Source organism: Spea bombifrons, chromosome 4, assembly GCF_027358695.1.
Source record: "Spea bombifrons isolate aSpeBom1 chromosome 4, aSpeBom1.2.pri, whole genome shotgun sequence".
In the NCBI taxonomy this organism is placed as follows: Eukaryota; Metazoa; Chordata; class Amphibia; order Anura; family Pelobatidae; genus Spea; species Spea bombifrons.
Genome location: NC_071090.1, coordinates 86,131,635 through 86,250,755, shown reverse-complemented (window position 1 = coordinate 86,250,755; position 119,121 = coordinate 86,131,635). Strand labels below are relative to the sequence as shown.

Genomic DNA, 119,121 nt, shown 5'->3' with positions numbered 1-119,121 from the left:
CAGCAAGTTTATATATTTTTAAAAAACTTTGCAGATGGTAGATAAAGGGAACAGATTCCCATCAGAAGCTTTAACAGCTTATACAGTGAGGGAATGTAAAAATGCATGGGGTAGGCATAAACCTATCCTGAATTTAAGACAAGATCAAGGACTGATTCATGTCTGACTCTCTATATCAGGAAAAATGGGCAAACTTGTTCTAACTTAGTAATAAAATGCTGGCATATGGTAAAACAGTCATGCAAACACAGATACAAACTTTCTATATAGAAATTCTGCATATTCTTCTTGCTTCCTCAATACATCTTACCTTGGCTCTTTTTTGTAATCTTTCCTCTTTAGAATCTTCGCAAACTTGTACACATCTTATGAGTTCGCACAAGCTGTCCTTGTCTGACTGTCTTTGCTACACCCATGACTGAAAAAAAAATATGGGATTTGAAAGCTACGTATATATTTGCATAACAATTATCATGCTTTTTAAGCAAATACTTGTCCAACTCATTCTGCATGACATCAAAAGGTTTGTACAATTGTGAGTGTCACTCAATAGGAAATTCTAAATAATCTACATCTTACAGTTTAAAACATGAGTAACAGAAACATTTGCAATGATATTGTGATATTAATATTCTGAATTTCATCACGTTCTCAATATTCCAGCCAAAAAAAATACTTTTAAAAGGTCACCATTCTATACTCCATGAGATACCAAAACCTTGAAGATATTAAAGCATGGCATATTAACATTTGCATTATATTTGTAAAGCAACCCAGGAGCAAATACGATGTTTTAGTTTTATTAGCCAGGGCTTTCTGAATGCTAGGGTCATCTTGGACCATGTCCTGATTTCTGCACCACAATTAGGAGATCAGGTGCATCCTGAAAATATCATCTGCCAAGCAAAAGATAAAAGTGCTGATGGAGCCAACATAAGCATAGTTTTTGTAAAATACTTTCCAAACGACACTTATCCAGTCTATGACATCATGCCTAATACAGAGCCTGGGTAGGCAATGGAGAACCCCAGGGGCCAGTATACAAAGTAGGTTAATGTTTAATCTACATTTGTAGTGCAAAACGTTGCACTAAAATTGCTCCTTATATTTAGCCACCAGTGTGTCTCCATTGAGAAAATGAAATGCTATTTTAAACAACAAAGTAAAAAAAGGGGTAGACTAGATGGGCTAGTTTGCTTTTTGTTCAGTGCTCACTCAGTGAGGTCTTCTTACCCACTCAAATATGCATAATACAGGGCCAGCTCAGCCCTCCTTGCTGGAGAAATCTGCCATTGTTAGCTATTTACAGCAAATATTGATAGAGTAGAAAACAAAACGGTCCTTCAAACCGTACTGCTATTTCTCCCTTTAGTGAATAATCCACAAAATCATAGCACTGCCACGGAACCTATTTTTATTTATTTATTTATATAGCATTAACCATTTACGAAGCACATCTTAAAGTACATATATTCAAGGGCAATGGCAAAACTAGAATTGAAAGACTAAGACAAACCAATACAGGGCCCTGGTTGCAGGTTTATAATCTAGAAGGAATGGGGTAAGGAGAAAATAAAGGGGTAGTGTGAGGGTTGTGTAAGTGTCAGATAAGTTCTAGCTACAGAGATATTCTCTGAAGAAGTGAGTTTTGAGATGTTTTATGAATGTCGGGAGGGAGGGTGAATGCTGAAGGTTTGGTGGAAGTAGATTCTAGAGATATGGGACAGCACGAGTGAAGTCTTGTAAACCGGAAAAGGAAGAGGTGATAAGTGAGGTGGAGAGCCTTAGCCCATGGGAAGAACGTAGGGATCGAGTAGGAGAGTATTTGCTTAAGAGGGCAGAAATGTATGGAGGAGCAGTGTTATGGAGGGCCCTATATGTTTGTACCAGGATTTTAAATGTAATTCTAAAGGTAATGGGGAGCCAGTGGAGGGCTTCACAGAGTGGGGAAGCAGAAGAGGGGCATTATGTAAGGAAGATAAGCCTAGCAGCAGCATTTTGGATAGATTGCAAAGGAGAGAGTCATTGGGCTTCTATACCCCGGTCCCTAGAAGATTAAAATTTATAGATGTGCTTTTTGTTTTATCTGAACCTAAGCTTTCTAACATATTCATCAGGGGATATTGAACTTTTAGCATTGTAGACATATTGTTAGCATTGCTATTAGCAGTAAGATTATTTTTTTAAGTTTTTTTTCCTTACATATTCACAGTTAGAGCTATTTCTAATTACTCATGATCGTACAGTCACTGCCTGTCATACTACAACATCAGCAGACGTTGAGTAAGGAAGCTGGGGTAATACGTCTCAGTCATTATTCATATCCCATGAGCATGTTATATCGCAGAGTGATGCACTGTAATGTGTTCTGACAAACAAAAACATTTCTTTAGTTCTGAATCACAACAAAATATTTGTTAGGTTTCTAGGACCACTCTCACACATAAGTCATAGGACAAATTAAGTACAAGAACAGAACGGAGGACTATTGATATATTGCCAGCAGTTCTGTATCTTCATTTAGAGATGGATGCAACCTAATGAGCCCAGCATGGAATGATACCAATGGACGACTACTATACATTATTTTTTCACATAGACATCTTATAGACATCTCTATTGTCATAGGCATCTTGCCTATATGTAATTATTAATACTGATATGATTTGTAAGAATCCACCAGGTCATTAATAGATTTACTATTCCTCGCCACTAACAAGTCACATAAGTGCTGCACAATATTATGTGGCTTAAGACAAGGTCAACATTACAGATTCAGCTGTGATAGAGCAAACTAAGAAAGAACCAAAGTTCCTAAAAAAATACACCTCGATGCAGACATTTGAGTGAGCACATAGCACAGTAGCACAAATGTCTGCTCTTCCCACTAGAATCCAAAAACAATCCACTTCAGAACAGGAGATGTTATTCTTAGAGTAACAGTCTATAAATACATCATTGGATGCATAGAGCATGAAAGTCTTGCTATGGGTATGTATTTGTACAATACAACAACAAAGGCTCAGTAATATTAGAGAATATTTTTTGTAACTATTTATGACTCCCTTCTCTCCCTTCTAGACATTCCATAATTTCCAAACCAGACCTTGTACTAGAAACCTGTAAGGGTTTTTTTTTTTTTTTTTTTTACTTTGAATAGATACTAAGTAATTGGTTCTGCCTTTTTCATCATTCTGAGGTGACAAATCTATCAGAGGACCACAGCTGTCCCATGCCCAGTCTATAGGATAGGTCAAAGCAAAGCAATGTCCTGCCGTCACCCCAAATGATTGCAAGTTTTTCAAGCAAGACTTCAAAAAAGGAGTTTGTGGCTTCCTGGTTACATAGTAAAGGTGATTCATTCCAATGCATAATTGAAACACGAAAAAATTATTCTTGATTGAACTATTAATTAGCAAAGCTGGGTGGATCATGCAAACTCGAGTTCTCAATAACAATTACATAATGACTAAATACGTGAAGAACATTTGAGGATCAAAGCGACAGATGAGAACCAGCTAGCACTAACATTCCATGTTTCCACAGTTTCCATGTTCATTGCTCTTTATTTAGAAGTTTTCTCTAAATATTACCCAGTAGATCACTATATAATAATACAAGGAAGAGTCCAAGTATTTGGCTCATCTGACACTCGTAGAGTTACAATTAGTACTATTGTTTTGTTAGAATGCTTATGCATTAACTTGATTAACTTTGCTAAATAAAACCCTGATTTACTTTCTGAAATTTTCATTTTTTTCTAATTAATATAAAATTGAAATACCCCAGCACTCTTTGTGCCAATCAAATGCATGAACCAATGAGGCCTCCAAATCCTCTGCATGGATTGCTGATATGTAAAAAACAAATAAAGTTTAATACTAATGCTTATGATGAAAACAAGTTTAAAGACTAGTATGATAGCCGTGAGAGCAGGAGCAGGAGAATTGTTTGGAAGGACTGGCTGCTTTTCCAGCAGGGTGATGTCAGTTGAATAACCGTTTTGTTTTAGAGATAGATAGATAGATAGATAGATAGATAGATAGATAGATAGATAGATAGATAGATAGATAGATAGATAGATAGATGATAGATAGATGATAGATAGAATCACTGAATTGGAACAAATAGTAGTTGCGGACTTCTGCGAAGAAACCCCATGCTGAAGATTTGCATCAGGTTCTGTAGAAACCTTAAGTATTTTCCAACCACAATTTAAATGCTAATCATTTTTATATTTTATTCACTTAGCTCTCACAACTGTTTACATTAGGGTTTGACATGTTTACATCTATACTTTTTTATTTGTACAGCGATCACGTAGCTTTGTAAATGGATTTTTTACTATTTTAAACCACAGGGGACATTGTAATTTCATGTGATTCTGGTGGCTCTAGCAGTTACGGTGTTAACCATTTATGGAGCAGACTGTTGAGCAAGACATTCCAGAGGACAGACAACTTCAGCCTAAAAGAGTTAAAAACTGGTGCATGTTTTTCATTAGATAGTAAAAAAAACATCTATAAAACTGTGTTTGAAGCACAATCTTCTAAAAAAAAGCAGAAGTCAGACGATTTGGGAACATTTTGCCCACTTGAGCAGCTGTGGTTAAGAAACTCTTTGCAGGAAACCTCAGCAAACCTTGTTCAGAACTTCCCTACTCTAGTCCTGTTCCCAAGTTCCTTTTCTTCTGTGTTGATTCATTTTCCTCCTGTTACTCATTTCACAATGTTTTTACTTGGCTCAAAAGTTTATAAATACTTTTAGTGGGGTTGATCACAAGAAAAAGATACACATTGAAAGGCAACAAAATGCGATAGAATCACCATGTTACATGTTAGAGTGATATAAGTCTACAATTAATTTTATACTACCTAAAGACAAAAAAAACATATTTGCCATCAACACAATCATTTCTGATCACCATGTACTAACCAACGCAATTACCAAGAAAAAAAGTTCCAGGCTCCAATAATTGAGATACAGATGCAATCTTATTACAAGCCTTCAATGTCATAATGCATACAATTGATTGTAGACTGAGATAAAAACAATTATAAAAAAAAATTGAATTCTACATTACAAAATAATAGGCAAAAATTGTGTCCAAAAAAAGCGCATAACAGAGACCCATTCCATTGAAACAGTAAGAGCTGTGTTCTTATATTTAGTGCAGATCCGGACAGTGACATATTGGACATTATATATAAGAATGAATTCTGATGCAACTGGTAAAAGAAGCGTAATCTCCATAGCAACCACTGGAATGTTTCTGCCAATTGCTCCACTATTACCACTTTGCACCAGATTTGCTATTCATACAAAACACCTGTCAAAACCTTACTTACTAGTGAAAGTGAGCCATGTGAATATATCTATTTTATATGTTGGATAAATATATGTCAGTATGTTTTCCTACGCTCATCCTCCCAAATTGCCAAAATAAGATTGATTTTGTGATCAAGTTTAAATCAGTCTCATCAAAGTGATGCTGCATGTGGTCCATATCACATTCCTTCGCCTGGTTAAGAAGCTGTGAAGGTGCGCAGATTTATGTATTGCTTTCCAGGAAAGCTGGCTATTGATCCATTGTATGATTTATGACTAATATTATTCCACAAAAAGAAAAATAATTGTTGCCATGAGTAAACAGATTCAACTTTCCCAGATTTAAGAGAATAAGAGTCATTTCTGAAATTCCAGGTATATGTTAGTTATAACTATTACTGGTGCATCTTTTTATGGCAAAGCTGTGGGGCTGGAGATAAAATGAGTAATAATCAAATATATAAAGAATCAAAGGATATTGGCTTAATTTCCGAGACTGAAAGAGATCTTTTATCACAGTCTCTCTACCACTAGAAACTTAAAACCAACCTATTTGTACCCACCTTTGTCCATTCATTCCAACGATCGAGGCATCTTGGACTGTTCCATCAGGGATGGATATTCTTAAGAAGGATGTGATTTTCTTTGTAAAAGTCTAGATGAAGTTAAAGCTCCTGAATTCTAACTGAATGAATCTGAATGATCCTCCTAATTCTCTCTCCCACACAGATACTCACTCAACAAAGCCTATAGAGGGGCTGTTGTATTACACCAAATATGTTCTTCTTCCCTCTCCTCTCCCTCTCTCTCAAAATTAGAAACAGGGAACAGAGAATTTCCCTGAACATAAATGCTGGTAACCTGACCTACTGCCTGAACAGCACATAATCAAACTTAACCTCTTGTGTGCTTCAAGTGATGGCTGTCCATTTGCCAGATATAGCGCTCAAAAGAAAGTTTGCCAACATATACAATCAGCTGGAATAAAAAAATATATAAAAGTTTTTTATGTGTTCCATACTCCTTTTTTGGCATACATGGCAAAAACTAAAATCCCTGCAAAAAAGTAAACCTGTTCTTCACAAGAGCACATTTGTTATCATTGTAAATTGTAATGTATTAAATGATTATTATTGCATTTTTTATTTACTTATACTGAGTTTTTTAATGATGAAAAAGGAAAGTAATTTCCCCAGTAGTATGACCTTGGCGACCACACTTTATTAATTTCACCAATACTAACAATACCCTAGAATATTACTTCATAGCCTAGAATTATAAAAACACAATTCCCTTTTAATTGGAGTTTCAACCAGAGTTTGTTTCAAATATGCATTATTTTTTTTAAAAAAGGCTGTCTCTTTAAGGGTTATATTCAATAACATATATTGTATAGATGGCATATCCATCTTAAGAATGAATTACATGGTTGGTCCTTTCTATAAATAATATACTAAGTTGATAAGTAAATAAACTAAAACTGTTCATTTTTATGATCATACTGATTATGGTGCATTTATGTCATGGCATTTAAACCTCTGAAGGAAAAATCTTCAGTCATTTTAAAACTGCAATTCACATTTAGGGTTAATGTAACATCTGTGTTCCTTGTTCACGAACATATTTATTGTTTGTGTTTGAGGTGCTGCCCAGTGTATCTTTCCCTTAGTAGCTCAAAAATCCAACAGGCCCTGTGGTGAGAACATTTCTCAATATACAGAATTCACTTCTGATTAGGCCTCTAGTTCTATAAATTAAATAATCACAAAATCTAATATTCACTAGTATTTAACATATTTATAAGTATATTCTTTGATACGCTTAATTCATTTGATGTACTCAAATGACATGATGGTAAGAATAAAACACTCAGTTTACATAAATCCATACATTCTAAGTGTCTTTACTGACTCGTTGAGACCTGCATCCCTCTGTCCCTCTTTCTTTTCTTGATGCCCCTCATTTCTAAGAGCTCAGACTGATTGTATTACATGGTCCTACAATCCTAAAAATCACAATAACATGTGACTGATGAAACATGTGCAGAAAATGTGTCTAAAAATGAAAGCATTAAATACATTATGCTTCTTCTAAATGTCTTCCTCTGTTACATAATATTTCTCTGTACATGAGTATGTATTTATGTACACACTTGATATCCTTTACCCGCCTTAGGCAAATTCTATACATTACACTGGCGTAACTACAGGGGTTGCAGCTGTGACGGGGCCCATGCCTCTAGGGGGCCCAGTGCCACCCCTGCGACCCCTTGTTTCTTTCTTCTCATCCCGGTTCAAAATAGTTTAGAAACGCCCTTCTGACCTGGACTGCACAGTTCCAGGTCAGAAGGGCCCGTTCTAAACTATTTTGAACCGGCACGGGAATACAGGAGCATTACGTCCCAAGACCCCACGGTGAAACTGAGGCTGCTCGCACAGGAGGGATATGTACTTGCGTGTGTGTGTGTGAGCATGGATGTGTACGTGTGTGTGTGACCATAGATGTGTACTTGTGTGTGTTTGTGTGTGGGCATGGATGTGTATGTGAGGATGGATGTGTACTTGTGTGTGAGCATGGATGTGTACTTGGATGTGTAATTGTGTGTGAGAGCATGGATATGTAATTGTTAGTGTGAGCATGGCTGTGTACGTGCGTGTGAGCATGGATGTGTACTTGTGTGTGAGCATGGATGTGTACTTGTGTTTGAGCATGGATGTGTACTTGCATGTGTAATTGTGTGTGAGAGCATGGATGTATAATTGTGTGTGTGAGCATGGATGTGTTATTGTGTCTGTAAGCATGGATGTATAAATGAGGTGAAATGGAGTGTGTGTTAGTGAGTATGAGTAAATGTGTGCAATTTGTGTTTACATATGTTGTATGTTGGAAGGGGGGGCAACGGGCAAAGAAGGCACAGACAAGATGAGGGGAATGATGGCACAGGTCAGCTGTTGAAGTTTGTGGCCCCCGGGGCAATTTTTGCACCAGGGCCCTCTGGTTTCAAGCAGATTTGGCTGTCATCCATCTCTTCGTGTTCGTCTTCATGGGGCAAAAAATCTTCGTATTCCACAAATATTCGCCCGTTCCAGTGTTCGGTTCGGCCGGATATTTGTGTACATTCTTCATGTTCATTTTTTTCTTCAACCAATTGGTTGAAGAAAAAATGCCAGATGCCAGAGGAGGCCCCAGCAGGCGACCATTGATTGATGGCAGATGAGCCCCCTGCCGACGACCAATAGAGTCCCTCGTACAAACTTTTAAAATCTTGGTGCCACAACTTGGCCGGGGAGACCACTGGTCATTAAAATGCATGCATTTCATGGCTTCATATCAAATGGTGTATCCAAGTTAATTGATTATATTTAGGCAATATTAATTAGATATGAAGTCAATATCTACAATGGATATAAAAAGTGTACACACCCCTGTTAAAATGCCAGGTTCTTGTGATGTTAAAGAATGAGACAAAGATAAATCATGTCAGAACTTTTTCCACCTTTAATGTGACCTATAACGTGAACAATTCATTTGTAAAACAAACTGAAATCATTTTCAAACTCATGTTAAATAGAAGTCATTACACACCTGCCATCATTTAAAGTGACTCTGATTAATCACAAATAAAGTTCAGCTGTTCCAGTAGGATTTATCTGACATTTGCTTAGTTGCATCTCAGAGCAAAAACCATGGTCCCGAGAGAGCTTCCAAAGCATCAGAGGGATTTCATTGTTGAAAGATATCAGTCAGGAAAAGGGTACAAAAGAATTTCCAAAGTATTAGATATACCATGGAACACAGTGAAGACAGTCATCAAGTGGAGACAATAGTGCACAACAGAGACATTACCAAGAACTGGACATCCCTCCAAAATTGATGAAAAGACGAGAAGAAAACTGGTCAGGGAGGCTTACAAGAGGCCTACTGCAAGATTAAAAGAACTGCAGGAATTTCTGGCAAGTACTGCCTGCGTGCTACATGTGACAACAATCTCCCGTATTCTTCATATGAATGGGCTATGGGGTAGGTTGGCAAGATGGATGCCTTTTCTTACAAAGAAAAACATCCAAGCCAGGGTGAAGTTTGCAAAAACAAACATCAAGTCCCCCCAAAAGCACGTGGAAAATGTGTTATGGTCTGATGAAACCAAGGTTGAACTTTTTGGCCATAATTTCAAAAGGTATGTTTGGCGCAAAAACAACACTGCACATCACCCAAAGAACACCATACCCACAGTGAAGCATCGTGGTGGTGGCAGCATCATGCTTTGGGGCTGTTTCTCTTCAGCTGGGACCGGGGCCTAAGTCAGGGTGGAGGGAATTATGAACAGTTCCAAATACCAGGCATTTTTGGCACAATACCTTCAGGCGTCCGTTAGGAAACTGAAGATGAAGTTCACCTTTCAGCACGACAACGACACATCCAAATCCACAAAAGCATGGCTTCACCTGAAGAAGATTAACATTTTGGAAGGGCCCAGACAGAGCCCAGACAGACTAGTGGTTAGCTGATCATTTATTCATTTTACTAGTACTTTTACTTGTAGCATCAACATATTCTACAGTGCTATACAGTGTGGATCTATAACAATGCCAAATTTAAAACAATAGAGTGGCCCTCAATCACCCTGTCTTTTATAATGTAATTTCAAAAACATTTAAGGCTTTCCAAAAATTTGCTTAATGCATATAATAACTGAGTGTCCCCTTTAAATTTTCATCTCAAAATACTTTGATGGATTCTGCAGAATCGCCCCCTATGCCTTTTCCCTGTCCCCAAGCTGGATATTGCAGGACATGTGTTGAGTACATCGCCTCCCCGCCAAGGCGTATGAATAGTATACTCACTGTTAGCCAACTCCAGCACTGGCTCTCTCATGATTTCCAGCGGGTCTAGCAAGACCCCCAATGTGCATGAACAGAAAACTTGCACATGGATTTCTTCAAGTCTTTTTCTTTCAGAGGCTAATTGAAGAATGTATATTAAGAATGCACTCTTTTTTGAAGGGGCTGCATGGCCCTTTAACTATACAACAGTAAATATTATATCTCATTTGCCTTCACCTGATAGCTAATGATGAAAAACATCCGATTTCCAAAAAACTTTTTATATGAAAGACTAAAAAACATAAATCAAAGCCAGTAAGTCAGTTTGCTGACAGAGTCGCTGAATAAAAGTCTGTGTGAAACTATTCTTTGGCAGAGAGAAGGTCACCGTATTTCAGGTCCTGCCAGTTTGCATGCCAACTATACGAAACCAATCAGGCTAAAAGTAGAATAACCTAATACTGAATCATTCTTGCCTTATGGGACCGGAGGCTGATAGTTAGAAAAATATATACATTTTTTAAAAAAACACTTGGGAAAGTGCCATCATCAAGACAAATCTGCTATTATTAAGAGTTTACTCTTTATCGCCAAGTAACGTTCACAGCCTATGTGCATGTCAATGTTGCAGGTCAGTTTGGTTACAATGTTTTTCCTTTCCTGAATACAAAATGTATCTCATATTTTTTTGCTTCCAGATGGAACAGGATGTTCTGGACACTGATCTAACAAATATTCATTAGAATCTATACACAAAGCATGCACATACACACACAAATACTTGGTTAACGTTTTGCGCAGAAAGCTAATATTTCAATGTCTTACCGCTCTGGCACTGAAAACGCTGCAGGAAAATGTTGAAGATTAATTACAATTTGGCTGAGTAAAAAAAACCAGACTCTTTTGAATTTCCTAGAAATCCCTATAATTTGTTTCTGGATTCCCAATGCATTGTGGATCTGACATTTGTCTCATGGACTAGTATTGAGCAGCATATGATGTGCTTTGCTGGGATGAACCTGGATACAGACGTAATGAGGCAGCAAAAGGGACTCAGTGATTACTGGGACCAACACAAACTGGGAGATGAACTAGCATCAACTATTGTGTTAATTCTACAACTGCTAAATTGGAATGTCAAATCCACAGCTTCCAATTATGAACTGTAGAAATTGACCATATTGTCCAAGAGTTCTGGGCAGAAAGGTCCTGGGCCTGGTAATACCAGCACTGTTTCCCAGTGGTTTGTTCTAGAGTATGACTTCACATGAGTATGGAAAATCTCTACCAGTCTCCCAAAAACAGAGAAACCCTAGGCTTTACATAGCTGAAGTAAAAAACCTATAGAAAGAACCATGTTTGGTGGATGATTTAACCAAGGCCACAACTGTTTCAGCAGATTATGATGCTCTGACAGAAGTGACTAGACATGATATAGCATTAGGTGGGTTTAGTGCTATGATGTATTCTGGTTTATCCCTATAACCTATTTATCACTGCTGAGCGTGTGTCATGTGAGTTTAGATTTAATCATGTGCCGCTGCATGTAACATTCTTTACCCTTCACAAGATAAGATAAAAATGCAGTTCATGGATAAATTCAGTTTTGCTTTATGCTTTAACATCTTCATGAGTGAGAATAGTTTGCTTACCAAAGACAAACATTTTGAAAGCATTTCTGTGAAGTGCTTGTTCCACCCCATTTTTAATTTTTTATTAAGTGTAATCACACGTAATCATCACAAGTTAAATTCTCTGTGTATGTGCATGGGGAATAAGTTTCATGATAGTATTTATTTCATGATAGATAATGCTAATTTTCAGTGTTTTATAAAAACTAAGACAAAAAAACAGGAATTATTTTTTCACCATTAGTGATGGCATTAAAACTTCATGCAAATCCCCCAGTAAACTCACTTGGAGAAAAATGAATACAAAACAACACTCGATACTGGAGAATAACTACACTAAATAAAAAGAAAGAAGAAGACAGGAGGGATAGTTCAGAGGGAATTTAAGAGGTGAATGAGGACTTGTGAGCTGCAGGAGAAGGAATGCAGGACAAAAAAAGAAAAGCAGAACACGAGATAAGACTCAAAGATAACGAAGAAAAAAACTGAGAAAGTAGAGCCAATAATTCCATGCAGTGTACAAAGTACCAGCCTCGGGTTATTATATAAATTAAGGCTACATTTATTAAAGTCTACATTTATATGTTTCAGTTATGTGATAATTAATTCCTCCCTGATAAGAAGTGCAAAAACTTTCTCCAGGGACTTTCTGTGCGAATTCTTGACCCCACAAGTGAAGGCAGAATTGGCAGGTTTAACAATGCATTGTCTGAACATGTGCATAGTTTCATTGGTTTAATCAGAAGGAAGATCAGCGAATGGCTGTCATCGATCACAAAGATCATTGAGTTTAATTTAGTTAGTGGTTCCCCAAAACAATTAATGTTGGAACCATCAGGAATGTGTTCCACCATCCTTACTACTAAGATCTGTGATATGATGTCATATCCTGGAGTTCTGTACAGCACTTTGTACTGCACACTACGGAGGTTGTGCATGCACAGTCCTACAGAGCGTAAATGGGCTAGTTGGAGAGCTCACAAGTGTAAATGATCTCTCTAAACCCTAGACATGAAAAATACTGGTACCGGCAACACAACACCCACCATAAAATGTAAATGACACAGGTGAGGTATCGATAGGAGTGGGAGGCAAGTACAGATAAGAAGGGGAGGAACATAGATAGAAACTGGTGAGTCTTCATTTTGTCTTCTGTAACGCCCTAACAAACTGAAAGCATGCCTAGCCCGCCTAGCTATTCCTGAGTGACCCAGTTTACATATTAGCGCATCATTATAAAATAGTCATTTTGCTCTGGAATTCACACACATTAGTAAACCAGTCACTTACTGACATGTAATAAAACTATGGCGGGTCATCTCAGAGTGGATTATATGGAGATGGTGTGTAAAAAAAAGTCTGTAATGTGGTCTCATCACTATGGCAACAATGGTATGTCCTTGCTGATTCGAACCACTTCATTGGTTGGTATGGTAATAAGGCCACTTTTCAAACAGAATCACCTTTTTATACATTACTTTTTATACATTACATCATAAGACTTTACTGATTATGTGACTGCTTTGAGTATGTGCCAGTATATAATATATACATACAATATAATTATTTCCCTCTTATTAGGGCTTTATCACGGTATCAATGATTAGAATTGTCTATATTTCTATCAACATGCTCAAGGAGAAATATGGTTTTTGTCAAATCGAAAAATACTGATGAATTTTAAAGAGTAATATCTGAGTCTACTGTGATTTAAATATGAATACTTAAATACAGCCACAAGTAAATATATGCAATATTACTGGAATTCATAACAATAAAATTACTGAGGGTAATTGAAAAAAAATATGGAAGAACTAGCTCTAAATAAAAAAAAAGCTTCCATTGACACATTCTAGGGCAAGCTAGGGATCATTAAAAGCTGGAAATCCATGCATAATTTAGCACGTTAGGTAACACATTCTGTTCATTCAGAGAAGTCTGGTTGTATAGATACTATATATGTGCTAATTGCCTCTATTCTTGTCAGGGCGTGTTATGGTCTACAAAACATATTTTGATAACTATTATCATTACATGAGGTACTGCAGGTCAAAGTATAAAGTTAGTTTATAGTTGACTTTGACACTAAAACTGTGTTTACCAACATTGTAACTAAGACACTGATCTTCTAGTTCCATGGATTTCTTTCACGGAAGGAAGGATCCCAGAATCCCTATTCCTGGTAGTTTAGCAGGGCTCACAATATCTTACTTCAGCACTTCTCCTGCTCCATGTCAAAAGTCAATTCATTTATTAAATGTTAAAATAAAACGGAGTCACAAAAAGTGTGGAATTAACAAGCCCTGGGGAAAGCTGCTGAGTCAAAACCGACACTCAGCGTTCTAAATAGCCAGGCTCAAACCTGTAACCAACCTCCCAACCTTTCCTAGTGACTCTGCTGCTACCGTGAGAGGATCACGAGAACATTTTATGCCAGCGTCTTTGCCTTCAAAGCCCCCCCCCTGATGCCCGATGTATGTCCAGGGCAATATTACCCTTTAAATACACCTGTGGCAGGAGGTACCTGCATCAATGTAATTATGACTCTTTGCAGGCCCAACTACAAAGCCAGTGCTTGAACTCCTGCCTAAATTAATATGAATGCTTCAATATCGCCACCAAAAGATGGGACTCCATTGTTGGCCATTCTTCCTTACATTTACTTAGGTAGTGCCAGCAGATTTCATAGTGCTGTTACAACAGGATACAGTAAAAATAAATAAGATGATTTAAATATCATTAACTGACATTAAACAGAAAGAAAAAGAGCGCCCTGCTCTTGCACGCTTACAATCAATTTGGCCAGTCAGTCAGGACGCTATTTTGTGGAGTCGCTGGGAGAAAAGCACCTTTATTGTGCTCCCTCCCATGGGGTCACTTGCTGTTTCCTTAGGTTTTATATGATGGTGCTAGCTCTGTGCTAGTACAGGTTTTACAGCAGCTAATGGTGTCTCCTAATCACCTATAAAATTTAGATTTTATGCTGGGTCATGGCAGTATATTCTAGAATTCTTTGCACAGCAGAATATCATTATCTTGTTAGAGATTAACTGATAACTGTTGACCTTAGATCAGACTGTTTAAAGAGCTGCATAAACTGCACTTAACACTTTGAAACTAATATACCGATAGGTTAAAGAATGAAAGTTTATGTGGTATTCTAGAGAGCCTTGATAAATTGGTTGGAGTGTCCCAAGTGGACATTCTGTGCTCCTCATCAATCCGGCCTTTTCAGGACTGTGTGCCATTATGAGCCATGTATCCATGTTGAAGGTGCTATTTGTAGATAACATTGTCTTATGTCTAACAACTCAGCGCCTGGACCAAATTAATGACAGAGCAATTGCGGATCGGGTTACGCGATGTGTAGCAATCATATCTTGATGCCGGGGGCAGAGATGGTGAGGTAGAGTGTCACTCAAACTGAACTTGAACTGTGTACATCTATAAAATAATTTCTTTATTGAAACATCAATTGAAATAAAATTGCTCCTTGGCAAAAGTCCATATAAAGATACATTTCACTCACAACAGGTGAATCGAGAACACAAGGTGTCCATTCATAAAGGAAGTCATCGCACAAGACTTCGGACCTGGGGAGGGTGAATGCCGTTTCCAACCTGCCGGGAACCTATGGGTAGTGCCATGCACAGGTGTCCACACCCCTACCTTCTTCATGTCGTCAATGTAAGTTATTTGGCACATTGTTTTCCACAATGGCATAGAATGTCATGAAGGCTTTAAGGGGTTAATCTGGCCTTGCTCAGTACCATTACCAAGCATAACGCTCAAGACCAACTTACTTACAGATACCATGTTATGATAACTTGTTCTGAACAAATGTACATTTATAACTTTGATTTAACTTAACTAAGAGCATATATCCAACAGGCCACGTGCATCCTGCTAGGGCACATGGTGCTGTTACGAATTGGCAACACAGCAGACTCTGCACTCATTCAAATGATTCCCTTGTTCACCATTCATGTCCATCTCATTTACTGTTCATCGGTCACTGAAGCAATTTGTTGGCTTAACAGCCACCTTGTGGCATTGTGCTTGGTGGGGAGGAGAATGCCTTTCCGCCTTCTGGCAATGTAAGAGAGAGTCATTCTGCCTGTGGTTATACAAATTGTGACATGAAGATTAAATCTACAAAGTATAAAGTCCAAGAAAATATGTGGGTAATCTTTGTATATGTAATTAATGTAATCAGATCAACTATTTTTGGACTTATCTTTATGTCATAAAAAAAGTGTTTAATATTTATTATTCATGTATTTACTGATTATTTTTTTCTGTAAAATATTTATGTTACATTTCATTCGTTGATCTATTTATTGATGTATGCTTTTTATTAAGGAGCTGTTGGAAGATATGTTGTTCTTAGTGTGCTCATCTTTATTTCCAATTCATTAAATATTGTTGATGGAACACTCTCTGCTACCTTTTAAGGGAAAATCCGCATTGAGTAATATAAATACACATACTTATACTGTTTATTAAGTCATTAGCACTATATTGCTGTGTTAATCTATGTGTCAGTAAAATAGTTTGGATGCTGGTACTAAGTAGTATAATCTTTAATAGCATGTTAAAAGAGAACTGGCGTGATATAGACATGTACAATAGTATTAATATGATCAATACATTTACAGGCAAGGGTGGGATAACATGGGGAGCAGGGGGGTAATTGCTTGTTGCAATTGTAGCACATAAGAATTGATTGACCTTCATGTCCACCAGATGGTTGGTGGACATTCACATTAATATATATAAACCCTTTTATCTTAGATTTATTTTATCCAATGTTTCTCTTTACACAGTGTGTTATCCTCAATATTTAACACACTCCCAGTGGAAAATATATTTGGTAGATTATTTTCTTCATATTCTTTTCTTGTTACGTTAATACCTCAAGTGGAAGACAAAAAAAGAATCAGATCACAGAGTTTTCAACACTGTAGCAGAATAAATACATACTGTATGTACTCTTTCCAAAAGGTAAAATACCATGTATCTTGTGTGTCCTGAAACGTTAGCTGTTCTCAAGGAATGCAACCATCAACAGCACTTTGAAACTAAACATGCCATTCTCACCCAAAATGAAAAAAGCAGACAGCTTAGCAGGCAGTCTTGTTCAAGAAAGTGATTGCAGAGAATAAGATGGTATCTAAAGTAAGTTTTCAAATAGAGAAGGAAACTGCAACATAATAAAAAAAACACTGTATTATACATGAACGGGTTTTGTCCAGCAATGTCTTACAATCCTGACCATGATTCCAATGTAGAGGACTAAAACATTTCAAGTCTTTATTAAAGAGTTAAAGGTTGAGTATGGTGACTTAATCTACCACACATAAGTAGGGAAGCTGATGCAAGGAAGATCACTCCAATGCATCATTAACTTTGAAAGAAGGCGTATTAGTATTTCTATAAAATGAAAAAAAAGAATTCCTTGAACTAGAATATTAGTCCTGGAATCAATACATTTCTGCAGTGGTATTACAGCACACCTGGATGTTCTCAACGTTTAACTTAAGAGACAAAAATCAATTTTTAAATTAAATGCATGCCGCTGTGATACAAAATGAAATTGAAACTTTTCAGAAGTCAGCTGTAAAAATGTAAAATGTCTCACTTTACCATTTATAGAAAGAAAATCCCTTAGCACAAACCTGCTGAGTTAGCAGGAAAATATTCAAAACAATTTAATGTTTTTATTGAAGAAACAGAAGGGTTATTTGTTGGCAGAAGATAGCATCAAGTTCCAGTTGATTGAAGAACAATTTTCTGTGGATCCAGAGGAAGTGGCACAACATGTGTGGTTGGAGGTTATGAAATTTCAGTTTTCAACAGTTTTCCAAACTGAAAATATATTCTACACATTTAAAAAAGGGCCAATATGCTCTGAAATGTGTGTATGTTATCATATGCTCAGTGTTATGATATAATAATACATTTTAGGTGAAACTAGTCCAACTTTGATATAATTTTGGAGGCTTCTTTTTCATTTTCAAAATCTAAAGATCAAGAAGCAAAAATAAGCATGGCTTTTGAAACGAACCAGGAACCTGGAGTCCTCTCGCTCTCAATTACTGGTACCCATAAAGCTTGAAAAGAAAACAAAATTCGAGAAGCAGCAAGTAATATGATCATTTTGAAGCAACCAGGGGCTGACCTGGATCGCTTTCTATTCATTTTCTAAGAAAAAACTTCTCACAAAACTAATAAAGAAACAGTGAATAAAATAGTTTCTTAAAAGGTCTTGTGAGAGTGGGAGGTTGAATTTTTTTTAAACTAGGGTTCAGATGCCATCTATGCCCCCAACTCAATGAGATGGGAGTTTAAATTGGCAGTGAACGTTTTTGCTGAGGCATAGGGACCATTGCACACACACCCTCTATCCCATGTTTTGAGCAATGGAGGTATTACAGTAAATAAAAAGACTTTAGAAAACATTTATCAAAAAATCTCCCCACCACTAAATCACCTAGGAGGGGGGCTTATCCAATGGTGTTCAATAGAGTTAAGGTCAGGGCTCTACACAGACCATTCGAGTTCCTCCACATCAAACTCACCAAACAATGTATGGACCTTGCTTTGGGCAGAAACCTGCGAGCCAGGTCTTCTCGTCCATTAGAAGTGCCTTACCTCACAAATTCTATTTTGCCTGGCACAAATTCCCACAGACATATTCCTAAATATTGTGGTAAGCCTTTCCAGAAGAGTTGAGGCTATTATAGCATGTTTATTATCAGGTGTCCACATACTTTTGGTCATATAGCATAGGCTAGAACATGCAAGTTCTCATTTAAGTTTAATGACCTTAGTTAAAATTCACAAATATTAGTGAATATACAAGATGTTGTATCAGTGTTAGTGTGCAATAGCATCAAGAAGGACACTGGGAAATAAATTCATATCAAGCTGAACCAGAAGGCAGATGTGCTGCAGTTACTTTGAATATTGTATATGTTCCGTACTCATGCATGTCACCAGAATATTGTATACACGATTGGGACTTAAAATCTTTACAAACCACAGTGATGAAATCAGAACTGGTGACTGGTAGACAGTCATCACTGTAGTTTATAAAACAAAATTATATCTTATTTTGCAGAAAAGACATCCCTTGGGAAAGCCAGGAAATGACTAACAGATTTATAAAGAAAAACACATTAGCTTATGGAACATTGAGTAAGAAAAACATATGTCAGCAGAAAAAAAAAAATACAATAGTTATCAGAATACACCTTATCTGAACCAACTACTGCTTCAAAAAAGATGGATAGAACCTATATTTTTGACACATGCAAATGTTTGGCTGTGTTCACTAGACTTGTGCATTCGTGCATTTTCGTTGTTCAGCCTGAATACCGAACAAACGAACATGGCGGCGGCAAAACGTATACGAAGACGAAGGCACACAACACAAAGAATCTTCGTGTTCGTCTTCGTCTACTAACCTCCCTGGTCCCTTCCCCATCTAGCCTACCTTTTCTGTGTAGCACTGCGGTTGTTAACAGGAGCAGAAATCCGTAGGTTCGCCGTCAGGAGTTAAAGACTTGGAGCCAATGGTCTCCCCAGTCCAAGTTGGAGGATGCATCTCTGACTTGAAAAGGCCCCATAGACTTGAATTGACCCTTCAAAGGAAAGTGATATATTGTATTCCTCACAGGTTCCACCTTTTGTGTGGCAATGGAGTGGACAGTGATTTTCATTTTAATGGACCTCTCATGCCTCCCTTCCCAAGGGACATGGTTGTGGGAGTAAGTAGTTTAGGGCAGGGATTTTAAATGTAATTATATTTACGTTTAACACTACCACCTCCATTCCACAGGACAAGAATGGATGGAGGTAAAGAAGAACATAATCAGCTTTGTGTCTCTCCAAGGGGTTTTTACCACGTTAGGGCGAGGGTAGGGTATAATAAAGGACTATTATTTCATTACCTCGACACCCCCCCCCCCACACACACACACACATACATGTGCTGGGGAAGGGGTTATTTTAAAAAAAATTTAAACCATTTGCTAATTTTTCATCTGCTGCCATCAGGAAAGGATGGATTTTCACAGTGTTTTTGTGGAACCACAAGAATGGACCACATTCCCTTATCATAACTGAGAGTTTTTGTTTGTTTTTTTAAATGTATTTTATTCTCCCCCTCCACCACAGAGGGCATGGATAGATGGAGGGGAGGGGCACAAGACAGGGCTCATACCCCTCCAAAGCGGTTTCTTTACTTTTTTGCTCCCTCATCCATGTGCGCAGAAGGTGGGGCAGTGGGACAAGGATGCCCACTAAGGGTAGTTTTTTACTTTAACAGCTCAAAGAAGACCATACCTGGGAACTCTCTGGGTTTGGCCTGGAGAACTCCGGAAGAAGTGCCCCTGAAGTCAGTGGGGCCGCCCACTGATGTTGGTGGGTAGTCTTGACCACATTCCGCAACGGTAGGCTCTGAGTAGTCAGTTCCCAAGTATGTAGAGGAGTTACTGTAATCTCTGAGTTAGTATTCCAGTATTGTTGAATGGATTAGACAGACAAGAGAGGGTTGTTGTCAATGAAGTAAATTCCGACCAGTGTCTTGTTATCAGTGCTGTACCTTAAAGAACTGTACTTGGACCCATTCTATTTAATATATTTATTAGTGATATTGCAGAAGGTTTTGATGGGGACGGTATGTCTTTTAGCTGTTGGCACAAAGACTTTGCAACAAGGTTTATGTTCCTAGAGGGATAAGTCCAATGGCAAATGATTTAGGAAAACTATGAAAACTATGAGTATAGAATATTTGATAGTGTCCTAACCCCAAAATTGAGGAAAGGGATTTAGTCATAATTATTTCAGAGGACTTAAAGGTAGGCAGACAATGCAGTAGAGCAGCAGGTAATGCTAGCAGAATGTTTGGTTGTATAGGGAGAGGTATTAGCAGTAGAAAGAGGGAAGAGCTCATGCCGTTGTACAGATCACTGGTGAGACCTTACTTGGAGTATTGTGTACAGTACTGGAGACCGTATCTCCAGAAGGATATAGATACTTTGGAGAGAGTTCAGAGAAGGATAAGTGATCCAATAGACTGCAAGGTAACAAATGTTTAAAGGAAATGCAGAACAATATTGATTAATTCATATTCAACAGTAATTTTAGCACTATAATAGATTTAAGAATGGGTGAAATATTCTGTTATGTGTCAGGCTTAATCTATTTCAACCACTGAGGCTACTGATAAATAAGAGCTAAGTGATATCTGTTTACATTTACTGGAAGCATTTTCTTTATTACACTATTTCATTCCTCTCTTTTTTGACCTTCACATACTTTACATTGAGAGCTAACTTGGGAGCCACAGCAGCGCACCAGTGTTCTACGCTCACAGGAGAGGTCCCCTGCCACAACCGTGGGAGCTGTGCTAGTGTAGAGCCTTAACCTGGAGTAGGTGATTTTTGTGCCTTCAGTTCAAGATGGGCTTCAGCCTTAATGGGTTTCATCTGTCTTTAGTGCTCAGGACCAGTATAATGGTATAATAATAATAAAAATGAAAACATACAAGAAAACTATGTTTTCCATATTTCAGGTGATTTGTGGGGGGGTGACTGGGGCACTTCCATCAGGAGATACACCACTTACTACGTCCAAATAGGTAATTCTTAGATCCACTTTCTGCACCATACCAATTGTTTAATAGAAAACAAAATGAAAATGGCACATAGCTTAAAATACCGTAATAAATATGTATTATCATGAGCAATACTACTCACATAACAAAAAAACAATGTGGAAATAACAGAAGACATGCACTAAAACAAACATTAGCAAACATAAGGATACCCACATTATTGACTGTACCACATTGACTGTAATGCGCTTCTGCTGTGACCTAGAGAAACATCAATCAGAAGTTTAACTTTCAGCGTATTAGATGTGCTGTGGATTCAGTTTTAAGCTGCCTCACTTTAAGCCATGATTATGAGATACACTCACTTAATGCATGTGTTAAATTACACTTTTAGCAAGTCAGATTTTAGACTATTTATATCACCTAACCCAAAACCAAATAAAAAATACCTCTGGTTGCAACATAATTACTCTAGAATGTAGATTAGAGCTACAGCTACAAAGACAAGCCAACCCCATGAATGTCTTATGTCACAGGTCTTTATAATTAGCCTATTAAATATGTATTTACGTGGAGTAGTTTATTGTGATAAGCGGACATACATCATTACCAAACTGTTCCAACATTTTGCTTATATCCCAGGTTAAGATAGCGAATACTCTGAAATTGTATTCCACTGCTATAACAACAATAAAATAAAAAAAAATGGGATAACTGATACATGGGGAAACAACACAAAAAAATCACCATCTGGTTTCAAAATCTGGATATAAACAGTTCCTCATTAGTTGCATTTAGATTTGTTTCTCTGGAACGAAAATTTGGAAACCTCTTTCCTCAAATTGTTATTTACACTGGCAATCCATGTATGTGTAAACATGAAGCATTGCTGTTTATCCACACGGTCTAGAAAGAGGGGGGACAATTTTCGTATTGTCTGCTCAGCTCCAACTTGTGCACCTGTTCAGTATTTTAATGAAATTACCGAAATGGTGATTTGTTTCTATTGATTTTTTTTTTTAAATGAAGTGCTATACAGTAAGAGGACGATGAGTGAAAGTAGTTGACTTACACGTCTGTGTAGGAGACAAAATTAAATCACCACCTTGGGCGGATCTACCGAAGATGGGATCACATACGGTCTTGACCTTGTTAGCACAGGAAATGTCAAGGTACCCACTAGTACTACTTAATAAGGAAGGGCCAACAAATTGCAATGGCAATAGCTGTTTTAGAGCAACAAATTAAAAATATGCCAAACATCTAGGTATACTTTTGGCCTATAAAGTGCAAAAATATATTTGAATTTTTTTAGCCCCCTTATAGCACATAATCTGTGTGATTTGAGCTACACTAAATAATGAATAAAATATGATAATTTTCAAACAGTGCAGACCCCCCCCCTCAGTGCATTTCTATTAGGAACAGTGTAAACTTTAAAGGAGTCACACATTTATTGTAGGCATTAACATGCATATGACGGCTGGAGTGTAAGTATTCTGACAACTAAATTAAGCTTTACTTTATATAAAAACCCTGAAAATATCTTGTCCAGCCTCTCCTATTGATGCCCACAGAGTTTGACTAGAATGGAGGGGGCCTTGACAGGGATGCAGAGCAGGGCTAGGTCAGGGCGTCAAAGAAAGTTCAGTGGGGAGGAGGAGGAAGTGAGGGGGATATATAAGGTTGGGGCATATGGGCGTTCTGGGCTTTTTGTTGTGCCAGCTTACCCGGTGTTTTTGTCCCACCCTCCCTCCCTTTATTTTGTGATGTTTACTGTTATTATAGCGATTGGTGTTCATGGTTACTAATTTTTCTTTGTCCTATTCTAGGAATTTGTCACAGAGGGGGGCGGTAGCTTGCCAGGTTGCCGGGGGTGTTATGTGGTTATTGCCACTGATGTTAAAGTGTCGGAGGTTCCTGGGTGAGCGGTTGCTAGAACCTCGGGTGTGGGCGGGGCATCATGGGATGCCCTCCCATAAGGTGCTGCTTACGGTTTGGCCCCGGTTGGTCCTGGCAAGCTTAGGGGTGTTCTGTTGTATCTGGGTCATTGCCGTGTTAATGCACCTTTCATGTTCACAGGTTGCGTGGCAATGATGTTAATAAATCGTCTTTGGCCTTTTTATCCCACATTTGGTGTCTGTGTTTTATTTGGGGGGTTATTGGGGATGACATAGCCCGAGAGTTGAGGCTACCCCTGTCATGGGACTCAACAGATTAAAGGCAAGTTATGTTATTAAAGAATGGGAACATAATAAATGCTTGATAATAAGACAATCACTTGTAATAATATTATTTAGCTTACATTATTGATTGTGAAACGAGGGTGGTTTAAAGCTACTTGGTTTGAATCCAGCCACCAAGATTTGTGCAACATAGATTAATTTTATGAATGCTCATGCAAATAATTGTAGTGAGAGCTACCTTCAGGATAAGTAATGTGTTGGCTCAAATCACATAAGGAAGTACGTTTAAGGAAGTAATTTATATTAAATTGTATCAATAAGTTCATGCAAGTAGTTATTCATTACTTTATAGTCAGCTGTTTTTTTCAAAGGATACTCCCCACTTCTATGCACATGTGATTGTGAAATGACATCTTGTTTTTGAAGATAGAAGATATATCTATTTTAATGACAGGTGCACCCCTATGATAGGCAGGGCTGACCTATTGGCTGCAATTGGAGTCATACTCCCTTTATAATTACAGGTTTGTATTTTGGGGTAAAGCATGGCAGTGCTTGTGGATTTTAAAATTGATTTTATTCTGCTTTCATGTGCACCCATGTTACTTTTTCATTACTAATGATCACTCCTAAAATCGTGTTTGGTAGCTGAAGTTGTATTCTTTATTTGTGTTATTTAACTGAATAACTAATGGTAAAGCAGCTGGTTCCCAGTGGAACAAACACTTCTGATGTTCTATCTACATGCACAAAACGTTGATGCATGCTAGGGAGCAAACAAGAATAGGGCAGCACTTGCCCTCTCTTCTTGCCTTGTATCTACCCCACCCTCCACTCAATCATCTTCTCCAGCTACTTTTTGTGAGGAGGAGCGAGAGAGGCGAGGGCTCCTGTGAGAAAAACTGAAAAGAGAGAGGGGAGAAGTGTGTGTAATGTCTGCCATACAGGTGCACTTCATTGGTTGATGGCAGAGGAGGCCCCTGCCGGCGACCAATAGAGTTGCTCGTAAGGACATTCAAAATCCTGGTGCCAAAGCTGCTGCATAGTGCGTACTGCATTAACCCCGTATTAACCCCTTCTACAAAACACAAAGGAAAAAAAACAAACACGAACAATGTACACGAATATTTGCCCGAACCGAACACAGGCGAATATTCGTGGAATACGAAGAAAATTTTCCCCCACGAAGACGAACATGAGGAGTTGGCCGGCGCCAAAGTCTAATTTTTAGTGAGAATTTAAAGTTAGACCAAGTGGGAATATAACTGAAGTGGTAGGAAATTCTAGAGAATAGGTAAAATCCTGGATACACAAGTGGGAAGAAGTGATAACTGTTGAAGTGAGACACAAGTCTTGGGAAGAGGAAAGGCCCATCTCTAGATTGTAAGCTTGTCTGAGCAGGGCCGTCTCTGTAAGTCAATTTGTTATGTTACATCCTACTTGTTATGTCCTGCCTACCCATTGTACAGCGCTATGGAATTTGATGGCGCTATATAAAACAATAAATAATAATAATAATAATGTAGGACAAGGGTTAACTAAATCATACCACCAGTCTATTCTAAAGACCAGTTTGGGCAACTGTAAACATTGATCAGGTGGCCTTTGAGAAAGTGTTTTTCATGCATTCTTTATTGCAATGTTAAATAAAAATCTGTAGACCATCCTACAATGAGGTGTTAGGACAAACAAAGGAAAATAGATATAACAGTATTAGAGCACGATATGTTTTAACATTTTATTGGGCCAACCAAGAAAACCTCAAGTCCCCAAAGCTTATAAGTTGGGCATGCAAATGTTTTGCCCCAAACTAATTGATAGGCTGTATTATTTTCAGAATATTTGAGTTTTCAACTAGAATAATGCCACTGGCTAATTTTTACTTCTATTAGTTTCTGTTCCTGAATAAAGTAGTTAAAACAAAAGTGCCTTAAGTAGCACTGTCTATACAGTGGCAAAGCACTGTGTACACTTGCAAAGCTTAGACATCCGATCTATGACAGACTGTTCCCCTAGCTACATTTAAGATCAGTGAATGGTTTCTGGCACCATTAGGAATGACTTTAACACAAGTCATTTTCTGAAAAGCTTGGCTGCGTTATATATACATCCTGTTTAAACAATTAAAAGGGCAGTCACATCCACACTTAAGAGATAATTAAAGCAAACTGCGCTTGCTTTATTGTCCTTGTTTCAGGGGTGATTCCAGAGCCTGGACTCGGGAGAGGCACTCACACTTACACACACCCAAAGGCACACATGTCCAGACACTCACACTAACACGTCCAGACACTAACACACAGTAACATATGCGCACCCAGACACTCACTCTAACACAACCAGACACACACTAACACAACCAGACACTTAACACTAACACACATGTATGCACACTATCACACATACACACTAACATACTATGACACTTATCCAGACATTCACACTAGAACAACTAGACATTCAACCATAACACACAATAACACACAGACATCCATACATTCACTAAAATGCCCTGACACTAACACACACATCCAGGTGCTAACACATACACACTAAGATACCTAGACAAACAGTGACACACACACTAATAAATACTCTAACATGCCCAGGGACACAGTCACACACATACACTAGAGTATCCTGATTACTATGCTTTCCAGCTCATTGTCTTTAATCTATACCTGAAGGAGCCATATTGGACCCTGTCTACATTCCCAGTTATGAGCATCTCACATGCATATAGTAATTCCATTGTGTATGGCCTGTGGGACAGAAAGATCACGTCACACCTATCATTAGTGTTGGAATAAGGGTTACTTACTACACATGGTGTTAACCAATGCTAATTTTCCCAAGCAAACAACCCCAGATGTAGTGTTAGGCCATCAAATTCTGTGTAATTTTAGTTCAATCGATAAGGAAATAGGACAGATGCCCGACAAACCCCTGGTGTTTGAAATCTTGCCCTGCATAAGGACCATGAGACCAGAGATATAACTATATAATAAATTTATAAGGGGTCTCTACTTTTTTTTAACCTTGAGTATTAAATTGCCCATTTCTTTTCCATGATTATTGAATCTGGAATACATGTATCGGGGCTAAACCTCACAAACCTTCTTTTATTACATTATTGTGTTTTATTTAGAAAGCACCAGCAGGTACTGTAGCATATGTGAAGTGGCAACTAGCAAAAATAAAATCCACAATATAACAAATGGACCTGACCTTTGCGGGCTTACAATATATTGGGTTATTTTATAGCAATTTATTAGTGAATGCTTTAATAGTGAGCCCTAGTTTTCTGTTTTACACATCTGTTAAGCCTTAGAACTGTGTTTTCATACATCCTTGCCCTTAGCAAATCTTTCTAAGGTTTAATGACTTTTGTGGGAAAACAAGCTTCTTGCCTGAAGGTGGTCTGTTCAATATGCTGAATTTCTTTAGAAATGCCTATAGCCTTCACGGTTTTGCTTAAAGTGTAAGATTCATGATATACTTTTATCAATTAGCATTGAATGCAAAGCAGAGGTCTTAGCTCTGTGGACCTACGACACTAATGTAATTTATACAGATTGTATATGTGTTTGATTATTTTGAGATTAAAGACCAATTGTCTCTACAGAATGTACAATATAACAGAATTATCTATTGTGTGTAACAGGAACACACAATATAATTAAACAACATGGAACTATGCTAATAATAAAATCTAAATACAAGTTATGTAACAGATGTCTTTAATAGTTGTGCAAGTACTGATTGCTGCTAGAGTCAAACTATGCAGCTGTGGCCAGAGGGCTTAAAGGAATGGTAACACATAAATGTTTTACAAATATTTCCTAAACATATGTTGTAATGGGCCTTTACCTTAGGCATCAGTTTGTCTCTGTATATTTGTGTTTGTCATAGTCCATACTATGCAAAATACTGTGTTGGAGCTTTATAAATAATTGTTAATAATATATATATATATATATATATATATATATATATATATTCACCCCACCTAACATATCTAGGCACAATGGCACCTCCCCACTGGCATTCAGGAAAGAAAAAGCAGCATTGATGTAGGAAGATGGGCTACAACTTTTAGGGGTTGATTATGATGGAATTCTAGCGTAGGGATTTATTCAGTTGCCTCCCAAGTGGTACCAGGGTGGCCATGCCGGCCATGTTTTCAAATGTTGCAGACTATGACAGGTATAGTATGTGGGAAGTATAACTAATTCTCTTCCATGAGTTATGGACATACCTGGGAATTCTCCGGATTTGACCCGGAGATTGCCGGGTGAGCGATGCTCCTCCGGTTCAAGACCTGAATCCTCCAGGTCATGGGAGCGGGGTCTTGACACACCCTGCTCCCCACCCATATTTTACTTTGAATGGGGTGTTTCCTGCTGCTGTCAGCGGAAACTCCCCCAACGTCAGCGGGACCACCCACCGACATCAGCATGCAGTCCTGGCCACGTCCCACAAGCCAGAGCCGAGAAGTTCCCAGCTATGGTGATGCATGCCATATAAAGCAAAGGAGCTAGCAATATGTGAACATTGTATGTTTTATGAAACCATAGCCAATAATGTCGTCACTCTAGCTGGTATCCCACGCAAAATAAATAAAAAGAAATTAGTCAAGACAAAAAGTCAGTTTGTCTCCCATGAGCACATTTCCCAACAAAGTCTTACAGCAGATGTCTGTAACTCTCCTCTATCGATGTGATTTCTGTACAAGTTCTAAAACAGGTTATAATAATTTATTATCAGAAACCAATTGAGAATCTAAGTGAAGGAGAAAGGTAATCCTTTATTTAAAAAAGGTATTGAAAATGCACAATATAAACATAATGTACAGAAGACACTTTCAGTCGGAATCAGGCTGACATCTCTCATTCCAATGGAAATAAAACACAGTGTTGGCTATCCATAACCCTGATTACAAAACCACCGTGTTTTGTAACATGGAAATATTCACTAATAAAATATGATAAACTTCACCTGTGACTGCGAATGACTGTTTAAACCCACTAGATAAAATATAATTATTAAACCAAAACAACTTAGATAGGAACTTATCTACTGATAATATATATCTTTGCTTGTCTACACGTGGTTCAAAATAAGTATACTCTATTCATCCGATTGAGACAATCTACATAAATAGCAAAGAAATACACAAGGTTGTCATGTCCATTCAATGGATTCAGTTAAGGAAGGGTTCTGTACTACATTTGAGGATTGAATTCGACAAAATCTAACATCCTACATGTATTTGTTTTATGTACCCATGCAAAGTGTACTCATCACTAGGCAAACTAAAAGTATACTCCTCAAATACCATTTAAAAACACATCCCATATATTGGATTAATATGCTATTATATGCTATTGGATTAAGCCAGTTGCTCTGCTCTCATGTGACAAGCAACTAACTTATTTCCTGAAATGTCACGTGCTCTGACACCAGTGTGTTCCAAGTCATCGTGTGGATTAACAGGTTCTCCCCTTATTATAGTGCCTTTCCTGTATATCTTGATATAACTGGTCACGCTGGGAGATGAAACGTCAATTTTTTGGAGCCCTACTATACAGTTTACAGTAATCAGTGGTGTATTCTGGCCTAGACCGACTAGGCAAGCCTTTGTGCAGTAAAACCAGTGTGCGTTTGCCGTAATGGATGATAGGCTCATTGGTGTACTTTAATAGGTCTAGATGGCACAGCCTTCATTACGTGCGTTATCAGAGCTGCAGGTCCTTAAGCACCAGTATATTGCATCTCAATTAAGATACAAACCCAACACATACAATGCAATTTTATTTTTTTAATAATTATTTGTCACATTTTATCATTTTACAAAATTTCCAATACTTTTAATATAATTTAATTAATTATCTATTATACAATTTGTTTACTATACATATAATACAAACATAAGACAACATTGTGTTCTTGAATCGAGTGCCATGAGGGCGGGTGGTCAGAAAAACACATCCGCTATCAATATTTATCTACAGGGAGGAATACTCATTTGTAATCTTACGTAACCGCTCTTAATCCATGATTAGTTTTTTTATTGGATTTATATTTTCCACCAACTGGTTTCTTTTTCCATTCTCAACTGATAAATCAGTTGAAAACTTAAACTTTAGCCTAGAAAAGGGGCAAAAAGACTTCCTGGCGATTATTATCTTAGCTGTTACGAGACAATGTAAAATCAGTTGTTTTTGATGTAAGAGGGCCACCTCTGCACATTTATTAAGATCTATGTTTCCTAACTATTTTATGCAATGATACAGTATATCCAGTTCCAGATCAGCCTCACCAAATTCTACCATATATGAGAGAAGGAACCGTCTAATACCCCACAACAATTTGGAGGATGTGTAGGATAGATCTTATCCAGTCTTGCTGGTACCATGTACCATCTATTCATTATTTGAAATTGGTTTTCCTTGATATCTAGGCAATGAAAGTTTTTACTGAACAGTAAACTACTAAAAGTGCTACCACTTTATGTGTGGCTGTCCAGGTACAACAAAAGGAAATGGGCAAAGAATATATCCCTTTATCAGCGTTTGAGTTGGGAGGTGGAAGAGTCAAGTAATCAGAGAGTCAAGAGTCAAGTAATCAGTTTAAACATATGAGGAATGCTTGATGGTGCAAGGCAGAGAACACCAAACAAGGTTCAACATAAGAGGTTCCAAAAGAGGCCAAGTGAGGTAAACTCACGTTATGGGAGATAAATGATGGTCCGAGGAGAACCACAGAACAACCCTGGAAGGAGTAATGTAAGGACTCATGACATAAGATTAAAGGCGGTTATAGGTTACAGGACAGGAGACTTTAGAGAATAGCGAAGTGATTATGCTTTAATAAGTCTGCATTAGTGTACATTATGGTAGACAAAAAGTAGGGTTCAGGTTAGCAAGGCTGCACTGGGGTTCATAAGCCTGGATATATGTTACCCCATCGCCTGTTTTTTTATCCATTTTTAACACGCACTACCTCTTCCATCCCAGAGGACAGAGACGGAGGGGGTGCAGGATGGGATCAGGGCCTCCTTAAAGGTTTTTGAGAACTTTAACTCCCCCACTCCAAATACACCAATGGACATATATATATATATATATATATATATGTAGCTGGATGTGTCTGTCTGCCCGTGCCTGCCTTGTGCCCTGCCCTGCCCTGCCTCTGTTGCGGCACAATCTCCTTCCTTACTCTGAAGGATCACTTATTTTTGAGTTTTTGTTCTTTCTCTTTCTTTCTTTCTATTTTTCGGGAAATTCAATCCTGCACCAAGGATTTTTTTCTAATATTGGGGGAGTAAGTCTGTCCTGTCTCTACGGTTCAATCTCCTTCTTTCCTCTGGGTAATCAAGTTTGGCACATAATATATAATCCACTGATAGTTACTATTTTATGGGGAAAAATATGGAAAAACAGTGAACATACAAAGAATAGAAATCTAAAACTAATCAGAGTCTTGTAATCTTATAGCAATACAAAGTTATAAAAGGTTCTTGCACACAAAAAAAATCAGCAAAAATGTTATCTGCAGAAATTGCAGATTACAGAGAAACCATAAAGCAATGTGAAGAGCAATTCAAATAGTCTCATAACCTCCTATTACAGTTCTATTGATTGCGGCAGAAAAGTTATGTCAAGACGCAGATTGGATTATTATCTTTTTCTGGAACAACAGTGACGGTGTGGAGCTATGATAACACACGGTCTGCATTTACAAGTAGGCTGGCAATAAAAATAAGAACAGTTAGTGAGAAAGCTATCTGAAGCCCAATAATACAATAAAATGTTGGAGGTGGGCAAAGGCAAATGTGACTTTAAAAGAGCGGTGCAGCAGTCCAAGACTCCAGGACAGGAATTTAATGGGAGATGGGGCAGAATATCTTGTTAAAGCATGGTATCCCAACATCATGAAGGGCAGACCCAAGAATGATATCCCATGATGTTGGGTAATTTTCTTTGAACAGTAAACATTGACAACTAACTTCATTCATACACGCACCATTCAATTCAATACAAATACAATTAATGTGTTCGTTCATGACCTAGTATATCATGATGTTATATTAGCTCATACCTGTCATCATAATTTAATTTGACAGTATGAATTATTTGCCCATGCCCATAATCCAAATTCACTCCACTACCCCTTTGCTCCTAAAATAACAGAATGTTACGAGCTAAATCAGCTTCTCACGTTTGAATACCATCTCTTGTTCAAGTTGAAATGAAAAACTTCCAAAACTCAGCATCCATTAAACATGGGTTGATAATGGAAAGTTGGGTAACTTGTTGGTTAAAAAAGGACACCAAGTTCCTGAGCATTCTAAAGAGTTTTTTGAATGTAAAACAGCTTTTCAATGTCAAAAAAGCAGTTAGGGGCCATGAGAATCAACAACCCCTGAGGATATCCTTCCTTTACAAGCAACAGAGCCAGAAGCCTTCAAGATTTCTTACTCCCTGCAAAAGTCACTAAGTCATAGCTACGTACTATGTGCTTTAAGCAAGAACTTTAATATCATGTTCCAGTCTCTTCTGACAGATTGTCTTAGAAATCCGGCAAAAAAATGAAAGCTGTATTATATGAAGTGGTTTCACTCTGGGACCTCTTGATGGCTAAATATGTAACTGACCAACAACATGAAACGTTGAATTATACGCATACTTGTTGGCATTCTTTTACTGTTAATGCCTATGTATATATATATATGTGTGTATATATATATATATATATATATAAACATTTCTATATACATACAGGATATAGTTATACATTTTATGTTTTTTTTATAAACAAACTACTGCTAGGCTCCTTCATCTTTCCAGTATGCTTCTGGTGGCGACATGTCTCAGCACTCAGCAGATTCTGAGCCCGGGCATACCACATGAAACAACATGCTTTGTTATATATCCTGGTATCAACAGCTTTTAAACTAAAAATTTAACTTGACTGTAAAGTTCAAAAGAATTGTGAGTTAATGATCTTCAAATGAATAACTGGTGTGTTTGCATAACTGACATGTTATAGTGCTCACCAATGTTGTTGAACCCAAATGGTGTTGCAGATTGTAAAGCGACATTTGCAGATATAACCGTTGAATTCTTGAGGTCTCGTAGAATGCATGAGTAATGCACTATATAATGGCTGTCCTCAGATCCCGATTATCTCATGTTTGACTTACGTAAAGCAGAACACTTAGATAACTGTGTACTCTACTGTATGCACTCTATGTATGTTATCCTGTTTATATAGCTAATTGGTATTTTTTGTAACAAATGTTGTTATCATATCTCAGGTCAGGAATATAATCATATTTATATCATTATGTTGTATGGAAAAGTCATGTCAGACTTGTCATGTCATTACATCTTACACAACTCCAACTGCAAGGCCACTGCTCAGGCTCAGGACTGGATTTGTAAAGCTCTGTCCTCAAACCTAACCTGATAGAAGTGTGAGGAGCACTTGTATTGAAGAACATGTATGGACTGGTCATACGCCAATGCTCAATACAGAACACAAGGGATGTATTCATTACATTTTAACTCCACTATACATTACTAAAGGCCAACCCCAGTGGGTTTCTGTTGGAAGAAGAGCTTGGAAGACCTTAAATAATGCATGAGCAATCAGAGAGATTTCTTGATGGTTACCTCCATAAGACATTCATGTCCTCTTGAATTTAGTTATGCGAAAAGGAGGGGAGACAACGCTTCCTCATTAAATACAGACATAGTCATTCATATTTTAGGGGGTGTTGCTATCTATATTTCTCCTTCGTGCATTCTCCCTTTTTGTCATCTGGCAAATATAACCTGTGTCTATGCTAATAACCAAAAATGTGAAATGAAACAAAGTAATATCTTTTTATCACTTTACATAGGTTTTCACCAAAATGTGAGGAAAGATTGCAGGGGTACTGTATTTACCATATGCCACATGTTGGGCTGCCATGTTATGTGTGTATACCAATTGGTATATTTACATTATATCTGTAAATGTATAGTTGGTGTTCTAACCTTTCTTTAAGTATTTAAGATATTAGTTGGGTTGAACTGTCGCGAAATAATCTCTTGTAGGTTTCAGCGCCCATCACAACCATGTTGGGTTTTTTTTCCATTATTGAATTACACTAATCACCTGTCTTTTGACACAATGAGACTCTCCTAATATTAAAAAGTTATATAAGTTAACATAAATAAATAATAATATATAGGTTACACAAAGAGACCAATCAGTTAGGTGAAAGTTGAAGAAAGTATGTAAACTACACGCTGCGTGTACAGTATCTTGTAATATGTATCCAATCGAGTGGAAAAGCTTTATCTCACTAAGATATAAAGAAAAAGGAAGAAATTGCTGGAAGATAAGGAATAGGTGATTGAAGTCAATGAGTCATAGGTTCACAGTGAATAGCTAATAATCACTTCTACACAGCAAAGGTCAAGTGGATGAGACAACTTATTATACAAACCACTACAAGTAACATATCTTCTCATATGAACAAAAGACTAGGCTACCCACTTGTACGAGTTCTTTCTTTCTCTCTGTTTTTCTTTTAGTTTATAATGAGCCAACAAAAACAACTAGTCTAGTGTATTGGTATTAAGCATATATTCCAATCTCTACTTCAGCATCTCTTGGGTCCATTGATGGCATTAACTTCAGTTTATATGGGCTCGTCAGTTATTGCCATCCAAAGATAATTGCACCGTAAAAGAGGCTTTTGTGCCCTACATGACTATTAGTTCTGACTAATAGTTATTCAGTTATTCGAAATTGGCTGAGGTTGAAAATCAGTAAATATGCACTGGTGTCTATGGTAGAAACTGGACAAGTACTTAAACATATAAGCATTTTGATGAGACAGTTGTTAACATAGTTTTTATTATAAGCAGCTATGTCCATTAAATGGACAATTACATTTTTTTGATTCACAATGTTTGATTCACTAAAGCTCTTTTTTCCACGTAACAAGATTCTTTGTGCATATTCACAATTTAGCCAAGTATGGGATGCTAATACAGGAAAAATAATGCTCTTTTAAAATAGGGAGATACTTTGTACTATAGCTTTGCTCTTTTTTTATTTTTTTTTACTTTGATCCAGGGTCAGCCCCCCCCAAAAAAAACACATGACGACATATGTTCAGATACTCTTTACAAAAGGACACTTATTAATAATAGTGAATATGCTAGTAGAGATAAAGAATTCCACTGTGATTTGGATTTGCTGTAATCTTCAGTTGCTAGATCCAACCAACCCTTAAAAGTGTAACCAATTAACAGAGGACAAGGTCAAAAGCCTCATGCAGTTTACAAGACTGAGTGCCAGGACATATCAAAAAGACACATTTTAATGATACACAAGTTAATAATACAAAGATTATAAAAAAGCACAAAATCAAGGCCAGCTTCCCTATCTGCCATCCAATATAAATTATATAAAGGCATGTCACAAACACGCGATAAAAAAAAATAGTATAAAAGTGACATGTGACGTTTAATATGTAGAAAAGAAAATGGATATGAGAGTATTGGTCCAGAGGAAGATGGAGTTGAAGGACTTTTATTGGGTCAAAATAGAAAAAGATGTACAGTCACAAAAGCTCAAGGTCTCCCTTAGATGGAATGAATAAGAGACCTCTGAGGTCCTAAAAGCTTGTCACACCTGCAGTATATTTTATGCCTTACTATTATTTTATTTTATTTACTTATTTTATAAGTAAATAAGCAATGTTCATAATATACCGTACATCATAGCTGTGATATGTTTGCTTTGATTCCATACTGTATTAGTTTCTCCCACCTTGTTTGTTCAAATCATCCAGCTCTATATTGTTCCTTCTCTTTTCAACATCTTTTCTTTCTCTCTTTTATTCAGGTCAGTAGTTTGCCACACAATGTTATCTATTTACCTATGAAGGTCTTTACATCTACCATTCTGAGTGATGTTATATTATAACACCAAAAAATGCTAATCTGATGCAAGTTTTTTAACCATCTACATGTGGTTGTTTAACGTGGTAACGTGGAAGACAAGCTCTGAGACCCTGCTTTAACCTGCGACTCTGTCCTGGGGACTGGGTGAAGTGGGAAGATGGTGGAGTCTTGAGTAGATGGAAATTTGCAGAAGAGTTAAACCAGTTTATTTAATACAGATATCTCTTTTATTGTTGTTTTTCTCAGTGTTCCATAACACTTTCATTTTCCTATGGTTTACCACCATTTTGAATATGTAGTGAGCGTTTTGTATCAGTATCTGGAATTTATTTACTCCTCGGTGGAGGTCATTGGTACAAAAGTGCAATAACTTCTGATAAGTTCTTATCACGCACATCCTGTGAGAATTTAGGACAGGCGTTAATCAGTACAGATAACTGCATTAACACTTTGAGCACCAGAGAGGTGAACAACTCAATAAAAAGGGCACTAACTGTCAGAGCAAAGCTCAGCAATAAACTTTAATAATTCAAGCCTAATTCTAAAACCAGGTTGTCCATATTAAACCACCTAGGTGTGTGATACAGGAGATTAGTTTCAATCTCCTTGCTGTCTCTTGATGGAGGTCTTTGCATTCATGACAGAGTGGCTTCACAAGGGGTGAGGGCCAGACTCACTCGACTGTGAGGCTTGACCCAGAGAGCATCACATGGGGTGGGAGTGGCAGCCCTGGAAAATTAGGAGAATGACCCAAAGAACCGGGGAAGTGGTAATTCATCTGGACACTCTGGGTCAAACCCGAAGAGTTTCCAGGTATGCATATAGTGTAGGTGTAACACCTACATGTGCATGTACATGCAGTAACTTTTACTAGAATCCACGCAAACTTTACTCCATTAAGCATTTTACTTAACTTTGAGGCTGGGGTGCTCTTTTTATGGTGAGTAAGAATTACACAGCTGAATAGTATTATGAACTGTAAGACTTGACAGATGGGTAGAACAGTTATTGCACCACATCATTTATAATCAGTTGGAGAAATTGTTCTAGTAAATCAAAGAAAATTAAACTGCTAGAGAGGCTTCATAAATGCTAGTACTAGTATTCTCATAGTGTGATTTGAAGAAAAAAAGGCAGTGAGAAGGGGCAGAGGTGGTAGATAGTGATAAAGGGCGAGAGGGGATAGATAGTGAGAAAGGGGAGTTTTGTGACAAGATTTTTTTCCTTTCTTTTTGGGGGATGGGGGGGCGCCAGAGGAGTAGTCCGCACAGGGCGCCAGAACACCTAAGACCGGCTCTGGTTCTGATTTTTTTTATTAGTGTCATCTTATAGTCAGGCTTTTTCTTTTTTTTCTTTCATTAAGATCCAAGGTTTGAGAGGGTCAGCTTTTAAATAGAGTTATAATTAAGCAAAAACCGTACTGTGCAGTAATTTAAGCATGCATTGGCATAGACACTAGACTATCTTAAAAATTATATTAGGCAAAGGACCAAATAAAGCTTGAGGTTTTTCAATATCTAACAGAATGGGTAGACTAGATGGGGTAAATGGTTCTTATCTTATTAAACAAGTTTTATTTTTTAATGTTTCTTTTATATTAAATTCAATTTATAAATGCATTTTGTACTTTTAAATGTATTAGGTCCAGAGCTACCACACACCAGTCAAACTCTATACATTAAATGCATCACGCAGATGTTCCATGCTACCAGTTGGTCATTGTTTGTAAAGAGGCGCTCTGACACTATCATATACATCAATATAATATTGCATTGTCATCCGTATTAGACCATTAGAAGCCTTTTATGCCTCCTAATAAAGTAAGGATGAAAACAGTCACCTTGAGAACTTTAGTATGAATTTTTAAATTTAAATTATTGTATGATTTATAGCAATATAAATTTGGCCCAAATGGTGGGAAAAATATCCCAATAAGCTGTCAATAAGACAGGTCATTAATGGCATGACATATATGCAAATAACCCCCTTAGCACACCAACCCTATCCTTCTTACTGTCAATACCGACCCAGTCATGCAGCCCTTTCTCTTATTAATCAGGCCTTTTCTTAACTGTTGGAATTTGACTAAAGCAGACATTTCCACATCTTCCCTGGATGCTCAGTTAAGCCCAACAGGAAAGGTTATGTCCTGCCTAGTTTGATATAACATCTTAGGAGAACCCCTGAATTCTGCTGATCAAGAGGAGCTGAAATTTAAAGTTGCAGGAGTTGCCTTGTGTATCTGCAAAATGTAATTTAGAAGCAAAGGCCACGTGAAATTGATGTAATTGATGATTGAGTTCAATTCCACTAGACACATCCAGACATGATTACCGCTAGCCCTGATGACTCTAAACATCAATTAAATCTTTCAATGTAAAGTAGGCTAAAAGGTCTCAAAAACAGGACAGGATGCTTCAAGCCAAAGAAATTCAAGAAGAGATGAGAAACAGTCATTGACACCTAGCAGTCTTAAAGGGTAACAAAGTCATTTTTAAGGCTCTGTGACTCCAATTGACCACAGTGATAGCCATTATCAGAAAACTGGGAACAGTGATTAACCTTCACAGGAGTGGCTGGCCTACCAAAATTCCTCCAAGGGGGCAACAACAACTACTGGAGGTGGCAAAGGAACCCATAACATTATGTAAAGAACTGCAGGCCTCACTTGTCTCAGTTAAGGTCAGTGTTCACCATTTCACAATAAGAAAAATGGCATCAATGAGATAGTTGCAAGGCAAAACCACTGCTGACCAAAAAGAACGCAAAGGCTTGTCTTACATTTGCCAAAAAACATCCTAATGACCCCAGGGCTTTGCAGGTAATGTTCAGTGAACCGATGAGTCCAAAGTGGAACTTTTTGGAAGACATGGGTTCTGTTACACATGGCTGTTACAGCATTCCATAATAAGAACACCATTACCAACAGTCAACATGGTGGTGGTAGTATGATAGTCTGGGGCTGCTTTGCTGCTTAATGACCTGAATGACTTGCCATGATGCCATAAACGTTTTGGCGTGGCCTAGTCAAAGTCCTTAAATCAGTGCCAGTCACCGCAAATGTTTGATTACAGTTGTTGCCACCAAGGGTTGCATAACCAGTTATTAGGTTAAGGGTTATATAGGTTTACCTTAAATAACAGAAAAGATCATTTAAAGGCTGCAGTTTGTGCTTACGTTGTCTTATATTAAAATTAGTTAGATGATCTGAAACATTATATGTGACAAAATAGAAGAGATCAAGAAGGGGCAAATACAGCCCTGTATATGAAGCCTCTTTATGTGCTATCTATTTAATTCCCAGAATAACACAGAATTGAAGATATTGTTCTTACCTTAAGGAACTGGGAACCATGCACTGAAAGAATCAAATATTCGTCAGATGTTCCTGGGCATTTAAGAAGCTGCCGTCCCCTACAGAAATGATAGATCACGGATATTATAGCAAGTACATTACAATAATAGTATTGTAATAATCAGTAGTAAATGGAGGAAAGTTTTGTAAAGCACTGGAATAGAATTAAATACTGAATAAGGATGTTCTTTGCTCTTAATTCTTTAAGATTTTACCATATAAAGAAACAAAAAAGTGGAAAGACCAAAAAATACAACCCAAGGATTAAAGAAAAAGAAAGACATATACATGGTTAATAACAAATGCTATGTTATAAACAAGTGTGGCTTGGATATATCAGAGACAGTGAGTTTCTTCACATTGGGAGTAGTTGTGGGGAAGTCATCGTATAGCATTGCAGAGATTTTACGGTTTGTACCATATACCATTCCTCTATGAGCTAATGTGTCTTTGGGTCAGGAAATGCTATCTATTGGTTTGGTTAAATGGCCACTTGTCACCAAAGGTACTAATTCCATTTAGTAAACTAGTTTTGTATCTTCATGTCACTCTTCCTTCATATAAGTGATTGCCTTATGTGTTTTTCAAGATCCCAGTATGCCAGCGTATCATAAATGGACCATGAGAGTAAACACCTGATCCATATAAATCAGGAGAGATATCAATCAATACACCATGTTTAAAAAGATCATCATAGTTCGAGTGAGCAGCATCTGACTGTACCTGGTTGTATCTGTGATGCAATCACCCCCATGTTCCCACTAAAATACATTCCTTTTTTTCCCTGTATATCATATTTTCACGGAGCACATACTCCCTCTACTGGAGGCGAGGCATAGTGGGCAGTCTGGTTACTGATATTTGAATCATTGAACAACAGGTGTATCAATATACAGCTGAGCAACAGGTGTATCAATATGCAAAAAAAAACCTGAAGAAATATTGATATTTTTATGAAAAAGGTAAAAGGTGTGTAACTTTCTTTAGAGGTGTGCAGCTGGCGCCAGGATAATGAGCTTCTGATTTTTATTTCTGTAATGAGACGTGAATTATTATGAGTTATGTTTTGGTCTGTTTGGTTGGGTTGGTGGTCCAGCATTCAGTGCAATTGATCTCGTCTACCTCTCCCCTTTCTCCTGTGGTTTGGGGGGGCTGGGCTTTTCCTCTTCTCCAATAGAATCGCCTATATATTTTATAAAAGTTTAAGGAATGGTGTGTTTTTTTTTCTTTTCATATGGTGTGTTATTGGGCATTCTGCCACTTAGTATCATATCAATTATTGGAGAGAGGGTCGTGGTATCTGTACCTTACAGCGTGTTTTATCACAATTCATGTCTCAACCGATTGTCATATACTGTTTTTCTTATGTTATGAAAATAATAAAATGTTTAAAAAAAAAAAGTAACAGGTGATCAAAATAGTTAAAGGGACACTCCACTCATCATATACACTTTAACACAATTTTATGCAGTGTTCTCCTTACAAATGGATGATGCATTCTGCAGAATCCCCCGTATGCATTTGCCTCTTTTCCCTGCCTTCCCGTTACTTGCCATGCAGGAGATGCGTTTGGCGGACACATGATATAATTACCACTCGTTATCTCCAGCACTGGTCCATTGAGCATTCAGTGGGGCCTAATGAGACTCTCCCTGTGCATGTGTGGAAAAGAATAGAAGAGCTTTGCTGCCAATGATTGGTTGCTTCAAAGATCCAATCAAAGGCACAACTTTGGGTCACTGCGGCAGCTCTGGATCTTCTCCCAGAAGTAATGTATTTCATTCATTTATATACTTATTTAACATTTAAAACAATGTATTTTAGAGGTAGAGGTCCTGTCTGTAATACAAGAACATATACAGCTAGGTATCTTTGTAACTATGCAGCTGTAAAAATATTTACCTGGATATGTTCAAGATGAAACAATATAAACTATGTGCTGGTATAATGACCGTGAATCAGCAAATAGTCAAACTGAATTGCTAGAGGAAACTGAGAAGAAATTATTTTATTACGCTGAATCCACTTTTTGCTGAGCAGCTGTGACTTTCACAGAGATAATCCCTCGCTGGCCTTGAACGAAGAAACTCCACAACCCGGAAAGTGTTGGAGAATTTGGGCAAAACATGTCAGGGCAATCAGCCAGAGAGGAGGTGTGGAGGAGTTCAGAAAGTTCCCCTGTACAGTTAGAGGGTTATACAATTTTTTCTTAATGCAGTTCAAATATTCAGCCCCCAAAACGACTAGTTGAGATTTGTACATGTAACACTTACAGTAAAAACTTTTATAATCTTAAGAAAAAAGACTAAAACTTTTCACCTCAAGGTAGACTTTAAACATAATTTAATACATAAAGAGATTTAACAAAGTAGGTGAGATTAGCATATTTCAAACAGACATCATGTTCTAAAGGGTCAGATGCTTATGAATAATGTAAGGACATTTTATTTCACTGAAGGTAAACAGAACAGCTTTCCAGCAGATATGGTAGAGGCTAAAATGTAAACATGCATGGGATTGACAAATACACTATATGGACAAAAGTATTGGGACACTTATTATTGAATTCAGGTGTTTCAATCATACCCATTCCCACAGGTGTATAAATTCAAGCACCTAGCCATGCTATCTGCATTACAAACATTTGTGAAGAGCTCAGTAAATTCAAGTGTGGCAGTGTGATAGGATGTCACCTTTGCAATAAGTCAGCATGTGAAAATGAAAGCATTTAGGAACAGCAACAGCCATGAGGTGGAAGACCATGTAAAGTCAAAGAGTGGGGTCACCGAGTGCTGAGGCACATAGTCCATAAAAGTTGCCAACACTCTGCTGATTCCATAGCTGAAGAGTTCCAAACTTCTACTGTCATCAATATCAGCACAAAAATTGTGCGGCGGGAGCTTCATGGAATGGGTTTCCATGGCCGAGCAGCTGCATGCAAGCCTCACATCACCAAGTACAATGCCAAGCGTCAAGTGATGTAAAGCACTCGCCACTGGACTCTGGAGCAGTGGACACGTGTTCTGTGCCGAATTACTATTCTCTGTTTGGCAGTCTGGTGGGTTAGTTTTGGTTTGGCGGATGTCAGGAGAACATGAACTGCATTGTGCCAACTGTAAAGTTTGGTGGAGGAGGGATAACGGTATGGGGCAGTCTTCAGGGGTAGGGCTATATTCCGCGTGGAAGTTCAATTAAATCCTACAAATCCTCTCCTGAAACTTGCAAAAAACAAGACGCTTCCAACAAATATATATGGTTCATTAACCAAGGGGGGGATGTGGTATAATTGAAACAATCTGGCAGCATTACACTGCCCAGATGTACGTCCCCCAATGATGAGCCTAGGTTTAGTGGCAAGTGGGTGCATTTTCCGTGGTGCCCCCCCAAACACATACACACTAACCCTAACAACATACATTAACACACTCACTCTAATATCATATACCTACACACACACACACCCTTTCTCGTGCTCCTCCTCACTCCCTCTCCCAGACACTCTAAGACCATACTCAGGTACACACATTTATGCAAACACCATATACTAACATGCACAATTAAGCTAATACACACACAGTCTTCCACCATATGCTGACACTAAGATGCATACTAACATCATACACTAACACAACACACACACTAATACCATACATTAATAGACACACACACTAACACCATATGCTCACACTAAGGTGCATACTAACATCATACACTAACACAAACACACACTAATACCATACATTAACAGACACACACGCACTAGCACCTTATGCTCACACAAACACCATACAGTAACACACACTAACGCCATATGCTGGGAAAGTCACGCTAATGCCATACAGTAACACTCAAGCTAGCACCATACATATACATTCTAACACTATACACTTACACACATGGATGCACACACACTTACTCTAACACACACATGCTATCTCACATTCTACTCTTTTCCTTCACCTCATTTGTGCAGCTTGCACACCTCCCTCCACCTTTTTTTTCCCTCCTCTTACCTTGAGCAGAGTCCTGTCATAAGTGCAGATTACTCTTTGTGCAGAAGTTGCACGTAACTAGTATGGGGTAACATACCACACATTGTTACCCCACTGGGCACCTCAGTAAGCAAGTGCCTGGGTGCCATGCATCTGCCTAACCCCCCCTCTAATTCAGAATACAGAATGCTGCTCCCAGTTCATTAATACCCATCACTTTACTAATATTGCTTTCCTCTATCAGTATCTTTATTGGCTTCTTGTACACTTCACAACTGGGTTTAAAATCCTGACTCTCACCTACAAAGCTCTCCATACTATTCTCTTACCTATAGCCCCTCACTTATTTCCAAATACACACCTACCTAGTCCCTCCGTTCATCTCATGATCTTCGCCTGTCCTCTGCTTTAGGCTCTACCTCTTGTGTTCATATAGAAATCCTCTCAAGTGCTGGCCCTATCCTTTGGAATGTCCTTCCCTGGCTTATCAGATTCTTAACGAGCCCCTTAAAAATCCACTAAAATCCACTTCTTCAGGTAAAATTATTAACTGACAGGTAAACTCACCTCCTGCAACATACCACTGCCTCACCTTTCTCTAACTCACTCCTGCGGTCGACTATCTCCCACCGTACATTCTTACATTTTATTTTTATAAAGCTGAGGCAGAACTCCTGGGCCCAATCTGTGATTGTGGGGTCAGCTGATAACATCACAGCAATAAGTATTGCAAAAGACAAAATACAATTTATTAAAATTAACCCTTCCCATCCCTTGCTGATCACAGTAATAAACTGTGATCTGTGTGCTTTCACTTTGAGGTGCTCATTTATTGTTCTACATTTAAAATCTTTTCTTTTTAACTGATTTAATTTAACCCTTGCAACCCCATGCTATTGCCTGGATTGCTCTGATATTTTTCTCTTTTTTTGTGGGAATTTGTTTTATTTTATTAGTTAGCTAGGGGGGCAATTGTGTTGAGATAAGTCAGTAAGTGTTAAGTTGGGAGCAATAAAAAAATCTATTTAAACTTCTGTGTTCAAAATACCCCATACATATAGTGTGGAGAATAGGACATGGGGCAGGAAGACTACATGCCAATATGCCAAGAAAATGCATGTCTAAAATGTGGCCTTTTACCCTTCCAACCAAACCAACAAACCTATCATTTGGGGTATTTTCTTGCAGTAGCACACAGCTGACTGCCAAAATAAATAGGAAAATAGTGAAACGATTTCTGGAAGTTCATACTTAAATGAGAGTTTATGAATCTGACCCCAGTTAGAGGTTCAGGGACTATTACTTTTCTAGTATAACCACTTAATAAATTATGCTGTGTATCATAAATGGAACATAAAGGAAATTGTTTATCTTTGTAAGGTAGACATATTTCTCAGTTGATCACGCCATCTGGTGGTCGCTTTACAAATTACAATTGCGAATATAACCATTGAAATGGTCATTAAAAATAGCAATCACAAAGCATGGCCTAGTCATGACACTTTCCTGAGTGTTGTACATAACTGAAAATATTGTTTTCTTTGGTTATCTTGTCTAGGTTTAGCATAGTTTTACCTTTGACTTTTTAATCGTCCTTAAAGTATCACTGTGGTTACTGAATGCACTTCCTAGAACAGAGGGTACATATTTCTTATTTACATAGTGCCAGCAGTATCTGTAGTGTAGGGGACCTTTAAATAGTCTATACTATATTCATAATTATTGCCATGTTTTCTCTACATGTTTTTTTTTTGTTAGGCACAAATAAAAAATGCACAAATAAAAAAATACACAAAATAAACAGCCATTAAAAATATATATATTATCCAAACAGCCCATGCAGAGCAGATGTGTTTTAGTGGACATACAACATGTTGAGCATCAACAAAAATCTGGTTTTACATATTGAGCATCAACAAAATCGGTTTTATCTTATTCCTGCAGACCTGGAGGCTGCCATTGTCACCAGTTATGTGATATTTTAGGTGACGTTCTCTTCTCAAACACGACACAGAGCCGATTATTGCAATGCTAAAGGTAATTTTTTTTATAGTGTCTCTGACTGGGTGATTAAGACTGAGTCATTCTATTGTTTACCACAAATAGAATAATAAGCAGTCAGGGTGTTTGTCTGTTAGATCTAACTGAGATAACAGAGAGAACGCATACAAGTGGCAAATATGCAAACAGAACAACTCTTTTGAAAAAATGTCTTTTTAATCGGAATTTGTATTTAAAAAATGGTACAAATTCTCCTTAAAATAGAAAAAAGTACACGTACAAAACATATGCGAATATGCAAAATATTTTACTCATATATTTATGTATATACACACAACAATGCCTATTGAAGTGTTTATGGAATATGTGTTTATGAAATATCAAGCTAAATATTTTGCATTTTAAAATGTACATGGTTAATCATAATTATAGGTGTTTAAGATAAGCTAGTTACTATTCTACTAAAAATGATTCATTATAATTATTTCTATGCTGCACATTGTATGAAAATTTGCATCAAAAAGGCAAATCTGTAAATGGAAGGAAGTATCTATGTATATACCTTCCATCCTTTTATTTCGTTCAGTTGTTCACTAGGTGCACAGTCAACATCATCACTTTTTAGTCTGTTCTATGAGATATTAGCAGAGACTTGAATCCGGGGAATCTACTGCACTTTCTGTAAACCACTAATTAGGTGGTTATCTTTTATTCCCTTGCGCTCGTATCACCCAGAGTTTGTGTGATTTTGTAATTATTTTTCTTCTGTTGAACCTAGAGCCAATATCAAAGGGTTGTACAGCATTAAAACGTAGGTGAATAATGTTCATTCAGCAGCTCCCTGTGATATTAGAGCCAACTCTGTCTGATATACACAGGCAAATATAATATGTAAAGGAACTACTGCAGATGAGCTTAATTAATCTGCATGTTGTTCTAGGTCAAATGGATACTGGTGATTCCAGCATTGGAATGAATGATTGACCATTTAAATGTTTGTTCAATTTTCTTAGTCATCCTAGAACAAAAAAAAAAGAGGAATTAGAGGAAGATAGAAATCTGAGCTTCTAAATACAAAGGTAGCGTGGGGTAGATATGCATACATATGCATTTACATAAGCAGATAGCTCCTAATCAACCAATCTTTGACCTGAAGTTACACATACTTTAAAAATGTGAGGAACTCTGGCAGATATACCAGTGGTGATGAAAATCATAAAATAGGATCATATAAAGAAGTCTGCAATGTACTGTAAGAGTAGATGCTACTGCAAATATTTGCCACATAAAAGACAATCAATGGCAGTGTTCTGCTTACACAATAAAGCATAAGTCTCTATCACTCCCTACTAGAACCACAACCAAAATATTTCACTACAGGTTAGCTTTTATACATAGAATTTCTTTTCAGCTGTGATTTTCATAACTTCAGACGTGATTTGAAATTACTCTATTGTAAATAGTAACAAAGCAGCAAGATAGGATTAGACATGTCACCTACTCGGCTATTAGCAAATAAGAGTCATTTTCTTTTTTTCTGATTACTGCCTTTTTTTTTAATATTGCATTTAGAAATAGCAACACTTATTTTTACAGAGCTAAATTTATCTATTGAAGAGGCCTCTGAGGTCTTAAAAGCTTATGTGGGTACACAAAACATTGTAAAAACCCTAACCTCATTAAGGAGTTAATATATAATTGCAGCATTGTTTATTATTAGTTTCCGGGCAGGAGTTCCAGTTATGGAATAAGAAATTACTATGGTACCCAGATCGTCTACAAGAAAGAAGTCATATTTTTATTATTAGTTGTCATACCCATTCATCATCTTCTGCTCCATCTCCTTGACCCCGGGGCTGAGATATTGGTTCACTGCTTTGTGATTTCTTGGCCATGATATTGTCTGTCCAGGAAGCACCTGTCTGCACATCTCCAGCAAAGTTACACTTTGTCACAGTTCCTCCATCAACCTTGGCTAAAGAAACTAAAGAGAGTGTGAAATCAATTACTATCCTGCAGTTTTCAGAGCTCAGTAAAAAAACTTTACACTCTGTATCACGAACCGCAAAACTAAGTCTTTGACATGACATGACACGAACAAAAGTAAGAGGGTACAGAAATCCCTATACACGTATATTAACTCCATACTATGAATAGCTCACAATTAGAGTCATTCATCAAAAGAGCTCACGGTATATTAGTGTCAATCAATCCAATATATCTGGCAACATTATTAATAAGTTTAACAAGGGTTAAAACGCTTGCGATTTGGATTGATTTCACTGTACCAGAGTGGTACAGATAAGCCTGTTTTTCAGGTCGATAATGTTTTACTATGTTACTATGTAGTCTATGAACTATACACACATAAAAACGGTCCATCGCCTGAAGTCTTCACCCGAAGCTGTTCACCCATCTCAACCTCAGTCTTTTCCACATCAGCTTCTGGAAGCCAAAAGGCCACGGTATCAGTAGGGGTGTATCTCTCAGTGATCTTTAACAAATCCACCTTGTTCACCAGACGCTTCAGGTCCTCTGTTGACAGTCTGTCTGTCTCACCTTTGGGTTCTACCTCTGATGGACACAGAACACAAACACTGTGAACTATAAATATGTGAATCCAAAAAACGAAGGTATTCAGATTTACGTGGCCTATACAATAATAACAACAACAACAACAACAAGCGAGCAATAAAAACCAAAGATTTGTTCACACGGAAAACAGTATATTATAAGCCTCTTACGTAGGTGGAGAAAAAAAAATACACCAATTTAAAATAGCTATTACATAAAACTTTAACTGGTAATACAAAGTCCACTGTTAACATTATTTGCGTCTCAAGGATAAATACAGTGGCAAGGAAAAGTAAGTGAATCCTTTGGAATCACCAGCATTTATATTTAAATAAGAGAGCAAATACATGTAAAGGGGATGCAAGAGACACATGCAATAGTAAGCCTATGGCCAGTCCTGTCTAGAGACACCAAAGCAGTAGAATTCTGGGAGCTTAAAGCACTATGTACAATAAAATACTTACTGTAAGAAGACATGAGGAAGCCTGTGTTAACCTTTTTAGTGTCACTGAAGTTGGGCTCAATCTCATTTCCCTTCGTATCAAACTTCCTGCGGTGTATTTTGTTAGGTTTCAGGTACAAGACATACCATCGTTCCTGTGTTAGGGAATAAATTCAAAAATAACGTCACATGCTACACAATGGTCTCTTCTTAAATATCTCAAGTATTATTGGGCTACTCAGGGTCATGTAGGCGATCAGCAACAGTACAACATTATCGCAAGAATAAGCATTCTTGGTCTAAAAAGGAATTACCTATTTTTTGTTTTCTGCTCTGAGAAATCTATGGAAGGCATCGCAGAAGGCTTTCTTTCAAACTTGCACATTGGATTTGCAGTTTTTGAAAAAGAGAACAATGGTATTGGCTGGTAACCCCTCTAAAGGAGATGGAATACTACACAGTGAAAGCACATTAACTGTTATTATTTTGCAACACAGTCCAGTGAGGCTGATAAGATAGGTTTGCGAAAATCCTGCAAGATAAAAAAGTGAGACGGCACAATTCTATGCAGATAAAGACTGCCCTGAAACAAAATAACGTGTGGCTGGGTTTCAAAGACTGATAATATATTGCTAGGAGGTAAAAATAAATCTTACTAGATTAAAACGACTACAGTATGTTGTTCTCCTTTTTAAAAAATAGTTCCGTTCTTGCATAATGTAATGTTTTATAATGTCAGCTGCATGTTAGCTGTTTCTGTGTGGGACACCCAGTTAACTAATGAAGGTCTATAGAAGTACAGATTTCATCAGCATTTCCACAAAGAATGGGCTCAGTGTGGTGGTCGTGCAGGGAAAGTCTCCTAAAACATCTCATGACCGATACCAATGGTAGCCTCATCCATCTGGCCGAATACATGTCCTTACCTCCAGCTCTGACGAACCCTGCCTGGGTCTGTTTAGGCCCCAGTGCGCATGTGTAAAGTCTTCCGACTTCAAGAGTTTCGTTACTGAATAAAATGTTTCTACTGAAACCATATTATAATGAGCTTTTAAGCTTATTTTGGACCAAACTAACATCCGCCTCCTAAAATGTTAGTTTTCACTATTCTCTCTGTAGTAGACGTGGCCTCCCTATAATTAAAGCAAGCCAGTATTTCATGTAAACAATGGTTTAATTACACAACTCTATTTAAAGGCTAGAAATACCTTTTTTTTTTTGCGGATCCGACAAATACTCTTTCAAAGGATTGAAATACAGAACTGAAAAAGCTAATCTTAAGCATCTGCAGACTGACGAAACCAGGATAACTCAAGAAGAAAAGTACCATCATGTTTGGTCTCACCTTCTTTCCTTTGATGTCTGTGACACTGTGACGAGAAAAATCCACCAGCGTTCCTTCCAAGAGGACACCATGTCCACTAGAGAAAGATAAAGATACGGGAAAATGTATATTTTTACAATATTTAAAGAAGCCTATACAAGCGATCGAGTCAGATAACCACAACAAAGCTAATTTAATCTTAGTTTGATATATTGGAGTATGTTCCCAATGCTTTCCTGCAGCGAAGAACACATGGCTAGATTATAATGGCCGGTCAGGTCCATAAGCCCTAAACCCTAAATAATTACACGTAAAAGCCCTCTCTCTGCTTCAGGAGCAGCCAACAGCCTTGAAGTACAGCTACCATAAAACAAGACCAAGGAATGATTAAGGTGTACAGAGGCTCTTTATCACTCTCATCACTCCTATGTGAACTAATCCAAGTGTACGTTAAAAGTCAAATTGATCATTAGAAAACCCTTTTGCAATTATGTTCCAGCTAGAAATTTCCTTGTTTTCCATGGAAACAGCTAAGTGACCCCAAACTTTTGCACGCACGCACCATGGCGAGTACCAAATGGTTTCAGCAAAAGACCACGGGTTAGGCCTAGGGTAACCCCAAGGCTATACACACCCCTGGGATGCAATATGACAATCATTACTTGCCAGGAGGTAAGGATATTCTAAACCGTCACCAGTGTTCAAGCAGGGATTTCATCTGTGATATCACATTTAAGAAAAACTACCTCTGACCTGCATGAATGCAAGAATCTGCCCCATAAAACTGGAGCGAAACCCCCGATAGTTCCCTGGTTACTCCATGCAGCCAGCAGGCAGCCGGTAATGGGTAGGCAAATATTACATTTGGCTTGTTGCCGCAGCATAACCTGCCGAAGAGCGACCAAGCATTGTTAGGGATTGTGCTTAGAAGCAGGGCTTTTCCAGGACTTTGTTTTTGCTATTGTTGCCAGTTGGGGATTGAACATTATTTAGGTAAATAAAGGCATTTAGAAGAAATAGGTATTACCGTATATTTACACACTTACTAAACCTGTGGACATTGGGGAATATGGAGAGTTAAAGGGATACTTGGTGGTATGATTATTGTTCACTGAATAGCTATCTATACACGCTAATGTATGTGAATAAAAGGGGCTCATGCAGCCGTACCGCTGGAACGCAGCCGGATCCCACGGACCAGCCACTCGTTCGTCATGCACAGGCTTATTCTGAAGCGCACTGTCGTGATAGATGCGGCTCATCGCGACACTTCCAGTCCCGCAATCCACTCAGGCCGGAAAACTCAAGCACCAGGAAAAAGTCTGTGTGCTGAGAGATACCCACGTGATCAGATTGCGCACCAGCTATAGGCTGGACGCTGAGCGCGGTCAGGTAGTATAGCATCCTGACTGGGACAATATTCTCTCGTGTATACGTGCACTTTCGTCAGACGCGCTCCCCTGCCTTACCGTTTGGATGCATCTGACCCCAATATTAGGAGAAATATGGAATAGTCTGAAATCAATGCAGCAGCCCATACATACTGCCTCAGCGTTGGTACAATACATTATTCGCTCTTAGACACCAATGGCAAAGGAAAACAAACATACAGTTGCTACCATTAGATAGGCAGATGGAGATACATGTCTGTCTATGTGCATATGCATAATGGGGTCTTTTGTGAGAAAAGCTGCAAATAATGCAGCACATTTGTATTAGTTTTCTTTGTTCATATGATTTACAGAAATCTGTCGTGGAGACGCTAACACAGGGACACGCTAACACAAGGACATGCTGTCACAGGGACACGCTAACACAGGGACATGCTGACACAAGGACATGCTGTCACAGGGACACGCTAAGACCTGCTCCTGCCCCTAATGCCTCTTGTTAGAATGCCAACATATTTTCATGTTTCCACATAGGATGTCTATCTTTGTTTTCAGAGAAAAATGTAACCCAGGCCATTGCACATAATTAATACTTACATTTGAGTGAACTGGCTCTCAATAGGAGTCACAGCCTAGCTGGTACTTACCTACAGTAAAAGTTTAATGCATGGCTAGTGCTTTTTTGGCACAAAAGGTGGCCATCGTAGACACCTGTAGAATCAATCAATTCCTGTGTGGTTTTTAGTGGGTTTTCATAATTGCTTCACGGCTGTGAAACGGAACATGGCCAGATCTACCTTGAGTTTGTGTATTAATCTATCAATGCAACGTCATTGATTCTGGTCCAATAAACCTAATCAGTGCAACAACTCATAAAGGGGTAGTAGTGTGCATGGAACCTAAGCAGCAATTGTGGTTCAATCTAGACCTAAGCTCTGTTAATGTCATTTTTTTCATAAAAAAATCATCCAGGCTGTTTTAATTGCATGTTTTTGAGATACTGTTGGTTTTTTTACCAATGTACATGGCACCATGTGAAGCAGTTTTCAATAGGACTGGTAAGCAAAAGGATTTTTTTTTTGTTGCTTCTATTGTATGGACGTCTATTTGTATTCAAATTAACTGTGTCAGCAACACGCCATAAAATGAGTTACATAATACAGGTAAATTAATATGCAATGTGCAAAGAAAACAGAAAAAGGAATTTCATTCTCCTTTTGTAGAAACAAACTTGCCTGCCATTTGCATGAATTGTAGCGTGATAGGTATTCATATATTTTAACAGAAAAGTACTGGAAATTGTGGAGAACTTTGATGCCAGATCTTTAAAATATACACTGCTGCCTAATTTATGAGTTTTATTGTAAATCCATCACATTGTTGGCTTCAGAAGGTCGATTTTACATGGTTGCCTTTCTTTGACAATTTTTTTCTAGATAAATACTTCATGCATGAGAGCAGAACATTGGACATGTTTAAATACTTTAAGAGTCATGGTCCTCCCAACCTGTTGCCTTGGTGAAGTGTGTTTTTAACATATAGCATCATTGTACAGCACAACAGAATCTGTTGGTGCCATATTAGTAGTATATACCGTAATAAAAAAGTATTTCATTAAAAAAAGTAATCAAAATATTTTTAGTGTGTCTGATTGGGTTAGGGCAGGGCTCAGCAAACCCCAGGGCACAAGGCCACCATGGCGACTAGAAACCACTTCCTTGCTCCCAGGGTTTTGCAAGGTTGTCATCATGAATCCGGCACCCAATGCTTTCCTGCAGGGACGTAAAGTAGCGGGTGCCATGAGGCTCCCAGCAGGGTCACGTAATGTACGTTACATGACCCTGCTTGGTGCCTCCCGTCACTCACCTCACTGTTCCCTCGCAAGAAACCATAGGGTGCTGGATTAATGATAACGTTTCAGAAGGTAGGTAGCGGCATGGCTGGTCTCCACGAGGAGTGTGTGTGTGTGTAAAGGCAGGGGTGTGTGGTGAGGGCAGTGTATGAATGTGTATGTATGGACAGGCGTATGTTAGTATGTGTAGATATATATATATATATATGTGTATGTGTGTATGGGAAGTGTATGTGTATATGTGTGTTTGTAAGCTGGTGTGTACGTGTATATGTGTGTAAAGGAAGGGGTGTGTGAGGGCGGTGTATGTCTATACATGTGTGTGTGGACAGGCATATGTTAGGGAGAGCTGACCCACCCAATCCAAGCAGGCTTTGTATACAACAACCAGCCAATCACCGGTAAGGTACATCGCTTGCCATGATTGGCTGGTCGTATACTGGATAGAGGGTAGTCTTATACGGCGAGTATAGCCCAAACGCCATATTTTAACTAAAAAAGTTGGGGGTCGTCTTATATGCCCAGTCGTCTTATACGCCGGAAAATATGGTACCGTAGTGTCAGAGTCAGTGTTAATGTGTGTAAATGCTGAAGTAATTGTGCGTATGTGTATACAGCAGTGTCAGAGTCTGTGTGTATATGTATAGTGCCAGATTCAGTGTGTATGTGTCGATAGTGTTAGAGTGTGTACATTTATATGTGCATAGTGTATTGTGTATAGCAGGTGTGTGCATGTGTATAAGAGAGTGGTGCTAGCGTATATGGTGTTGTTTTGTTTATGCTACCAACAAATACTTTGTATGGCATTAGCATGAGTGTGTTTGTTGGCATATAGAGGTTAGAGTGTGTGTATTAGTGTATGGTGTATAATGTTAGTGAATGTCTGTCACTGTATGGCAAGGCTCGCCAAACCTTGGGCACCAGACAAATAAATACATAATTGGAGAAGAAAAAAAACACTGGCTTTTTTGGTTTCTAGATCCAAACCAAATTTGTCAACCCCTGGGTTAGGGTGCTGCGATGTCTCTGTCATCTTACAGAGAGGCATTGGTGTTTATTTTGGAGACATTGAGACTGTTGTCAGTGCTAAGAACCTACAGTATGTCACCTTTAGCTGCATTTCCATTGATAATCTTCTGATTTTTGCAACCTCTACTGTGAAAACCCTCTATTTTTTATGACTACTCCTCACTTTCAGATGCTACACAGTGGTCCTCTCTCTATATATGCAAGGCCTGGCAACTGTTGAAACTGCAGTGTACATAATAAGCAGATGTTCCTGTTTCTGGGAAAGTACCGTGATTGAGTTGCCAGTTTGTCTTTGTCCCCTGAACTATCTCCTGAACCCTGTTAACCCCTTAATGACAAAGCCCGTACATGTACGGGCTCAAAATGCATTGTTTTCAATGGGTTTAGGGACCGCCCATTGTCCTTAAGGGGTTAAAAAGAAAGGTTCAAAAAGTAACTTGTCTTTACTTTATCACCATGAAATATATTTACTATAGTAAATGCCATGAAAAAAATCCTCACCAGCCGTTTATTTACTATTACCATGCCCTCCCTTGTCCCTGAATGGGATATTCCTACCTCCAGTCAGCTCTAGCACTCCCTTGACAAAAGATGCACATGTGTGCATGCTCAGAATGTGAGCCCATTAATTTCATTGGGAGCACTTTCTTGCCACCAATTGGCACTGGCTTGCAAAGTTCCATATGAGATTCCTGCCATTGGAAAACAATTGTAAATCAAGGATTGTCTAGCCATAAAGGAAGAGGGCAACTAAAGCTTCCACCTCAGGTAAGTGGGTTTTTTTTAATCACAGAGTGAGCCAGCTCTTATAAGACCTAGAGGCTTTGTGAATCAGGTAAGCAGATCATGCAAGCACAGTTCTAAGCATTTGGTCAAACAGGAATGGAGCTGGAGGACGGAGACATGTCCTCCAGATCCCTCTATGCATCTATATACAAATAATATCAAAGGTAACACTTTGCTTTTTAAATACCTTCATGTACATATGAAGGCTTGAGTGTTTTTTTAATATACGCATACATGTATATCCACCACTACTAGCTATCATGACACAGAAACTAGCTGTATTCACAAGGGCATTCCTGTGCATTTATACGTCACATGACAAATGTTCCCAGGAAAATTATGAATGACATTTCTAACACTGCATTTAGTTGCAACAATGTTAAATTCTTCATAGTAGGTAAAACAGCATCTTGAAAGCACATACTAATGGTAGTCATGCTATTTCATGTGTTCCTTTTGTCTGATTATTTGGTTCCAGATAACTGGATTACCCTTTTGACCCAAGTTTGCCTTGGCTTGATTTACATGCACTGTTTGTAATTTGCCTCAGTTACCCCATAGTCTATCAGTGTCAACATTTTGTAGGTCTTATCTAAGCAAGATATTGGGTGGCTAGACTCTGTAGACTGTGCCAACAATAGGTCGGTTTAGCGATCTAGAATCCAGATTCCTTTGCAGTCAGAAACTCCTTGAAAAATAATTGTTTAAAGGACACTTGTATGCATTGTAATGTGACATTTTACCAGCAGAACCAATGAGGAAATCAGCTGCTCTACACAATGTTTTGAAGCCCATCATCAAGTTTGGGGCTTTGAGTGATGTGCTGGAAATAAAAGATCCTGAACATGCTGTGATGATATTAATCAATGGAAAGGCTAATTGGATCAGATCATTTGGATTAGTGATGGTTAATAACGTTTAAGAGTTACCTATTAAAGTAGGAGTTACGTCAATATTTCAGTAAGGGGCAAACATGTTTATGAAATGTTACCTTCACATTTACTGTTTATTGATATGATGAGGTCTGTAGTAGGTAAATGATATTGGTGGCTAGATGGATTAGATGTAAGGGATTGCTTATTCTGATATGCTGGCCTTCTTAGGACCCAGAACAAATGTGTAGTGTGTCACAGGTATATCGAAGCAGAATTTCTTAAAGTGACAGAACATACCTCCCTACTTTGTCCACCACTAAATTTGATTGTATTGTTTAAATTAATTAGTTAAATTTCATCACGTATGTGAAGGACAGATGTCTCCCTCCTAAATAAGTTACCCAGTAGGAGTATCCCATGAGGCACACAGAGAGGCATCCCTGCCCTGCATGAGACATCCGATCCAAGCCTCTTCCCCTATTGCATTGTGGGGGCTGAAGACAACCAAGAAAGCAGCAGGTGTCCGCTAACACAGTAGGGGTCGGATGCCTATAAAGATAAGGGAGCCACTGAAGCTAATCCGAGATGATAATTCTCCCAGAGACAGCTTCATTGTCACTTGTCCATAGGCATCTCTCTCTAATTAAGACACTTGTTACTTTACACATTTCTAAATTATGGATGAAGTTTAAATACACATTAAAATTCCACAAGGTAGGGATCTTCTGATGGTATACATATGACAGTTAATAGGATGTGGGATTTTTGTATTTTATGTTCAGCATAAATGATCTGGATGTTTTATGTTTTATCAAGTGTGCACAGACCTTATAGGCTAGGATAGCCAATACCTGGCTCATATTGATTTGCAAGACTAAGCTGGAAGTCGTACTTTCCGCCTAGGGAAACTCCAACAGAAAACTTATTTCCACAACTGTTTCCATCGTCAGATGCTTCAGGAAACTTTGTATGCAACCCGTTGTCAGTGGGTAGAAACTGGCATTATCTGCTCACTTTTAGGATTATCAACCAGGGAAACAGCATGCAAAAGGAGCTTTGCAAGGTAACTTCAGTAGGAGCATTATTTTTAGTTTTATGCCCAGCTCCACTCATAAAAATAGTGTCTTAATGTTAATTTGATGTAACTGCCAAACATATTGGAAGACATTCCTTTAAGCCTGCATTCTGTGTTGCTATGTTTGTAATTCTTATGTTTTCACTCTTCAACAATATGTCTTTATATTGTGCCAATTTCTTGGCACGACAAATGAAAAAACTTGTCTTTAACAAATGAGCCTGATAAGAATGAATGTGCAACTCAGTGGATCCCTGCATATCATAAGATTACAATTAGAATTGCTTGTGCTAGAATTATCACCATGCCAGTACCCAGGGGAGAGATGGTCCACTATACCTACAAAGGGCCTAGTAATGTGGTTGCTGTAAGGAACAGGTATGTCATCTCCATTTTACATGAATGTTCCTTGATATATCTGTTTGTTCCCACAGTCTCTTTATGCATATGTATTATATGTACCTAGATTTTAAGCTCTTCTGGGCAGGGACTGACTTTCCTAATGTATTCATGCATATTGTACCCTGATCAAAATGTTTATATCACTTACTATACTTACTATATGACTATATGTTTTGTACTCCCCCTCAACAATATGTACATTATGACCACTGACAGGGGAAATGTATAACACCGATAATCTTGTTATCATGGCACCTGTCAGTGGGTGGAATATATTAGGCAGAAAGTGAACATTTCGTCCTTAAAGTTGATGTGTTAGAAGAAGGAAAAATGGGCAAGGGTAAAGATCCAAGTGACTTTGACAAGGGCCAAATTGTGATGGCTAGATGACTGGGTCAGAGCATCTCCAAAACGGCAGCTCTTGTGGGGTGTTCCCTATCTGCAGTGGTCAGTACCTATCAAAAGTGGTCCAAGGAAGGTGAAGCGGTGACAGGGTCATGGGTGGCCAAGGCACCAAGATGCATCCATGGAGGCCCCACCTCCCAACTTACAGGATCTGCTGCGAACTTCTTGGTACAGATACCACAGCACACCTTCAGAGGTCTAGTGGAGTCCATGCCTCGACGGGTCAGGGCTGTTTTTGGCGGCAAAAGGGGGACCTACACAATATTAGGCAGGTGGTCATAATGTTATATGTATATATATATACACACACACTCACTGGTCACTTTATTCATTGTAAGCCTCTCTCTGCCTTTCAGAAATAGTAAAACTAGAAGGTCAGAGGTTTAGATGTAATGCAAGAGTTTTATTTTACTGGGAAGGTGGTACATAAATGAAACAGCTCCCATCCAGAATCTAAGGTAAGCCCAATGACTGATTATGGTTTGAGTCTTTACATCAAGAAAATGGGCAGACTAGATGGACCAAATGGTTCTTATCAGCCGTTAAATTCTATGTTTCCAATTTCTCTTTAATTCCTTTATGCTTCAGTCAATTTCCGGCATCTACTGCTCATTATGTAAATTTCACAATACATCTTCCCTGTCCACGGTGGTGAGAGGGACTAGAAGACCAAGGAATTATATCTTACGCTATTCTAACAGATACAGGCAGGCGGGATATCCTATTACGCTTCTAGCTCATGTGCATATTATATTACTTTGTTCTTATCGTAAGTTACAATGCAGTCTGCACAGAGCCATTTCCTCCTAATTTTTATCAATGTTAGTATTTATAGCAAATACTAGTTTTACCTAGTTATAGTTTTACCTATATATAGTTATACAATTAACTCTCATGGCACATTAATGCCATGTGTTATTTGTATGATGTTTACTAATTCTATAAATTAATGAATATATATATATATATATATACACCAAGATATAGCAATGCTGGATGGGTAGGGGCACATAATGCTCATTACAAAAGAGAGAAGAGGAATTTCCCACTAGTGATCACTTTGGACAAATTTATTATTAACTGTGGACTTTTTGAACTGGAAAGTATTGCACTGTGTACAATTATTTTCTTTTTAATTGATAGGTAAAACGTAACAAGGAAGATTTTCAAGAATATATTGGTATGAAACTGTATTTACTTTAGTGAAAGTGTCATTAGAACTATAATACAAATGAGTGGCAGCTGGTGCATGGGTCTCAACCTAGTGACCCTCTCTTGCTACTACATGCTATTACAAGCTCATTACCTTAGTTTTATACTAGCTAGGTGATCTTTGATGCAGAAATATATCCCCAGAGTAGTCGAGAGGCAGGTATTATCAAGGGAGGTATATATAGTCCCACGGTTGCAGCAGAGGGTAGCCTATTAACTACAACTATCCTAACCTAATGTTTTCTTGGTCACGACCAGCTCTAGAGCTATCAGTAAATCATTATCAGAATTAGTTGCAAGGCTGTAACCAACAAAACATCTCTGTATTCATATAAAAAAGTATGTAAACAAAATACTCTTTGCTTCCACGCTGTTACATAAAAATAGCCAATATAGCCTGGTAATTTTGGTTTTCACCAAATACGCTGAAGGAACAAGCAGTACCAGTAGGAGGCAGCCAGGGCTTGATTTCACAGAAGACCTCTTCCACCGAGTGCTCTGCCATACGTATGTTGTTAAAATCTTTCAGAGATTCAGAACTAAACCTGCCACTTTCTAACATAAGCACCCCCCCATGTTTGTTAAAAGTATTCAGTGTAATTATTATCATTAGTATTAGTTAATGTAGAAGAAATTGTTATGAGTTCTAGGTTTGGATACTAGAACATCGAGATGCTAGGATACATTTCCCGATTTATACTTTATATATTTATAATGTAGTAAAACGATGGTCCCGAGTACACATTAAGGCGGACCTTTAGATAATGCAAGAAATCCACAAGCTTAATCTGCCTCACTGGGTGCCCCAACTACAGGTTCAAGTCCAATGTTAATATATCACAATCTACATCAATTATCTTTGAAACTGTCGATGAACTTTAGTTCTCATTAAACACAGAGAAAGGATGATGGGAGTCATATAACAAAATATATAGTTAATGTTTCAGCTATTTAAGTACCTACAGAACTGAATGTTTGTGCTACAGATTCTCTTTGTAATAGGGTTACTATAATTGTCTCATTATTATCAGTTGATTTATATACAGTAGCATATTTTAACTGACTATGCTGAAGCCTAGGGTGGAAGGTCTGCGATGTTGCAGCCCCTCTCTCACTAAACCGTGGCAAATCACAGACAGGCTCCTCTGTGTGCCGAAGATCAATTGGCCGGTTATAAGGAAGATCTCTGATCTTCACAGCCGACCCATTTCATTATAAAGACTTCAAGATCCTGATGCTCAGCAGTAAGGATGGCGGCAGGGAGTGGTCTAGGGCAGCGCCTAAGATAAATACATTACTGTTTCTATAGCGCCATCATGTTCTGCAGCACTGAACTACTTAGAAACTGTAGTAAACAGACTAGGAAGCCCATGTTTATCAATGAACAGGGTGACAGCTGGTATATAATTGTTTTATTAAATAGGGAAAGTATTTTTAGCCTTGTCTAGATATCTCACACACACACACACGGCTGTCATTAGTGTGTAGTTCAATACAGCGCCAGTACTGGGGTAGAAACAGCAGTTTTGGCTGCTAGTATCTTCTTGGATGAACGTGCATTGTGAACTCACAGAACAACTTCATCTGGAGAGTTCTGTGAACACAAAAGGTGCATATAAAAGAGCTTTTGTTTGATAGCGGAATCCTTTTTTATACTTAACAATGGGCCACTCCATCAGCCACCATGATCCACTAGAGAAGCTGCAGCAAAACAAAAATGAAAATCAACAGAAGGGCAACATATTTCCTAATATAAATACTACATGTGAGTAGTATACAATCTCATGTGTCCTCTGTGTTTCATTATTCAAAAACTACAGATGTATTCGCTAAACCAGGTGTTTGCAGGAGAATGTAACAATTGAAATATATGACTTCTCTTATGAAGGGCCAACCCAAGCTTCTCCTGCTAAAGGGGATGAGCTGGCCCTGTATATTGCAGATTTAAACCAGTAAGATGATTTTCAAAAGCTCTCTCTTTATTATATATGTATATATATAGTGAAGTCAGGTAAGCCTTACTGTAAGAGATGCTTACCAGCATTGGCCATTAATAAGGTATAGTGATATCACTGCACCAATTCAAGTAACATGAAGAAGGGAATTGGAGGTTGCTGTAAGTGTGTATATATATATATATATATATATATATACATATATATATATGTGTGTGCGCGAATGCATGTGTGTGTGTGTATAGCTACACAAATCAGCCATAACATTATGACCACTGACAGGTGAAGTGAATAACACTCATAATATTGTTATCATGGCACCTGTCAGTGGGTGGGATATATTAGGCAGCAAGTGATCATTTTGTCCTCAAAGTTGATGTGTTAGAAGCAGGACAAGTGGGCAACGTAAGGATCTGAGTGAATTTGACAAGGACCAAATTGTGATGGCTAGACGACTTGTCTCTTGATGCACATAAGGTGTGAAGGCTGGCCCATGTGGTCAAATCCAACAAACAAGCTATAGTAGCTCAAGTTGCTCAAAAAGTTAATGCTGGTTCTGATGGAAAGGTGTCAGAACACACAGTGCATCAAAGTTTGTTGTGTATGTGGTTGTGTAGCTGTGGACCAGTCAGGGTGCCCATGTCCCTGTCCGATGCCCAAAGCATCTACAATGGTCACGTGAGCATAAGAACTGGACCACGGAGCAATGGAAGAAGGTGGGCTGGTCTGATGAATCACGTTGTCTCTTACATTATGTGGATGGCGGGGTGCATGTGCACCGCTTACCTGGAGAACACATGGCACCAAGATGCATCCATGGAGACCCCACCTAGCAACTAACAGCACACCTTCAGGTCTACTAGAATTCATGCCTCGACAGGTCAGGGCTGTTCTGGCATCAAAAGGGGGACCTATTAGGCAAGTGTTCATAATGTTATGGTTGATGTGTGTGTATGTATATATATATATATATATATATATATATATATGAATGTGTGTGTGTATATGTATATACACATATATATAAAGATATATATATATATATATATATATATGTGTGTGTATATGTATGTGTGGTTGAGGCAGAACAGAAGTTTGGAGGATGAAAAACGTAAAAGGCAAACATAATAGAAGTAAAAGATAATAGAAAGAAGGGAAAAAAAGATGTCAGAAGTAAGCTAGGAAAAAAGAATTAGGGCAAAATAAATTACCAAAGGAGGAAAGAATAGAACAGAAGCAAAAAAGACCACAAGAGGCAGAAAGCACAGAAAAAAAGCATGCTAAAGGCAGGAAATCCAGGAAAGTGGCCCTTTTTAGAATAATTGCTCCAGGGCCCAAAGCTCATTAATCCGGCCTTGCCTATAGATCTCATTATGTTGTTAGCTAACAGCTGCACTTTTATAACTTTTCAATACATTCCTGGTCAGGTGTTGTTCGAGTGTAGTTCAGGTGCATTTGCAAAGAATATACTTAGATAAAATTATGAAACAGTTTAAAAAAAGAAAAACTCTTTCTCGTGGTTTTCCATTTTCTGCATAGCTTCTGTGCGGGTACACAAAAAAAAAATCACCAAAATGTATTCAGCTGCCCCTCCAGACAACAGAAATACCTCACATGTATAGGTTATTATATATATTTTTTCCCCCATTTTTTAGGTTACATAGAGAAGTTGAATGCTGTCTCCCCAGGCAGAGCTCAAATGATCCCCTCACCTTGCATTGTCTGGGGCAGCTGCTCCTATTGCCCCACGGTAGTTACAGCCCGTTGAAACTATGAGGTCATACAATGGCTGACAATGTGATTCCCATGATTTTTGATACAGAAGGCAAAATAAAGCGAGATGTATGTGGAATTATTTATCTCTTGTCCACAATATTTGTAAAAGATACAATTCTTATTGATCACTATGCATCTGCTTTTGTAAAACCATGGACAGTAGATCAAAGATCTGTTATCTAACTTCTTTAATTTATAGTCTAGATGGCAGCAGAGAGGGGATGGTCTGGTTTTCCTGCAGCAGCAAAAACATACTTATTTGTGGGTGTTTCTTCCAGACTACTAATTAATACTGGGTTTTGTAAATACATTTTATATGCTATCCCATTTTTGTGCAATACAGTGTGATTTTTGAATAGACACAACAACATTAATTTAAATGCCACGGTACTTTTAAAACCAAAATTAAGACAAATTAGGAATATTATACTGGATAATCTATAATGATAGCGGACATCATATAATGTAAATGCTTTCGATTTATTGAGAAATGCATTCCATAGTTGTTAATAGTCATGTTTTGATTTTCCCCTGGCATAAACTGCTTGATGATTCCCTGTCCAGCTTGTTGCTGGTTCTGGCACTGCTCTAGCAGGAGGTCCAAATCAGACTGGGAGTAGTAGTCAAACCTGAAATAAGCGTAATCTCCACTTTAAGTAGATAGTCCTCACTGGGATCTTAGACAGATGGTGCCTAAATGTTCCCAGCTTGCTTACCTATAGTATAATGTGAAGCTTTCACATATAACATTGACAGAGAGTAACATCCAAACAACACAGGTTTTGACATTGCAGTTTCACTCTGATAATGAATTAGAACTCCACTTCAAAGAAAAACAAGTGGGTGCATGGAAAGGTCTCCTAGGAGGCATTGTAAAGGCCACACTAATACACAGGTTAAAACACAGTGCAAATAAACTAGGGATCAATATATTCTGAGATTCAGAAACTAGAAACTAGTTAAATAACTAGATGGCTAGAATTGAATGGCTTGCTCAAATCCACATGGAACATAAAAACGCAACTTTAGGCTGCATGACATTGACTGTCAGGCTAGACCTGTAGTGATTGAAGAAAGACTCAATGGTCAACATCTGAAAGCTCCCAGCAGATCATACATAAATACAGTAGGGTATTTTGGTCAAAGGAACTGCAAGTTTAGTGCTGAGCCAAAATGCATGCTTTTCATACTGTTTACCTTTTATATTGTCTATATCTTTTGTTCTGCATGTATTTATTTTGCTTGTGGACAACAGAAATGTCAAAATTGGGCATCTCAATTCATTTTTATCTCCAGCAATTCATTGTAGCAGGCTCAATTTTAAACAGACAAATGAAAGAGCAAAAGCATGTAATAGTAATAAATATATTTTAAAAGCAGTGTTCCTTACTTAAAGGATGCATTAATTGAATTCTAGAAATATAATACGGTATATGTCCTCTTGGCCAAATTCATGTTCTACTTTTCAAGGACAGACTTTCACTCATCCACTATAAAGTATAAAAACACCTTCCCTTTGGGCAAAATCTGCTAAAGTGTTTTGGGATTTGAAAAACCAGAATAGAACATATTTCTTGTAATCTGGGTCAAAGCGCTGACACCAAAGAAGCGCTTGCTGGGTTCTGTAAACCCCAGCAGATGTCAAAGGTATAGCTAAATAAGTGTTGTCTCATTTAGACTTAAGAAATAAATATGTTTCAATTAAAAAGACCCGTTTAGCAAATTTGAATAAGAATTAAGATTAATTATTAAGAATTGGAATAAGAATGTGTGTCATTTTATTAGGGGGTTATACATTTTGCAATGATTGTATTGCCCTTGCCTTAGAGGTTGTAAATTATTTTTTTCAGAATTTGGTAGATGCACAAACATGGGGAATGATAAACAAACTGTATACCTAATGACAATTTATCAGTGCAAATATGTCTAACAGCATTAGACATTTAAGGGAAGCTTTCAGTGCCCCATTCCCCCTCACCAATAAAGTATGCACATTAAAGTGCTTTTGTAAGCTAAGGAGCTGGGAGAGAGGTGAATGCTTATGGGGGATGCTGGAGAATCCCTCCGTGAATTTGCAAGGGGGTCACAAGAAAATTTGAGGGGACCGGTCAGCTATCGTTTGCAATACAGTGCCATATGATGGCTGGAGCAGAGCTGGCCTTTACATGTGTGGCACTTGGACAGGGGTGGTAATCAGGGGTGTCTGCGCAAAGTGAGAAGAGGGAGACATGATGAGAAAGAAAAGAGATGGGAATAAAGGGGAGAGATAATGAGGAGGAGGAGAGATGGGGAAAGAGGGGAGAGATAAAGAGGAGGAGAGATAAAGAAGATAGATAAAGAGAAAAGAAAGAGATGAGATAAAGAGAAAGGAGAGAGATAATGAAAAGAAGGGGAAATAATGAGATAGGGAGAAAGAGGAGAGATGAAATTTAAAAAATACGGTTTGATTCAGAGTATTTGCATGACTTTGAGGCTGACATACTTACTTTTATTTATTTTTTTGTATGTAGGGGCATTTCATCCTTGGACCCAGGCAGCACAAGGTCTTGGTTTCCACATTTAGAAGCAGCCAATCAGTGGCAGGAAATCCCCCAGAATTCTGGAGCTGACTGGGGTAAGTATACCACATTAGGAGATGTAGGGCAAATAGCTGGGGGGCATATGGGGTGGACCCCCCCAATGCATTTACTGGTCTCAAATAACAATTTAAAGGGAACCCTCAACTGTCATATGCATTGGAGTGTATATGATGAATGGAGTGTCCCTTTAACAGAATGTTTACCCAGAATCTTCTTTGCTGATGACAATCTTCACTATATATTACCGTTTTAAACAAAAATAACTACAAAAATATAAAATAACTATTCATATTTGAACTAAAATGAAGAGGGAAGAGAAAGGAGGAAATAATGAGAAACTGCAAAAGGTTCTGCTTTTAATGAGCACAGAAGAGTTTCAAAGGGAAGAAAAAAAATCCCCAGTCTTAGAGAGAAAGAAAACTTGGTGGAGGAGGGGAGGAGGTGAGAAAACAAAAGAGATAGAGGGGGTGCTGGGTGCTTTTCTCTCTTTCTGTTTTTTTCCTCCTCTCCCTCTGTCTCTCTCTTTCACAGACACACAGAGCAGGGTTAGGAGGAGCTGTTTTGCATCCATTCACGTCAGCCCTGCCTCATTCCCTTCTTCCTTCCTGCTAGAGAAAGACAGAAAGAGCTGAGAAGCAGAGACAGAAAGAGAGATAAGACATCCCAGCAGCACCTCTGTCTCTGCACTCCCTCCTGGGAATAAAACCCAGCTCCCTAGCCCTGAAGCCTCGGACCCCTCTTCACATACAGCACTTCGCCTTCAGGGTAAGTCCAACACTTTCGTCTGTTAGTGTGCCTCGTATGACTAGTAAGACTACACTCACAGTATTCACGAACTCTTATCTTACCTCCACATAAACATCTTATTCGCCCCCTATCTAGCACTGATGGTGCATTCCCCCCGCCGGCAAAGGTCGGCATTAGGACCAGGTCATTGCTTGTCAGGAGGGGTATTATGAGAAGCTAACGTGCTGCCTTCTCTTTCACTTCCACATTTACTTGTGTCAGGGAGATACAGGGGAGACAGGGAGATGGCGTTCGTGGGGGGTAGGGAGTAGAGTAAGGGAAAGACGGAGAGAAGATATAAATGTGTGTGTAAAAAGGTTTATCCCTGAGTCCTGTAGCTTGCACATGCTGCACGTGTGTGACGCTAACGCAGTTTCAGGCGTATTCGTTATTATTTACCTTGAAGTTTATTTTGTGTTTTTGCTGCCTCCACACGCAGCAAACTGTAAGAAAGTTTGTCGCGCCTGTGGCTGTTGGAGCCTCTGCTGAGGAGATGCTGTGGGAGCTGGTGTGTCGGTGCTTTCCCTGGGGAACATGGTTTCACTGGAAGGAAGCTCTGCTCTTACAAGTATATAGCTGGGGCCCTTATACAGCCAGCACTCATGGGGATGGGCAGTACCTTAACCCCCACCGTGGCCTATATAAAGCTCACAAATGGCTACTGTACAACAATTGTGCTCATGTACCCAACAAAGCCCTGCTTACCAAGAGAATATAATATATATAATACACCCAGACGCAGAAGTGGGTGTGTGAACTCATTTACTAAACCGCCTGCTTATCTCAAGCCTGTAAACAAATATTTACTTGCAAACGACTGGCATTCCAATTGCTGTTCGCTGCAACTCCCAGCATCCTCAGCCAGCAGCCCCTTGAGAGTTGTCGCACATTGCTGACTAGCAGGACTTACCTAGATGTATCGTAGGCAACTTTTACCAGACAAGTGTGAAGTTGAAGGAACAGGTTCTTTAGTCATGCTAATGAAGCCTAACCCCATATATGTTTTGTTTCTGTTTTATTTTTTAAATAAAGTGTCTACAATCCTGGTAGAATTCCATTCAAATCATCCAGACTTGGGAGAGCTATAAAACTATTTTAAATATTTTGTCCTCTTACCACAAAGAGTTAAATTTTATATACATTTGGTAGTTTATTTTAAGAAATTTAACACATTGTATGACCAAAATAAATGTAGTTATTTAGTAAACATGGTTTTCCTATAGTAGTCTTTGCTCCTTTATACTTGCTACGGGGGTTTTTAACTCCATCCTTAAACTCTTACCTTTGAACTGTCAGGGCTTCACCTGGTTTGCAGCCTTTTTGCGATGTTGACGTCAAGGTGAAGGGTCAGATTTAATTGTAATTCCTTATATTGTATATTGATGGTGTGGGTTTTAGCGGTGTTCTTACTAGTTTGTAAATGTTATCTTAGCATTAATGTAGGTGTTTCAATTAAATCTTGTAAATCTTTCATGCGACAAGCATAAAAAAATCATTGCTCTCACTAACAAACGGACTAAAGATAGAAACCTGGGCTATGATGACAGATAAGAACCATTTGGCCCATCTAGTCAGCCCATTTCTCCTGCTGTAAATGCTCAGACATTAATCAGTCCTTGGTCTTATCTTAGATCCAGGATAGCTTTATGTCTACCCCATACATGTTTAAATTCCCTCACTGTAATAGCCTCAGACACCTCTGATGTGAGTCTGTTCCATTTATCTACCACCCCCTCCATCAAGTAAACCTTCCTTACGTTATATGCAAACCTCTGACCTTTCAGGTTTAGATTATTACTATGTTCTAACATTCTCTGGAATAAACTTCCATCCTCGTTTTATTACACTAACGACCAAGGCCCAGCAATGTAGAGTTTAACAGCTAGATAGTAAGCTTTGGAACCCAGTATATGATGTATCTACAGAGGTCTATGTAAATTCATCAGAGCAGTAATTTTAAGGTTCTGGGAGCGCGAGGTATGTTCCTGCAGACTTCAATTCCACTGCCCCATTGTGAAGCATGCTGGCTGTTGATGCTGAGTGATGGGATATGATGTCATATCTCAGTGTTTTGCCACTTAGGCCACTCGCACCCTGATAGAGCCCTGAAACGCTTCGGTAGGAACAGACCTTGCGCACCCACCGCAGGAATTAATGTAAGAGATGTGTGAGAAAATGGAGATATACAAAGAAAGATGCAGTGAAGAGATAAGGGGAGAGATCGTGAGAAAGATGAGAGATGGGGAGGAAAGGGGGAAGAGATAATGAGGAAGAGAGATGAAGACAAAGGGGAGAGATAATGAGAGAGATGGGGGGGAAAAGAGGAAGAGATAAAGAGAGCTAGAGATGAGTTTATTAACATTTCACACAGAGCACATTTGATTCCCATTTTTCAATTTGTATTACCTTTTATTAACTATATTCAATAGAAACTAGGTTTTAAAATTCTTTTGCAATAGTAAGACTCTTCACATCTTTTAGAGGAATGCATGTTTTAACTAATAAAATATTATTTTCTGCAGAGTAAATCAAATAGATAGACCCACAAGTGTTGGTACAACTTGGTTTCATGCAGAAAATTGGGCCCAAAACGATGACCTGTTTTTCTCTTGTACTAAACAAGGCCCCGCAGATAGCCCTTATAATTATCATACACAGGCGGTAATAGAAACAGGATATGAACATTATGAATATTACGATGGACTTATTTCTCCCAAATAACGTTTGTATAGTACACAGGATAAGTGTCAAACTCTCCTTTAGCAAGTCTGTGAGTTCATAGATAACGCTGGTCTATCACGTTTACAAAATTGTTGATAAAACTTGCAATATTATAATATATTCCCCGTTTACAGGAAAGGGTTTAGTTAAGGAAATCAGACCTTTTGCTCATTTCTTTTTTTATATAGCCTTTTGTCTTTCCGAAGCATCTTATGATTCCTGTGATCTCCAACAATGTTACTTTTTATTTAAAAATACTTAATTGCTCCCTAAACTTTAATGGCTTTTTTATTTGTCCGTCAATGCGGTACTCTTTATTTCGTTATTGCTCTGTCTGTGTTCCATATTTTTAGATCCTAAAGCTATATGTCTGTTATATATGATAATGTGGGTATAATTGTATATCTTGGAATAGGTGTTGCAGTAGTTTTATAGTTCTCATCTCTGTAATACTCTCAGTATGTCTGTAAAGTATTTTGCTATATACCGGTACATTGTAAACATAGCGCTGTACCTTGTTCTTTGTTGATGTATTTTTAGTAAGGGCTACTACTGTCATGGGGTGCATGCTGTGGGAGAGTTCACTGCTTTGGCCTGCCAAGCTCACACTTCACAGAGAAGAAACTGGAACGCATAGTTAAGAGGAAACAAGGCAAGCACCCCGCTATTTGAAAATCCAAGGTTTTCTGCAGATTGGCCCCCGAAAAATATAAAGTACATAATAATAGAGGGTACAGAAGTGTGTTTTATGATCTGTGTAAATCTAGTGCAACAATTTAGAACGCAACATAGACAGAGCCGGCCTTAGGCGTTGTGGCACCCTGTGCGGACTACTCCTCTGGCGCCCCCCCTCAAACTACCCCTCCCCTCTGCCCCTTCAAACTACACCCCCCCTCTGCCCCTTCAAACTACACCCCCCCTCTGCCCCTTCAATCTACACCCCCCCTCTGCCCCTTCAATCTACACCCCCCCTCTGCCCCTTCAATCTACACCCCCCCTCTGCCCCTTCAATCTACACCCCCCCTCTGCCCCTTCAAACTACACCCCCCCTCTGCCCCTTCAAACTACACCCCCCCTCTGCCCCTTCAAACTACACCCCCCCTCTGCCCCTTCAAACTACACCCCCCCACACACACACACACACTTACCTTGTTGCCGGAGTCCTGCGGTGAGAGCGGGAGTCATCCGTCTTCTCGCTCTGCCGCGGTGCCGGCGCTCAACATGAGATGTCGGCACCGCGACGGAGAGTAAGGGGCGCTGAGCGGTTGCTGAGAACTTCACGAGCAACCGAGACTTAGATTAAAGCATGAATGATGTTAAATAAAGTTTACAAAAAAAACAAAAAAACTATATTTTAAGTTAAGTCCCGGGCAGGCGCCCCTGCTACCATGGCGCCCTGTGCGGTCGCACAGGCCGCACACCCCTAAGGCCGGCCCTGAACATAGATAATGTAAGACAATGGCTCTCAAATCCGTTATCAAAGGCCACACAGACTTGCGTTTTGAGATTACAGTTTTTGGAAACCTCGGGGTGTTTTTTGGGGTGTGATGAACAATTTGAGAACATCTGTTTTATGGAATAGCAAAAAAATATAAACAGCCCGTAAGTCATACAATCGTGAGTTGACGTTCAAAACTTGGCTCCTACTCTCTTGTACTGTGCAATCGGGCCTCGTAGATATATTGAAGCCCTTGGCCACTAAGCAGCGGAGAGATAAAATGTCCAAGGAGGTTCAGCCGGACTTGCTTGCTTTAGTGTCTCAGGACAGTCCTGGTGATAAAAAAAAACTGAACTGCTGTTGTATCTACCCAAGTTAGAACCCAGCTACCTAGAATTATTAAGTGATGTTTAGATTTTAACATAATCGAATTAACTTGTGATGAATGGGACTAGACAAATGCGAGAAGCCAGTTAGTCATTTATAAATATACTTTCTACATGGATTCGTGTTGGTGGATAGCTGTTGCAATAAAGAAGCGTGAACAGATACTGGTTTACTCCCCTTGTGTCCTGGTCATTTAATCAGTCATCAATTCAGCTGTTCTTTTATTGTGTTTTTGTTTTATTTTAACCCTTATCTGGGCTCAGCTCTACAATAATGGTTCTTGTCCTTCTCAACAAGTTGGATTTTCCTCTGATCTAAGAGTTTTCTTAATTAAATCAGCGAGACTTTTAACAGCAGTCATCTGTATGTATTCCTTTTAAAGATAATTAAAAGGTTTCCAAGGCTTAGTAATTAAAAATTAGCTAAGACTTTCATCACGCTGCTTGGTTCCAGAGGCTGCGTATGGCAAGAAGTTGCCAGTAAACCATAATTCAGGGAAAGTTATGTAACAATGTAGTGTTTAGAAACAAGTATACTGAACAACAAGATATTAAACTAAAAATTGGAATTTAACCCCTTGAATTAAAAATTAGTCATTTTTTCCTAATAAGGGTTCAAATAAACCCTTTCCCCCCCCTAAATCTATACATTGGGAATAGGGATACAACAATACTGTAGAGCAGTAGATACCCTGCAATATGGAGCGTGTGTAAACAGAATTACAAATGCCTGGCACTCCAGGGCAGCCTTTTACTCGAGGAAAGTATTGTCGCGCTAATTAGAACATACTTTGTAATATGGCATTTAAAACTTTAATTATGAAAATTGCAATGGGTGGTTTAACACTTTAGGCAAAAAGAGTACATCTATAGTACAGTATTTCTGATGGAGATGCACATGTGTGGCTCACCAGTGCATGTAAAGGGCCACCCAGCAGTGTACGGTTTCCCATCTGTAAAATGAGGTCTGGCTCTAAGGTTTCTGCTTCACACGGTATTCAGGCACGTGATGCTGAGTGCTGGGATATGGTGTCACGTCCTGACGTCTACCACCATCAACCCGCACGTCTTGCGGAGGAGCTTTGGTATGAAGGTCTGTGTCGGCATAGATCTCTTTTCATTGAGTATTTTAACACCCAGTTAACAAACAGCCCTGCTCCTTAGGGGCAGTGGTGGTGGCCCCTGTTGCTTGGTGCCCCAGGGTAATGCCTAGTTTATCTATACAATGAGGCCAGTCCTGTTAGTCAGCACCATATGCAATGCATATGGGTCTTGGAAGAAATAACCAATAGGGTCTCCCTAGCCCTGTGTCATATTATTGGTGATGTGACATGACGTAGCTAATAGAGAACCACCAATGTGAGGAGATCTCCAATTTGATATTTTTTATCTTCCTACAGTCTAATTAAGAAGCTTAATATTTAATAAGTAGTTTTTGTACATTATTACATTAGTTGTTAATGAATAAATAAAGTGATAATAAGCTTGTAGTTTTAACATTATTGGCACAGTTTTGAGAATTTTGTTCCAGAAACACACTTGATTGTGTAATTACCGCCAGTGATGATATTAAATGTGTATTCTACAAACAGTGATATAATACATCTGAAACCATAGCAGTGGTAATAAGTACGCTTTAGTATATGAAAGGCTGTCCTATGACTTTTCTACCCATGAGTTGTTTCCTTAGGGGTGGTCTGACAAACCCTGCAATGACACGGTGTACCCAAGGGGTCTTCATAATGGTAATGAGCTAAATGCATATAGCGGTGTCACAAAAGGGACCAGACAGGGGAAAAAATATATTATAATAAGAATTATGTACATCAAACCTGTGGGAGAAGTTTGCTTAATACAGCATGAGCGTAATTAATACACCATTTTCTTATAGACTCCACCTAAAGCATATGAAGTCTTGCAATGACATACCATGGAATCAGATGGCCTTTTATATATATGATTTGATGTCTGTTGCTGTGAATATACAGGTCTGTACTCCCCCCCCCCTTTATTTAGGGCTGGTATGGATAGAATCAGTCCTCTGTCAGTACGGGAAGCTGTGAGAACATGTAGATAATCTGGTGGAGAAATCTTGGTTGTTTCTTGATCATTTCCTTGAAGAAGGAAATCAGAGTATAGAGTGATGGATAGCTTTTCGTTGTTCTAAATTTATCTTTCCTGTTCTCTCATCCTCTTTCTTGCATGCACGTTTTAGGAAGCAGGCACTGCTTATTCTCTAACACTGCATTTACAACTAGGTTTCATTTCTGTTTTCTTGTAGATTACTTTAGATTTCACATTGCACGTATGCGCTTTTGCAGTTTTAAATATAGTCCTTGCTTTACTGCTTTATTTTTGGCAACGTTGTCCATCTTTGTTATAGAGCAGCCTCTATATCACACAGAGACATACAGGTAGGGACCGTATTAAACTAGTGATGTACAGCTGCAGGATTTAGACGGGTTCGGGATGATACAAAATCTCACCAAGCATGTGGTGTGAAGGTTGGACAGCCCTGCCTGAGGCAGGAAGAGCGATAGGGTTCCAGCCTTTGATGAGTCCAGCAATATGTTTTCAACCTGTGTGCTTGCGTTCGGCACTGGTGGGGACTGACATTTCCAACCCACAGCTTGTCTGAAATGCACACTGGTAATTAAAAGGTTAATAGCGTCTGTTCTATTTTAGCTCCTGACTCTAATCTGTCAGGTCTCCCCTATGACTTTTATGTAGTTATACTGCTGTCTACCTGTTCTGTGTAAGTTATATTATAGACGCCCAGTAGTGAACATTTTCAGTTATTTTGTGCACAAAGCAAATTATTCTTTCTTGTTTTTGTATTTTTTTTTTATTATTTTGTCTTTAAATAGATGTTATCATATATGGATACCTGAACTCATTTATGGTTGCATTGTTTTTCTGTTTTTACCACATGAAATAAAATATGCAGAGTTACATACGTTTTCAGGACTCCGGGGTTTCTTCTTGTGATGGAAATCCATACATTTCCGTACTTTCATATAAAGAAGAGACCTCCGCGGTCCCAAAAGCTTATATTACTCTGTTATGTTCTATGTAAGCATCACCTCCAACTAAATATTCCAGTAAGGCTATATCCATATCCAATGTATGGAAATAAACAGTGACCCATGTTTATTGTATGTAACTGGCGGGATGTTGCCCGAGTTACAACCAAGTCCTTTGTATTGTTTTTTCAGTGTTGTAAAGACATACTCAGAAATGTGATAAAAATAAAGATGTGATGAAAGATACTTTTTTGTATAGCAAACTTTTAACTGTTTTATGGTGTTTAAAAAAAAAATAAAATAAAAACAAATCAGTTGCTCATCTTTTATGGTCTTTCAGTTAAACGTTAATGTTTTATATTAGTGGTGAGGATCAGTCAGTGGGCCATATGACTGAACCATTAAAGTAGGGTGTTCCTAAGCAGGAGATGAACATGGGCGCACACTGCGGATGATTAAACCTCCTATTCCGGAATTGCCAGTTAGAGGACAGGGGCCAGAAAGCATTTTTGTAAGACATCCTGTAACTATGATCTTGATGACTAACTATATGAGTAAATGAAGAAAAACTGTATGTTAACATTATACATCTCCCGTATGAATCCATATTACAGCATGTATTAATGCCATTCATATCTTCTAATTGAGGTGGTACATATGATACTGATATTCCTGGACTGGAATACGAAGACCTCACATGTAATAAACTGGAAAATGAAATCTATGCTTTGGTCCACAATAGACCATTTCAGAGTCTCATATTATATTACGTGCTGCCTAAATGCTTTCATGTAATATGTTTTTTTCTTTTCCAGACTAATTTCTGAAGACACCACAACAATTGGTGCCTGGAGTCAACCTCCTACATTAATCTGTATGTATGCCCTTTTCCTTTGTGTTTTTCATTGAACCCTATTACAACTACATATACATGTATTATATGCATGTGATGGTTGACTGTTGCCATGTAATTAATATTTTTTAGAAAACATCTGTCTTATTTTCTTCCTTTCCTTGGTTGCCTGTACTTAAAGCAGGAAGCATACTGAAGTATGCTTCCTGCACATGCTTTGCAGAATCACTGGCAATAGCAGCAGTCATTCATGCGTATGCTAGCTGAGTGCTGCCATTTGCTGTTGCCACTCCCATTGATTACTGTGTGAGTTCGGCATCTTTAGAATGCATGCAGTATGAGCATTGGAGGTCATGCCAAAATGACAACAATATGCATTTTACTTGGGAATAGATCTAGAGTGGTCTTCTAAATTTGAAATTTCAGACCGGGTAACTACTTGGGGACAATCCTCGCCAAGTTTCTTATCGGGTCATAAGCATAAATCTGCAATGAATACGAAGACATTTGGCCATTAAAGCTCTGCGTTGGACACTAGGACACAATATGTGTACCTTGTAAATAACATCATAGGTTTTGCAGAAGGACAAATGCAGAAATGTGGCACTTTTGAGGTTAAACATTTAAATTTAATGCATTGACCAATTCACACTTTATTATTTAGCTCTTATAATTCCTCACCCCACCCCCATTCCCTCCTTGGCCTGCTTTGGAAAAACAGAAAGTTAAAAAGAAGAGGAAAGAAAGGAAGCGTTTGCATTGTAGTTTTGATTGGCAGTGCCTCTGAACAGGGGTTATTTCATGCGGCTGTTTCTTTTCAGGCATTCATTCTTTTATGCGCATACCATTCATCTGGGTACAGTTCTCTATTCAAAATCCCCTTTTCTTTCTGTCTTTTCTCTCTCTCTCTTTCGCTCTGCTTCTTTCCTCCTTTCTTTTCATTCCCGTCTCTTTGTATTTCTCCCCCTCCCCAAACCCCCTCCCCTCTGCATTCTGTTTTATTTTTTTTATTTTCCTATATTCACTTCCTTTTCAGTTTCTTTGTGTATGTGTGTGTTCTCTCTCTCTCTTTTTCCGTTGAGTATCTCTTCTCTATTTTGTGGGGGGAAGGGAACAGAGAGAACAAGTAAGGGGTGGTTCAGGTATTTAATTTTGTTATTGAATGAAAAAAAAAAAAAAAGCTTTCCCATGGAGCTGGGAATCGCTCAGCTAAGGTGTGTTTGTGAGGAGCTAAGCATCTGTAGTATTTTGATTTCATGCAGGTATTGCTGGGCAAATGTTTAATAGAGCCCGTCTTTGGACCTTTAAAAATCCTAACCCTTTAATAGCCAGAGGAAAGTTAACTACTCTCCAGAAAAGAGTCTTCGAACATTTGTTGTAGGGATTCTGATTTCTTGGCATTGCCACCTGTATTCAAGCATGGATATAAAACTCATATTCGTGTAGGTTGGGATGGGGTTTCTTTTGTTTTGTATTAACTATAAGCAGTTGTGCTGCATGATTTATTGCAGTAAAATATATATTTTTATAAGAAACCTACGAATTGGGAAGTAGCATTAGTGCAGCATATAAAGGAGGTAGTGACCCCCGAGAATCGGCCAATTGAATCAGAGACTGGGTGGAAAAACTTAACGATTAGCTTTGAATTCTACATGTTTTATATAAGATATTGCATTATATTTCTGGGGTATTCACTAAGTTAGGAAAGATTTGACCTAGTAAAAGAACATGCTTCAGCTCCTGGTGTTTTATAGATGTGCACAAGTACATTGGTGTAACTGAATAAAATTTGAACTTTTCTCTCATCATAACAGATGAAAGCTCTCCAATTTATCATGCTTTATCGCATGATAAACTACTTTTGTAAATCCCCCGCTTACCTACAAGCCACAGTGAAAGTTTTGATATTGATGTTGGATATATGGACTTATCTTTTTACACGAGACACAGTCTTGACTGACCGTGAAATGTGTTCATCGGAGTTATGGTGAAAAATAATACAAAAGTTGCCAAGCAATCGGTCTTGGCTACACAATGCTTAAGAGAGCACAAAAACCCTTTAAAGCTTGCGTCCAAAACATAGTATTTGAAGAGGTGAATCTGCTTTAATTAGCTAGGTTTTATGTCTGTGCTAGAAAATTATTTTTTTTTATGACTGACTAATTTAACAATGTAGACTTTTCCCTGGTTTAACTGGCAGAAATTACGCTTCCGCATTCAATCTTGCTTGGTGTTTGTGGTACCCGCATGATAACAAACTTTCTACTTTAATCAGGGTATATAGAGTCCAGGAACAGATACTGTGGGCAGCTATTAACTAGCTGAAACCTGTATATACATGTTGCCTAGAGTAGGGCTAGTTAGTGGTAGGTCCCCTAGAAACCGTATTGACATCAATTCATTGTGATGTTCTAGGCCGCCAACAACCTTCCATACACTCCTGCCGGGCTGCCCTGCACCACAATGTATATCCCTCATCTCTATCGGTACAATGTCACAGGCAGATTCCAAAGACCAACAGTTTTACCGATTTCCTACGTCTGTCCAAAAATGTGAAGTCCGGTCTCCTGTTGATAATGGAGCACATAAATGCCTAAAGAAACATTAGCAATTAGGAAATTTGAAAGTTCCAGGTCGTTATAATCCACCTGTTAAGCTTTAGAGGTGGAAACTATAAGACGTGCAGTCTACGATTAGTGTAACCTCTTGGTACTCCTTTAGCGTGATTTTCTGTTCCTGCACATGGTCTGGAAAGACAGGATAAACTGGATTAACACGCTTACACGTATGAACTATGGTACCTACAATAGGAAATTGTGTTTGTTTTTTAATCATAGTATTTCATCAGCTTCAAAGAGTCAGTGATCGTATGATGCTCTTTCAGATGTTAAAACATGCCAACACAGGTTATCCTGGGATTGGTTCCCAGTACGTACAAGAATGGGAGTGTACAAAGTCTTGTTTTTTTGAGCTCGTAAAGGTCCAGGTGAAAGCAAATGTATGGGCTTGTAGTGTTTGAGAAACTAGAAGTAGGCCTTTAGTGTTCTGGAATTAGGAAGCAGGGCAGTAAGTGCCTGGGGAGGGTACAAAAAGTACCCCTCTCTTCTGATCGTGTCCAGCCTGAGACTGAATGTCACGTCACACCTTCTGCTTTCCCTTAAAGCAAAGGGGAGAGGCGGTGCTGGAGTTTGCTGGCAGGGAGAATCCACACATAGGCACTTATTAAAATTAAGACCCTACTAAAAACGCATAACAGAGCCTGTGCCGTTCTTGGTGAAGATTTGGGTCCTCCTTTGGTTTTCATCCTTCAGCTGGACAGCTCTGGTAAAGTGCTTGCCTGGGGTTGATGTCTTGAGAACATGTTGTATAACTGAATACAGAACTCCAGGCAAGTAGATATTCCTACAAATCAGAGGTACAGTTTATCTACGCATCTGTATTATATTACATTTATTTATATAGCACCAACAGATTCTTTTACAATAAGGACAGTGAAAATATTTTTAAAAAGACAATTTAAAACACTAACATACTGATACAGAAGGCGAAGAGGGCCTTGCTCTTGTACTCTTACAAGCAATAGCTTTACTTTATTATTTTTGTATTGTGCAGTACTAATTCTAATTATTTCATTGTAGTATGTATGTATGTATATGTGTGTGTGTGTATATATATATATATATATATATATATATATATATATATATATATATATATATATATATATATATATAAACGATTTTTGTTAATAAATAAAACATATGGATGTTGATTTTCTTTTCTTTTTTTGTCTAATGAAGAATTGCAAAGGAGGGAGGGGAGTACGTGTTGGGGGAAAATAGAATGTAGAAGCAGATTAAAGTGAGGAAATTCAAAGATGGGTTAAAAGACCAGTAAAGATGTGGAGACAGATGAAAGGGGGGAAAGAGATTGATAAGAGGGAGAAAGAGGCGCTAGGGAGCCACTGAACTAAGATAGCTGTTGCTAAGGTAACAAAGAATGGGAAAGAAGGTCCGAGGGAGGTATGGAAAGTGGAGATGGGAAGAAAATGCCTGAGGGGGAGGGCAGGAGTTTGAAAATGGATATACAGAGAGCGGAGATAAGTGAATTCTGAATGCTGAAGTGAAAGGACGAAAAAGTCACATTGAAGCTCAGAGGGAAAATCTGTGGTTCCTTTTTTTTTTTTCTCTTTTTTTTTCATTTTTCTTTTTCTTGTAAACAAGAAACCAATTTTCCATACAGGAGGGTTAAATTTTAAAAATGAGAAGTATTTCCAAACCAAAGCATCTGGAGTATGGTACTGTACTTACTGCTAAACCTTATGGACAGAGAAACCAATCCATTTAAGTTGTCAAACAGGAAATTGAAGGCATTTTTTTGACATTGCATCAGAAAATAGTCAGGCAGGGCTCTGTTAACAAAGACTGTGATTTTACCTGTTAGTGTCTGACTATTTTAAAATGATGCTACTGTTTTAAACATATTTAACTCCCCTGCACAGAATCTCTAGTTTTTATTTCTTAGGAACTCTGCTCTAAATGGCAGTGTGGAAATAACCTTTACCTAGAACCATACTTTAGAACTCTATAAAGTCTCGGTGGAGCTCTTGTTCTCAAGGTCAACATTCCTTGTCACCTAGTCACGCCTTATTCCCCTTCCGACCCATAGAATTTAGACTACCTGGGGCAAGCCCTGCTTTTATGCACGATGATCCCCCACCCCTCATGCATCTAGCCCCGCCTTGGTATGAGGATGGCCCCGCCTCTTGCTACTCACCCCACTCTAAGGAAGTGGGCTCCGAGCACCCTGAGTCGGGAAGTTCCCATGTATGCCTAGAACCCAGACCGCAACCATGTGCATGTTAATGGAAGTGATTGCAAACCTTTTGTTTTTTTTTTCTCTTGAGCAAACAATTAAGCAAACATTAACAATAGTTTTTTAATAAAGATTTGCAGAATTGCTATCAAAAAAGACTCCATAAAAACAGTTATTTACCTTGTAATGCTCACCTGCAATAAGGCTCTGACTGTAAACTGGACACTGCTGGCACCTGTACGGTTTCTATTTCCACCAACTCCACTGCCTTTAAACTAACCTTATTCTTCTTGAAACAAACCCACAGATATACATCAGTGTTTTGAGGATTTTCCTCTTTTGGGCAACTACTTAAAGCACCATGATCATGTATTGTATTTAAAAAGCATCTTTTCAGTGTCCTCTACACTAGATGGAGATTGAGATTGGCCTCACAAATGATCTACTGGATGAATGGGCACAAAATCCACAGAAACGCCCCAAAATCTTGTGGAAAGCTATCCCAGAAGAGTGGAAGCTGTTGTAGCTGCAGGGGGAGGGTGGACAACTACATATTAATGTCTATGTATTAAGAATGCAATGTCCTCAAAGTCCATGTTGGTGTAATGGTCAGGCATCCCAATACTTTTGTCCAAATAGTGTAAAATGAAAATAATTTTTCCAAACTCTGGCAAGTGTGAAGTGGAGGTATATGAAATAATATAGTTCTATAGTATTCTGAAGTGTTGTGCTCTTTAGTGGCTACCATTTATCTTGTGACAGTCACATTTGAAAATGATAGAATTGGTTTTAAACTAGAAGACAGAAAGGTCTCTCTGATATTGATGAGGTCTTTAGCTGGAAAAAGCACTGTCCTACATTGTACTTGACTCTAGGTTGCTGTGCCCTATTTAAAGAGGAACTTTCACGGTTACAGCTCTTAGCATAACTAAATGAATGAATTTACGCCATCTTTTGATTGGCAGCATAATTCATTTGGAAGTATTTAGTTTAAAAGTTAAATTCATGGAAGCAGGGTTTGTTGGCTGTTGGTGGCAGATCCAGCATATATTAACATGTAACTGTCAAGTTAATGAGCCTTCTCCTTACTCACTCTCTCACCCAAGTCGGCAACTTAAAAACATGGGAGAGCTAGTTTTAAGGGACAGTCTAATGCCCCATACAGCCTCAGCAAGGGTATTTACTTAATGTAGGAGATGTGTTTGGCTGATCGCACTTCCTGCCTTGAGGGGGACAAAACAGGGCTAATTCATAAAATAAATTTTCATGAATCCCATTTGCATGGGAACAATCATATGAATGAAGGTGCGAATGATGGCTTGTGTGTCCCTCTAATATCCACACATTTTGTTATTGTGTGTGTGTGTGTGTATGTATATATATATATATATATATATATATATATATATATATATATATATATATATATATATATATATAATTTATTTTTTTTTGGGAAGGTGTCTGCTTTAAGGTCTGTGTTTCCCATATTTCCCCTATGGTATTTTCAGAAATCTAACTCCCACTGAATTTCTGTAACTGAACGGCTTCCTTTATCCCCCCACAGAGCAGGAACACAAAATGTTTCTAAAGCTAAGAGTTTTCAATTTTATTTATTTATTGTAAATATGTAATTTTAATATTATCTTAAATGATTACCCTAAATATCTAAATCAAACGATGAATCCAGGTAAAGTGATGCTATCAACTTTCATTATTGGCAACACATTGAGTGACAGGATATCGCAATACAATGCATGATAAGCCAAAGCTGGTATAAGAAGCTTGTCCACTCAACCCTCCAGTACCTGAAATATCAACGGATAGGTCAGGTGAAGCTTTTGTTAATCCCGAATTGTCTTGTCAAGTTTGCATACAAAGCATGTGCTTTATTCATTCTTTCTTCTTGTTTAGTCTAAGCTTGTGATAAAGCCAGTTCCTGGACTAAACCAGAGATCTTTTTTGTGTTGTTCCTGTTTACCCCCCTTCCCTTTTCAATTTAGAGAATTGAAACTATTCTCTGTTTTTATACCTGTGTGGGGAGCGTCTTATTGCTTCGGCACCATAGAAACTTGCCTTGTCATCACGCGACTCCTTTTTAAAACCTTTGGACTTTGGATGTAAAATCAACATATACCAAAGGTATATTGTGTTCCTATTAAAACAACGATTTCACACTGCTGAGGTCCCTAATGCTGTAGGCGCTCTACGTCTTTTTCTGTGTTGGTCCAATAAAAGATATTGACTTCATTTAACGACTGCAGCTTCTCTTCCACCGCTATGGCTATTTACTTGCCTATACCAGGCACTTACGTGGCTAGCAGACAGAGCTAAAATAATATTGGTTAAAGACTGGCTAAGCATGGTGAAAGTTGTAGTCTAACATAGCTGGAGGATGCGCATCCTTGTCTCTGCCGCAAACATTAACTCCTTCTTCCCCCTTCGTTTGTTTGAGATCCAGTGTTCAGAGACAAGGCTAGACTTGTGTCTCCGGTATCAAAGGGAAGTCCTTTAGAGGAAAAGGCCAGCCTAAAAGAGAAGTTACATTTATTTTTCATTTGTATCACATTGCCAGGCCCTCTGGCGCTGTATATATTAATGTATCAGAGACATTTCTGCCTGGGAGAATATGGCCAGAATTACAATCTTTCTCATATTCACAAAGTAACTCATACAATAGCTTCTAGTTTCCCATTTCTCTCCTCCATTGTGAAATGTAAGACTGAAAAAAAGAAGGAAGTTAGACAATAGATTACATTTCTGGCCGTATATGAGGTACAGTTCTCAGACCGTTCTCCTCCCCGCCACCCACCCCCTCAGAGACATTTTACACAGTCATTGCTCCTCTAAGGGGAATGTTTTTTCTTGAAATACTTGAAAACAAGAATTGGATTAAAAGGCGGCTAGTATGCAGAGCGATACACAATATCTTGTTGAAAGGAGCAAGGGTGCAAAGATCAAGATTGTAAAGATTAGGCTATTTCCAAGATTCTCTTTATAGCATTAAATATCATATCTGTGGATGAGAGATGCCTTAGAGGTGTCTCTCAAACTGAAACGTTAATCATTGTATGATTAAGGGAAGCAACACCGAATGTGAGCTTTATATCCACTGACTAAATCACCTAAAGTATTTTTATGCATGAATCTTGCATTGAAACCTTTGCTAAAGTGTGCAGGTGTCTACTTTTGGACAGGCCATCCCTTTTCGGGACCCAAGGGTTATTCGCTACATCCAAAGTCTGCATATTTAAAAGGACACTCAGGCCATCATATTCGCTTTAATTTTGCGGTCCCTTTACGGTTTCATAGTGTTGCTTTTGCAAAGTGAATGGGTCCCCGTTGAGTCTTGTTGAGCTGCTCCTGAATAATTTGAGGGTAAATCGCCAAGAGGACGGCCAAGAACCCTCCCTGAAACAACTGTGATAAAGCCTGCTTATATCACAGGGCAGACCTGTGCAGTCTCAAGCGAGTCAGCTGGCGGGCTTCTGCCTCGGCTCCTGAATAGTATCTTCTGTCTCTGGGCAGAGAGTGATGTTTGGTCATACCCGTCATCCACCCAAGTTCCACCCGGTTCTGCTGATAAGCAGCTTCACCAGGCTACAGGAGAGTATAAGTACAGCCCAGAGAGTACTCCAGCATAGATGATATGTAGCTGGCACCCTGAGCACAGCTTGCCTGCTACGTACCTCCAACTGTAGCTGGCACTGTACAGATTAAAATAACAATTTTGGAAACTGGACTGACCCCTTAATGTAAAGGAATGGCAATACAATACAGTGCACATAGAGCTCTATCTGATTTCACATTTAAAACGTCTTTAAAACTAGTCTGTGTACATAAAATACTTTTATTCTAAAGTCTGCGTCCTGAGTTAAATAATTGGGCTTAAAAGTATAATAATATAAGGACTTCAAAAGTGCAATATTGTGATGTGTCCAAAGTCTTAGTGTTTTAAAAGTCTAAAAGAAGCAATATTTATGAGAATCACACCTTTTGTATATAGAACTGGGAGTTGCCATCTTAACTGTTCCCTTGATTATTTTTCCTCTTGGGTGTTATCTCTCCCTTTTTGTCAAGTTATTGTCCTCCTTGGCATACATCTTTTTGGGTCATTGGTCTTCTGTATAAACCACCTATTGGTTCTAGTTTTTTGCAACACTTAGAAAGCACGCCACATATATATTTACAAAACACGGAAAATGATCGGTGTTTATCTAGGGTCGTACCCATACCTGGGAATTTTCTGGATTCATCTTGGGGGTCCCGCTGACAGTGGGTGGTCCCACTGATGTCATGGAACAGAGGCTATTGTTGGGGGGGGGTTGCCTCAACACTGTTCCCACAACCTGGAGAAACCCTGGAGAGTTCCCAGGTATGGCCACGCCATGCTCCCAGAGGACAGAAGGAAAAGGCAGGTACAAATTGAATGTTTTAATAAACAACATATAGGGAAATATTTTTGGTCTGATTGGCATCCTTTTTTTTTTTCTTTCTTCTTATGTGACATCATCTAGTTTTGCATCTGACATATTTTCAGATCTATTGTGAATATTTACTGTAACTGCATTTTTAGTTTAAAAGAAAAGGTGAAAACATGTAGTGATATTGCAATCAATTGTACCTCTTTTTAAAGGGAAACTCCCACCCATTTTCATTACAATTACTGGATTAAAATTTTTTTTTTCAAAAATATTGCTGATCTAGTTATTCCATAATGTTTTCCTGCAGCTGCGTATTAACCACTTGTATGTGTTCTAGCTCTGTTATATTAACCCTGTGCCTTAGACAAGCACTCCGACTCATGATTATATTGCCGATGGTATACAGTAGATAGACTCGGCCTTTAATAAATGTCCATGGAGTAATGGACTTCATTTGCATTGCCGTAAAGAACTGTCTCAGTGTGGTGGGGGAGGAGGGGAAGTCACACAACATATCACGTGGCTGATCGTGAGATAAGGGAAGTTTTATTGGAACCCGAGTTAGATAAAACCAGGTTTCCGTCAATGCTAGCGCACACAGCTGTAGAAAACATTATTAAGGACGACACAGCAGTTACAAACCAGAAATATTTCATTTGTCACGCAATACTCTGTATACAAAATCTGTGTAAGTTGTATGGTTATTCCATCCTTTTACAATGAATATTTAATGTGGGAAGATATGTATTTCCGCAAATTGCAGGTGACCCCAGGCCTATACCAATCATACGGAATATTCTTATTTAACCCGCCCCACCTCCTAAAGGAAACGGGCTGTCTGACATTTTGTAATGCATAGCTTCCTTTCATACTCCCTCGTACAATGTATTTAATGATTAACTTTTTTAAAGTATATTTCCAGTATTGAATATTAAGGTTAATGAAAAAAATATGGAGCTAGGAGTTTCAGTCAAATACTTTTGCATACTTGAAATATTATGAAATAGGTCACACATACAGTCACGCAGTTAGTTATATACACATATATCACAATCTCAGTTACAAGCAGTTACATGCGCACAGTCACAAATGCGCATACATAATCGCGCGCACATGGTCGCACACAGTCACTGTAAAAAAAACAGGTAACCAGAGAACAGCAGTTTTGGATGTCACCGGGGCCAGCCTTAGGTGTTCAGGCACCCTGTGCGAGACACTCTTGTGGCGCCCCTCCTTCACTGTGCCGCACCACTCTTTTGCACCCCATGTAGTTCATGTATAGATCAAATAAACAACACAAGGAAACACAGCATTGCAGGTACAGATCAACTGAATAAGACATCCAAACCCTGTTTTTGCAGGTATGGAGTAAATAAAAAACACATAGAAACATAACATTGTAGATACAGATTCAAACTCAGAATTGTTATAGATCAAATAAATAATGTATGGAAGACCAGCCCTGGCACTCAGATTGCACACATATGATTTGCCTGGCATTATATTGCACACAGAGGACTTGTCCAGCACCCAGATTGTATGCACAAGACTTGCCCCAGCAACCAGATTGGATCTACACACTTGCTGGCCCTTAGACATACAAACAATTTCAGAACACACACATTTTCTATCTCTCTCTCTCTCTCCCCCCCCCCTTTCCCTTATCCCTCTCATAATGTTTGCCTTTTCTCATTATTTTTTCACTTTAGCTCTGCCCTTTCTGTCATTATCTGTCCTTTGTCTCTCCCTTTCTCTTTGATCATCCCTTTTCTTGTTATCTCTCCCATCATCTGTCTTTATCCGCCCACCTCTTTCTCTTTACCTCATCCTTTTCCCTACCCCCTACCCTTTTGTTTATCTCACTCCTCTCTCTCTCTTTTCTTCCTACCTATCCTTTTTCCCTTTTATCTCTCCCCTTTTCTTTTGATCATCTTTTCTCTCATCTCTCCTCCTGTTTAACTTTATCTGTCCCTTTTCTCATTCCTTCCCTATCTCTCTTTTTCACCTCTCATCTCACTATTTATCTCATCATTCATCTCTACATTTTCTTTTTATCTCTCTCTTCTTGTCTCTCCTTACTCTCTCCTCATTATCTCTCCCCTATATCCCTCAATTTTCTCAATCTACCTCTCCCCTTTTTCTCCACCCCTTGCCTTATAAGGTCTATTAAAGAATTCTCTCTTAGTACTCATCACGATGCACGTGGCTTCAGTGACAAGTGCCAGAATATGACATTACCATCAATATCTGGCACCCAAGGTCTAAGTAGATCCATGATCTCTGGCCTTGCTCTTCCAGCAGAGAGAAACAGTGCAAAAAAAGATATATTTCAAAAGAGGGGAAAGGTTGGGACAAGGGGTCATCGGCAGAAAGTAGAGGGTCGGAGGCTTTCCTTCAATGAGAGAGTGGTAGAGGTGGTAGAGGTTAATACAGTGAGGTAATTAAAAATTCGTCAAAAACAATGTTTTACCTATATTGGGCTTGTGAGTGTGTTGTGAGACCCTATAAAAAAGGGTTTACATAAGGAAGAACATAGAAAAAGCTATATAGTTTTAAAGTGGGGCTCATCAACAACTAGCATATTGTGTCTAATAACAAAAGTTATGGTGGGTAAAGGTGATGGGAAAGCCCTTCCACTTAAAATTAAGGGGGTAGTAGAAGCATTATTAAACACTCATCTACAGACACCAGTCAAGCCAGGAGGCTTGTTTTTCCTTCAAAAATCTCATGGTGCTGCCACAACCACAAGGGATTCTGGGTAGGCGCACGCAAACAAGGTTATCAATTATCACCTTTTGCCTCTATAGTCACTTTATACATGGATCCCTTGAAAGTAATTGCCCGCTGAACAAGCCTTTAGACAAAACTCGAGTAAGAGGTGCAGTAGCCAGATCACCACTCATGGACAGCTGTAGACATTGAATTCTGCCCCCCCTGTTCTTGTTACAGCAACCCCCCCAGACTTTGTATTTTTACAGTTTTCACTTAACCATTTGCATTCCTGTAGCAACAATGGCTTTTAATAGTTCTTTGGCAGTAGGTTAAATATTGATTATACAGAAGAATAATCCGGTATTTATTTTAACGTTGTGCTTTATGCTATGGGTGGTTTCTGGCTTGCCAACTTTGCAGAAGAGAGTGTTTTTGGAAGTTGTGATTACGTTTTCTGGGAAAGGGGAACTATCTTCATAAAATGACGCGTTTTCATGTAACATCCGTTGTCATTCTGGATACCGTTGGAAGCCTGAGATTTCTTTAAAAGCCAAGGGTTTTTCTCATGGTGACAATTGTTCTTCCCAACTTGATCTGTAGTGGAGTGGTCAATAGTGGGTCTGAGGTACATCTGAGGTACTCAAGTCTTAAGCCTTAAATATTTGTACAATTTTACATGTAAACTCTTTTGTACAATGGTCAAATCCAGAAATTCTAAACATTCTTTTAAATCGGTATGATTAATGTGGCTAGCTAGCGATGATCTACCATAGCATATGCCTTTTTACATTCTCTGTGAAAATCTTTTTCTCGATTTCCTTAGTATGCCTGTTTGTATTAGTGTGGGTATTATTATTATTTTGTTTATAGCATTGTTGTACAAAGAAGGGTTAACTTCACTCATGCATTTCATTGTGATGTGTGGGATTTGTCACCTGTCTGAAAGATCCTTCCCAGCACATGCCTTTTATACCCTATACACTGAAATGTTTAGGTACACTCTATGATCAAGCGTGTACATCTGCAGTGGAAGCGCAGGGCTTGGCGTAATAAGTTCTAATTCTCTAGCTTTGGCACTGGGCAGATGGCACAGAGTGTATTTCTCTTCTCTCCTGTTGCTGGGTTTCCCTGACCCCGATTTGTCTTGTACAGTAACGTAGGATATTTGGGCTAATGCTTTTAGTGCCATTAGGGGGCCTGCAGTATGGTGCCTCTAGTTCTGTATTTTCTGTTTGCTCAGTTCTCCTCTCTTTCTGCACACCTCAGCTGTCCTTTATCAGTTCTTCTCAAGCCTGCTGATCTCTCCTTTAACTCTATCACTTCCATCCATTTTTCCCCTTGTCCTCTGTTCTTATCTCCTATCTGCTTCAAAGCTTGCTGCTTATCTCCACCTATCTGAGTTACTTCCATTTTCTGGCTCTTACACTGTCATTTATTCCTCATATATCCTTTAGCTCCTGGTTCCATCACTCCCTTCCCCCTCTCCTGTCTTCCATCTGTCTCTCCTCTCCTTCATCTCCTCCTTTCTTCCACCCACCCTGCTGTTGTTTTCATTTTACAGTTAATCCCTCTTATATATTTTTCTCTCCCCCAGTTTTCCCTGCTTTCTTTTTCCTTCCTCTGTCTTAACATACCAATCCACCCCCTCCTGCCTTCTTCCTGTTTATCACAATCATTCTCTCCTTCCCCCTTCCTTGTCTGCCATTCCTCTTATCTTTCTGAAGCACACTCTTTCCTTGTCTCCTCTTTTCTTTCAGTTGTCCCCCTCCCTCTCTGTCCTGCCTCTCCCAGTGTCTTTCTCTTTATATGTCATTGTCACTGTGCCTACCCTTGCCCATGCTTCTTCTTTTCCTGTTTTCAAAAACTATATTTTACCATGTCCTTTTTTTGCCTGACTTGGATTCCATAACAGTCAACCTGCCCCCCTTTCCACCTTTTGTCTCCAATGTCTCTTTTTTTCTCACTTCCTCTCTATTTCTTTCTTTCTCTCTTGCTCTCTCTGTAATTTCTCCCTACATACAGCTCTCCTCTTAACTATTCTTATTCCAGGTGTAACATCCCTCTTATGTTCTATTTTTGTTTCTATCTAGCCTTTTCTCTTTCACCCTATCAGTATGTCCTTTCATTTCATTGTCCATCATCCCACCCCTTATTTTCTCACCATTACCCCTCTTGTCACTCTGACTCCACTTTTTTCTCTGCTTTCTATATTTGTCTTTTTGTTGCTTTACCCTCATTTATTTATATTATTTACTTTTTGCCCTTCAGATAATTTCAATTCTTCTATTTTCCAAGACACCCCCCACATCATACTTTAGTCAACAATCCTGCTCATGCTGCATTTTATCTCCTCTTATCCCTTAGTTTTTTTCCATTCTCCCTCCTGCTTCCACCTGCCCCCTCCCTTCCCTAGCTCTTTCACTTGTCCATCCTCCCATGCTTTACATTTTTTTCCATCTCTCTGCTTTGCTTCTTTTTTTTCTCTTTGCATCTCAGAACACTTATCTCTCGCTCCGCACCCCCTCCTCATGCTTACTTCTCACCTCAGCACCCCCTTTCACAATATCTTCTTCTTCTTCTCCTCATTCCCCCTCCCATCTGCTCTTTACCTCTTATACCTTACTCTTAGTACATTGTCTCTGCTTTGTCCCCCCACAGCCATTCTCTACCTCCCTCCTGTAACCTCTCTTCTTATCTACCTCATCTGTCTTCCTCTCTCATTTTTTTACACTGTCTCTTTCCCCTCTCACTCCTTGATTTATGTTTGTTTTTATGTCACTATCTTACATTTCTTCATTCTCAAAGAAATATGTATTTTGAGATGAACACACCGTGCTTTTAGCTTTCCGGCTCTTGTGAAACTTGAATAGTTATTGTTTTCAGCCTCAAATTTATCAGATAATGTTTCTGAAGCTTTTTTTTAGGGATGTCACGAGGCAACCATTTCTATTCCTATGCCTAGATTCAGTTCAAGTGAAACTCTATAATCTTTGCACCAGGACATGCTAGTGCAAATGTGAATAGTTTAGCAGTCGTTTTTATTACCATATAGGCAAATAATTTTGTCGGTGTCATATTTTGTGAAATAACATGTTTTCTTAGTGAGCATAAAAAGCCCCCCTTCAGTGTAATAAGAATGTTGGAAAAGCCATATTATTGTTGTTGTTATTTTTGTTTTCTATAGCACCATCAAATTCTGTAGCGCTGTACAATAGGTAGACAGGACATAACAATTAGACTTACAGAAACAACAGGTTGAGGCGGGCCCTGCTCAAACGAGCTTACAATCTAGATACATACAATACATACAATGTATGTAAAACTTTGTTTTGCATATAAATAATACAGCTGGAGACAGAGGGCAAACGTTTCCCTGGTGTGTATTACTCCTGTGTCAAAGTTTACAGTTGAGGGCTTGGCTTCTCCTCCAACCTTTTAACCAGTGGTTCTTAACCTTTTTGGTGTCACACGTCCCTTGTGAAAAATCTTACGACCCACACCTCCCATGTTTTAACGGCCCAAAAGTTAGGCCTAGGCAGGATGAGTTTGCATAAAACGATGTTCAGTGGGAACCCTGTGCTCACCGAGGATAATGAAAGCGTGAATGTTACCTTTATGGTTTTCACCCCACAAAGCACACAGAGATACATTTATAAACATGTGCTTGGGCAGTAATTAAAGCTATGCACTGAATTAGATATCTATAGATATGTTAAAGGAATAAAGCCATACTTGAACCCTGGTAAGTTTTTTTTTCTTCTGCAATAAAAGCTTAGCTGACCTTGCCTAAGGCATAGTTAGAATCTGTAAAATATTTCTAACTTTGTTATCCAGGGACAATTCTGCTCTTCTCATGGGGAAAAATCAGTGGGGTTGGCCCTTCATAGTGGGTGGATGGTTAAAGTGTTTCACTTTGATTCACTTACAGTTTAGCTAATAATCCCCAATATGCTGCCCACTTAAACTGATACTGAAATTGTTGAACATGGCTTTACAGACTGACTTTGCTAGATGCCCTCTGCTAAGTGGGAGTCCAAACACCACAATATTCATTTTCTGTGGTTTTACTTTCCACGATTGGGCTTTATAAATGTGAGTGAAAGGAATTCACTCCTATTGACATTTTAGTCAACAGGAGAAATGTGTAAACTCTATAGGCCTTATCTGCCCCCATGGTATGTTGGAGTGTAGTTAGGATCTTGGAGAATGCTTGTGAGAACACTTGCAGCCTGACTTTAGTGGATGAGCAGATCTCAAGGTCAGGCAGTTTCCAGCTTATCCCGCCATATTCTATTTTTTTAAGGTACACGGCAGCCTCCATATACACAAGTGTTACATTTTTTAGCATTGTGTGTGTGCAAATCCAATTCATCATATTCCTCTCTATACATTTTGCATGAGTCTCTGCCTCTAGCACCAGTCTGTTGCAGTAGTTTTTGGCCAAATGATTCTGCTTAGAGCTGTGAGTGAGCTTCATACTGACTCTAGGTCTCATAAGTGCTGGCTTTCCAAGGAAAAGCTAGACTTTCCATGGGTCTGAAAAGATCCCTATGATCATAAGTGAACACATGTGCCTTTGATTTCAATTGACATGATTTCCTCAACAGTAAAACATGTGGGAATCATGGGAAGCTGTGGGCGCGATCCTGGACAACAGAAGGAGTTATGTACTTTATTTTGTAATTTAAGCTATTTCAAAGTACTTTAATATGCGTTTAAGTTTCATGAGACTATCCCTCTAATGACTTATCGGCTTTCTGACTTAAGTTGAATACCCTGCTTGAATAAAGGTGATTTCACTAAAATCTCCTAACCAGTTATGATTTTCATCAGGAATGTTATCAGAACCATTTAGTTGCCACCTTAAAAAGGATTACTATTTGAAGAGTATCCCAGTGACCTCATGTATGATTTTTACAGGCACACTTTTCTCATGACTCTGTGGCGTGGCATGGGGAGCGCTCGTGAAAGATTCACACTCATTACACATCTATTCTTTTACCCCATTCACTTGCATACATTTCTAGCAGTTGGGGTGTTAAGGTTTGCCAGACTCAACAGGCTTATTCAAAAGGATTACATTTTAAGCAGGGGTTATTTTGTCTCATTAATAGGACAATTTAGGACCATGTGCTTGTTTTAGCATAAGTACACAGGTCCCCCCTCTATGTGAAATCCTCTGCTCTGATTATTCTCATGGGGGATTTCAGCTCACTATCCTGAATAACAATAACTTTAGAATGGAATTTTAAATATCATATCATCATTTGCAAGCTGACAACCTGGTCTGACTATTGCAAGTGTTCCCTAATGAGTTTAGTCTGGATTAGAAACTATATAATGCTTGTGTGCTTATCTATTATTAATATCTATACATTTTTATGAACGGTAGCTCAGTTGTGTTCTTTTCTTCTTCTTCTTCTTCTAGCTAATAAATGTCAATTATGTTTTGGCAGAGGCAGCCTTAAAATTACAAGAAACCCGTGAAAAGGGACCTAAGAACATACACCAGAGTTAAACACGTTAACCCTTAAAGTGCTGCTCACTGCAACTACTACATTCTCCCACCAGCACTTAAAGGTTGTATGTAGGTTCAACCTCACCCCACACACTAAAGTATATTTTCCATACAGTGCCTTGAGCCGTGTACATGCGTATACAAATTAAAATCGCTAGTCTCATTTTACTTTTGCTTTCTCCTTTTGTCTTATTCTCTGTTTTTTTCTACCCTACTCTTCTCCTCCTAAATGCTTTGAACACACCCCCCTTTCTATCTTTCTTTTTTTTGTCCTCTCCCTCTCTTTTCCTGTCCTCCCTCCCTGTGTGACAGTGTCCCTTGTTTCTGCAGCTGTCTCCTCCCCCGTCTGACTTTTTTTTTCTCTTTGTCTGGCTCTAACACACTCTTCATGTTTAACTATTTCTTTACCATTGCCTAGTTTGAAAGGCTCCATGTAATGAGTATATGCGAATCCTTTTCACTGGCAGACATATTTAGAAAACTACTTCTAGGGAACACCGAGGTTAATACGTTTATTTTTCATTTGATGTTATGGAGTCGGTGCTGTGGAGCTCCTGTGAAATTTATGAAATGGAGAAACCTGAAGATAAGCTTAAGCAGAGAATACTGCAAAATAATATGGGTAAATTCCTCCCCGGTCAAAATGGAGTGGTCTCTGAAAAAAGGCTTTGATTCTACCCATGCAATCCGCTTGTTTTGTCTTGGGTTTTTTTGTGTTTTTACATTTACAACTGATAATAATTTGACCTTTTCTAATAGGAGATGATAGTATGAATCCAATGGTTTTTCCTAAGATTCCCTTTAACATGGTAGAAGGTGTAATCAGGATCTGAACATACACTGTACGTGGAACAGCCTTAAAGCAGATGTGGTTAGGGTAAATACAGTGAGAGAAAATATAAGCATGCCTGGGGTAGGCAAATGGCAATCCTAAATCCTTGGACAAGACCAAGGACCAATTAAAGTCTTTAAACAGTAGTAATGGGCAGAATGGTTCTTACCTGCTGCCAAATTCAATGTTTCTACTCACCTCCCTGAGCATCGTGCGCCGATCTAACTGTGGTACTTGGTACAGAAGACTCAGCAGAGTTGCCTTGGTTAGTTTATTGTAAATTTCCCAAGGAAGGACTGCTCTGTCCCAATTCCCTAAGTTAATAAATGATCAGTGGTTGGGCATCAGAGCAATGCTTGTTCCTGACACTTTCTGTAGGATAAATTGTTGTCAACGACTTTGGATTGAGGGTGTTGAAGCCCAATTCCGAAATGTGATGACCTTCTAAATGAGTTACTAATCTAATGGTGAATACCACCTTCTTCAAGACACTGAGTTCCGCTAACTCTTGTCATATGCAATTCTTGTAATGCTTTGTGATATGCTTTGTGATATAACTACATCAGAAAAAGTATCTGGACTGGTACAAAACACCTTTTATCTTCTGACTATTGTTCCTACATCAAAAGTGCGTCTTCTGAACCATTAACCAATAAGGGAAAACAATCCGAGAGTTAAGGGATTAAATAAAATGGTTGGATATCTGAAATAAAGGTAGTACATGATGGGGGGGGGCTGTAAATTACAGAATAGAGAATCAGGGGATCAATCTTATGATGGTGCAGTTTATTTTTTAATCAGGCAAATAAAATGTCCACAGCATGGTAGCTGAACAACATTTCTGCGCTTATAGCATCGTTCTTGTTAAACAAAGTGAGAAGGAGGCTCTCGTTCCCAGTTGTGTCTGGTTTCTTATTTGTCACATCCCAACTATTTTTGTTACATGGGTGACATTGCCATGACTAATCCCATCCAAAAAAATAATAATAATAAGTTTCTGTTTCTGTTTGAGACGGCCTAAGAAAGTTAATGATTACCTTGGATTTCCACAGGAGTTCACCCTTGTTGTAAATACTTACTCGGCAACGAGGAACCATTTTCAATTCCAATCTTTTGCACTTTGGGTTTTTAATATGCTGCGCCATCTACAGAGCTGTTGTGGCAAGTTGCGTGAAACAGTTCGTTTATGTTGTTATTTGAGGCAACTGTTGCTGTGCGCTCGACCAGCTGTGCGTTTTTCAGTGATAGTCACAACCGGCTGCTTCTTTTCATCAACACAGTAAAAGCTGCGTAGAGTCACGCTGACTAAGACTGTACTAGTTACATAGTCTTCCAGAATAAACTGTGTATTAAAAGGCCTTGCATGCCGTCCCCCTTTTGTACAGGGTATGGAGATACAATTTTTTTTTATTTTTTTTTTATTTTGTTTTTAGAATCAATGATTATTTGTGAAAACTATTTTTGTAGGGATTCAGCCACAAAAGTTGGCTGTCAAAATGTACAATGATCAGATCAAATCCACGCCTGATATAAAATGTATTTAATGGAGATGTTATAATATAGCATGTCCTCCATTTTTGTGGCATCTGATTTCTGGGAACTAAGGGGGGGGGGTCACTTCTAGCTTGGTCTAGCAGAAATCCAAATTTCATGAGATCATCCATTTATAAAGTGCTCTGCATCCATCAACCTCATACTCTGTTTCACTTCATTTATCATTCTAGAAAACCGTGCATGGCAAGCACTCGGCTAAAGAAGATGACAAAAAGTGTATTTCTTTAAAATAAGAACAGAAAAGTGACATGTTAATGTTTTACTTTCACTCTTATGGTGCCACATAAGTTAAAAGCAGATTAGTAACTACATTGGCATTCTAAATGTAGAAGAGGCCTGAGGCCATTTTGTCGAAGACCGGCCCTGGTGTCCAACACAAGTAAAACAGTACAGTACTAGACCAAAGGTGAGCCAGCTATAATGTATAGGGTTATTTCATAAAGAAACGTTTCTTGGGGACTCTTGAGCTCATCTGTGCACTTTGGCCAAGAAGGAACTGATAAAGTCTGCTTCGTCGATATGTTTATTACGCCTTCCCACGATAATAGTAAAACATATAGAATCTCTATAGATCATTGAGGGCACTTTTGTAGGTGATCTTTTCTAAAATAAATGGCTGGGAAAGGTTTGAAATCTGAATATAAATCACTCTATTGTGCTATAGCTTGTGAGACGCTATCCGTGTTTGGCTAGAATGTTACTTGATGAGTTTGTTATTAAGAAAGTATTCCCCTACTAGAAATAAAAATTGTGAATGGTGTACCCAAAGCCATTTTCCATGGTTCATTACATTTTGAAGTGTTACCTAATGACCTCTAGCATTTTAAAGCTGTGAGTGTATGTGTATGTGTGCGTATATGTGTGTAATAGATATAGAGAGAGGAGCACTGTGTATTTTCTCCAAAAGGATTTGGAACTAATTAATTGCTACTAATTAATTAAACTGTGCTATATGAGAGGCCAGATGGGTTTGGAAATACTTGTTAGCACTGGATTTGAAATCACAATATCCATTTAAGAGGCTAGCAGCACTTTTATCATTTTGTATAGTGATATTCTGAAAACTATATTCATTAACTCGCCCTGATTTTAAAAACCACCCTGTATTCTTTATAATTTTTACGTATCCACTGCCTCTGCCATTTAACGTTATCTGTGCACGCGATTGGCTTTAGCAGTGATCACATGCACGGAGGTGCGAGGGGATTGGCTATAGCTTCACTGGTCCGGTCATCGCAATCACGGTGACATGGGATTGTGACCATGGGTTGTAGCTTTTAGGTAGAGATGCAGGGAATGTAAGAGTAAACTTAGTAGAAGAGTAGTTCCAAACGTCTAAAGAACGTATGTCAAACCAGTTTCTACTGATGCTACTACTCTCCATATTTTTAACATTTAACCCTTATCCATAAGCTGTTCCAGTTAATCTTAAACATCCACATTTCATTATTTTGTGCAGCCCTTGTCTTATTTGACTTGTTTGTATTATTTGGTAAAGTGTATTCTTAAATCTCCATGGACTCGCACGTGTCACCAACTCCTAATATCCCCCCTCACTGTTCTTTCAACATCTCCAGGACATTCTTCTGAGCACCAGGATTAACAATTACCCAGGGATCATCTCTAGAACACGATTTTTTTTTTTATCTGTAGATGCATTCTCCATGAAATCATTTCATTTCAAATGGAATCCGTAGATATTGAACCAGATTGCCTAATTAAGCGGCGGCTAACGCTAGAGACTCTTAGAAAGTGAATTTCTGCTGCATTATTTCAGAAAGCACTTTCAGAGGTTTAATGTGTTCTGTTGGAATAAAGCGAGAGTGGTGGTTTAAAGGACGCGTATGCACTTTAATGTAGTCTTTGGCATTTGTCACCTCATAGAACCTATGTGCTGTCATCAACCCACTTTTTTTTCTCAATGTATTTGAAATAATTGTTTGGTTCATTTCAATACATTGTGCACGTATGCAAAATAATACAAATATTAGGTTTATATTTGGGGCGGGTCAGTATCTTCAGAAAATTCAGTTGTCCATAAAGGGTTTTTATTGTAAAAAGAATAGGCCAACGGTCGTGCTTGTTTGCTAGACAGGGTCATAGTTTAGGGGTATAAACAAGAGAGCATTAATCTGTGTGTTATGTTATAAATGGAGGCGTGCTGCTTTTTTATGATTTAAAAGACAGACATGCAGGATCACTAAGGAAAAAAAGACTGTCTAATGTTTTTCTACTTCTGTATGAGACAGAAGTAGAAAACCGAAAATAAGGATCCAAGCGTTAGGTTTACGAGGAGTCTGTTCACAGGATTCTCACTAGTACAGGGGTCTCATCAAGAGAATAGGGGGGAAAACCTGCATATAATGGTTCTCATACTGAATTGGCATACAACCCATACCACATAATGATTGTCAATGGTCAGTTATTGTATTGTAATAAACAGAGTTTTGAATTAATTAACTGAAAATGCATACTATACATTGTGTTTTCTGCAGGGAATATGCAACTCCTTGATGGTGTGTAAGATGGAGCGGTTCACTGACTTTGGCACTCAGACTGACGCAGTAGTGGTGCTTTCTCTAGCACAGGCAGCTGTTTTAGGACTGGTGTCAGAAAATGAAGTCTTTGGTGCCACTATCAGCCCCAGTGGGTTTTTCCCTGCATCCAGAAGTGAGTTTTCAGATAAATGTCCCGTTGAGGCTGAGCAACCCGAAAGAGAAGCCTACAGAAACTCAGATGAGAGCGTTGCTACTGAGCCTCAGGAGGATGACTCTCTGGACTCTGAAAAACATACAAGGAGAAAGAAACGGCAGCCTGTCAGAGTTGTGCCGAAAATAAAATGTGAGAAAACTGAAGAGGAGAATGAAGGAGAAGAGGTAGAAATCTACAAAGTTCCCATAGAGACAGATAATGATGAGAAGCAGCCGCTGGAAAAACTTTCAGCAGAAAACTTTGAGCAGGAAAGTGAGAACTCTGTACATAACAGTACTATGAAAATGATAGATCTCGGGGCTTTTCGCAGGAGACCCCGTAGACCCAATCACTTAAGGGAAAGACAACATCATGAGGTAGAAACAGATTATAGACCAATTTTTCAGCATCCAGTACACAACCCATACCCACAACCACCTGTTCCAGTAGTTCCAGGAAGTGCCAACTTGGAAAACCTCCAGAGACAATGTAGCTTTGGCCCAGGTTTGATGCCTCCTAGTGAGAGTAGAGAATTCAATGCAGGATCTCCAAAGACAGAGGAAAATGGGCAGAACTACACTTGGCAGGACACAAACGAGTTTGAAACTGACACTGCCGAATCTATTGAGCGCAACAAAAAGGCTCAGTTGGATCGTTTAGACATAAATGTACAGATTGATGATTCCTACCTAGTGGAAGCTGGTGACCGCCAGAAACGCTGGCAGTGCCGCATGTGTGAGAAATCATACACCTCAAAGTACAACCTGGTCACGCACATCCTGGGGCACAGCGGAATCAAACCTCACTCCTGCCCGCACTGCAACAAGCTCTTCAAGCAACCAAGCCACTTACAAACCCATCTCCTTACCCATCAAGGCACTAGGCCACATAAATGTGAGGTGTGCAACAAGGCATTCACACAGACAAGCCACTTGAAAAGGCATATGTTACTGCACACGGATATAAAACCCTACAGCTGCCGATTTTGTGGTCGGGGCTTTGCTTACCCTAGTGAGTTAAAAGCCCACGAAGTGAAACATGAAAACGGAAGGTGCCATGTTTGTGTTGAATGCGGATTGGACTTTGCTACCCTGACACAACTGAAACGACACATTTCTTCACATCAGGGCCCTACACTGTATCAGTGCATGGAGTGCAGCAAATCCTTCCATTACCGTAGTCAGTTGCAGAATCATATGCTGAAGCACCAGAATGTCCGACCATTTGTTTGTAAAGAATGCGGCATGGAGTTTAGTCAGATCCACCATCTCAAGCAACACTCGCTTACACACAAGGTAGGTGTATTGTTTTGCTTGTGCTCTGCTGTATCTGCCCCCTGTACCAAGGGCCCATATGACACTATTTAGAGGTAAAGTGACAATTACATGGAAATAGGAGCGTGTCATCATTCTACCTTTTAACCAAATGACTGTGATTAGCCGGTTAGTAGAATAAACTATTGTGATGGGTTCCAGTTGACAGTTATTAGGAAGGGGTGCTACCCTCTTCTTGCTCTGAAGCCATTAGGACTGAGGTTAGTGAAACAAACTGTTGTCTAATTCGAACAAATAACCACGAAGGATGAAAAATGATGTGTTTGTCCCATGCTGTCTCACTAATTGAAATGGGATCCAACAAGTGTGATTAACCCCATTCATGTAGGTCCATCATGACATAAATCATGAGGCCGATAATCACTTATTTATGTCATCCTTTACTTCAACATGTGAACCTAGTGCCTGAGGGCTTAAAAAAATAAAAATGTTGTGTTAATTTACCTAACCGGCTGCTACAAAGCAATGTACCAATGTTAAGATATATGTATTGCTAGGACAGGGGAGCTTTTTTGGCTTTAAGTTCACAGCCATTGTAAGTACCATGGACAGGGGCTCATAAGAGCTAACCCCTCACATTGATTTATTTTAATGTACATATACTACCAGGTCTCAGTGGACTAAGAGCACAGTATAACCGTGTTATCCTTATGATTGTAATATAAATAGCTGTGTGCAGGTACATCAGGAGTGCTACAGCATGTAGTCTACCATGCATTCAATAAACAAAACACTAAATCAGCCTGTTAGGTTGTCTTAAAATTAGAAATGTGAATAAATCACAACATTTCGCATGTTGTGCATTGTGTCCCACAGTCATGCGCTACCTTCATTCTTCTATTTTGATGTTTGGTACCAAACTACTTTTCCAGAGCTCTCTGGCTCCCTCCCGTGTACAAGCGCAGTCACAACATTTCCAATTGTTTTTGTACCCTTTTGTAGAAAGGAGAATTTGTTAGTAAACTTTTTAGTAAACTGTAAAATAAGATGCAATAATAAATTGGATCTGGAAGTTTATAAAATAAAGATATCGTGTATTAACTTACCGTAAAGCTGAAGTATAGTACGCAGGTATAACTCCAGCTTCACAGGTTACTTCTGCAATCTCAAACATACTCCCATATATACAAGCTCACTCCTTGCTAAACACACATCTATATTTAGGACCCCCTCCCAGCTTACCTAATTTTGTAGGGCCTTGCAGCCATCCTTTTATGTACTCTGTTATAATGTGCATCCCCTTTTTCAGGAATCTTGAAAAAGAGGTAAATTGTGCTAATTATACCAAAGATGTATTATTATTACTTATTGTTTTATAAAGCGCCATCAAATTCCATAGCGCTGTACAATGGGTAGACAGGACATAACAAGTAGTATGTAACATAACAAATTGACTTATGTCAATATGGATGAAGAACATCTACTTGGTTCCTATTAGGTATTGGCGTCTCATGTGAAGGGCAGGCCCATGTAGCCTTCCAGTTCAATGAAATATAGAAAACAAGTACCCAACCAGAACAAGAACTGAAATGTTATGTTTATTTCAATGATATTGAGAATCTAATTTTATTTTGCTTTTGTTTTACCCTTTCTAGGGAGTCAAGGAGTTTAAGTGTGAGGTATGTGGGCGGGAATTCACCCTGCATGCCAACATGAAGCGCCACATGCTGATCCATGCCAGTGTCCGTCCATTCCAGTGCCATATCTGCTTTAAGACCTTTGTACAGAAGCAAACGCTGAAGACCCATATGATAGTCCACTCCCCTGTCAAGCCCTTCAAATGCAAGGTACAAGCCGGACGATCTCCCCTCGCGGGGAGCGGGGCTGGCCCTAGGCTAACCGGCATCCTGTTTACTGGCAGCTACTCTATTCTATAGGAGCACATTTGAATTACTGTATTGTGGAAATAACCTTACACATTCATATCAATATCTAAAAAGTACATCATCTAGATGTAATATTACTAATCCACGCCATGTTCCTAGGCAGGTGAGCCATTAGAAAGGTGTCTGTTCCATCTGTACAGTTTGCAGAGCGTGAACAACAACACTTTATGTAAAGCACATAACTATCCAGGGTATTTTAACACTATGAATAGCCTTTATCTAAAGAAGTTCACTTATTTTCATTTACAGAATATCAAAAACCAATGCTAGTAGGTATAGTTATAGCTATACAATATATATAGTATATCACATCACAATTTATATGTAGATGTAACAATTTATATATCTATTTATATATGGTATATTGTACAATATAAATGTCTCCAAATAATACCGAGTTAGTGAGATATTATTTTACACATAATCATTTGCCCATAATAGAGAGAAGGGGTGAAGCTTATCTTGGTTTAAAGCTTGGCATCTCTCTTCATTGCAAGTTACATAAACAATTAAAAACATTATTTGTTGCATTGGTGGATGAAAATGTGAAGAGAGAGAGCTGTGCTGGGAATGTTGGTTTATTTGTGTGAGATGCACTAGGTAATAAGTTGGGGATCCCTTTATCTCACCATATCTTATATTATTCTGTAGAATTAAGTCAAAGACTTTCCACGGTAAAGAACTCCACAGGAATTGGATTGTATACTCTAACTCTCGCATCATGCTGACTACAGCTTTTTGTTATGTAAAGTTTTCATTTCCATATTTTCAGCATGATAAAAATGATCTGGACCACATCTTGATGGCTAAACAGCACTTTTTATTGTGTTTTGTAGGTTTGTGGGAAATCTTTCAACAGAATGTACAATCTCCTGGGTCATATGCATCTTCATGCCGGATATAAACCTTTTAAGTGTCCCTATTGCTCCAGCAAGTTCAACCTCAAGGGTAACCTCAGTCGACACATGAAAGTTAAACATGGGGTCATGGACGTTGGTCTAGATAGTCAAGGTAAGGAACAAAAGTCCACTTGATTGACCCTATTGTGATTTACCCAGAGCGTTACTTACCACTACAGGGTTACCACCCTTGTGACCTTCCGCATTAAATGTCTCAGATTTGACCTCCTCAACCCATTGTTACCAACTTAATAGTCCCCTCCCTTTGTGCCTCCACTAAAAGGACCATTCAGACCTTTTTTTCTTTGTTAAGCCAAAGAGACAATGATATTGATCATGTATAAAAATAATTAATTATATTGGAGTAACTGTGGACTTTACCCTTCAGTGTCCTAAAGTCAGCTGAACTTTTTATCCATTTTTGCAGATCCCATGATGGACCTTCCAGACGCAGATACCAATGACGTGGATGGCCATCAAGAGATGGATGACTATGAGGAGAATTCATATGGCTTTGGTGAAGTAGAAAATGTGTCAGGAGACCAGACAATGAAGGAAATGGTCTATTATAATGTCTTGTAGACAGAAGAGAAATAGACTTGAATCCAATGAAAGTTACTTTCCTTTAAACAGCTAAAGGATTTTCAGCCTCATCCTCTGTGAGAAGAGAGCCTATAGGTGTCACGTGACCTCACCTCCTAGAGAGTGGCTATGAGCTACCAGGGTGGATTTCATGGAAAGTTGCCTCTACAGATCTTTTGAAGAAGAAAGATTGGTGTTTCCTGTAGGCTGTGAGACACCTCTTTGCCTTGGCGATAAGTACCTGTGCTGTAGGCACGTGGTCGTGCTAAGGCCTGGCACAGACTCTGTTGTTTTTTTGTTTTTGTTTTGTAGTTTGAGCACTGGTGTTTTGAACTGCTCGCTTTTTGTGTTATTATCTGTTTTCTGACCTATCCAGAAATGGAACATAGTGGCCTGAATGCTACCTACCAAGAAATGAGGCAACTGTGTTACACCCACTGCTCTTTCACAATCAGAAAAAATGTCTTACACTGAAGGGTAAAATGTTGGTTTATTAGAATTTTTTTTGGGGGGGGTTACTTTGACAGAGAAAGAATGTGAATTAACACAAATTATTTGCTTGGCAACAATGTAACTAGGCCAGGCGGGAGAATTCATTAAATGCCCAGGTTTAATCCCTACCTTGGGTTAGTTGTGTGTTCTAGCGTAGCGTTACTTCCCTAGACCTGTCCTTTGTTTGTCTGTTTCACATCTGAAAGAATCCGTAAATCCGCTCCTAAAAAAGACACTGTACTTGATGAAACAAAGCAGGAATAGAGGGAAAATATGTTTAGTTGAATATTACCTGCAGCCTGTGAGGCTGGAAACTACCTCTCTGCTCTGTTCCTGGTCTCTGGATGAAGTACATCCTATACATTATACTGTATTGTGTTTGGGTTTTCTGTTTTAATATAGAGATGGTGAAAACATGGCTTTAATGCAACACTCATTTGTTTAGCTTTTAGATTGCTCTTTAAAAAAGAAAGAGAATGTTAAACTGTGATGTCTTACTTTCCAAAGCAAAAGATTGTCAGAGTTTTGGGGCCTCCATTAGTATTGGGTTTTTAAAAGCCTTTGACAAACATGAAAAGTAGGAAGTACCAACCCAGGGACATAACAGCTGTACTGTATAAGATGAAAATAATGTTTCATTGACATGGATGAAGTTTACATTAGTGTGCACATCTACTGAAACATACACCTCCCCCAACCACATCGTCTGATCCTTTTATTTACATTGTTTAGTAAAAGTAGACAAAAACCGAGTCTTTTTATCAGACTTGCCACCAAAAAGAATATCCATAGATGTCTTGGAGATGCGTAGAGGTTTCTGCCCCTCATCTACGATATATTGTCAATAAACCTGATAAGTTTTGTGAGCAGAGTTACAATATATCCTTCATGTGTAAAGACAGCACAATGCTTTGCTTTTGCTCAAAACCTCTGGAAACGTACCCAGTTACGTTAATGCATCAGAAATCATTACCTTATTGTTCATACAATAAAACAAGTCCACAGTAGCAGAGTCTGGCTTAGATGTATATCATTGATGGTTAACACTACCGTTACCGACCAACCCAAAGGAGCAGCCGCACTAAAGTGAAAAGGGTCAGGTTTTCAGCTTTAGCACTGATGTTGCATGCAATATCATTTATGAATCCAGCATTTGATAAAATGCCCTAAATACTCCTTTCTCCTCCTATTTCAAGCACCTTCCCTATGCGCCTTTAACAGCAAATGTGTAATTACGCAATGCCCCCCCCCATGGCATTACAGGGCTTAAAGCCAACTATGACCACTTTCCAATGCTTCTGAGCAAAGAGCTGGAGGGAGCTTAAAGTGTTAACTGCACTCAAATGCACGTGATGAACAGCTTCCATTACTAGGTTGCTTTTGTCTCAACTGTTTGTTTAAAGTCTGAAATCCTTTAGGATTGTCACTCACTAGATTCCAGTTTCCTGGGGCAGCGGTGATGCCAGGAATAACATTTTTATACAAAGAGCGGTTCTGGCGCAAAATACCAAATGTGGTACCATGATTCCAAATGCGATTTATTCTTTACCTTAACAGGTTTTTCACGCAGCAAAGAAAACTTCTGCCACCCGGTGGTCTAATGCAGAATGACACATGATGAATAAATACTGTGTGGACGGATCCCAGCAGGCTTATTCATCATTTTAAGGTCAACCTGCCTCCTTAGCAAAGAGAAATTTACATATATTTTGACTGTATTGCATTGTGTTTCCACCCTTTGGCCTGGCAGTTTTAGAAAGAACAGTGAGAATAAAATAAGTAAATCAAAGTCCATAATTCTAATTATCACCATGTTTTAGAGCAAGATAACAGTATACGAGTGCAGTTTAAGATGATTGGTTTTGCCTTTTTTCATATCAATCAGTCTTATATATAAAAACTATAGGTGTGGCCCTTCTGAATGCATAGTCCTATCAGGGAGCGGAAACACTCACTTCTCCTTTTATTTCCCGGGTTAATAAATACACTCTTAAAACTGGTGCCTGAGGTTGTACTTGCGCATATTACAACTGAACCATTATGCCAAGCTATCCTTCCTTATGTATGTTAATCCTATTAGCTCGGCTTTATCGTTACTTTGATTCTTCTTGAATAAGTATATGTACAAGCATTATACAGAGATGAAATTAGTACATAAACGTTGTACCTGTAACACACACCTAATACAATAAGGCACCATCAGTAAGACAATGTTAAAATATGTTTATAGTTAATGGAAATGTTTCCATACAACAAACTGATGGTGATCTTTGTGAGATCATTACCTTGGTACAATATAACTTACTTTATTGAGAAGTTAGCACACAGTCTTAATTTCTTGTGGATATATATATATATATATATATATATATATATATATATATATATATATATATATATATATACTATTTTTGTCATTCCGTTTAATTATTCAGCAGCCATTTATATTACGTGTATATTGTTAATTTGCTGTTTTAAAGATGACACACATGAAACAAAGAACGGTAAAAAATTTTAATAAAGGTGTCATAACCAATTCCAAATACTGCAGACCAAAGAGAGAATGCCTCACAACCAAATGAAAGAGCTTTATGCAGTCCTATAAGCTGAGTCACCATAGCTGTTGCTAAAAACGCATGCTTTGTATATTCCCTAAAGCAAAACATATTAATGTTTCTCGTAAAGATTATGTGAAATAGAAAGATAACAGAAACTCGTTGGGTGGCCAACTGCATCTGCATAAACGTTTTTGGAAATGTTTTATTCAACATAAGGGGCTGAGAGGTTTAGCCGTGCTCTCCTCTTTCACTTTCCTGAGCAAGACAGAGCAGGAAGTAACAAGCGCAAGCAAAAGTGCTTTCCCCACATATTGAAGAATATCATATCATGTTCCTAATTTAGTTGTATTTTGTTGCCTTTTACCTATTGCAAACTGTATCTATAGCTAAGAAAACAATAGAAATATATCTATATTGTGTTTTTTTTATTAAATGTGTACAGAGCAGACATTTGGCAACCTGTGTGTTTTACATAAATTGAGCATAGTGGAGTATCAGGTACATGGTTAAATAGCATTTGCGGCTACTGTCAGAGTAGAGATTTGTAACAGTTCACAAAACCTGTATTTTATTATTATATCAAACTAATTGGCCGTGGTAGCATGTTAGCTGCAAGAGAAGTATAACCAATGCACCATATTTGCTAAAAGCCGAAGTTTCTGCCTCCTGCAACAAATATTCAAAACATTGTATTTATTTGAACTCTTAGTCAGTGTTACTGTAAATTTTCCAAGGATATAATAAAGTGTGTATTCCAAAATATACCTAATTTATCAGTGTTATATAGAAATCTCCCATAGCGATTACAACAAAAACATTTTGTTGTTGTGAGTAATGTTAAGAATGTCTGGAGTTAAAGGAAATACTTTAACAGTATATTTTAAGCTTCTTGTAACGATCCAGGGTGTCCTCCCAAGAGCGTTAGGGGTTCTGTCACGGATTTGTTTTATTTGTGTGTGAAAAATCTTGGTACTGTAGCTGTTTGTGACCATGCGCACGGGACAAAACAGAGCTTCTAACATTATCCCCTTCTAAGGAAGCGGGTCCTGGAACCCAAAGTATCCATGGATTGTTTGAGCTCTTGTTGACTTAACTAGTCACGATTAGATCGTATTATCACCTAAATACACAGCAATTAGAGAAAAGGTCACAGTGCATGATGGGATAAGGCCGAGCAGTTGGGGTTTATGAAACCGCAGCCAGACGTGTAAATCTCTCCTTAGGCAATAAAAAGGTAATGCGCATCTGATCACTTATGCGTATTAACCAGCTTATTTGCTGTTTTTTCTTAAAGCCAAATTAACATAATTGAACCAACCATTCTACAGAGACACATAAGGACCAAACTACCTCTTGTATGAATTTTACCACACAACCGAAACCTCAACTACATCTGATCACTAAGGTTTTAAACAATTATTAAACTGATTTATGGACAATAGTTTAATTTTTTCCTACTGGACCATACACACTGGCACAATATTTAATCGGCTCAGACACGTTGTGCATATATTAAGCTTCTTTGTAAATCCCAACCCAGCATTCAGCTCGGTGACTCAAAGTATAGTAACTGGACCCGTGGATTTGACAAATATGTATCTACAAACAGCTCCTTACAGCTCCCACGGTATCAAGCACTGTTTGTATATAATGTTTAACCTGAGCTGGTTATTAATATACACCTGTATAACACTTGCACATGAAGACAAAACACATCAGGCTGTAGTGCACAAAGCAGCTGTTAGCTTTATCTTATTATGGGGTGTTTATTTGCACTTAGACAAAATTAAGATGCCAAGAATGCATGGGGCCTTAAAACTGGCCAGTTACTAATCACAAGATAATAATCATGCCCCCCCCAGCTGCCCCATTTCAGAGAACATAGTGTGTGAATCTGTGATGTTCTACACGACTATATATAAAGAGGACTCACTCAGTCCTTCCAGAAGATGTTCCGGTGGTTAAATTCATAGCAAGTTAAATAAGCCTTTACCCAGTGTTTGGTAAATGTCTGTTGTAAACACGTTACCGTGGGAGACAGGAAATAGTCTTTATAGATGAATACAAACTACCCACGACTGATCAGCCTTGCTTTAGAACATCAGCCACATTGACTTCCTTTCATTTTTTTTTTGTTCAGGAGTGAATATTTTTAGATTTAAATAAGCACGCTACCTGGGTTTTTAGTGTGCCATATTTTGGCATAAGTTGAAAGTAAGGCCACCGTGCAGAGCTCTACTGTGTTTCACAATAAATGATGTTTACTTGGCAAAACATTTAATTTATAAGACATGCACCAATGTTTATTATACATGTCTTGTCTAATAAATATAGTATTGTAACAATCTGACTTTTGGATTTTGTTTACACAAAGATGAATGAATGAACTAATCATTCTAGATTTCTTCCATAGACAAGATTGCTGGCACCAACTGGTAATTTGGTAAAACAGGTCAGGAAGACTATTCTGTTCACAGATTACAGGGTGACGCATTCAATTTTATCAGCGTATATTAAATCCTAACAAGCAGATATTTCTACTGCAAGGGCCACGTTTTACGTAGTTAAGTTTTCTCAGTGGCGTTCTCCAGTCGGTTTTGCAGGGTAACAATGCAGAGAGGGTACTTAATTGACATTTCAGATTTGTAGTTGCAGCTCTCAACATACCGTCCAACACTGTGGCCTGCATCAAAGTGGTAAGTTACAATGTTTTATCTGTTACAGCACGTTTTAACATGTTGAGCAAAAAATATTAGATCAGTTGCTGTTTTTCTGAAGGGTATTATACATTTTTTTTTTAAACAAAGAAAACACTTGCCAGTTAATACCTTGCCCCCCCCATAAATGATTGCAAAATGGACCAATTAGATTTATAGGCACGTCATAAACCTAAATGTAATTAGTGATACCAGTAAACAATTACATTGCAATAAGCACACATTTTCCACCACTTTACAAGGAAAGTTTGTAGGTTTATTAACTATACATCGCACCATAAGGATTAAGTTGACATCAAAATATGGCAGGTGCAAAATACTGAGGTCCAGCACTAAACAGGCATCTAAAAAGACCGTCTCCCATTTTCAGCTGAGTTTGAAGGTGTTCTAAAAAAATACAGCCAGCATAGAAATGGGTTATAGTTTGTTCAATCCACACTATGGTGGCTTTCCTATTTGAAAAAGTTAAAAATGAGGTAAAAAACTGGCCATTGACTACAGTGCGATCATTAGTTCTTTCCAAGAGCTTTGTCAAGGTTGTTCTTAATGGCATCGAGGAAGTCTGTGGTGTTGACATAATGCTCATTCAGTCTCACACTGCAAGAAAAACAACATTTTATTTATCCCAAAGCCTTTGTAGGAAAAGTGCAAAATAGCAGAAATTTAAATATATATATTTTTTATTTTTTTAACAGCATTGCAGAATTTGTAGGTTTCTCTTTACACAAAGCATTACACATTTGATGCACTGTAATGCAATCTGTAAAATGCAGTTCAGGCAAAGTGACCGGTTCCTTTTTAGCAGAAGAAAAAATTGATCACTTCACAGCTGTTAAAGTCTATAACCCTTGAATATGTGTATTGTTGGCACTATATAAATACATAATAGAACACTTACTTGCTGAAACCTCCATGAATACAGCCAGCTAAATCCTTTGTCATGACTCCACTTTCAACAGTTTCCACGCAAACCTTCTCAAGTGTCAGTGAGAAGCTGAATGAAGAAAAAAAACAAACATTACCTTATGAAACATTGATATGTCGACAGTAATACCATATTACCAAACAGCATGAATTAGACTTGCTCAATAATGGGGAATCCGTTCCTTTCTGCAAAGCATTGTATAGATCACACATGGCCCCTACCAATTGACCAGATACCTCAGTAGGAATTAGATCTGTTTCTCCAGTTGCCATCAGACTCCCAACTGCACATTACCATAAAGCTATACACGTACAAAACCATTTATTGCAGACTTACTTAATCAGGTCCTGGTTTCCATCAAGCTTGCCTCGGTGCTCCAAGCCCCTTGTCCATGCAAAGATGCTGGCAATTGGATTTGTGCTTGTGGGACGTCCCTAAAATAAATAAGTATGCATAGTATAGTAGGTGCCCATGATACTTTATGCCAAATACATTAAGTGCCACATTAACATCTGGGAGTCATGTAGAGCCTTCCTTTATACTTTTTCATTGTAGTTTGACTAGTGTAACCAGTGTAATGCCATGAGATACATCAGCAAATACAGCTTCTACTAGACTTTTTAGCATCTAATCCATTAAATTTTATCATGGATCAGTTCAATCGTGGAAGCTTCACTACATCTAGCCTTTTTACAAGCTTTCAGGACAGCGTGCATTAAGTCTGTAGTGAAAGTTGAGTCAATATAGAAAAAGATTTAAGCTTTCAGGAGATCAGGAATATGGAACCTAATGAGGTTTGACTAGTAATGGACAAACCTTCTGGTGCTCCCTGTAATGACGAGTAACTGTTCCATGAGCTGCTTCTGCTTCAATGGTCTTTCCATCTGGACAAACCAGAACTGATGTCATGAGACCAAGAGAGCCAAAACCTAGAGAAGGAAGAAGAGATTAGTAGAGATGGAGAAAATAAAGCATTAATCAGCATACTATTTTTGCAAGATGCACCACTAAACAGCCGTGTAGGAATATCAGAGTTAAGGCCAATTGTTAACTCAAGGAGCAGTATCTCTGAAAAGTTAATTGTGTCTGGTGGTACCTGCACCTCAGGTAAGAGACCAAATCCTACCTTGAGCAAGAATATCAGATTGAACATCCCCATCATAGTTCTTGCATGCCCAGACAAATCCTCCAGATGACTTCAGAACCTGTGCTACCATGTCATCAATTAACCTGTGTTCATACCAGATCTTCAGCTTGTCAAATTCTGGCTTGTAGTGCCTGAAAACACAAACCTCTTGAAATGACAAATCCTTCAAAGTAGGGTTTATAAAGTGTACTGACATATGATAATGACACTAGATACCAACTGCGTGGTGTTATTAAAGCTGTAACATTCCATAATATATAGTTGTTTAGCATGGTGCAGGTAATTATAATATTAAGTCTAAACATAATTAGCACCAATCCACGATACTGGCATTAACAGGCTATATGTTTATAGTTAAAGAACCCACTTTTCGAAGATGTCTTGGAAGATGTCCTTGAATCGGCCATCATATGCCTTCAGGATGGTATTCTTTGTGCTCAAATACAGTGGCCATTTCTTTTGAATGGCATACTGGAAGCAGCTGTGTCCAAAGCCAGCAATAGACTAAAAACAAAACAAAAAAAAGAGTGTTGGCATGCCATGTACTCAATTTGTAGTTAGAGAGTACTGTTAATCTCTTGTTTTTTGACACTTAACAGGCCGGAAGCCTAAATCATGCATGCTAGCTGTAGAAATGTTACTAAAATATTCCAGAGTAGGCACTGGGGCCTTGGATGTTACTTTCTAGATTTGATCATAGCATTCACATGTAGGCATGTCAAGTGTTAATTTTATGTGCCACATGAGAATTTTGTTTAGGGAGACCGTATTCACCTCATCTGTATTGTACATGCCCATTCCAACACCACCTGCAGGAAACTTGAACACTTCCCATTCGTTTGCAGCAGATCCATCAGCAGGTGTAAACACCATCTTGAATGTTCCAGCCTTATCAACAACAAAGTCTGTGGCTTTGTACTGAAACACAAGTTAAAAGTTAACAATGGATGACAACTCCAAACATCAGAATTTTAGTACTTAACAAGTATTAGGAATAAACCAACCTGGTCACCATGGGCATGTCTGCCAATGGTTATTGGCTGAGTCCATCCAGGAACCAGACGAGGAATGTTCCTGCAGATAATGGGCTCACGGAAGACTGTTCCACCCAAGATGTTTCTAATGGTACCATTAGGACTCTTCCACATCTTTTTCAGCTTAAACTCTAAACAAAGTCACATAATGCCCTTGGGTTATGGAATGTTTCTTTTAACAAAGATAGTAAGCTGTATATACCATGTCAGCTGATAAACAACACATGTAATTCTGCAATACTTGCAGCCAGAGGTCAGCCACACTACTGTCAGATAACCTAGCAAGGCTCCTAATTCAAGATGCCTCATTTACTAGAATACACATTTGTAGCTTGTGGCAATAATTCACTGGTCTAAAGTTGCCAAGCCTCCCTTCTCACATACCTTCCACTCTGGCCTCATCGGGTGTAATTGTGGCACATTTCACAGCAACGTTGTATTTCTTGGTGGCCAGAGCAGAGTCTATTGTAACCTGGTCCTCAGTCTGGTCACGATATGGAAGACCAAGGTCGAAGTATTTCAACTCCACATCCACATTGGACAAGATCAACTAAAGCAAATTGAAACGAGAATTGTATAATGAGACGGTTGACAATAAAAGGTAAATTAAGCAATGGTTTTCTTCCCAAAGCTCTGAGAGATCAACAGTAAGTAAAGAGTACATGTCCTTAGAGTCTTTGAATCTAAAATCTGGGCATCATATTCAAACATACACTGACAGTTCATACCAAGTATAGTAGAGCAGGGCTCGAAAAAAATACCAGGTGCCAGGTCACCATGGCGACTGAGAATTTTGATTAGGCGTTTGTCAGCCTGTTAAATCCCCCAAAAATGCCCCCATGTCGCCACAATCGTGGTGATCGCGGGGGGGCTGCTGCTGGTGTCTGCCCAGGTGACTGGGAAAGACCATCACAGCCACCCAGAGCACGCCCCCGAGCCTGTGATCACTCCCACAGAGCGATTCTGTAGGCTGAAAACACGATTGCAGGCAAACCAGCAATTACATTTTCAGCTGCCACAGACAGCTTCAGGGAATGGGGCTGTGTGTTGATTGGGTCCCCACACAACTACCCCCTGCTGCCTGATCGCTTCAAGAGAGCGACAGTGCAGCATTAACCCCTTCAATGCCATGATCGCTTTTTAGGGGTTAATTCCAGTTTTGTACGGGGCTCTGCTCAGCAAAAACGAGCCCCCACAAGCCCTTTGATGACTCCTGTAGGCATGGAAGCCTACAAGAGTCTTCAAAGAGACTCCTCCCTGCAATGGCTGGTCTATAGACCAGCAATTGTGTCCCAGCATTGACCTAAAAGTCTAAAAGTCCAGGGTGCTTCCAGGTCAAATGCTGAGTTCTGTAAGTGGGCTGATGATGATCAGATCACTCCTGACCAACTGTTAGTTTAAAAAAAAATCCTGGTGCCTAGATTCACAAAAATTTGTCAAGCCCTGTAGTAGAGAACTCGCTCCTAGTTAACCATGTACACCAACCCAGCCACACTTGTAACTCAGTTATAGATTAAGGGTGCTCTTCCCTGAAAGAAAGTGTAAAGACAACTGTAAAAGCAACCATTCAAGTCCTCCTTGAACCGCTTTCCCTGCTCTCAATTAAAACCTTCATTACATCATTAATCATCCTGTCACCCTTTTAATTTTTTCTTCCTATTTGCCCTGTAAGCCTTTTCCCTTACTTTCAAGGCTTTATACACACTTCTTGCACAAATATGTACAAGATGCTTCTTTATGGCTAGAAGCTCTTAAAATAGCAACCAATGCCTGCCAAGAGAACCTATGCATTAGAAAAGTATTTGTGCACTCACAGATCACTTGACCTAAAAGAATGCCCAGGTAATCTGGTTAGCAGAATGTATTAAATTAGTTTAAGTTTTCTTGTGTCTAAACTATTTTATATACAAGTTCTATAAGTGTGCTTATTGGTACAGACAATGGGTGGCAAAGCTCAATGGCCAAAGTTTGATGCTTATGTATCTAACATAAAGCCTCTGATGGTGAAGCTGTGTGTGCTTTCTAGCCTGGAAGCGGAGGGTTGACGAACTAGTGCACCTCCACGTCCCTCTTGTGGAACCAGCAAATTAGGAATTCAGAATGGACAAATCCAATATAGCCTGCATTGAATTTGAATGGGTGGCTTGCAAGCTTAGATACTTGTGAATTTAGAAGGTATAAGGAAAGATTCCAGACTATGTTAGCACTGAAAAATATCTGAGACAGCTTAAGAAAATTCCAAAATATAAGGAGTATAGCCTAAAGGCAGGATCACCTTTTCCTTGATGAATTCCCAGATGATACGGGTCATCTCATCACCATCCATCTCCACCACTGGATTAGCGACTTTGATGCGTTTGTCAGCATCTGGCAGTGAAAAACAGCACACATAACTTGCTGACATCCTTGGATATTTTAAACTTGCATGCATTACACAGAAAAAAATGGCATTCTGTATCTTATCCTTAAAGGAAAACCTCTCCCTGAGTGAGCACGTTCAAGCAATCTTAAAGACATTGAATTTAAGCACAGCTCCACATATATGCACACACATGTTCTAAATGGGCAGCCATACCCAGGTATCTTTTCAGGAAACTATGTGGCAAAGTGCCAATACATTGAAGGCAGTATTCAAAGCCCCATACAAACCCAACAACGAACGTTTATTAAAGTACTATGTAAGTAATTGGTGTAAATAAACGTATGTTGGGGCAGGACTCTTGGTTTCGCCGGCATTGGAGTTGGCTAGTGGTAATGCACATGTTCAGTAACAAATAGCCGGAGGGCAGGGAAACAATTCTGTGGAACCCCTATGTGAATTTGATTACAAAAAAAGCATTAAATACAGTACATGGCAGAGGCTTAGCAGTCCACACTGGATAATGCCATCACAGTAAAAGGCAGACCTCCTTCCTACAGTTCCCCACAGAAACATCCAAAGGGCCAGAAGCTGCAGGTATTTCTGTATTGCATTTTATGGAAAGGCCATGTCAAAAATATAATGTAACCAACATCTAGAGATGGATGCGACTAAAATGCTCAGGTTATAAAGGGTGCCGTAGAATAATATTTAAGAACTATATCAGTAGTGTAGGGGCAGGAAATTATGGAATGAATGCACTTAATATTAACTGTTTAGTAAAAAATGTGTCAACTACCAAAATCCCAGATGACCTTACACAAGCCACATTTATGCCCTACAGACTAAGCAACTTTGACTTCAAAATTTCAGAAGCACGCTACATATGGCTTCAACAGAAAAGAGGGCCGAATCTTCTCAGGGCCACCACTACCAAATATACTTCAGTCACTGGGTATATGCTTTGGTATTAGGGCCTAGAAGTCCTGGTCTGCACTGTATAGTTAAGTATACTGTGCAGGGTGGAAGGGCCACAATTAACTTAATGTACTGCCTTCCAACAGCATGACACTTCAGACCTACACATTTGTGCAGTCAGATAATCTGATCACGTCCCGTCTCAGAACCTGCCTTCCTCAGCACTTACAACTAAAACCTCAAATGCTGATGCTGAACGCATAGAAGATCATTCAAAAACCACACGACAGAGCTAATTCACACCAGATGCTGATAGCAAATTACCTAGCAAAAAATACAGCAAGTCTAAAATGTGCATATGATGAATTAAGCGTCTCTTTAGCTGCATGTAATTTATTAAAGCCACATCAAGACTACAACACTTTTAACAGCTGTTGACTTGAATCCAGTTTCACTGCATTCCAGAATTTTCATCAATGTAGAAAGTAACTAAACCTTTAGTATATCTCTAGAGAGCTTGGTAAACATTCAAACAGGTTAAGACCAGGTGATTCTAGATTAAGCAGACATTGGGAGAAAGTGCTGAACTCTTACAATTCTAGACAGCAGTTCTATAAAGTCAAGCAGTGGTGCAGTGCTCAGCTACTTCCAGTCAACTCGGCCACAGCAACTTTTCAGTTCATGTGTTGTGAATTACAGCACCCTTAGTACCTCTGTAGCATCTCAAAGAATCCGCAATATGCTTTCAAAAAATACTACAGTCTACAGCCTGTAAGTTTTAGATACAATTCTAGAATGTGCTGTTCGTGGGCCATGCTGATCACCAAACAAGCCTTGTGCAGTAGCTGGCACAGAAGTGCACATGCGGGGCAACCTGAAATCTGGGCCTGTCTGGAGGCCCCGGGCCCTAGAGTTAAGTACCCCTGATGTAATGTATTCGCCTCAAGACACAGCAATTCCTTTGCTTAGTGCCAGTGTGCCGTCGTTTCGCAGGTTTCTGTACACATTGAGAGAACGTGCAGTATGTGCCATAACTGCAGATATACGGCTATAACTCACGGAACCTCTCAACTAGTGCACACGTAATCACAGGTCTATACAATTAACATATCCGTGTCCTTCACATTTTGAAGTCTATAGTGGATTTAATTATTTTTTATTGTGCGGCTCTGGAATCTTTACAAATTGAGAAAAATTAATTTAGTGCCTATGGCCTACAAAACCGTGAGAAGAGCTGGCTATTCAGTTCTCCATGGTTGACTGTTTATATTTGTTGTTACCATGGCAATACTGTGCAAGCCAAGTAACAAATACCATACGAGGGCAGCCTATAAAGCACTTATTACAGTGAAACTGTTAACGACCTTGTTACACCATCTCGTTATACAGGGTACCCATTGTCTTACATAGGAGACAATTGACAAATCAGAAGATAACATGTAATGTGTGATGTGATTTCCACAAAATTGCAATTTTTTTAGGCCAGGAAAATTAGTTTATTTTGTAGTTTCTACATCATGATCACATGCTCCCCAATGCACAAGGCATTTCAAGAAGATTTGACCTCCCAACCAAGCAGCTCCATATAGTAGAGCGCAAAGCAAAAAAGCAGCCTTTCCCCACACGAGCCCAAATAACTGGCCAAGTTACAGAGCAGACGCATAAACTGTCCTTCCATCATACCAGCTCCTGGTCAACTGTAACAAAGCCCAGGCCTCCAGTCCTGTAAGCAAAGATCTGAAGGTCAAAGATCCAAAAGAATAACGATCAAGAGTTCCAAAGCAGTAACCGTTTGACAAGTGAGGACAATTAGCCAAGGCCAGCAAAAAAGTCATATTCCCAACAATAACCTTAGTTATTCCACTATAGCGCTGACGCTTTAAAGAATAAGATTTTAAAGAGGAGCTACCTTTAAAATACCCCAAATAAGCTAACATTAAATTCAGAGGCTGCACACCAAGCCCAAAGCACCTGTCCCAGTGCATCTACCTCCTCTGTAGAATATTCTCCACCACAAAAAAATTACAATTCAACATTTGTCTGTTATTCATCACACATTTTGTGAGATGCTGCCAAGTTCGGAGTACATTAAATATTTAGTTTGTCAGAAGCCATAACTAGGTACGCTCTAAGTAAACGGTGAATACTTTCCAGCTGACATACATAGGCAATGCCATCAAAAGGGAAGGGGGCATCCCAAAACCTTATAGGAAAGCCCACTGATAATGACATGGCGCTCTGCTATAACCTAGAGAATATTTCAGGTAACATATAGAAAATGCCTTCAATACATAAAGATTGTGGCATATAGCAAAGGGTAAGGCAACCTACTGATGGCCTAGGTCCTATGGCATATGATCCAGTCCCATGTTACGTCCTGCTTTATGGTTAAATGCCCCAAACTGAGCAAAAGACTAAAGCAAGGTGAAGCTACAGGCTGCTGTAAGGCCATGACGTGTATATGAGGCATGCGTATCCAGACAGGAGCGTGAAGGAAAGCACCATGTAAGGAAGCCGATGGCCAGCTACAGCTGCAGGAGGCTACTCGCTTCCGACAAGCGACGTATAGACCCAAAAATCCGTCCCAAATAGGCGGGGTCTGAGCCGACCAATCACCACTGCCCTATCTAGAACGAGTACATCTAAGGACACATTTGCTAACGTTCCACGGCCTACAATAGCCAGGGTATCAAAAGGAAGCAGCAGAGGTCAAATCACTAGCAAGTGACGTAACGACCAAGCGATGATCCCAGAGAAAGCCATCTCAGTTACCAGCTGATGCAGCCGCAAGTGTCATCCCAAAGCAGAAGGACCCAGCTTGGGAGAACTCGCCTGGGTAACGCTACAAGTTTCTCCCAAATCACCCAGAATCTGCACAGCATCTGGTACAAGAATCTAGAAACCGGGTTACACGGCTAGACAAGGGCTGGAACGCCAGGTTCCCGGCCTCTAGACAGAGAGCGTACTTAGGTACACACACACATGCAAATCCAGACACAGTACAGGCACGCTAAACCTGAGCAAACACACTGACTGCATCTTACTGCAGCGCCGCGGCAGGACCAGCAGCATACAAAGGGGGGCATTAGGGGCCGACACCGGCCGCCGCCAGTGCAAGGAGCCAGGCCATGAAGGGGAAGCAGAACCGGCACAGGGCGTTAACCCATTCCTGCAGGGGCATGCAGCGGCTCCCACACTAGGAAGGGGGCTTGAAGATGCCCAGCACACACTCACAGTTCCTCTGCTGCTGCAGTTGCTGGCTCAGGACTGGGGCCAGGACTCCGGGGTTCTTGCCAAAGGCAGTCGCGGAGGTTTTACAGATGGAGCTGACAGCTCGCAGATAACCGGCCATGGCTCAGCGGAGGATGGAGGAAAGCGGCGGGTAGAAGGCGGCCCTGTAAGGGTTGGCAAAGTGCTTGCAGTCACTTTTTGTTTCAGAACCCCAAAAAATAACCCCGCGCGTGACACCACAACAACCCTATCAACCCGCGCCGCCCGGCTTGAAGGGCGCACACGTCAGCATCGCGGCAATTTATAGCATCGGTGACATCACGCGCGGAGAGAGACTTGTAGAAGGAGGGGGAGGAGCTAAAGAGGCACTCGATGCGCGCGCTTGCTCTACTTTTCATTCATTCGTACCGGCGTGAGGGAAAGCGGGGAGCGCGCGCGTGCGTGCCCTCTGGATCCCCTTTGTGAAGGGCGCTGCGTTAACTATTTCTTTGCCGCTTGGCAAGATTAAAGCGCCCGGAAACTTTGTTAATTGGGTTCGTTTTGGACTACACGCTGCGGGGCGCAGGGTTACACTGTGTAGGACCGCCTTAAAGTTCACAGCTACTTTACTTTCCCTGTAAAACAAGTTCTTTACTCTGGTTTCTCCTCTCCATGCAGTAAACGGCTTATTTATTGCAATCATTAACTTTTGCTTTATTACTATTATTGTCTTTTATTTGTATAGCGCCAAAAATGTATGCAGCGCTTCTTACAATACATATATTCAAGGGGTCTGATAAAAACTGGAGCTGACAGGCTAAGACAAACCCATACACTAGGTAAAGGCTCGCCAGCTTACACTCTAGTTAGATTATCATATCACAATAATACGCGGGTTCCTATAACTACATAAATAAGAAGCCAAACTTTTCGTAGTCAATATGATCTCCTTGTAATGGCCCTCTTGGTGCCAAGAGACGGGGAGACGCAAATGAGAAAAGTTCTGCACTTTGCATTTACCGAAATGGGATTTTTTAAACTTAATTACACAGCATCTGTACGGTCAGGACTTTCGAGCGGCTATCAGAAGTAAAACTTTTCTATGGTTCTTACAGGGCGTTCCCAAGGTGACCCGAATCGCAGGCTAATATGTGATAATAAGGCGTGTGGCTACTGCCTGACTCCTCCTTCAGAGCTTTAGAAGTCACTTCTAGTTTTAACCGAGCAAGTAAGAGATCTCAATGTCATAACCTTCTCTCTCCCCGTGTAACCAAGTACAGCGTGTTTTGTTTCGGACAAACAGTTGGAAATTCACATGACTTTTACTTTCCTTTGAACACTTTCCCTCGTTCAGGGTTGTTAGAGGAGAGGTCAGGTTACAAATTGAAACATTTAATATAATGTGAGATAACTAATTAAAAATAAATTACACAGTACGTAGGTAATAAAAAAAGAAACAGTGGTACGTCCCAATGTTACTGTGCAAAGGTTTTAGGCAGGTGGGAAAAATGCTGTAAAATAAGTATGTTTTTTTACAAAATAGACATGTTAATAGTTTATCATTTAACAAAATTACAAAGTGTGTGAACGGATGAAAATGCTAAATCAAATCAATATGTAGTGTGAGCTCTCTTTGGCTTCAAAACCGCATCTATTCTTCTAGGTACACTCACAGGCAGTTTTTTAAGGAACTCGGCGTGTAGGTTGTTCGAGAGATCTTGGAGAACTAACCACAGATCTTCTGTGGATTTAGAAGCCACAGTTGCTACTCTCTCTTCATGTAACCCCAGACAGACTCAATGCTGTTAAGATCAGGGCTCTGCGGAAGCCATACCATCACTTCCAGGACTCCTTGTTCTTCTTTACGCTGAAGATAGTTCTTAATGACTTTGGCTGTATTTTTGGGGTGGTTGTCATGCTGCAGAATAAATTTGGGGCCAATAAGACGCCTCCCTAACTGTATTGCATAATGGATACATATCTAAACCACGAGGAGACCATTCATTCTGACCAAATCCCCAGCTCCATTTGCAGCCCCAACCTAGAAGAATTGGTGCTGTTTTAAAGGCAAAGGGTGGGTCACACCAAATATTGTTTTGAATTAGATTTTTCTTCTGTTCACTCACTTTGCGTTTTGTTAAATAATAAAAAATAAACTATTAGCATGTCTATTTTTGAAAGTATTCTTACATGACAGCATTTTTTTCATACCTGCCTAAAACTTTTGCACAGTACTATATATACTGGTATTTAATTGAGTCTTTATATATTTATTGGAAGTTCCATACACACAATGCAAATATTGGTTTCTCAATACACATCACTACACATAGGCATAGCGGAAAAAACCCCACCAGAATATTAAGCCTGGGGATCCAGAGTAGCTTATTACACTACTAAAAATAACTTTAAAAAAGTGCCTAACTCTCCTGGAGGAAAGGGCCACGTCAATTAACACACTGATTTTTATCCTCTAAAGCTGGCCTTTCCAGGAGAGTTGCAGTTTCAATTAACCCTGGTGAGCTTCTTTTGCATGACAAGGTTATGCCTTCTAACACATGGTGAAGCTGGTACGTTGACGATGCAACTCAACACTTTAGTGAATAAACCCCTGAGAATGCACTGCAACTGACATCTCTTCCTGACTGGTAAGACAGGAAGTCCAGTGGAAAGATAAATATTATTCCGCGAGCATTAAATACAGTGTGTCCCATGGAAAAATA

At 38.9% G+C, this 119,121-nt stretch overlaps 3 protein-coding genes across 4 annotated transcripts; 1 reads left to right on the top strand and 2 right to left on the bottom strand.

Moving 5' to 3' along the window:
* Positions 1-45,104: 45,104 nt before the first annotated feature.
* ARPIN (actin related protein 2/3 complex inhibitor) lies at positions 45,105-50,597 on the bottom strand. The gene is made up of 6 exons (XM_053464817.1): positions 50,418-50,597; positions 49,269-49,344; positions 47,946-48,078; positions 47,275-47,481; positions 46,725-46,891; positions 45,105-45,925 (listed from the first exon to the last, which is right to left on the bottom strand). Exons 1-6 carry the CDS (start codon positions 50,507-50,509, stop codon positions 45,917-45,919), a joined length of 684 nt encoding a protein of 227 aa, XP_053320792.1. The 5' UTR covers positions 50,510-50,597; the 3' UTR covers positions 45,105-45,916.
* Positions 50,598-65,077: 14,480 nt separating this feature from the next.
* Positions 65,078-101,985, top strand: ZNF710 (zinc finger protein 710). Of its 2 annotated transcripts, XM_053464316.1 has the most exons (6): positions 65,078-65,349; positions 73,754-73,812; positions 96,142-97,632; positions 99,267-99,458; positions 100,394-100,568; positions 100,884-101,985. In XM_053464316.1, the coding sequence occupies exons 3-6, from the start codon at positions 96,160-96,162 to the stop codon at positions 101,036-101,038; spliced, it is 1,995 nt and encodes a 664-aa protein (XP_053320291.1). In that variant the 5' UTR covers positions 65,078-65,349; positions 73,754-73,812; positions 96,142-96,159; the 3' UTR covers positions 101,039-101,985. The 2 variants fall into 2 exon arrangements, with proteins under 2 accessions (XP_053320291.1, XP_053320292.1); XM_053464317.1 differs by lacking the exons at positions 65,078-65,349; positions 73,754-73,812 and adding an exon at positions 76,648-76,719.
* Positions 101,986-106,364: 4,379 nt separating this feature from the next.
* Positions 106,365-116,699, bottom strand: IDH2 (isocitrate dehydrogenase (NADP(+)) 2). Its single transcript, XM_053462217.1, has 11 exons — positions 116,423-116,699; positions 112,187-112,278; positions 110,296-110,461; positions 109,882-110,042; positions 109,652-109,795; positions 109,245-109,381; positions 108,857-109,008; positions 108,547-108,659; positions 108,067-108,164; positions 107,704-107,799; positions 106,365-107,402 (listed from the first exon to the last, which is right to left on the bottom strand). The coding sequence occupies exons 1-11, from the start codon at positions 116,538-116,540 to the stop codon at positions 107,315-107,317; spliced, it is 1,365 nt and encodes a 454-aa protein (XP_053318192.1). The 5' UTR covers positions 116,541-116,699; the 3' UTR covers positions 106,365-107,314.
* Positions 116,700-119,121: the final 2,422 nt, after the last annotated feature.

Excerpts from the sequence above, each read along its gene's own strand:
- ARPIN (XM_053464817.1), bottom strand. The coding sequence starts at position 50,509 with ATGAGCCGCATCTATCACGACAGTGCGCTTCAGAATAAGCCTGTGCAT. Across the intron at positions 49,345-50,417 it reads GATCCGGCTGCGTTCCAGCG|TGGACATGGTGTCCTCTTGG; the intron begins GTACGGCTGCAT and ends ATCTTTCTCTAG. Across the intron at positions 46,892-47,274 it reads AGGCGATGGACCGTTTTTAT|TTTCTTTAGCCAAGGTTGAT; the intron begins GTGTGTATAGTT and ends CACTCTCTTTAG.
- ZNF710 (XM_053464316.1), top strand. The coding sequence starts at position 96,160 with ATGGTGTGTAAGATGGAGCGGTTCACTGACTTTGGCACTCAGACTGAC. Across the intron at positions 99,459-100,393 it reads TCAAGCCCTTCAAATGCAAG|GTTTGTGGGAAATCTTTCAA; the intron begins GTACAAGCCGGA and ends TGTGTTTTGTAG. Across the intron at positions 100,569-100,883 it reads CGTTGGTCTAGATAGTCAAG|ATCCCATGATGGACCTTCCA; the intron begins GTAAGGAACAAA and ends CCATTTTTGCAG.
- IDH2 (XM_053462217.1), bottom strand. The coding sequence starts at position 116,540 with ATGGCCGGTTATCTGCGAGCTGTCAGCTCCATCTGTAAAACCTCCGCG. Across the intron at positions 109,796-109,881 it reads GACATGCCCATGGTGACCAG|TACAAAGCCACAGACTTTGT; the intron begins GTTGGTTTATTC and ends CTTGTGTTTCAG. Across the intron at positions 108,660-108,856 it reads ATCTGATATTCTTGCTCAAG|GTTTTGGCTCTCTTGGTCTC; the intron begins GTAGGATTTGGT and ends TTCCTTCTCTAG.